At 37.6% G+C, this 144,179-nt stretch overlaps 1 protein-coding gene across 1 annotated transcript; it reads right to left on the bottom strand.

The window, feature by feature from the left end:
- Positions 1-23,276: 23,276 nt before the first annotated feature.
- On the bottom strand, positions 23,277-142,290 carry NIPBL (NIPBL cohesin loading factor; the record flags this gene model as incomplete). The annotated part of the gene is given in 43 exon segments (XM_070056647.1): positions 23,277-24,251; positions 24,805-24,993; positions 27,377-27,551; positions 30,841-31,115; positions 32,761-32,907; positions 37,303-37,503; positions 37,957-38,064; positions 40,132-40,322; positions 41,745-41,918; positions 44,307-44,397; positions 44,910-45,064; positions 45,443-45,536; positions 46,572-46,712; positions 53,481-53,617; positions 55,102-55,210; positions 63,047-63,100; positions 66,892-66,990; positions 68,034-68,168; positions 73,022-73,168; positions 73,265-73,363; positions 73,948-74,050; positions 74,161-74,375; positions 75,400-75,489; positions 77,971-78,114; positions 79,348-79,480; positions 80,056-80,138; positions 82,444-82,582; positions 91,359-91,459; positions 91,973-92,053; positions 92,617-92,768; positions 94,208-94,439; positions 96,837-96,923; positions 101,093-101,196; positions 102,448-102,537; positions 102,636-102,707; positions 102,968-103,165; positions 107,457-107,639; positions 117,699-119,357; positions 126,684-127,310; positions 134,509-134,605; positions 135,540-135,700; positions 141,072-141,223; positions 142,191-142,290. Coding segments are annotated over 43 exon segments (8,090 nt in total), but the record flags the coding sequence as incomplete, so codon positions are not given.
- Positions 142,291-144,179: the final 1,889 nt, after the last annotated feature.

Below are 144,179 nucleotides of genomic sequence, written 5' to 3'. Positions count from 1 at the left end.
CTAAACCAAAACAGGTATATATTGCAACAGGTTGAACACAGAAGCATGTGTAGGAATTCACCCACCTTACCCGCTAAGCCACAGCACAGGCCCTGAAAATAATTTTTTTAAAAAGAACAGAGTTTAGGAACTATGGCCCTAGGTCTAATGATATGGATGCTTCCATAATGGGTCAGTCAGTACTGTCCCACTTTACACAGCTGCCATGAACCTGCCCTAATTAAGGAAGCTGCTTCCCAACCAACGCTGCAGTCCAGGCCACTGAGGCACCTGCAGATATCACCAACACTGATTAGAGCTGAAGAAGCTACACAGACACTACGTAAATTGCCAGCCTAGAACCACAGCCAATATACTATATCCAACTAACATAGAACACACTGCCAGCAGAAAGTCTTTTACTTGAAAAACCATTCTATAAAATTGGAAGAAGCAGCTGACCAACCAGATGTCCAAAAATCAACAATAAGGGCACAGAAAGCATGAAAGAATTAGCATGACCACCGAAGGAAATAACTCCAGAAACAGATCACAAAGAAATTGAAATTGCCGGCACCGCGGCTCACTAGGCTAATCCTCCGCCTAGTGGCGCCGGCACACCGGGTTCTAGTCCCGGTCGGGGCGCCGGATTCTGTCCCGGTTGCCCCTCTTCCAGGCCAGCTCTCTGCTGTGGCCCAGGAGTGCAGTGGAGGATGGCCCAGGTGCTTGGGCCCTGCACCCCATGGGAGACCAGGAAAAGCACCTGGCTCCTGGCTCCTGCCACCGGATCACCGCGGCGGCCATTGGAGGGTGAACCAACGGCAAAGGAAGACCTTTCTCTCTGTCTCTCTCTCTCTCTCACTGTCCACTCTGCCTGTCAAAAAATTAAAAAAAAAAAGAAATTGAAATTGATGAATTGCCTGACAATTTAAAAAGTATTTTTAAATATGTACTTATTTGAACAGCAGAGAAATGGGAAGAAGGGAGAGGGAAGGAGAGAGAAAGATAAATCTTCCTCTTCCATCTGCTGGTTCACTCCCCAAATGGCCACAATAGCCAGGGTTGGGCTCCTCAAGTGAGGAGCCATGAACTCCTATCTTGGTGTCTCACGTGGATACAGGAGATGAAGTACTTCAGCCATCATCCACTGCTTCCCAGGCACATGAACAGAGAAGTGGAGTAGCCAGGAATCGAGCACTCCTATGTGGGATAAGGGGATCCAGACCAGCAGCTTAATCTGCACCAAATGCCCCCACCCCCAAAAATTTTTTTAAGGAAACAATGAGATACAAGATAATGCAGACAGCAATTCAACAATTCTGGGAAGACAGTTCATGATAGGAATGAGGAATTCAGCAGAGTTCATAAAATGATCTGAAATCTTGAAGCTAAACAATTCAGTAAATGAAACTAAAAATATATGAGCGCATTAGCAGTATTGAGCAGTTTCAGAATTTAAAGATTTTTTTTTTAAATCAGACAAAATTAACAAAACTTTCAAAATTTACAGGACACCATTAAATGAGCATTATGGGTGTTCCATAAGAAGGAAAAGGCATAGAAAACTTTCCAAATCTTGAAAAAGACAAATAAATCCAGGTGCAGGAAGCCCAAAGGATAACAATCTTCAAGACAAACTGTCAAAAACATAAAACCAAAAATAAGATACAGAATTTTAAAAACAGGAAAAGTGTCAAGGTACTCATAAAGAAAGCCACATTAGATTAACAGCTGTAACTCTACAGGCCAGGAGAGAATAGGATGAAGCGTTCAAAGTCCTCAAAGAAAAAAATCTGCCAACCAAAAATACTATTACCCAGCAAAGCTATCCTTTGGCAGCAAAGGAGAGGTAAAGACTTTTCATGACAAGCAAAACCTGAAGGAGTTCACGGTAACTAGAAAGGCCCTACAAGAAATGTTAAGGGAGTCCTTTGTTAGAAGTGAAAAAGATGATCACTACCACTATGAACACACAAAATACAAATCTTCAACAGCAGAGAAGATAGACAAAAAAGAAAAATATAATATTTTTACTTTTTTCTGGATTTGATCTGTTGTGTACTTAGTTAAGGTTTCTTCACCTATATTAATTAGTACTGACATTCTGCAATTTTCTTAAATTTGGTAGATTTTGATATCAGGGTTATGTTGATCTCTTAAAATGATTTGGATAGCCAGCGCTGTGGTATAGTGGGTTAAGCCATTGCCTGCAGCGCTGGCATCCCATATGGGCACCAGTTCAAGTCCTGGCTGCTTCGCTGCCAATCCAGCTCCCTGCTAATTTGTCTGGGAAAACAGTGGAGGATGCCTAAGTCCCTGGGCCCCTGCTCCCATATGGGAGACCTGAAGGAAGCTCCTGGCTTCAGACTGACCTAGCTCCAGTCTTTGCAGCCATTTGGGGAGTGAACCAGTGGATAGATCTCTCTCTCTCTCTCTCTCTGACTCTGCCTTTCTCTCTCTGTAACTCCACATTTCAAATAAAATAAATCGTAAAAGAAAAAAAGACAGCTGGAAAGTGTTTGATGTTTCTGTTTTTTCAAATAACACATTGTGCTGTTATTTCTTTTTTAAATTTTAGTAGAATTCACCAAACTACACAGGCCTTATCTACAGGAAAAAAATTTTAAATGAATTTCTTAAATACATAGAGGGGCTATTAGAAAATTCTTTCCCTATATAGTTTTCTGTATTTAAATTATTATTTAATGATTGAATTATTTAAATAGCAGTTATTAAAAATTTTAAAATGGAATTATCCTTTTTTGTAGCAGTCTAAGAGATATCTGGGAATGGGTGTTTGGCACAGTAATCAAGATGTAACTTGGGATACCCAAATCCCCTATCAGACTGCTTCAATTTTTTACAACTTTAAAAAAAATTTCCTTCCTTCCTTACTTCCTGCCTTATTTGTTTAGTTAGTTAGTTAGTCAGAATTACAGAGAGAGAGGGAGAGACAGAGATTTTCCATCCACTGGTTCACTCCTCAGGGCTGGGGCACATTGAAGCCAGCTGCGTCATCCAGGTCTCCCACATGGGTGGAAGAGGCCCAAACACTTGGGCCATCCTCTGCTGCCCTTCCCAGACTATTAGCAGGGAGCTGGATCAGAAATGGAGCAGCCAGGCCATGACCTGTGCTCACATGGGATCCCTGCATCACAGGCAGCGGTGTTACCTACTACAACACAATGCCAGCCCCCTGAGTGCTTTGAGTCCTGGCTTTGTTTCCAGTTCTGGCTTCCTGCTACGTACTCTGAAAAGATGCCAGTGATGGCTCAAGTAACTGAATCCCTGCAGCCTATGTGGGTGACCCGGGGGTGAGTACATGACTCCTGGATTTTGGCCTGGCCCACCCCTGGCTATTGTGGGCTTCTGGGACATGAACCAGCAGATGGAAGATCTCTGTCTCTGCCTTTTAAACAAATTAAAAAAAATAAATCTGTACTTCCCTGTTTATTGTAGCATCTATGCACAATACCAAGATATGGAATCAACCTGAGGGCCCATCAACAGTTATAGATAAATAAAATATGGTCTTTGTTCATAATGGAATACAAAAGGATAAAATCCTGTCATTTGCAACAACATGGAGGAAACTAGATGACATTACGTTAGATGAAATACGCCAGCACAGAAAGAGTCTGCACTGGCAGTGATGCTGGAATCAGGGGCTGGAACCAAGAATCAAACCCAGGCACTCTGATGTAGGACACAGACGTCTTCATCCACCAGGCTGAACGCTCTCTTCAGTTCTGGTGTTTTATTCCACAGCAGGGTGACTATAGTTAATATATGTTTCAAAATAGCTAGGAGAGGACATCACAGTGTTCTCCTGACAAAGAAATGACAAATTCTTGAGGCTATAGATGTGCTAATTATTCTAATTTGATCATTACACAATGTAAACATGCACTGAAATACCACATTGTAGCCCATGAATAGATATAGTTATAATCATGTGTCTATCAAAACACTTTTAAATATTTTAGGCTTTAATTTCCCTCTGCGTCTCTTTGAAACCATTGAAACCATACTTTCTTTTAATTCCTTAAACATTTTCTTTTTATTCTTTGTACATATTTCTTTATAGTTGTCACAAAGTCATCATCTAGGGCATCTCAAGGTTGGCTTCTATTGACTTCTTTTTTCCTGAATCTTGGGTTATATCTTTCTTTGTGTGTTTAGTAATTTTGCATTGTATACTATATATGGTGGGTTATATTTAACAAACTCTTGATTCTGTTAGTTAGCCTGAAAAGGTTGTTTGAGACTAATCACCTTGGCCTGAGTGTAACCCAGGTTGTGGTAGAACACAATCTTCAAAATCTCTCTCCTGTGGATAGTATCAGGATTTGGTTTTAGGTTTTGGAGCCCTTATGATAGGGCAAAGTTCTTAATTCTAAGGCAGACCTTTCTAGACTATTAATGAGGTTTTAATGCCATACTCTGGCATGCCCCTTAGCAACACCAACACCCCTCAGCAATGCTCACTTAAATTTTTTATCTTTTTCTCAATGTTGGAGCAATTGTTTTCTTGTAAAAACATATGTAGTACTACAACTAACACAAAAAGCTTAGCTGCTGGCCAAGACCTCATAAGCAACTGCCACATGGACTTTTGGCAACATGATGTCAGATTGATAACAAGAAATGTACCTCTTCTGTGACCCAACTTTAGTGATTTGCGTCTATCCTGCTGTGTTAGTCAACTTTTTGCTACTACAATGAAGCATGTAAGACAAGCTACTTATGAAGCAAAGAGGGATTTCTGGCTCATGATTTTGGAGTCTCAAGTGCAAGATGGGGCGGCCTATGGGTTGAGCATGTGATGGAGGCAGCGGATGGCAATGGCAGGGCACAATCAAAGGAAGGTTCTTATGGTGAGCCAGAAAACAGAACAGTCTTCTTCAAAGGGTTTCACTTTTACATCTACCTTATAGGGCAAGCTTCCAAAGACCTAAGGACCTCACACTAGGCTTACCTCCCAAACACCATAACTGGATTAAGTTCCCACCCTCTGAGTATCATTAACTTAAGACTTGGGGTTTAAACATTTGCATGAGGGATAGGCATTTGGTGCAGCAGTTGTCATTTGGGATGTTTGCATCCAATATTGGAATGCCTGGTTCAAGTCCTGGCTACTCCCTTTCAGATCTAGCTTCCTGCTAATGCATGTTCTGGGAGCCAACAGTGATGGCTCAAGTAATTGAGTTTTTGCCACCTGGCTTTGGCCTGACCCACCCCGGCTGTTGTGGGGAATGAATCAGTGGATGGAAGATGTCTCTCCATCTCTGTCTCTGCTTTTCAAATAAAATGAAAACAAATATATTTGATGAGTTTGGGAGCCAAATCTTCAAACCACAGCACCTGCTTAAAATTATGAACAAGAAAAAATAGCCCACAATTATGAAATACTTCTATACAGCTTTCTTTTTTCTGTTGTCCTACCCTACAGATTCCAGCCACTGACTACCCTAACTCTGATTTCTGCTTCCTCTGCTCAGCAGGAACATGTGGTCTACTTGGATACTAGCTCACTGTGGAAGTCAGGATAATATCCTTAAACATACAGCTAAAGCATTCATGGACTCACCTCTGGAGCTTCCCATCTCTTGGGAATCCTGTTTTGTGCTGCATGTTGTCCAACATCTAAAAGAAGTTGTCCTGCTATACTTTGTCCATTTTTATGATTAATGTAGTTTGGCTAGCGAGGTACTAGTTTCTCTGTCATAGCTGGAAGTAGAAGTCTTACTGAGTTTTATGTCCACACAACACTCCTGAAAATAAAGAAATGAAGAAGGGAGAGTATTAGTAGAGGACTAACAATCCTAGGAGATATCCAGCCTCTAGTTACAATGTGCTGTCATCTTCAAACAACTGAAATATGACAACTTTGCTCAGGATGTCTGAAGATATAGGAAACATTTTTTTGACAGGCAGAGTTAGACAGTGATAGAGGGAGAGAAAGTTCTTCCTTCCGTTGGTTCACCCCATAAATGGCCTCTACGGCCGGTGCAATGAGCAGATCCAAAGACAGGAGCCAGGTGCTTCCTCCTGGTCTCCCATGCGGGTGCAGGGCCCAAGCACTTGGGCCATCCTCCACTGCCTTCCCAGGCCACAGCAGAGAGCTGGCCTGGAAGAGGAGCAACCAGGACAGAATCCGGTGCCCTGACCGGGACTAGAACCCGGGGTGCTGGCGCCACAGGAGGAAGATTAGCCTAGTGAGCTATGGAGCCAGCCAGAAAACATTTAACTGAATGTTTTAGACTCTCTGCTTACAAGGAAAGGCCCAAACTTCATGTTCTCCATACGTGAAATAAAAAGCAGTTTCTTTTTTAAGATTTATTTTCAGGCTGGCGCCGCGGCTCACTAGGCTAATCCTCCGCCTAGCGGCGCCGGCACACCGGGTTCTAGTCCTGGTCGGGGCGCCGGATTCTGTCCCGGTTGCCCCTCTTCCAGGCCAGCTCTCTGCTGTGGCCCGGGAGTGCAGTGGAGGATGGCCCAGGTGCTTGGGCCCTGCACCCCATGGGAGACCAGGAAAAGCACCTGGCTCCTGGCTCCTGCCATCGGATCAGCGCGGTGCGCCGGCCGCAGCGCGCCGGCCGCGGCGGCCATTGGAGGTGAACCAACGACAAAGGAAGACCTTTCTCTCTGTCTCTCTCTCTCACTGTCTACTCTGTCAAAAAAAAAAATTTATTTTCTACTTTGAAAGATTCATTTTCCACTGAGACAGAGAGGGAGGGAGAGAGAGAGAGACAGACAGACAGACAGAGGGGGAGAGGGAAAGGGAGGGCGAGAGAAAATATCTTCCATCCACAAGTTCACTCCACAAATGACCACAATGGCCATGGCTGTGCCAGGCTAAATCAGGAGCCAGAAGCTTTATCCGGGTCTCCCACATGGGTGCAGGGGCTCAAGTACTTGGGTTATTTTCTATTGCTTTCCCAGGTGCATTAGCAGGGAGCTGGATCAGAAGTGGAGCACCAGGGCCAGCGCCGGGGCTCACTTGGTTAACCCTCTGCTTGTAGCATCGGCATCCCATATGGGCGCCGGGTTCTAGGCCCGGTTCCTCCTCTTCCAGTCCAGCTCTCTGCTGTGGCCCGGGAGTGCAGTGGAGGATGGCCAAATGCTTGGGCCCCTGTACCCACATGGGAGACCAGGAGGAAGCACCTGGCTCCTGGCTTGGATCGGCACAGTGCGCTGGCCATAGTGGCCATTTGGGGGGTGAACCAACGGAAGGAAGACCTTTCTCTCTAACTCTGTCAAAATAAATAAATAAGTAAATAAAGATGTGGAGCACCATAATCAGCCCTAAAGGCATTTGGATGTGGCTTTATAGCCCATCAGAGCAGTTAAGGCATGGAAAGCCAAGACACTGTGGCAAAAAATATCCTACATGAAGGATCTCCGTGAGACCCCAGTGGGCCATCAGAGAAGGATGTACTTTTCTCTGAAGGGAGAGAGAGAACTTCCACTTTGCTTACAACCTTGTCTAAATACTGACAGAGTTTATGGTCACAAAAGGCTTCCATAGCCTTGGCAGCTCAGGGCAAGAGCCTCGGGTGATCACTGACATCATAAAGAAGAGTGTTTATTGTTAAATTAACAACGGAAGTCACTGTGCACTTACTCCCCATGTAGGACCTCTGTCTTTAATGAGTTCTACCATGAGATTTAACTTCAAAACTTATTCTCAAATAGTACCTTATATGTTGTGTGTGTGGGGGGGGGTACAAACTGTTGAAATCTTTACTTAGTATAGAGTTGGTCTTCTGTATATAAAGTTAATTAAAAATGAATCTTAATGAAGAATGGGAAGGGAAAGGGAATAGGAGATGGAGTGGGAGGGCGGTATGGTGGGAAGAACCACTATATTCCTGAAGTTGTATCTCTGAAACTTGCAATCATTAAATAAAAGCTTAAAAAAAAGAGAAGTGGAGTGCCCATGCAGAACGGCTGGCTGGTGTTGCAGGCAAAGGCTTATCCTGCTCTGCCACAACACTGACCCCAAGAAGCAGTTTCTATGATTAAAGACTTACCAGTTCAGGAATACCTCTGTCAAGAATGTTCCCTCGCACCAGTTTAAATCCTTGTTCCACTTCCCATCCAGCTTCCTGCTAATGCATCTGGGCAAGTAGCAGAGGATAGCCCAAGTCCTTGGGTCCCTGCACCCATGTGGGAGACCCGGAAGAAGCTACTGGCTCCTGGTTTTGGTCTGGCCCAGTTCCTGCAGTTGTAGTCATATGAAGAGTCAACCAGTAGATGGAAGATGTGTCTCTCCCTTTCTCTGTCTTTAACTCTGCCTTTCAAATAAATAAAAATAAATCTTTAAAAAATGATTATAGCTTATTCCATTTTACACTTATAACGATTCAAATAATTGTGCACCATGCTTTGTGTCTTGCTTATCTTCTGTAAGAAAACCTTGGATTTTGGGGTTGGCGCTGTGGCATAGCAGGTAAATTTGCCGCCTGCAGTGCTGGCATCCCTTATGGGCACCAATTCGAATCCCAGCTACTCCACTTCCGATCCAGCTCTCTGCTATTTCCTGGGGAAGCAGTAGAAGATGACCCAAGTCCTTAGGCCCCTGCACCCTGTGGGAGACCTGAAGAAGCTCCTGACTCCTGGCTTTGAATCAGCGCAGCTCCAGCTGTTTCAGCCAACCGGAGAGTGAACCATCGGATGGAAGACCTCTTTCTGCCTCTCTTTCTCACTCTGTGTAACTATTTCAAATAATCTTAAAAAAAAAAAAGAAAAGAAAAGAAAAGAAACAAGGGAAAAAGAAAACGTTGGATTTTGTGGAGAATAGGACAATGAGCTCTACTTCCTTCACACTGTTTACACTCTGACCATTTATCTGTTCAGCATCTGAATTGTAGCACTATACAGTTAAGGAGTTCTGATGTTTTCCTTTTCATGAAAAAATTGAGTCTAGGGAATACCTCAGGGAAAACAAAAGCCTTGTTAGGTAAGGTCGGTTTCTAAGTTGGGAATTAATGTTCTGGCTTAGAGGTCTGCGGCCAACTTCTGTGGGAGAGATTTTAGTTTTTTATTTATTCTCATATTCAAAAGATGGGGTGGGAGGAGAGGGGCAGAGGGAAGGGAGAGAGAGAAAGAAAAATACAGATATCAATTTTCTTTCTGCTCGTATGTTCCCCAAAGGCCCACAACTGCCAGGGCTGGGCCAGGTTGATGCCAAGAGCCTGGAACTCAATATCCAGTTCCAATGTGAATGGCAGGGACCCATCATCATCACCAACTGCCTTTCATGCTGCACACTGGCAGGAAGCTGCATTGGAAGCACAGCAACCAGGTACTCTGATATGGGATATGGGTGTCCCAAGTGGAATCTTAACTGCTACTCCAATGCCGACCCTTGAAGGAAGAAGTTTTACATAGGATTAAGAAAAACAAAGGACACTAATAAAAAAGCACGTCTTTAAAATATGTGCAAAGTCAGCAAATGCATAAAGAAGCTAATGGGGCCCTGGTGTTGTGGCACAGTGGGTTAAACTGTCTGTGATGCTAGCATCTAATATCAGAATCCTGGTTTAAATCCTTGTTATTCTGCTTCCAATCCAGCTTCCTGCTAATGCCCCTGGGAAGGCAGCAGATGATGGTCCAATTACTTTGGCCCCTGCAACCCACGTGGGAGACTTGGATGAAATTCTTGGTACTGGTTTCAACCTGGCCAAGGCCTAGCTGTTGCAGCCATGCAGGGAGTGAACCAGTAGATGGAAGATCTCTGTCTTTCTCTATCACTCTTTCAAATAACTAAATCTTTTTTTTTTTTTTTTTTTTTTTGACAGGCAGAGTGGACAGTGAGAGAGAGAGACAGAGAGAAAGGTCTTCCTTTGCCGTTGGTTCACCCTCCAATGGCCGCCGCGGCCGGCGCGCTGCGGCCGGCGCACCGCGCTGATCCGATGGCAGGAGCCAGCAGCCAGGTGCTTTTCCTGGTCTCCCATGGGGTGCAGGGCCCAAGCACCTGGGCCATCCTCCACTGCACTCCCTGGCCACAGCAGAGAGCTGGCCTGGAAGAGGGGCAACCGGGACAGAATCCGGCGCCCCGACCGGGACTAGAACCCGGTGTGCCGACACCGCTAGGCGGAGGATTAGCCTAGTGAGCCGCGGCGCCGGCCGCAAATAACTAAATCTTTTGAAAACACAAGCTAATTAAAATAACCTCAGCATTAAGAATTTGCAAATGGTTTCTAGATAGGTTTATTAGTATTTTTATTCCTTCTCTAAGACTCAAGTGAAAAAACAAAGGAATTCTTTTATCAATTTTTAAAATTTTAATTTTTTTTTTTTTTAAAGATTTACTTTATTTATTTGAAAGGCAGAGTTAGAGAGGTAGATACAGAGAGAGAGGTCTTCCATCCTCTGGTTCACTCCACAGATGGCTGCAATGGCAGGAACTGTGCCGATCCGAAGCTAGGAGCCAGGCGCTTCTTCCCAGTCTCCCATGCGGGTACAGGGGCCCAAGGACTTGGGCCATCTTTTACTGCTTTCTCAGGCCATAGCAGAGAGCTGGATCAGAAGAGGAGCAGCCGGGAGTAGAACCAGTGCCCATATGGGATGCTGGCACTTAGGCCAGGGCTTTAACCTTCTGTGCCACAATGCCGGCCCCAATGCTTATTTATTTCAAAGGTAAAGAGATGGGGCTGGCATTGTGGTGCAGCAGGTTAAGCTGCCATCTGCAGTGTTGGCATCCCATATGGGTGCCACTTCACGTCCCGGCTGCTCCACTTCCGATCCAGCTCTCTGCTATGGCCTGGGAAAGCAGTATAAGATGGCCCAAGTGCTTGAGCCCCTGCACTCACTTGATACCTGGAGAAAGCTCCTGGCTCCAGCCTGGCCCAGCCCTGGCCACTGTAGCCACTTGAGGAGTGAACCAGCAGATGGAAGATCTCTCTTTCCCACTGTCTCTCTCTGTAACTCTGCCTTACAAATAAATAAATCTTTTTTTTTTTAATTTAAAATAGTAGATAAAGCTGGAAAAAAGTGGGCTGATATCTTCCTTTCCAAGGAAGATAGAGCAAAAAACCAAGAAATCAAGCCAAAAATTTAACTGAGAAAATTAGTCCAGGAGGAAAGTCTTAGTAACAGAAATTTCAGAGAGGATAAAAACTAAAGGAGAATGAAGCATTAAAATCCTCTAGAGCTTAGGAAAAGAAGTTTACAACATGCCCTACAAAATTAATTTTATAAAGAGATTTACAGTAATGAACATCATTGCAAATTTTTAGAAAAAATAAACATAAAAATCATCTTAAAAGCTTCTGCAGAGGAAAAACACAAGTCATATACAAAGGAACAATAATCAGAATGGTATCAGCCCACTTAACAACAGCAGCACAGGCTGCAAGCAAAATACTTTCTAATGGAAACTACTCAATTTAGAATTCTAGACCCAGCTATAAATCATGAAGGAGAATTAAAGACAACTTCAGAAGCCGATGATTCAAAAAAGTGTGCCCCAGGGCTGGCGCTGTGGCATAGTAGTTTAAGCCTCCACCTGCTGCACCAGCATCCCATACGGGTGCTGGTTCGTTTCCCGCCTATTATTCTGACCCAGCTCCCTGCTAATGGCCTGGGAAAGCACTGGAAGACGGCCCAAGTGCTTGGGCCCCTGCACCCACATGGGAGACCCAGAAGCTCCTGGCTCCTGGCTTTGGATCTGCCTAGCTCTAGCCATTGCAGCCATCTGGGGAGTGGACCAGCAGATGAAGACCTCTCTCTAACTGCCTCTTAAGTAAAAATAAATAAAGCTTTAAAGAAAAAAGAAGTTTGTCCCTATGCACCCATTCTAATTATTTATTAGCATTACAGAGGGGGAGATCTTCCATCTGCTGAGTCCCACTCCCCAGATGGCCACAATTGTCAGGGTTGGTCAGGTTAGGCTAGGAGCTTCTTTCAGGTTGCCCATATTGGTAGGGGGGGCTCAAACATGTGCACAATCTGCTGCGTTTCCAAGGCCATTAGCAGGGAGCAGCCGGGACATGAAAAGGCACCCATGTGGGATGTCAGTGTTGCAGTGGCTTTACCTTCTATGCCACAATGCCGGCCAGTAAATTGAACATTTTTAAGCTAAAAGGAGGAAGAAGGTATGGATTCTGGATCCAATCAGAAGAGAATAAGTCTGGTATAACTTTTTAATAGCCTGCAAAATCAGTCCAAATTGGTGCAGAAGAACAGTTCCAGGAAGAGTTTCCTAAGGGGAGGTAGGTCAAGGCACAGATAGGAGCAAAGTCTCAAATGAATGATTTACATGAGGTGCTGGCACTGTGGCACAGAGGTTAGGGCTGCTGCTTGTAATGCCTGCATTGCCTACTGAAGTGCCTGTTGGAGTCCTGGCTGCTCTGCTGCTGATCCAGCTCCCTGCAAATGCTCCCCAAAAGGCAGCAGATGACTGAGGTGCTTGGTGCCCTGCCACCTATGTGGAACCAGGATAGGTTTCCTGGCTCCTTTCTGTGGTCTCACCCAGCCCCAGCTGTGTGGCCAGTTAAGGAATGAACCAATGGATGGTTCACTCTTGTTTTCTCTGTCATTCTGCCTTTTGAATCCATCAATCTATCTTAAAAAAAATTTATCTGAAAGAGCATTTCAAAAGAAGCAAAGTTTTCTATGCGTTAATTTTGCTAGTAAGAAAGCAAAAACAATTTCACTGAAGGAGAAACAAAAAAAATACAAGAAAATGTGTAACTCATAGCATAATAAACAATGACTTTGAGCAATATTTATGTAGCTTTATACTACATAAATACTCATTAAATATTGAGAGGAAAGAGTAAAGGTGTAAGAGCCACATGATTATCATAAAAATTTTGATAATGTAATACAATGGAAAATTAATAATCAATAATTAATTTTTAGAAATAGAGATTTAATGGCCCAAAGAAAGGCTAAGAGTTCAAAGTATTTGCATCTGCAAAGAAGGATGAGGTGTGGAGAGGTCGAACAAAGCATTATTTCTTAAAATCTTAATTAGAAAAATGAAACCATTAATATAAATATGGGTGCTGGTTCCAGTCCTAACTGCTCCACTTCCAATCCAGCTCTCTGCTAATGTGCCTGGGAAAGCAGCAGAAGACGGCCCAAGCCCTTGAGCCCCTGCATGCACATAGGAGACCTAGAAGCAGCTCCTGGGTCCTGGCTTCAGACTGGCCCATTACAGCCATTTGGAGAGTGAGTGAACCAATGGATGGAAGATCTCTTTAACTCTGCCTTTCAAATAAATAAATCTTAAAAAAAAAATTAAGATTTGTTTATTTGAAAGGCAGAGATACAGAGAGAGGAGAGAGAGAGAGAGAGATCTTCCATCTACTGGCTCACTCCCCAAATGGCTGCAATGGCCAGGGCTGGGCCAGTCTGAAGCAAGGAGCCAGGAGCTTTTTCAGCGTCTCCCACATACCTTTCAAACACACTTGGGCCATTAGTGGGGAGCTGGATTGGATTTGAACCCGTCTCCATATGGGATGCCGGCGTCACAAGTGGACACTTTACTTGCTACACCACAACTTTGGCACCCATGTTGTCTTTTACGTGGATACATTACCGAAAGAGACTTGTCTTATTAACCTAACTAACTTATTAAGAAAATTTCCACCTGTTATCTCACTACAATTTAAATAACCAACCAAAGCTATGACTGATAAAACTTGCTAATCACTTCAATGAAACCACTACTTTCCTTACCCTACCACCACCATAGTTCCAAGTGATCATTTCTCATGTGGGCCATTATGCCCCCTCTCCCATAAATGTGTAAGTTGTAGTTGACTTTATAAATGCAAACTGGATTCCACATATGCAAGCTGCATTCCACACATATAAACTGCTATTCCACCCCATCCATCTTAATTCCTTGCTCCCCACAGTTTGTTTGACCACCTTAACAAGGCTCTCAGAAGCATGAGCTGACCCCCTTCTATTTCATGAGCTTCCTCGTCCTGCCATTCAGGGAAACCGTGAAGCTTCTGAAGGCTAGATGTGCTCTCTTCACAGCCTTTGCACATGCTTTGCCAGCTGTTTGGAATGCTAACCTTGCTCCCTTTCCTTTCACCAATTTCTTCCCTCATTCTTTGTTCAACCACCATGTCTCTAAGGAGCCAATTACTAGCGGAAAATTTCAAAAATACAATTACCCGGCCGGCGCCGCGGCTCACTAGGCTAATCCTCCGCCTTGCGGCGCCGGCACACCGGGTTCTAGTCCCGGTCGGGGCGCTGGATTCTGTCCCGGTTGCCCCTCTTCCAGGCCAGCCCTCTGCTGTGGCCCGGGAGTGCAGTGGAGGATGGCCCAGGTGCTTGGGCCCTGCACCCCATGGGAGACCAGGAAAAGCACCTGGCTCCTGGCTCCTGCCATCGGATCAGCGCGGTGCACCGGCCGCAGCGCGCCGGCCGCGGCAGCCATTGGAGGGTGAACCAACGGCAAAGGAAGACCTTTCTCTCTGTCTCTCTCTCTCACTGTCCACTCTGCCTGTCAAAAAAAAAAAAAAAAATACAATTACCCACTTCTCACTAGTTCAGCCCACGTTACTTGGTATCTATTATGTCTATTACATATGAAGCTTCATACGAGGATTAGTTTCATTTGGAGAACACACTTTCTGACTTTGGCAACTCTCCAGACTACTTCAGAGGTACATACTCTCTTGTATTCTATTACTTTTTTGTTTGAGCACTCACTGAAATTTCAATACGTAAGTGTGTACCTTTTGGTCATTTCCTATCTCTCTCACTGGAATACAACTTACTGCCAATGAGTTCAGCACAGCTCATAGAAGCCATTCAGCACAGAGTTGTCAACAGATGGAATCTACAAAAACTAAAAATGAATGAGCTATGTCAATACTCAATGATCTACAAGTAAACTCACTAGTATATAGCAGATAAGGACAAATAAGCCAATGTTTTAGCTCAAGAGGAGTACAGAATATAACTTGTTATGCCTTTTATTTCTTCAGTACTAAACTTTACTTCTTCATCTTACTAATTTACCCCCAAGCTAACACTAGGTCTTTTAGAACAGTTCTCTCAGAAATCTTACAAAGCCTTGGGCCAGGAGTTTGGTCTTGTGGTTAAGATGCCAGCTGGGATGCCAGCATACCAGACTGGAGTGCCTGGGTTCAAGTCCTGGCTCTTTCCTATTCCAACTTCCTGCTAATGCGCACTCTGGGAAGGAGAGGTGATGGCTCAAGTGTGCTGTTTCAGGTGCCACCCAAGTGTGACACACAGATTTTCTTGGCTCCTGGCTTTGGCATAATCCAACCCCAGCCACCGTGGGCATTTGAGTGAACCAGTTGGATAGGAGGTCTCTTTGCCTTTCAAATAAATAAAATATTACTTTATCTGACTACATTATTCTGTTATTTCATTTCTGCTACTTTATTACCCTAGCTTGTCTACTTCATGGAGACCTCTGCAAACACTAGCAGTCCCTCAATCCTGGTTCAATGATAAATCAGTTTTTCTTGGTTGGGCAGCTGAGCACTACTGAACAAAAACAGCACAGAGTTTGGCATCAACACAATTTTCCACATTGCAGACTGTGAGTGATCTTTGTAAACTGCAACTTTGATTACATTATACACTGTTTCAAAATCCTTCCAAAGTCCTGAATGTAGCTTTTTATTTTTTTGGTAGTTTAATATTTTTTTTAAATTTTTTATTTGAGAGACAGAGAAAGAGAGACCGAGGGAAAGGTCTTCCATCCACTGGTTCACTCCCCAAATGGCAGCAAGGGCTGGAGCTGTGCTGAATCGAAGCCAGGAGGCAGGAGCTTCTTCTGAGTCCTCCATGTGGGTGAAGGGGCACTTGGACCACCCTCTGCTACTTTCCCAGGCCATAGAAGAGAGCTGGATCAGAAGAGGAGCAGTCAGGATAGGAATTGGCATCCATATGAGATGCTGGCACCACAAGTGGAGGCTTAGCCTACTATGCCACAGCGCCAGTCCCCCTGAATGCTCGTAAGGTCCTGTATTCTCTGCTTCCCTGTTAGAATCTTACTACTCTTGGTCTCTCTTGGTGGTGGCACTGTGCTGTAGTATTGGTAAGGCTGTTGCCTGAGATGCTGGCATCCCATATAGGTGCTGGTTTGAGCCTCGGCTGCTCCGCTTTGGATCCAGCTCCTTGCTAATGGCCTGAGAAAAGGATAGATGGTGGCCCATGAGAGAGATCTGGGAGAAGTTCCAGTCTCCTGGCTTTGGTTTGGTCCAGCCCTGGCTGTTTTGGCCATCTAGGGAGTGAACCTGAGGATGGAAGATACATCTCTGTCTCCCTCTCTCTTTCAAAAAAAAAAATTAATTAAAAAAATAAAAATTTTCACTCTTGATCTTGTATCTTATGTTGCTCTTTCTTTTGATTCCTTGGTTTCTGCATTCTTTCCACATTCCTCTAATCGTTTCTTCTGTTCTTCCTGCCAAATTCTTTTTCTATCATATTTTATACACTGGTAGTATCCAAGTCCTTTCTTGTCTCTGTGCTGCTCTTTCTCCACAGCCTACATGATCATGGCACCTGGCTGCTCTGTTAATGATTTATTTCCACTTTCTGGACATCACTTGAAGTTCCCAAAGGTACTTACTTTCAGCATACTTAAAACTGAACACAGTCACTTAATCTAGAAAAACCTGATTAACTATTCTTGATACCTTTCATTTACCCCAAACATCAAGTCCTATTTTTATTTCCTAAATATATCTGAAATCACTCCAAATTCCTCTTCATCTGTATTGCCATCATCATCCTAGTTCAGATTCCATCTCTGAGACTACAACACCAATGTCATTGTTAGACTGTCAACTCTATTCTCTATATGGCAGCCATTGTGAACTTTCATTAATCCCTGCTTAAAAGTCTTTTAATTGGCTACACATTAACATAAATTATGTTTTTGTATTATTGAAATTGCATACTTATCTATTTAGTTTTTATAGCTTAATTTTTTGCTATTGTACCATATGGATTCCAGTTTCTTTACTCACCACACTGTTCCAACTTTTAGAATTCCATCCCTCATTTCCTGAAACATTCTGATGACCCAAGTCTGTGCAATATAATTAATGGATTTCTTTAAGTTCTTCTATAATGTGCTAAATGGTTTTATTTGCCAAGTTTCATTTTACACTTCTTTCAGAAACACATTGATCCAAACTATGTCTTCTGACTTCAAAGTTACTCTTTTTATCAATCCATGTTTTGGTCTTCTACATGAATCCAGGCAATACAGAAAATAGTTAAAAATAGAACATAATAAAAATATCACATTTCCTCTTCTTCATTTATCAGAATGACAGGCATCACAAAATTTGGGAATATAAAAGTGTATCTTATGAAAAGGTATTAAAAACAACAACAAATTTAGTCACAGAGTAGCCTACATTCAGTTCTTATATCAGGAGACTGAATGAAGACCTTCCAAGAAAAAAATCATCTGTGTAGGAGCAAATGATCTGAGAGATAAAAGCTATTAGTTGATCAACTCGGTGCTAAGCAGGTATGCAGCTCTGGCGATCATTTACCTCTTTGAGCATAAATTCCATCTCCTTCAAAAGATGGGGTTTGGGTTAGAACAGGAAATCTAAATGATAGATATCCAAGACTGTTTAACATGGAATTAAGGTGGTAATAAGCAAGAATTTCTTGGGATTGTATGCACTATTCTAGGTATGAAAATAGGTTCTATTTTCTGAGCAGAGATTTCATGGCTCTCATTTATTCTCAAAGGTATGCATGAATTCTAAAGTGGTTAAAACCAGTTTCTGAACTAAGTTTGTCAGATCTCTCATAGTTTATGAATCTATATATATGTTTTAAACCATAAAATATGGAGCCAATGTTGTGGTATAGTGGGTTAATTTCATATGATGCCAGTTTGAGTCATGGGTGTTCCACTTCCAATCCAGCTCCCTGCTAATGTGCCTGGGAAAGCAGTGGAGGATGACCCAAGTGCTTGGGCCCCTGCCCCTATCTGGGAAGACCTGGAAGAAGCTCCTGGCTTTGGCCTGGCCTAGCCCTGGGCCGTTGCAGCCATTTGGGGTGCACCAGTGGTTGGAAGATTTCTAACTCTGCCTTTCAAATAAACACACATACACACACACAAATGGAGAGCCATTATTGGCTCAGGCTTTACACTAAACAGGTTATAATGACTGTCTTCAATTTTTTGTTCCAGGATCTAAATCTAATAAAGTTATTCCAAAACTACAATTTAAGGCATGCTATATTTAACATTAAAAAAAAAGCTTTATTTACTTTTTTTTATTTAAAAGTCAGAGTTACACAGAGAGAGAAGGGCAGGCAGGCAGAGAGAGAGGTCTTCCATCCATTGGTTCACTCCCCAGATGGCTGCAATAGCCGGAGCTGCACTGATCTGAAGCCAGGAGCCAGGTGCTTCCTCCAGGTCTCCCACGCAGGTGCAGGGGCCCAAGGACTTGGGCCATCTTCCACTGCTATCCCAGGCCATAGCAGAGAACTGGATCGAAGAGAAACAGCCGGGACTAGAACCGGTGCCTATATGGGATTTTGGCGCTTCAGACCAGCGCTTTAACCCACTGCGCCACAGTGCCAGCCGCTGCTATATTTAACATTTACACTGCCATTTTTAAGAGGAAAAAAAGGCTAATGTAAATGGTGAAGACATTGTGATGAAATAAGATAAAGTAACTTCTTATTTCCAAGTTTCTCAATGTTTGACACTAGCAAATAACTGACAACAGTTATACATTAAAAAAAGGGACAAAATTCTGTTCAAGAGAAACAGTAATACCTGTAAACTATGTAATAAAAATTACAACCTACTGGAATTCATTTGAATTTCAAGCAAAACTTTATTTTGCTTGAATTTTAACACAAAATTACTGACCAAAAAAAGGATTTTGATTATAGGGCAGTCTCTGGCATCCAAACTTCCATTTTCTTATTTTAATTCTTTACCTCCAACTGCCCACATGGCATTTGTCAACTCAAAAGACTGCACAAGATTTATCAAAATATTTCTGAAAATCAGACCTAACTCCTTACTTCATTATCTCTGTAATGGTTCCTCTGTCCTATTCATACAAGTTCATGCCTCAAAAATCATGAATTCAAAAAAAGAGATTCATTGTCTCATGCCTACAATAAGTTTATAAAGAGGATTTAAGAATTCAAAACCAGAAAACAGGGTAGGTGGGCATTTAGTTTAGTGATTAAGACATTATTGAAATGCTTGCATACTACATTGGAATATCTTGATTTTTTTTAAAAGATCTTTTATTTATTTATTTGAGAGGTCGAGTTAGAGAGAGGGAGAGACAGACAGAAAAGTCTTCCATTCACTGGTTCACTTCCCAAATAGCCACAATGGCTGGAACTGGACCCATCTAAAGCCAGGAGCCAGGAGCTTCTTCCGGGTCTCCCATCTGGGTTCACACCAGATAGGTTCAAGCACATGGGCCATCTTTCTCTGCTTTCCCAGGCCATAGCAGAGAGCTGGATAGAAAAGGAGCAGCTGGGACCTGATCTGGTGCCCATATGGGATGCAGGAAATGCAGGCAGTTTAACTTGCCACGCCACAGTTCCTCCCCAGAGTAGCTTGGTTTGATGCATGGTTCTGGCTCCTGACTCCAGCTTCCTGCTAACGTGGACCCTCAGGTGCAGTTGTGATTGCTCAGGTGATTGGGTTCCTGCCTCCTACATGGATTGGGACCTGCTCTGAGTTCCTGGTTCTTGGCCTCAGCCTGGCAAGGCTCTGGGCCCACTTTGGGAATGTGAGAAGTGAATCTACAGAATCAGAGTTCTCTTTTCAGATAAATAAAAATTAATACAAACAATCAAAAACAACTGTGTCCCTCTATTTAGCATCAATTATATTCTTAAGAACCCAAGAAACAATTCAATTTCTTTGTAAAAAATCAGCAATGGAGGAAAAAAAAAAGGCAAGTTCTCTATTTATCTGGAAGGCAGAAAGACACACACACACATGGATATTTCCCATGCACTGGTTCACTCCCCAAGATGGTCACCTTGGGCCTGGGGCCATGCTAGGCTGAAGTCAGGAGCCGAGTACCCAACATACATCTTCCATTTGCTTGGTAGAGACCCAACTATCTGAGCCATCAATTGCCACCTACCAGGGTTCATTCAACAGAAAGCTGGAACAAGGAACCCAGGCACTCTGGTATGGAATGCAGGCATCCCAAGTGGTATCTTAACTGCTACATACACCAAAAGCCTGCCCTGGCAAGTTCTCTAAGACCTAAAAAATTACAGTTACAAGAAAACTGGAAATTTGGTGTCAAAAAAGGATTAATGTTTAAGGATAATAGATAATATATTTACAGATGAAATATGTTTGTGACTTGTTGCAAAAAACATGGGGCTGGGAGTGTATAGGGAACACTTCAAACTTGGTCAGAAATACAGACTGATTTTAACTGAATGGTAAGTACATGGGGGTTCCCCTAATAAAATTTTGGAATAATTTGATGAGAAAAAATAATTATGTGCTCACTGCACCACTCTGAACACTGGAGTCACAACTGAGGTCACAGAAAGGAAGGGTGAGTTGGTAGTACTCACGCTGAAATGCAAACTTGACAATGGATTTTATGACTGCTTAAGTCAACACGCTATGCAAACTGGAATTTGTTTGATCAGTGACCTTTCTGTCATACCAAATTTATAACCAACTGTTTCTCAAATAGGATTAATAGGACAAGGGGTATACTTAGAAAAACCTTCAAATAAATAAAATTAGTAAAAATGTGTAATAAATAATATGTTTCCTTTTACAACGTTAGGGGATTAAACAAACTTTAAAATGAGAAAGATGAAACAGCAAAAAGTTCTAACAAGTAGAATTCTGGAGAGCAAAAACTAAGTGTTTAAAATTAAATTATTTCAAGTGAGTAGTCTGATGGGTTTTACCTTTGCAAAAGCAATCTAATTTCAACTTAAGATTTTTATCAGTAGTTCTGAAAATGTGCATCATCTGGATAGTGACCAACATGAGTTTTCTGGTACAATCAACAGTGATGTGAGGGAGAGGGAGACCCACAATTTCCCACATATTTCTAAATGAAAATACACATTTGCTTGCTGAACATGAAATCCATATTGGACAAAAATCAGTTTGACTTACCTGTCTTCGTGAGACATACTACGATAGTCAAAAATTGCCTGTGTGCTTCAGTTACCTGCCAACAATTCAAATATCAGCATATCAACAAAGTAAGCTATACCTTACTTTTCTCTAAATGCTATTTCTTCCATTAGACATTACAAAATTCGAGAAGATTTTAGACTGAACTTTCTGCCATGTATATCTGAGTATGGATTATCTTTTTAAAACCAGCCATTTTTGTTAAAATAACAAAAAATTTAAATCAGATGCTAAAGTTTCATATTAATATATTTAAATGTAGAGGTTCTTGAAAATTTTATATAAAATACACCTTTTCAATATCAAATAAAACATAATACAGCCTACTACATATCAATCTACAGAAATTAATCAACACTCAACAAATTAACTTTGTAAATCTGAATATATTTGGAAAATTTAATTTTGTATATTTGATTGCCAAGACCTTAACTTACTTTAAATGTTAAAACCTAAAAAGAATAATACCCAAACATCACCTAAAAAGAATCTTCGAGAAATCTTCAACTTTTTGAAAACTTTGGTTTGTATATTCAAGAGTTAAGGCCTATGTGTTTGAACAACACTGGGTTATACCAGTATTAACAGATAAAATTTTAAGAGATTAGACTATATGGAAAATTCTAAAAAACTTATAATTTCTAAACTTCCAATGAATGACAAACAAAGAAATCCACAGATAATCTAATTAAGGCAAGAAAAGACTTACTACTATTCTATACCCACTTCCAAATTAAGATTCCCAACTGTCTGTACTACAAGAATCTTTAAGGAACTCATTCACTTTCAGTAAGGATGCACATTCTTAATACTTGATGTTCAGCTAGCTAGACTAGTGCGATACAATTTCTCCAATTTTAGATTTAAATTGCCATTATCACATTTATCAGCAAATTCCTATTTCCTTATCTACAAAAAGTGGCTAAAATATTTAACTAGTAGTTTTTCTGAGATTTAGATAGGCACATAGCTTTCAAAACTGTTTTTTCTTTTTTTACTTGTAGTTTATTCTTCAGTACCCTCTATGCTAGATTTATTATATATATTCTTATATTTTCTCAACTGGTATTATACTCTTATTTTTATATTATTATTTTCATAAACTACCACAAATCCTTCTGATATATAAACAAACTCCAAGGTGGGGGATAGCTAGCTTTGTCCCAAAGAGTTCAGAGTACAAGAGGAGAAAAAACATGTAATTAATGGGAACAAAATAAAGACTGAGAAAACATTTCCTTCAAGAAAGCATTCTAAAAGAATTCTACAGAAGAAATCAATCCTGAATTTTCATAGTGGTTTCAGAGATGTTCACAAAAATGTATTTTATGGTGATGTCACTCTTCCTCACAAATTGAATATCTTCACTTTTTGCCAATTTTATAAAACTTGGCATTCTAGAAATCAATGTTTTCAATGTTAAAAGTAAGTGCATATTTGTAAAGGAATTAAATTTGAACAGACTTCATTCACTATTTCTCATGTCAATTATACAAATTAAGAGGTTAAACAAATTCTTACCAATTTTAGTTAAAGTATTTGTTGCAACTAACGTAAAAATGACAACTGCTCCCAAAAGATTTATGATGAAACTTTTAGAATAGAAAGTGAGCATTTCAAGTAGTAAAATAACCCTTTTTGGCATTAAAATTAATTTGTGAAAAATGTCATCATGAAGTGTCATACTTATTTGAACTCTACTTCTAAAATAATATGGCATCATTTTTACCAAGAGAAATGCTGGAATTCCAGAACAGCAGGATTGTTACCTTCCCCGAGTTTTATAAAGTAAATATTACCATCAGAACATCACTAGAAAGAAATTGAAGCATACAAAGAATAAACTATAGTTTCTTTTTATATCAAAATGTACTCTTGAAAATGTGTTTGGCACAGTGCTAAATCATATATAATTAATACTAAATATTGCAGGATACAATAAAACCCTGGAGTTAATCGTTTACACCCTCTTATAGGAATGAAAATTATAGATACCAGTTATTCAGAAGTCAGCCTATACAAATTGTATAAACAATATTATATGTTTTGCTTCGAAAACCAGTGATATAATAAATTTTACATAAAAGACTGCAAAATAATATAAATGGATTTAAACAGATCTTTACAATAAGAAATTCAAATGGAAACAGACAAGTAACAAAGAGAAGTAAAAAAATTTATTGCAGTATTCGCTCCACCAGATTGCCTGGGGATCCCTTTTCTTGTATTGTTTTCAGGGTGACCTAATACAACAAAATCTACATTTACAAAAACTCCTTCTGCAGATAGGTCATAGATACTGCATGCTTTTTTTTTCAACAGAATAAATTATATATCCAGGAGATTCTGCCATTTTACAGCCTGGAAAAAAACAATGCTTCCCTGGAAACTGGGCTAAGCTAAAGAAAGCCATCCGCTGCTAGGTTAAACTCCAAGAACACTTTATTAAGAACATTAACAGACTAATTTCCAACATTCACTTGTTTATTTTTTTAAACAGAAAGTTTTTTTCCAAGATATAAACAATTTTTGTTAAACTATAATACAGTGGGAGTAAAAATGAACTGAGAATCTGTTTCTGCTGCACAACAGCGAAGGGAGCTCCCACAAAAATGTTTGCCCAACATTTCCTTCTTTTGTTCCTGTATCCCAGGTTCCACTCTTACTCTTCAAAAAACTGATTTTTTTTTGCCAGAATGTTGATATTTCAAGTTTTTCTGCCTTTAAAAAAATTCCTGTAAATTTGGCTGCATGTACAAATTCATTAGCTGGAAGTCCCATCCTTGGCGGCATACAGGGATCGTAAAGTCTGAACAACTTTATTAGTCAGCTTATTAGCACTCGTTAGAGCAATTTTTTTGTAAATAATGTCTGACTCTTTAATAGTGTCTACCCAAGGCACCAGTTTGCGGCCATCACGGCGCTTAGCCTCAGTCCAGGAGCCACTGTAGGAGCCTGCCATCCACTGAACACTGAAGCCATTGCTGGTTTTCTGTACTACTCTTGCAATTTGTGGTCGATCTTTGTACTTTGGACAGCAAATAGCGATGACATCCATGACGTCAACACTTTCATTCATCTGTGCTGCCAACTCCGTAGAGTCTGAATTTCGTTTTGACCTTCTCAATGACTAAAACATTGGGAGGGGGAAAAAAGACCAAGTGTTACACAAAATAATTTTAGTGAAATTATTGTTTTTATTGCTTTTAATCCCTTGACGCCGGGAGTTGGGATTTCCCGGCACACTTCCATTGCCGGCAATGAGACGCACCGTGACCGCCAGCGCCAAGGGGTTAACATATACTTGTAAAACCATATAACTCTTAATTTGTACCCGTGTCTTTACTCTTATTGATATATAAAATTATATATACATATGAACCATAAAGCTACATAAAACTTAGCAACAATAAAAAGGATAACACACATTAATACAATCCAAAGAAAAATTAATAACCCTTTATGCTGGATAAATCTTATTTCTTTTTTTTTATTGTCTTTTATGTTAAACTTTCTACAAAAGGATGTATAAATGGTTGAGTAGAGAATCTCTATCTACAAAATCTTTTCTCTTAAAAGTATTACATTACTCGGTGTACATTTAATAGACTGACATATATAAGCACATAAAAATCATTTTACGTAATACGCTGCGAAATACGTTGACTCCTCCTCCGCCTCACCCCTGAAGTGCCTCCTCCTCTATCCTCCCCATCACTTTCATCATCTTCTGTCTCTGCTGCTGTATTATTTTTAGGGCTGCCTCCTCCAAGCAGCGAGGTAATTGCTTTGTTCCGAGCATTTGTACTAGCTGACACTTCCCCTTCTTCCTCTTCTTCATCAGGGTCCAGATGTTCCATGAGAAGTTTGAACTAAAAGAAATAGATATCAATTCAGAGTTTTATAGTAAATATTCTAAGAAAGACTGTCAAATTTCTAAGTGGTTTCTAAGGCAGGAGTTTTGGCATGGGTGAAATAGATCCTAGCTACTGTCCAAGTTGGGGTGGGTAAAGGTTTTCTGTAAAAGGTCATATTGTAGATATTTTTGGCTTTGCAGTTCATATGGGCCCTATCACAACCACACATATCTGCCACTTAAGTGTGAAAGCAGCTATAGATAATACATATAATATAATAGACGATACAATGGGTATGGCTGTTTCAATAAAACAAAGGAGGTAATAGGCTGGATTTTGCCCAAAGCCACAGTTTGCTAACTTTTGGTCCAAGTCTTTATATACCCAGGTATAATAATTTCAGATTTCCATCTTTTAGTTCTCTGCCCTCTTGGGTCTCTGCCAAGATAAGAGGACTTAAGAAGCAGAAAAGGACATAATAACTTTTAAGTGAGTACTAAAATATTTTTCCAATTCTGGATATATGGTTTGCAAAGTTCATGAAGAGCATAAAAATCACTGTGCAGATTTCTTCCTTGGTAAAAAAAATAAAAACAAAACCTTTATTCAGCTACTTGCTTTAAGTAGGTTAAGTTATAACAGTTTAGTTTTATTTATTAAGATAGTCTTCTAAAGACACTGCAAAATTGTTTATTATGTGGTGAAATAAACATGTAATTTACTATATTAACTATTATAAGTGTACAATTTATTGGCATTAAGTTCATCCTCAATATCGTGTACCCATCACCAGCACCCACTTCCAGAGCTTCCTCATCATTCCAAAAAGACATTTTCTACTAATCAAACAATTCCCACTCAGCGCTCTCCCAAAACCCCAGTAATCTCTATCTTCTGTGAATTTTCTTATTCTTTCTTTTCTTTTTCTTTCTTTCTTTTTAAAAAATATTTATTGATTTGAGAGGCAGAGAGACAGAGACAGAACTTCCATTTACTGTTTACCTCCCAAAAGCTTGCAATGCTTGGGGCTGAACCAGAGCAAAGCTGGGAGCTGGAAACTCAATCCAGGACCCTCACATGGGTGTCGGGAGCCCAATTACTTGAGACATCACTTCTGCCTCCCAGGGTCTGCATTAGCAAGAAGACAGAATCAGGAGCCAGGGGCAGGTATTGAATTGAGACCCTCCAATATGGGATGCAGAAAAATTAAGTGGGATGCAGAAAAATTAAGTACTAGGCCAAATACCTGCCCCTTAAAGACATTTTTAACAGACACACTCACATACTTCTTGAATGTGTGTGTAGAGACGTATTCATGTATTATTTATGTAAAAATAAATAAGAGGCCAGCATATAGCACAGTGGGTTAAGCTGTCACCTGCAGTGCTAGCATCCCATGTGGGTGACAGCTTGAGTCCTGGCTGCTCCACTTCTGATCCAGCTCCCCGCTTATGGCCTGGGAAAACAGTGGAAGATGGCCCAAGTGCTTAGGCCCTTGCACCCACGTGGGAGACCCGGAAGAATCTCCTGGCTTCGGCCTGGCCTATCCCTGGGCCATTGCAGCCATTTGGGGAGTGAATCATTGGATGCAGGACCTCTTTCTGTCTCTTTCTGTCTCTGTAACTCTTTCAAATAAGTAAATCAAACCTTAAAAAAAAAAAAAAAGTAGTACTTGTTGCCAGAAAAAAGAGGAACAAAATGGCCAAATAAGGCAAGAGGATGATTGTTAGTAGTTTTACCTTTTATGAAATAGAAACCATGCAATCCATTAAATTAAAAATGAAACACACATATACATTTTCCTATAATCTTTCATTTTTGTTAAAATAATTAGTGGGCTGCTGTTTTCTAAGAAAAAAATAATTATGATTCAGTTGGGTGCACTGGTAAGGGCAAGATAAAACTAGAAACTTACTAAAACCACAGAAATAAGTGATCCTGGTAACTCATGAAACTAATATGAAAAAAGTTATGTCCCTTCCAAAAGTTTACTTTTCTTTTTATTTTTGACAGGCAGAGTGGACAGTGAGAGAGAGAGAGAGAGAGAGAGAAAGGTCTTCCTCTTTCGTTGGTTCACCCCCCCCCCCCCCCAATGCCCACTGCGGCCGGCACACTGCGCTGATCTGAAGCCAGGAGCCAGGTGCTTCTTCTGGTCTCCCATGTGGGTGCATGGCCCAAGGACTTGGGCCATCCTCCACTGCCTTCCCGGGCCACAGCAGAGAGCTGGACTGGAAGAGGAGTGACCAGGACAGAATCCGGCACCCTGACCGGGACTAGAGCCCGGGGTGCTGGCACCTCAGGCAGAGGATTAGCCTATTGAGCCATGGCGCCAGCCCAAAAATTTACTTTTCAAAAAATTCAATACAAGAAGGAATTAGTTTTTGGCTTTACTACTCACATCTAGATATTGTTTCACTATACTCCTCTTCACATCTTCAGTAATTTTGGAATTAGCCATATCACTCCGCAAGAAGTCCAATGTTTGTTTGGGATGAAAATGAACTCCCGTTTTTCGGTTTATCGCTTTATCATATACTTTTGCAGATTCAGATGGAGAGTATTTCTGAATTTTACTGTGTTGGGAAAACAAAGTGGAAAGGTTTATGAACTTTTCATGTACTTATACTGAAATTCAGTCTAGCTAAATTTTTTATATCTTTTATACCAAGTGTTTAGTACCAGAGCATTTTGGATTTCAGATTTTTTTCTACTTTGGAATATCTGCACATAAACAATGATATATACTGGGGATGGGACCCCTAACATGAACACATAATTAATTTGTCTCATATATACCTTATATACATAGCCTCAAAGTAGTTTTATACACTACTGTTAGAGTACCAGACTTGTTTTTTTAAAATTTTTAATTATTCAAAAGGTAGATAGACAGAGACGGATAGATTTCCTATACTGGGTAACAAAGGCTGGGGCTGTGCCAGGGTGAAGCTGAAAGCTAGAAACTCAAGCTAAGGCTCCCACATGGGTGGCAATGACCCAACTAGCTGAGCCACAACCTGCACATCAGCAGGAAGCCTGAATCAGAAGTGGAGACCCCGTACTCCCATGTGGAGTACAGGTGTCTTATCCATGAGGTTAATTGCCTGAGTGGCACCTAAGTTTTGACTGCAACCCATCATATGAAGTCTGGTGTAGAATATTCTACTTGTGTAGTCATGTTGGTGCTCAAAAAGTTTTGGATTTTGGAGAATTTCAGATTTTAGATTATGAATGCTCAACCTGTAATTACATTGTTGTTACACAGATCACAGATTTCAACTAATGAATTTGACACTACATAAACAATTTTTCAAAGGGAAATAAAGACATAAAAGCAAAAAATAATATTCTCTTGAATACAGGCATGAAAGTGATAGGGATAGAGAAAAGATGCCTGGAGTAATCCAATGACAGATAAGCAGCATCATTTTAATGAAATTAAATTTTTCATTTTTATTTTGGGATACTATGATTGTGATTGTTGGGCAGCTTTAATATAATTGCAATAGTTACTAAATTGGTTTACTGCTTTCTACTTGATTGTCCCCTACCTATTCATTCTTTTCTTTCTTTTTTTTTTTTTTTTTTTTGACAGGCAGAGTTAGACAGTGAGAGAGAGAGAGAGAGAGAGAGAGAGAGAGAGAGAGAAAGGTCTTCCCTTTCCATTGGTTCACTCCTCAATGGCCGCTACGGCCAGTGTGCTGCACTGATCCAAAGCGAGCCAGGTGCCTCCTCCTGGTTTTCCATGTGGGTGCAGGGCCCAAGCACTTGGGCCATCCTCCACTGCACCCCCGGGACACAGCAGAGAGCTGGACTGGAAGAGGAGCAACAGGGACTAGAACCTGGTGCCGATATGGGATGCCGGTGCCAAAGGTGGAGGATTAACCTAATGGGCCAGGGTGCTGGCCCCTTGACTATTCTTTTTTAAGATTTATTTATATATTTGAAAAGTACAAAGAGAGATAGATATCTTTTTTTTTTTTTTTTTGACAGGCAGAGTTAGACAGTAAGAGAGAGAGAGAGATAAAGATCTTTTTTTTCCATTGGTTCATCCCCCAAACGGCCACCATGGCCGGCACGCTGCAGCGGTGCACTGCCCCAATCCGAAGCCAGGAGCCAGGTGCTTCCTCCTGGTCTCCCATGTGGGTGCAGGGCCCAAGCACTTGGGCCATCCTCCACTGCACCCCCGGGACACAGCAGAGAGCTGGACTGGAAGAGGAGCAACCGGGACAGAATCCAGTGCCCCAACCAGGACTAGAACCCGGGGTCCCGGTGCCGCAGGTAGAAGATTAGCCAAGTGAGCCGCGGTGCCGGCCTTATTCATTCTTTTCATAGAAGCTAGAATGACTGCGTAAAATCTGCTTCAGATTATTAGCAATTCTGCTTAAAACACTTCCAACTCCTCAGCACTGTAGCAAAACCTTATAACATTTTAAATTATATTTCTCATGAAGATCTGGATCTCTAGTGTCTCCTGGGAGAGTAGAAACTCTGGCTACTTTATCCTCACTCTATTCTGTGGCAACAGATGCTAGAAACGAGACATGTCTACTTAAATGACATTACATGTCTCTTTTACATGAAACATTCTTTCTGGTTGGCCACTGACCAGGTTCACATTAATCATTAGCTGTCCTCCCTATTAACTTTATTTATTTATTTGTTTGTTTTTGCAGGCAGAGTTAGACAGAGAAAGAGAGACAGAGAGAAAGGTCTTCATTCCATTGGTTCAACCCCCAAATGGCCCTTACGGCCGATGTGCTGCACTGATCCAAGGCCAGGAGCTGGTGCTTCCTCCTGGTCTCCCATGCAGGTGCAGGGTCCAAGGACCTGGGCCATCCTCCACTGCACTCCCTGGCCACAGCATAGAGCTGGACTGGAAGAGGAGCAACCGGGACAGAATCTGGTGCTGCAACTGGGACTAGAACCTGGGGTGCGGAGGATTAGCCAAGTGAGCTGCGGCGCCGGCCCCCCTATTAACTTTTAATCTTGTGATGGCTAATCTAAGGTTTCAATGAATGTAAAAAAATGACCAGAATTCAATGGGCATAGGCAGAAAAGAGTTTCTTTTTTCTTTTCTTTTTTTTTTTTGACAGGCAGAGTTAGAGAGATACAGAGAGAAAGGTCTTCCTTCCATTGGTTCACTCCCCAGATGGCAGCTATGGCCGGTGCTGCGCCGATCTGAAGCCAGGAGCCAGGTGCTTTCTCTTGGTCTCCCATGCAGGTGTTGGGCCCAAGCACTTGGGCCATCCTCCATTGCCTTCCTGGGCCACAGCAGAGAGCTGGACTGGAAGAGGAGCAACCAGGACTAGAACCCGGGGTGCCGGCGCCACAGGCGTAGGATTAGCCTAGTGAGCCACAGCGCTGGCCTTTTTTTTTTTGGAGGGGGGGCAGAAAAGAGTTTTAGCGACTAAACATGGGTAAGACTGTAAAGCATTCACAATAATCTCTATTTTTTGTCTCTTACTTTAAATAAAGTACTTGAAAGTACTATTTGCATTCTGTTAGAGCTCAGCCTAACTGGTTTTCACTTGCTCTTATTTCAATGTTTTTTATAAACTTAAATTTGTATACTATTTTAAGATCAGCCTGATTCTCTAATAAGTCCTTTTAGAGAAGTTCTTTATTTTGCAATGCATTATCTATCATCAAGTAAAGGAATATTTTTTTTTCTCCTTTAATAATAGAATGGGTAAATTATGGTATATTACACAACAGAATACTATAAAGCAATAAAAAGGGACAATTACAATATTAAAAGGAACATTTATAATATTAAGTAGGCAGGCAATCATAACTGGGAATCATATTTCTCTACTATTTGAACAGGGTAGTTTTTTTCCCCCTCTTCTCACTGCTTACCTATCAGAAAATCCACATAGATTCTTCAAATGTTGTTTTAACATTAGAAGCAATAAAATACCCTGGGAGACATTTGCAAATTCAATTAAAGGAGCTGAATTTTCTGGTAAACATTTCATCACTGAATTTATATCATCTTCTGAATCTGAATCTGAATCCGAATCTACACGCTTTCGTGATTTCCGAGGCCTGGAAATTTCTTCTTCACTCTCACTTGATTCATTTTCTTTACTGGGTGATGATTTTCTCTCTTTCCTTTTGTCCTTTACCATAGACTAAAACAAAGAAGAAATGATTCTGTTTGAAAAATGATAAAACAAAATGCCACTAACATAATTATGCTCTATTCAATAGCTTCAAAATGCTTCCTTAAATTAACAGCCCCTTGGCTTTCTATAAGTAACTGGAGATGTAACTGTTGTGGGTAAAAATTAAGGTTCAAGACTGAATAAAATCATATATAACAGCCTCACCTATAACCACTCCCTTGGGAAAATCTCTGAAAGGGAAAGGGGAATAATTTCAAAGGGAAATAATTTTTTAATAAGGATAGTAATGAAATAGAAACTAGCTTTTTAAAAAGTTGTCAACTTGGTACACAGGTAAGCCAGTACAGAGGTAAAGCAGTAATTATAATTTAACTGAAGAGAATATAGTAGGCTTGAACACCCCCAGTTTCTACCAAATTCTCTGTTTCAAAAATTTTTAGCAATACAATATACAACTTTTCTTGAATACTTAAATCCTGTTTTTTTTTTTTTTTTTTTTTTTTTTTTGGCACTTTATGAAAACGTTAGCTATTAGAAAGAAACAAAGTCAACCAGTTTAAATGGGGGTAGGGAGAGGATCAAATTAATAAAAACAATTATTCAAAATGCAATTGTTAAGAAATACAATTAAAGAAACATTTACAGGTATAGCCACAACAGTAAGTGAAGTAAAATATGAGAACACGAGGTCTTCAGCTCCTGGGAAAGTATTAACTTCTCAAACTTTAATGTAATATAACACATTAGGGATTTGTTAATAAATACAGTCTGTTTTAGCGATTCAAAGGTGGAGTCTAAGATTGTACAGCTCAGGTAAGGCCAGTTTTCAGACTTGTGGTTTACACTTCAAGTAGAGAGGACTTTAGACATTACTATAATTTCAATCCTTATGTATCTAAAAGAACTTCTGTGATTACTAGATTTGGTAAGTTGAATTTTGAGCACAACAATTTTCTAAGATGTCATCTACTTGTATCATCAGGAACATGGAAATATTCCAATAAATTTGTAAAGAATTTATGGAGCGTTTACTATGTGTCTAGTGCTACACTAGGTACTTTCACAATTAAATCAGTTTTATTACTTTCTAAAATTATGGCAGAAAAGACACAAGGTTTTTAACAATAAATTCAGAAAAGATTTTGGGAGCACAATATGCCAACTCCATCTTGACGCTGTTGTTGACAGATAATGAGAGATCAATGATGCTATACATTTTGTTTCCTTATAAATAAACTGTCTATTTATATATCTTGATGTGTACTGCTATGGTCCACAGCATCACAAGATTTACAGAACAGCAATGTGCTATAAAATGGGGCTCAAATGGATATATGAATGGACAAGAAATACTTAAGATCAATGTTAAAGTGCGAAAAAATAAAGAAGTGAGATGGCTCATTGATAAAAACAATTCATGTATGTATGAAAAGTGACCTAAATGACCTACACATGACATTGTTTCAGATCTTTCTGAATAAAAATAAAAAGGTAACCCACTTTCTTTCGCAATTAAGTACTGCCCAGGTTTTAGTATGTTAATTTAGAAGGATTTTATATACCTGTGAAAATAAAAATAATGGGAAGCAAAAGAGAATAGCATGCCTGTATTTTTACAGATGTATTAAGAATAGTAATGTGTGTAACTTACCTCCTTGAATGACTGCAGTAGATTACTACCAGAAACTGAGAGTGTAATATCTATATGATGCATTATAAACAACGGCTCTTCCTGTGTCTGGTATGGAAAACAGGCTAGATTGTCTGCTATATACAAGAGCATAGTCACTTCTGTTTTCTGTAAATTTTAAAAAAAAAGGCACATATATTTAGTGGATACTCTAGAAACCCATCCAAAAAGCTTTTTTTTTTTAGAAAAAAATACTATAGGGCACTTTCACCTCAGCTAATGTGAGAGAAAGAAAGAGAAAGGGAGAGAGAGAGACAGACGCAAAGATAGGGATATGGTTGAGTGCAGGGTTGGGTGGGAAGAAAAAATGAGGCAGGAGATCAGAAATGGATTTTATAAAATAATCGTATACCCATTTTAGGAGATTTTTGTAGTGACTTCCACCATGTTACCTCAAGAGGGAAGAGGTGAAATTTTTTAGCGTACCCAAGTGAAGTTGCATGAAATTTTCTTATGGAGTAGTATATGGAATCTTTATGATAAATCCATACCACATCAGAAAGTATACATATGAATTCGTAATTGTTACTGTGTTTTTAAAGAGTTTAACCCATATGGAGATCAGTTACACACAGTTACTATTCTACCTTCAAAAACAAGTGGTAATTATAGTACTCTAGGTGGGCTAAAAGAGAAAAAAACATTCCAAATTCACATACTCATAGAACATTTGTCAGTTTGCTCTGTATGTGTAATTGAGAATATCAGTTGTTTTGACAATGTTACCAGCTTTATACTCTAAAAACTCTAAGATAGGCAAAATTTAAGAAAAAAATTAAGCTTACTACTACTTGCTTGCTTCAATAAGAAGTAACTTTAAACAGAGACTTTTGGAATTACATAATACAGAATATAAACAGAAAGACACATTAATATTCAAATTCCTGGGGAAGGATTCAGCACAGTGGTTAAATAGCTGCCTGGGACATGTATATCCCATACCAGAATGCCTGGTATGACTTTTGCTCCTCTACTTCTGATCCACCTTCCTGCTAATGTGCACCCTGGGAGGCAGCAGGTGATGGCTAAAGTACTTGGGACCCTGCCACCCACATGGGAAGCCTGGATGGAATTCCAGGCTTCTGGTTTTGGCATGGCCGAGCCCTGGCTATTGCAGAAATCTGGGATGTGAACTAGTAGATGAAAGATTTCTGTCTCTTTCAAATAAAAGATGAAAAAAAGATAAAATTTCTTTTACAAATTTATAGCTCAAAAAAAAGATAAAACCAAAAAAGGAAAAACCAAAAACATGCCCTCTTGTCATCTACCACCCCACTGTTCAAACAGCACTAAATTCAACAGCACCAAAAGCAACAACAAAAATCTCACAGGTCATATTATACACTCTTGCTGTTAATATTCAGAAGAGACTCTCACTTTTTCACTCTAAAATAAGTATTAGTACTTAATAAGTTACAGTTGAGGAAATGCAGACATAGAACCCTACCTCATCTGTTAGTTTTAACATCATAATATATAAGATATATATAATATTTTCCTACTTAAAATTTGAACAAACCTTTTCAAAATTATTTGAAATTCTTCAACGCTGTTCATTGAAGTTTTACATTGTCCTTCCATTCAAAATCAACCTTCTTGAAAGAATATACTGCTCTCATGTCTTTTCCAGTATTCTAGAAAATCTGTTTTTGCCCCTCACAGCTTGACTATTTCTATCAAGTCTGTCAATCATTCCACTCTGGTTTTCACTCTTTATTCTCCTTGACTTCTTAGCAAAATCTAACTCTGTTACCTGAAGTTTCGTTCCTGAAACCTTCTTGTTCCTTAGCTTTCTTTTCCTACCTCTTTGACTATTTCCCTTCTGTGTCCTTCTCAGGTCAACTCTTTTTCAAATTGCCTTCAGGGAGAGTCCCATTATTTTTTCAGATATCCAAGAGAAAAGTATTCCAGTTTATCCTTCGATTATTCTTTTTTTTAAAGATTTATTTATTTGATAGGTAGAGTTACAGACAGTGAGAGAGACAGAGAGAAAGGTATTCCATCTGATGGTTCACCCCCCAAATGGCCGCAATGGCTGGAGCTACGCCAATCTGAAGCCAGCAGTCAGGTACCTCTTCCTGGTCTCCCATGTGGGTGCAGGGCCCAAGCACTTGGGCCATCCTTCACTGCTATCCCAGGCCACAGCAGAGAGCTGGACTGGAAGAGGAGCAACAGGGACTAGAACCTGGTGCCGATATGGGATGCCGGTGCCAAAGGTGGAGGATTAACCTAATGGGCCAGGGTGCTGGCCCCTTGACTATTCTTTTTTAAGATTTATTTATATATTTGAAAAGTACAAAGAGAGATAGATATCTTTTTTTTTTTGACAGGCAAAGTTAGACAGTAAGAGAGAGAGAGAGATAAAGATCTTTTTTTTCCATTGGTTCATCCCCCAAACGGCCACCATGGCCGGCGCGCTGCAGCCGGTGCACTGCCCCGATCCGAAGCCAGGAGCCAGGTGCTTCCTCCTGGTCTCCCATGTGGGTGCAGGGCCCAAGCACTTGGGCCATCCTCCACTGCACCCCCGGGACACAGCAGAGAGCTGGACTGGAAGAGGAGCAACCGGGACAGAATCCGGTGCCCCAACCAGGACTAGAACCTGGGGTGCTGGCACCGCAGGTAGAAGATTAGACAAGTGAGCCGCGGCGCTGGCCATAGATATCTTTCACCCACTGTTCACTCTTCAAATGGGTGTAACTTAGCCAGGTTTGGATTGGAACAGGCTGAAGCTAGGTACCAGGAACTTCATCCTGGTCTCCCATAAGGATGGCATGGACCCAAGTACTCGGGCTCTCTTCTGCTGCCTTAGTAGGAAGCTAGATAAGAAGTAGAGCAGCTGGGACTCAAATCAGAACTCTAAAATGGGATGGTGACTTAGCCAGCCATGCCACAATGCTGGTGGTCCCTCCTTTGGCTATTCGTATCACAGAAACATTTATCTTATTCCTGCCATAAAACATGTATTTCCTTTCCTACTATTTATTCTTTTTTCCTACTGTCATGATAATAATCCTTTATTACCTTTAGTGTGAATGTTCTTAGGACTTGTCCCCATCATTTTATTAAAATGCTTTCTATCATTCTTTACTATCTACAGTTTCCCCTATATACTTTTCCTCAACATGATTTTTCTGTCCCAAATTATATCTATTCATTATTTCCCACAGATTCTTACCACTGTATTTTTACACCTGCCTAGAATATCTTCCTTTCCTGCTTTATACAGTAGATCTGTATCATCTAATCCCTCTAGGTCTTCAGAGATTTGTTCTCTGATATCCTTGTTGGAAATAGTCAGAAGAAAGCACCACATTATTAGAACTGGATTTCTAATACAGCATTTCAAATGCTGAAGTAATAGAGTATCCATCTGATGACACAGACCAGGAAGTGATACCACACAGGAATGAAACTCAGGAAAGAGTCACTGATGGAAGCAATGTCATCAGTATGAACCACTGGGTGTACAGTTAAGGTATGCTAACCTTTTATTTGTTTTATTTTGTCCTATACCCACAACTGGAGGTAAAATCCTTTGAGGATAAGAACACTACATCATACCATCTTGTTTTAGTACAATGTCCTATGCACTATGAAAGCTTAATATTAATGATGTTATGATAATGATGATGATGATGGTTATGATATATTATATTCTAGGCATTTCTGAAATAGATATCTACAATACTTATCTGCCAGATCATACGTGCAAAAACTTCACAAGTACTTTAAAAGAGGTCTAGTAAGGTCCCTATACTCCGCTAATTATCATTTTGCTTCATTGCAAAAATCTGGTATCTAGTTAACAAGTTATTAAAATAAGAAAATAGCTATACACACATGGCACTCATTTGTTAGTTCTATATGGGTAGACAACACATCTGCTGTTGCTATTTAATCCTCTTATCTTTTAGCACAACGGCCAGCACATAGTAGGTGTATAATATTTGTTTAAAATGAATTAATAAATTAAAATATAAAGAACAGGATGGTCTTTTTCTTGGCTTTTGGTACTGGCCAGTGCAACCTGTGCAACAGAATAGCTGAAAGTGTCAAAGCTGGAACTACACAAAAGTGGACTCTGCATTAAGGAAATTGAGTTGAACACTAGAGATCTCATTAGTCAAAAAACAAAAACCTCAACCATTTATTCTCTAACGATATTTGAGTCCTACAGAAATGAGAGAAACCCATTTTATTTATTATTTGTTTAGGTAATCTATTCCCAAAGTGATAGCTTTAGTGATGTAGCTTATTTAAAGATATGGTTACAGACACAATAATCAAAGTTTATAAGATATTCATTTTAAACAATTACATACTTTATTCCTCAACAGACTTATTCTCATGTAAAATTTCCCCTGAAATCTTGACTGTATACCTTGTACATACAGGGTTAGGGAAACACATTTAATATAGTCACTAGCATTTATAAAAATGGCAATACAGACATAACATTTGTAGAACATTTATTTCCTTAAAGTAATAAGTTTTTATGCTTACTGCTGTGTCATCAAAGAGGTTGAGTAAAGAAATAAGAAAGGCCCGTCTGTGCTGGCGGTTTCCACGGATCATGGAGTAAAGGTGTGAGCACAAAGCACTGGAGGACTCATCTTGTCTGAATCCCCTCACAGGATCCTTTAGGCACGTGTTGATTGCCTGTTGTACCTGATAAGACATCTTCATACCAGCCACTGCTTTCATCTGAAATCAATAAAAGCCTCATTTTTGCCAGAGAAATTAAGAAAGTGAAGTTAAAAATATACTTTGAACATTACATTTGGAGGCTAAATTCATTATTTAGTTTTCTTATTTAAAATGATAATATCAGAGAATGAACAGCTGAAAGGAAGATTAGTGATCACCTATTCCAACTCCTTCATTTTATAAAAGAGAAAACTGAGATAAGAGTGTTGTTGCTGTCAAGATCAAACAAGTATGGTCTTGGACCCATGCTTGCTGATTTTTAGTGTTGCATGCTTATCTCTAACCCCCATCATAGAGTTACTTCTAAATCAGAGCAAACATCATGGAGAACAAACTTACTTGCATATACTAGTCAAAGCATTTTATGAATGGGAAATGGACATTTACCAAAGAGATAGTTTATTTAAGAAAGATGCTTAAATTTAGGTTATACAATTTAAAAATACATACATGAATGAATCCAGCATATTTTTTGTCTATTTCCACAAGCTGCTGATCAGCCTTGTTCCGCATAGCAGGTTCTGGATCTGTGCCCATAGCAATTAAATATGGTACACACTGGAAGTAAAAATAAAGAATTTATAAGACATAAGAGTAGTAAAACTATGTATCTCAACATATGTCAAAACTTGTGTATCTGGGATATACGAATTTAACTTTACAGACCTTCCTATAAAAGCTATGTTTTCATGTTCTCTTAAAAATGAGTTTTCTCTACTTTTGGTTCAAAATAAGAAAGCATCAGCAAAAATACTGATATGGTGAAATTCTGACCAACTTTACTGTGAAGTTAAGGCTCTTCACATATAAAGCACTCACACACTCAGAATATCTGTTTAAGATTATGATAAATACTCCAAATGTACACACCAATTTTTTAAGCTTAAATTTGCTATATAAAGATAATGTGGTAATTTGTTTTCCATACTAAAAGCTAAGAAAATTTTATTTTATTTTTCCACAAAGTTGATTTCAGACATGGCTTTAAGGATCAAATAGTTGGTAATAGTCATATTCACTATATTTCTAAAGTCAAGAAACACCATTACTATGTTGAATGAATCTGAATCAAATATCAATGAGAAGGTCATAATAGCTACCACAAACATTAAATATATATATAGATGTGGCACTACATGAAAGAAATTATCATGGATTAAATCCTGGATCATGAAATAAAAAAGTATATTTCACCTACCAATGTCTGAAAAGACTTTACATTAGATAATACTATATCCATATTAAATTCCTTAGATTTGATGACTGCATCATGGTTTTGTAAGACAATGTTCTTGTTCTTAGAAAATATACGCTTGAGTGTTTACAGGTAAAGAATCCTATTATTTGAAACTTATAATGAAATAAAGTGATTCAAAAAATATATAAAGATATAAAGTAAACGTGGCAAAAGTTAACAAATGGATAATATAGGTATACAAAGTATAAAGGAAATCAAGAACCACACCTGCAATTTCTTTGTGAGTGGGAAATTTTTTAAAGAGTAGCTATGATAATACCAAGCACCAAGTAAGAGGAGCCTTAAGTATCTCAAAAAAGTGAGAGTTTCAACACTGTAATAAGCAGTCTTAATGATAACCTGAATTGTGAGAATACGTTAAATACTTATTAACATGCTTTATCTCATGAAACAGGAAAGAACACAGTCATCTTTAAATACGGCATATTTTAGAGAAAGTTTCATGAAAAACAGCCAAGATACAGATTTTTAAAGGCAAAGACTGGTTATTTAATAATTTCACTTCTATATTCTATGTTATTCTCCCGATCATGAACTATACGAGCATTGGCTGCCAATTCTCAGTAATGCTATTCCAAAAACATTTTTTAACTTATTATTTCATTTATTTGAAATACACAGAGAGAGAAACAGAGAAATCTTCCATCTGCTGGTTCATTCCTCAAATGTCTACAAGTGTCAGGGCTAGGACAGGTCAAAGCCAGGAGCCGAGAACTCTATCGGAGTCTCTTACATGGATGGCAGGGCCCAAGTACTTGGGCTATCATTCATTGCCTCAGGGTATGCATTCGCCAGAAGCTAGAAGTAGAGCTGGGCCTTGAACTCAGGGACTCCACTATGGTATATAGGCATCCCAACTGCTAGGTCAAATGCCTGCCCCACTAATATGATTTATACATTGTTCTGTTCTCTTATCAATGCTCTGAAGTGTTGAGTAGCTGATATCTCCAAAGTAAACATGAGAAAATGGAGATCAGATTATATACCTTACTCTTCTGTGGACTAAAATTCCACCCTGTTGAACAGATTAGTCTTAAACCCAGTTCATTCCTGACATTATAAATCATTGGTTCTCAGGGATGAGAGTAAATATGGATTGAAACAAATTTGTCATTTCTATTTTGAATATTTACTTGAGTATGTATGTTCTATGTATGTTCTACAAATTTGAAGTTTGTTTGGTAGAGACTACATTATGAACACAGAAGTATGGATATTTTTCAGTAATAACAATATAAAGGAATCCTTTAAGAATTTAGCACAAATTAAAGATTAAGAGGAATAAGAAACTACTTATTCTCTATGCAATGTCAAAAAATGACAATGTGACTCTTGCATTAAGTGCTGCTGCTACAAAACATGCTTACCTGAACTGGATGAATAAGACCTTGGTTTAGAGTCAATGCAATGACATTTAGGGCAAAGTGGCGTACACTTGACTGGGTGTGAAAAAAGGCCTCAAGCACCTGTTTGAGGTAAAGTTGCATGATGGAACTACTCATCCCTGAGGAAACATCACCCATTTCTTTTAAGTCTTCCTGTTTTGCAACTTTTTTCCCTACAAAAATAAACAGAGTTAATACATACATAATACATATATATTAAAACAAGAGCATGTATACTAACTTTACTAGGTACTCCCAAAATAGATCACGATTAAAAAAAAAATCACAAAATATTTTTTTTTGTTTTTTTTTTTTTTGTTTGTTTTTGACAGGCAGAGTGGACAGTGAGAGAGAGAGACAGAGAGAAAGGTCTTCCTTTGCCGTTGGTTCATCCTCCAATGGCCGCCGCGGCCGGCGCGCTGCGGCCGGCGCACCGCGCTGATCCGATGGCAGGAGCCAGGAGCCAGGAGCCAGGTGCTTTTCCTGGTCTCCCATGGGGTGCAGGGCCCAAGCACCTGGGCCATCCTCCACTGCACTCCCTGGCCACAGCAGAGGGCTGGCCTGGAAGAGGGGAAACCCGGACAGAATCCGGCGCCCTGACCGGGACTAGAACCCGGTGTGCCGGCGCCGCTAGGCGGAGGATTAGCCTAGTGAGCCGCGGCGCCGGCCCCAAAAATCACAAAATATTATAGCTAGTGTTCTCCCACAAATTATTTAATTTTTTTAAAAAATATCATTTATTTGAAAGAGTTAGAGAGAGAGGTAGAGACAGAGAGAGAGTGGGAGCGGAGGGCTTTCATCTACTGGTTCACTTCCCAAATGGCCACAAGAGTCAGAGCTGAGCCTAACAGAAGCCAGGGGCTTCCTCTGGGTCTTACACATGGGTGCATGGGCTCAAGGACTTGGGCCATCCTCCACTGTCTTTCCAGGTGCATCAGCAGGGAGCTGGATTGGAAGTGGAGCAGCCGGGACTTGAAGTGGTGCCCATATGGGATGCCAGCACTGAAGGCTGTGACTTTAACCTGTTGTGCCACAGCATTGGCCCCTCTTCCACAATTTGAAATTTTTTTTTTTCACTTGTTTGAAAGTGGAAAGAGAGAGAGACCGACAGAGATAAAGAGAGATGGCTCTTTCTTTCATCTGCTGGTTCACTCCCCAAATGCAATAACAGCTGGGACTTGGTCAGGCCAAGCCAGGAGCTAGGATTCAATCCAGGTCTCCTTTGTGGCAGGGACCCAAATACTTTGGCCATTCAACTGCTGCCTTCCAGGGTATGCATCAGCAGGAATGTGAAATTGGAAGCAGAGCTGAAACTCAAACACACTCTTGTATGGTGTGAGGACATCCCAAGTGAAGCCTTAAGCACTAAGGGCAAACACTTGCTTTCTCACCAGAGTGGTGACATTTTCTCTTGTCTATGTCAGGAGGCTCTTTTGAGACCCCCTCTTCCTTCAAAAAGTTAATGTTTACACACACACACTTAACTGAATTTTTCATCCAATCCATAAGGAAATTTAGATAACTAAATTAAAGCAAATGAGTCAGAGTATCATACTGCAGAGGTGCTGTGAAATTTTATATATACTTGCACTTACAGTCTCTATCTGCCTGCTGCATACGGGTATCCTCTTCTTGTAGATAGGTCTGGAGGTTTTTCAACACTTGTATTTTTAAATTTACTGAGGAGTTTTTATCAGACAAAATATTATTATACAGATTCTTCACTTCTTGCTCAAACATTAGGCTTGGATGCTGAATAAAGGCAAATCCTAAAGAGATGAAAAAAACTTCATATATTTATATTAAAAATTAAATACAACATCTAATGAAAATGTTGATAAATTATATAAAGAGCTCCTTATTTCAAAAAACAAAAACTTAAAATGACTGGAAGAATATGCTGGTGGCCTTACCTAGAGAAGTATTAGAGCAGGTACTTCTTTCCCAATGAATTAAAAACAAGAAATTGCATTTCAAAGGAGAATTTCACAAGGAAGAAACCTTGAGGAGGGAGCAGGGCCTAGTGGCTAGGGGAGTGGATTAGGAGTCAGGAGTCTTGGGTTCTATTCCTGGCTCCACCACTGACTTGTAGTGTAACCTTGGGAGAGTCACATAATCTCTCTGTGCCTCAATTCTCCATCTGTAAAATGGGGACAATAACATTTACCACCCACCTACCTCAAAGGGATGCTTTCAGGATTTAAGATATTAATGTTTGCAAACATTTTTCAGATCCCTAACAGAAGATACTACATTGACATTAATTTTTTAAAATGTAAACATATCCATTTTATGAAATAGAATAATTCTAAAATAAACTAGAGTTCAAATTATCTTCCATTTCTTTTTCATATGGCCTTATAACTTATGAGGCCATCATGCTAATTTCATAACCACTAATTGTGAAGTATTATTATCCATGTTTACTTATTTTTATATATATAAAAATGATTTGAGAAAGAAAGTAAAGATTCTCAATGATGGTATTTTTGGTATCAGTCAACAAACTAACAGCATAGAGTGATCAAATAACTAGCCCAAGGTCACACAAGATTAACTATGGCCCAGGCAAGATGTCTTTTTTAAAATGATCTAGAGGCATTACTTTCTGGGAAATGTTGCTTCTTTAGATAAAACTTCATTTACTATTCATTCTCTAGTTAGCTGTAACACTATTAATTTTGCCCCTTCATATATATAATAACTGAATATTTAAAGGTATATATATGTTGGCTTGAAGATCATCTTGTACCACTGCGACTTTCTAGCAAACTATGTCTGATTTCTTACTATATTTTCTCTAAGTAATTTTCTGAAAGGTATGGAGAAGAAATAAGATAGTAAGATTTAAATTCACTTACAGATACTATAAACATGATTTAATGACGGATGAGTAACTCAGTATCTTTCACTATTCATCTTTGTTTAAAAAAATACAAATGACCACCCATGCAGATTAACTGTAAATCTTGAAAATGTTTCCAAAACAAAATTTCCAATTAAATTACTAACTTTTATAGGATAGCTTTATGTGTACCTGACCAAAACAACAAAACCCCAAAACATGGACAGATTGTTCCTCTTTTTATATAAAAAGTGCATTCAATTTGGATACTTAAATGCTATCCCTCTTCCCATTTTCCCACACTCTAACTCTTTTTCAGATAATCCATATAGGCCAATGTGTTCAACATGTTTTTTACTATATCAATGCACCTGCAAAAATATGGAATAGGTATACATCCAGCTGACACTGCGGCTCAATAGGCTAATCCTCCGCCTTGCGGTGCCGGCACACTGGGTTCTAGTCCCGGTCGGGGCGCTGGATTCTGTCCTGGTTGCCCCTCTTCCAGGCCAGCTCTCTGCTGTGGCCAGGGAGTGCAGTGGAGGATGGCCCAAGTACTTGGGCCCTGCACCCCACGGGAGACCAGGAGAAGCACCTGGCTCCTGCCTTTGGATTAGCATGGTGCGCTGGCTGCAGCGCGTTGGCCGCGGCGGCCATTGGAGGGTGAACCAACGGCAAAGGAAGACCTTTCTCTCTGTCTCTCTCTCTCACTGTCCACTCTGCCTGTCAAACAAAACAAAACAAAACAAAACAAAAAGGAATAGGTATACATCCAAACTGTCCCTTTAGGTGGGTTTCTATATAAAGAAATATGTATATAATAAATATATCTATATAATATATAGTATATAATAAATATTATATATATAAATATGTGTTTCTATATAAATAAAAGTCTTGTGTAGACTGCTCATTGTTTTAACTTGAAATGGCATGTAATAATAAAGCTTTGCATGAAAAAGAACAATTTAAAAAATATGTAAACAATACACAAATCCTTCTGCCTCATCTTCTTTTATCAAAGTCCTTTTTTCTTAAGATACCCTATGAAGTAGGGGTAGGAGACAGTATTGTTATCTCTACTTGCTAATGAAGAACTGATGAACAGAGAAGTTAAGTGGCTTGCTCAAGGTCACCCAGAGAGTTATTGGCTGAGCCAAGAATGGAATCTAGATATTTTAACCCCTAGTCCTCTGTTCTACTGTCAAGAGAAACATATTTAAACATTAACAAATTATTCTAACAATATTTACAAATTTGCTCCACCACTTAAAGACTTAAAAAGCTATAAAAAAATTTAGACCTAACTTACCTAGACCAATGATAGCTTTTGTTTGTACTTCTTCATCTGAATGTTTTGTAAAATACATTAACAGCTCAAGTACTTTATCTTTTATGTTAACCTAAGAAGGGAAAGACCACATTGAAGTATTTAAGAATAATAATTTACATCAACTTCCAAATATAGAGGGGAAAAAAACCCAACACCTTAAACAGAATGAGAACTTCCATATGTGAACTTTACCAAAAAATAAATCATCAGTCCATTTATCTTAGAACAGTGGCATTCAAATTATCACTCTATGAAGTTTGTAAATCCATGTAAATCAACGCATTACTCCCTTCACCGAGAAATCGAAAACATGTCAGCTGTTTATCTAAGCAGTAAGCCTACTTGTTACAAAGCTGATATAACTGATGGTGAAAAGTTCACATCCTGTCACAAACCACAAATGGTTGATGGATCAGCATCAAGTTCAAGAACCACACTTTCAGTAGCAATGTTTTCAGAATTCTCACTAAACCAGACTATAAAAAATGCTGTATCAATTGTAGGTCACTGTAGTCATTCTTACCTCATCAGGCTATAAAATTCTATGTTTTACAGAATACTAACTAATATTATAATCTTTACCTTACTGTTGCCTTTAAAATCTTCCAAATCAAAATCAAAATGCCGACATAGTGCTCCAACAGTGAAAAGAGATCTTAGAAGTGCTGGTTTGTTTGTTAGGAGTGAAGTATTATTTGGGTCTTCTTGATGCTGACTTTTTAATTTTGAAATGGCACCTAAAGGAGATAAGTAATATTTACTTGTAATAAATCCTTTAGACTTGAGTTGTTATGTTCAAACAGGTAAAATCAATGAATTACAATTATTTTACCTAAGTATTAAATATATCTAGAATTATGAGAGTACTCTAAATAACATAATGAAAAAATTAAATTTTACCTTATAGCAGATAGAAAATTTACTAACCTTTACCTATGAGGAGATACATTTCTAAAGTAATGACAGTGGACTCTTTAATACAAAATATACATGAGATTTGCTTCTGATAGTGGACCAAGGAGGACAATCATATCATTTCAGTTCCCTTGATGTTACATTTTGTTGTATGTATATGTTAAAAATAAATAATTTTAAAGTCTGGGCATTGAACTTACCATAGTATCTATTAAAACAGGCCCACACGAATTTAAAATTTTGTGTCACTTTATTTACAACAGCCCCAAGACAGCTCACACAATGTTGCACTACCTAAAAGATATAAATATGTTATAATTTGATAAAAGTTAAAGACAAATATAAAAATGCACTACTCCAAAATTTTAACAAATATTTGATTTAAAAGCATAAAAAATATTGTGGGGAGCAACTCAGACTAGACTGTTACTCGAATTAAGACTTATTCTATGCATCTGCTCTCCCACAATATGGCGCTGGGAGAGGAGGAAACAGCTTCTACACAGCTGCCTCCAGGTCAACCAATAAACTGTAGGACCTGCTCCTGATTGGAGGAGAGCAGCGTACTCGGCGTGTGGGTAGCAGAGTTGGGATTGGTGGAAGAGGACTATAAAGGAGGAGAGAGACAACATGCACCAGGAACATCTATCTGAAGGAACACCTGTGCAGCCTCCGAAAGAGCCGGCCGGCAGTGTGCCGCTCCCCCGCGGAAGTGGGGAAAGTGGCGGGGGGAACCGCCCTTCCACGGAGGTGGAAGGGACGGTAGCCAACCCGGGAAGAACCAGCAGCAAACCTGGGGAGGGCCGAGCAGACAAAAGAACAGCGCAGGGTCCTGTGTCGTTCCTCCACGAAGAGGGGGAGCGACAAATATAAAGACATAGAAATTTAATCCTGACATATAATATTTTAAAAGTTACTTGCAAATTATATACTTTTTTTTTGTTTTTGACAGGCAGAGTGGACAGTGAGAGAGAGAGACAGAGAGAAAGGTCTTCCTTTGCCGTTGGTTCACCCTCCAATGGCCGCCGCGGCCGGCGCGCTGCGGCCGGCGCACCGCGCTGATCCGATGGCAGGAGCCAGGAGCCAGGTGCTTTTCCTGGTCTCCCATGGGGTGCAGGGCCCAAGCACCTGGGCCATCCTCCACTGCACTCCCTGGCCACAGCAGAGGGCTGGCCTGGAAGAGGGGCAACCGGGACAGAATCCGGCGCCCCGACCGGGACTAGAACCCGGTGTGCCGGCGCCGCTAGGCGGAGGATTAGCCTAGTGAGCCGTGGCGCCGGCCGCAAATTATATACTAATCAACACAAAGATGGTCAACCAAATACTTACAGTCATGCCATATTTGATGATAAGCTTCATGAGATCTTCTTCAATAGTGGCAAGGAAAGTTTCACTTGGATGCTCCATCAGTGGTACCACTAGCTCTAGGATTTTTGCAACATTGCAGATAACCATGAAATCATTTTGTGTCTGTAAGGACAAAATTATTGCTTTATGAATATCTAAAATCTAAAAATAAGCTATACATGTACAGCTTTATGTATTTATGGGTAGAGGTGGGGCATTATATGTTGTTTGTTTTAAAACAAGGTATTAGAAGGGCCACCATCATGGTACAGCAGGTTAAGCTGCCACTTGGAACACAGGCATCCCATGTTGGAATGCTGGTTCAAGTCCAGGCTACTCTGCTTCCATTCCAGCTTCCTGAAGATGCCCCAAGGATGTGGACCTCTGCCACCCACACTGGAGACCAGGATGGAGGTGCTGATTCCTGACTTCAGCCTGACCCAGATCTGCCTGTTGCAGCTAGTTAGGGAATGAACCAGCTGATGGACGATCTGTCTCTGTCTCTCCCTCTCTCATTGTCACTCTGCCTTTCAAGCAAACAAATCTTGAAAAAATTAAAAAGATAAAGCATATATATAATTAAAAAACATTAGAAAACTGCTTTTCTTAAAGGTATGAAGGAAAGAGCACCAGGCAGTGTATAAGGTATCTGGATTCCAGTTCTCCCACAAACTTACTATATGAAATAGAAGTCCCTGAATCACAATGCTAGTTGTTTTTTTTTTTTTTTCCATAAAGTATACCATGAGTCAATTCTGAACAATTTGATCTGAGAATTTCAGAAAGCCTGGTAGTTTTTAAGATATTTCAAACTGGGACATAATGAAGTAGTTGCTCAGATATGGTTGAGTATGCCCCCATCCAGAGGTTTTTGACAACATCAGGAGATATTGTTGTTACAATGGAAGTTGGTGGTGGAGACCGGATACAACGGACTTGTAGTGGATAAAATCAGGGTGCTACCTGTTAAATAAGTCTGTGGTTAAACATTCTACAATGTACAAAATAGTCCCTAACAACAAAGAAAAATCCATTCCTAAGTACAAATAATGCTGAGGTTGAGAAACGCTGCATTAAACATTTTTTATGATAAAAATAAAGACTCTGAAAACTAGGCATAAGATCTAAATTTTTTTGAAAGATTTACAGAGAGAGAGAGAGAGAGAGAGAGAGAGAGTGATCGATTGATTGATTTAGATCTTCCATCCACTGGTTCACTCCTCAGATGGCTGCAATGGCCAGGACTGATTTAGGTTGAAGCCAGGAGACTGGAGCTTCATTCAGATTTCTCACACAGGAGGCAGGGACCCATAAACTTGGGCCATCTGCTGCAGTTTTTTCCAGGCCATTAGCTGGGAGCTGGATAAGAAGGGGAGCAGCCAGGACATGAACCAGGGCCCAAATGGGATGCAGGTGGTAGCTTTACCCTCTATGCCACAACACTGGCCCTGTATTTTAAATTTAAACATATTTTCTTTGAGTAAAAAAACTAAGCGTGCTTTAAAAAAATAGGTAGAATATTAAAAATACCACAGCAAAACAGAAAGGTACTAAAAAAAGTCCTGACCAGCCAGTTCCTTTCACCGAATGCAAGCACAGTTACTAATTTTTTTTTGGTAGAATGAGGCTTTCAATGTATGTTTTTAGTCTACCAAGACACCTGCCATTTCACATTTTTAGCAACATAATTATGGATACTTATTTTGGACTTTTAAATAATTTATTTCACTGGTGAAAAACTTTTCCACCTCATTTCCATTCATCCATTCAGGGTCCCAACAGTATTAAATAAATAAGATGAATATTTATTTCTAAGCAATCTGGAAATCTTGTCATTTCCTACCATTCCATCCCGTAATTCCTTTAAGCAACTGAGAATGAGTTAGAGTGGGCCTAGAGATAGAGCTTTTGTTGGGCAAGATAAATTTACTTGAGAACCATTACTAGCATTTAATTTAAAAAACAATGAAACACCATTTCCTGAAATTTCTTTTTAACATATCTGCTTGGAAAAGCAAATAAATGAACTATTTTAAAACCTACAAGAAAAATTTAAATAAAGAGATCATGAAGGAAAAGAATGCAGAGTATAATGTTAGGAGGAATTACTTGAATTGAATATAATGTAAGATGGTTTAATAGATAAAATACGTAAAGGATTTATTCTTCAGAATATGAATAAAAAGGCCTATAATTCAAAGGTAAAATGGGAAAGTGATATGAAAATGATGTAAAGTCAGTTCACAGAAAAAGTCCACTTGGTTAACATCATGAAAGGATGCTCAAATTGGAAGTGAGAAACTGAAGCAACAAAATCAATCTTTTATACCTGTTAGACTGGAAAAGAGTATACAGATAATAACATCAACTGTTATCATACACAGCTTTCCAAGAAAGCAATAGAGCACGTCCAGCAGCAAAGCGGCAAGAACTACTCAAAACCCAAACCAAAAACCCATTTGGAGCAAATCCGTTCCTCCAAAGCCAGCTTGGTACAATAAAAGCACCAGTGTAAAAGGTAAATGAATAGGAATGCTTATTAAGGAACTGTTTGTACTGCAAATCAATAGGAGACAATGCAGGGGCCAGTGCTGCGGCATAGCAAGCTAAGCCTCTGCCTGCAGGGGCCAGAATCCCACAAGGGTTCTGGCTCTTTTTTGGGCTGCTCCTCTTCTGACCCAGCTCCCTGCTAATGTGTCTGGGAAAGCAGTGGAAGATGACCCCTACAATCATGTGGGAGACCTGGAAAAAGCTCCTGGCTCCTGGCTTTGGATCACCTCAGCCATCTGGGGAATGAACCAGCAGATGGAAGACCTCTCTGTCTCTCTCTGTAGCTCTACCTCTCAAATAACATCTTAAAAAAAAAAAAAAAAAAACAATGCAAATGTCTCCTAAATATAGAAATGATTAAAGAATAGAATAGGTAATAAACCCATTTAAAAGAATGGGGCCAGCACCGTGGCTTAGCAGGTAAAGCTGCCACCTGGCAGACGGGCATCCCATATAAGTGCAGTCCTGGCTGTTCCACTTCCCTTCCAACTCTCTGCTATGGCCTGGGAAGGCAGTGGAAGACGGCCTAAGTATGTGGGCCCCTCCACCCGTGTGGGGGACCCAAAAGAAGCTCGAGGCTTAGGATTGGCTCAACTTTAGCAGTTGCAGCCATTTGGAGAATGAACCAGTGGATGGAAGATCTCTCTCCCTGCCTCTCTATAACTCTTTCAAATAAATGAAACTTTTAAAAAAGAATGACTTAATTATATATTAGGTGATGTGAGATTAGTAAATATGCCTAAAAATATGTATATCTCACTTCAAAAAAAAAAAACTAGTTAACCATTTATATATGTTTGTCCATAATTACAGTATGGAAGAATATACTACACTGTTTATCCTGACAGGGGTAGGAATAAAGATGGGAACACCATATAAAAACAAAAATTTTTAAAAAGTTCATCATGTATGAGATAAATTTATATAAGTTCGTGTGTATATGATATACACAAAGCTTTAAAAGTGATCTTGCTTTAAAAAAAATACTGATTTGGGGGCAGGCATTTGGCTAAGTGGTTAACGTGCCACTTGGAACATCTGCATCCCATACTGGAGTGCTGGGTTCAAATCTTGGCTGTTTCTGATTCCAGCATCTTGCTGATGTGTACTTTGGGAGGCAACAGGTGATAGCTCAAGAGATACATGTGTCCCTGCTACTCATGTGGGAGACCTGTACAAATTCCAGGCTCCGGGCTTCCACATGGACCTGCCCTAGCTGATGTGGGCATTTGGTGAGTGAACCAGCAGAAGGAAGATCTCAGTCTGCCTGCCTCTCTCTCTTCCCTCTCAAATAAAAAGTAATAATTAAAAAATTGGCTCAAATATCATGTAAGGGCTGTTTATATAGTTTATAATATAATCCAGACCTTGGAGGCAAACAGACATTGTGCCAAAGTCTAGTTTTGGAGCTGGTTAGCAATCTGCCAATGGTCAAGTTATTTTCTCTGATCTTTAGTTTCATATGCAAAACTGAGATAATAATAGCACCAATTCATGAAGTGAGATAATGCTTGAAAACATTCTTGACAGCGCTTGGTGTTGTTCTCAACAACTATTAGCAATTTTTTCTTTAATAAAGATTTATTTGAAATATAGTTACAGAAAAGAGAGGGAGAGGCAGAGCTTCCTGGTTCATTCCCCAAATGGCTGCAAGGGCAGGGGTTGGTGTCAGGCAGAAGCCAGAAGCTTCTTCTGGGTTTTCCACATGGGTACAGGGGTCCAAGCACTTGGGCCATCCTCTCCAGCTTTCCCAGGCACATTACCAGGGAGCTGAATTGGAAGTGGAGCAGCCAGGACTTGAACCTGTGCCCACATGGGATGCTGGTGTTGCAGGTGGCAGATTAACCAGCCATGCCACAATGCTGGTCTCCATGTTAGCAGTTATTAAAAGCCACAGGTTATATATTAACCAACTTATTTCCAGATCTAATAAAGGCTCTAAAGATAGACTTAGCTTTTCAATAGTAATATATGCTGTTTTAACTTCTTTATTTTATTTTTTTTTAAAGATTCATTCATTTATTTGTAAGGCAGAGTTACAGAGGGAGAGAGAGATCTTCCACTGGCTGATTCATTCCCCAAATGACTGCAACAACTGGGGCTGGATAAGGTCCAAGCCAGGAGCCTAAAACTTCACCTGGCTCTCTCACGTGGGTGGGAAGGGCGCTACCACTTGGGACATCTACTGCTGCTTTCTCAGGTACATTACAAGGAGCTGAGTCAGATGTGGAGCAGCAGGAACTCCAACTGGCATTCATAAGGGATAATCAGCATTTCAGGTGGCACCTTAACCCACACTGGTCCCTTTAATATATTTCCTATTTTCTGCAACTCTCCTCAGTTTTTAAAAATTTCTCAGTCAGTCCTAGAATATATAATTACTATTTTTTATTGAATTTTTCTCTAATTCATAAGCAGAGAGCTAGACACAGAGAAGAGGATTCCACCTGTTTTGTTTGTGTGTGTGTGTATAACTGAAAGATCTTATTTTTTTTTTAAGATTTATTTATTTGTTTGAAAGGCAGAGTAACAGAGAGGCAGAGGCAGAGAGAGAGGTCTTCCATCCACTGGTTCACACTCTAAATGGCTAGAACCGAGGTGATCTGAGGCCAGGAGCCTGGAGCTTCTTCCTGGTCTCCCACATGGGTGCAGGGGCCCAAGGACTTGGGTCATCTGCTGCTGCTTTCCCAGGCACATTAGCAGGGAGCTGGATCAGAAGTGGAGCATCCCATATGGGATGCTGGCACTGCAGGGGGTAGCTTTACCTGCTAAGCCACAGCTCTGGCCCCTGCGTGTGTGTGTTTTTTAAAAGATTTATTTTCAAAGCGCGAGAGAGAGAGAGAGATAGAGAGAGAGAGACAGAGACAGAGAGATCTTCTATCTGCTGGTTCACTCCCCAGATGGCCACAATGGCGAGGGCTGGACCAGGAGGAAGCCAGGAGCTAGGAGCTTCTTCCTGGTCTCCCACATGGGTGGCAGGATCCAAACACTTGGGCCATCTTCTGCTCCTTTTCTCGGGCCATTAGCAGGGAACTGGATTCGAAGTGGAGCAGCCGGTACATGAACTGGTACCCATATGGGATGCTGGCATTGCAAGTGGCAGCATTACCTACTATGCCACAATACTGGCCCTTGGGATGTGGGCCTCTTTACTGCTAAGCCAAATGCCTGTGACCTAGACCCAAGTTACCATGCTGTAATCTAATAATTAAAGTGAGATTTTAAAACACACACACACACATATTAAAATACATACATACATACATACATATGTAGATAGTTAGGTTTAGGTATAAGGCCATGGTTAGGGATAGTGTTAGTGTTAAGGTTAGGGCTAGCGGTAGGTTTAGGGTTACAGCTAGGTCTAGGTCTAAGGCTAAGGCTAGGGTTAGGGATAGTGTTAGGGTTACTGTTACTGTTAGGGTTAGCGTTAGTTTTCCGGCTAGTGCTTACGATAGAGCTAGGTATAATATATATATTATATATACATATATTTTAAAATCTCACTTTATGTATTGGATTATTGAGAGGTAGACATGGGGACATACACACACACGCACACAAACTCCCATCTGTTGGTCCATTTTCCAAATGTCTGCCATGGCCCTTAGCTGGGGTAAAACCCAGAAGCCAGAAACTCAGCCCAGGCTTCCCTGGTGGGTAATAGGATAAAATCATCTGAGTTACCACTGCTGTCTCCCGAGGTCTGCATCAGCAGAAGATGAGTCAAGAGCAGAGCTGAATCCAAGTACTCCAACAAGGGATGCTGGTGTCTTAACAATTAGGCCAAATATCCACCCTGCTGTATTCTTTTACTTATGATGTTTAACTTAATTTTCACATTTTATTTTATGAAAACAAGAATATGCTAAGGTTAACTTAAGATTACAGCTTTACATCTCTGGTATAATACTAGAATTCTCATATTCATTATACTACTCAATTGGAAAAATAAATAACAAAATAAAATATATTTTTATATAAAAATAAAATATAGGTGATAGACAAATACAAAGCAAATTAAGGATCCAAAGATGGTAAATTTCTCAAAGATAGGAACTTTGCTTCTTTCATCTTTGAAGTCTTAACAACAACTACAACATTTATGAAGCATTTATTGAGGGTTTAACTTAAGAAACTTACAGAAATGGAATCTGAACCTTATTTATCTTATATTTGAAAATTATGTTTGTAGATAACTTGCTACAAATATTAAACCATATATTTGAATAAATGTCATAGTTGATCTGTCAGTGAGTATGTGACAGATACAAGTGAATTCTAAATTTAAAATCCTACATGTTTCATGTAGGACAAAAAATAAAAAAGCTCTATACTTACACTACATTTAGTGGTAAGGTACGGCTGCATAGTCATAGCATGCTTAACCATGAGTTGGGGTCTTATTTTGCTGAATAAAAACAAAGTGGTTATGCAAGCTACCAATCTTCCAGAATTCACACCTTTATTGTCAGAGTCTAGAAAAACAAACAGAGAAATAAGATACCAAAATATGATAAGCCAGTGAAAATTATGCAGATTACTATTTAAATTACTTAACATATTATCCTCTGGATAAATTAGCTGTAGGTGTTAATGTAATGGATTAGCATTTCTTATGATACCAGTATCATTCTATTCTCCATTTTTTGTTATAGAAATTACAAATACTGAAAATAAAGGACAAAGATGTAACAAGTGTGCAAGGCATTTTTTCCACTCAGTGGAAAAAGTTAAAAAGTAAAAAGTTAAAAAGTGGAAAGGTTAAAAAGTAGAATAGAAGCTGGGAAGTTTAGGGATGGGCTTTTTGGGAATAAACATAATGTTCAGGATGAAAAAATATGGGAAAAAGAAAAGAGAAACAAAAATGATTTTTACTGAGGTGATAAAGTGTTTAAGGTTATTGCACAAAAGAGTTGTTATTGTGGGAGCAGAATGTTAACAAATGAGAGTGATAAATGGAGAAGTTAATCCAATGCTTTATTAAACAAAATCCTGTTTGGTTGGAAGAAGAATGTTGTCAAAAAGAGACACATTGGTTCTTGATAAACAAAATAATTTTTAGGGGCATTAGCAACTTTTTACCACTGAAGGACTCTAGGAGCACTCCTAAAATCTAGGATAAGGAAAAACAGGGGTAACAGAATAAGAAGAAAACAGATATATGCAGAAAATGGAAAAAAAAAGATTAAAGAAAAAAACTATAAAAATATAATTAACAATTGCCTCAGGTACTATAAATGGTACCTTTTCTTTGACGTTACTGGCCCCCAGCTCTGGAGAATGACTGAGGTTGACTGTTGTTACTCATTAATGTGCACTAGCAAAAGGGAAGTAATGCTAATCTTTTATGTTTTTAACAATGGGTATATATTAAAACTTCTATATTTTTATGCAATTACTTATAATTGAAAAAATTCATATTTATGACTGGTAAACAGTACGATAGATGACATAAAATATTAAGTACTTAAAAAATTTGTGAATTTTCAATGTTTTAACAGCGTTCTAGCTCAAGATTAAGAAAACTTTGTATAACAATTATAAATAATATTAAGAAGGTACCAAGTCTTTAAAAACATTTTTATGAGAGTTAAAACAATTTTGAGAGAAAATTTTATTTGATTTAAAAGATATCAACAGTTTTGTTCTGAGTGTCATTTGTTAAAGACATATGAGCCCCTGGACTGACTTATTCCTATTGTATGTGACATCTACAATTATATGCTAGTGAAAAATACATAGAACAGATGAAGACTATGATTTTATTATGCTGTTCTCAATAATCTTAGTCAACAATACAATCTTGGACACAACATCAAACAGGTATTTATACAATAAAATACAAATAGCATTGAAGAGTTAAGCAATTATTAGATAAGCAGAGTCACAGGTTAAAATGGGAAACGTACCCAAATAGCTTATAAAATTAACCTAAGACTCAGTATATAAAATATCTTACCAGCTAGAGATTCCTCATATTTAAGAATGTGCTCAACTAGGTTATCAACAAGCTGAGTACAAGCTTTTTTCACAGGTTTATATGAAGAATCCTCTTCAGACTTCAGCAACTACATAAGTACATTAAAAAAAAAAAAACTCAGTAAATAATTCATCAGGTCAAATATTACTAAAATATCACATGTGTTCATCAGTATTTTTTTCAATTTGGAATTAACACTGAAAGCATAAATAATATAAAATAATATAAAAATACTGACATTTAAAAATATGACCCAGTAACTAACAAATACTTTTGACTTCAGTATGAGATATTTAAATTGTTGTGTGTAGGATCACTGGTATACAGGAAAGGTGACTTTTTTCTCCCTTACTCTAATCTAAAACAGAGTATCACTGAATTAATAAGTGTAACTACATCTAAATTGCACATTAAAATTTGTGATTATAAAACCTAACATTAGATATCTTGTTATCTTTTGCTTAATCATTAATAAATAATATTTGAAAATATTATGATTAATGAGATGAAGACAGAGATCAGTCTAACTACAGATAAAAAACAACTTTGAAAGGCAGAGTGATATAAAAGAGAGATCTTCCATTCACTGGTTTACTCCACAAAATGACTGTAATAATCAAATTTGGCCAGGCTGAAGTCAGGAGGCAGAAACTCTATCCAGGTCTCCCACGTGGGTAGCAGGAACCCATGTACTTGCGCCATTATCCATCGCCTCCCAGGCACATTAGTGGGAAGCTGGATCAAAACACAGAGTACCTGAAACTCAAACCAGAACTCAGATATGGGATGTGGGTATTCCAGGTGGTGGTTTAACCTGCTGGGCAACAATGCCCATGCCTAATTCAAGAGCTTATGTTTTGTTTTGTGAATGAATATCAATTAATATAATTCTACATATTAAAGGAATTCCAATTTTGTTGATTTCTGTGAACACTTTCATTGCTGTCAAATATAATTTTTTACAATAATGGCAATGTAGTCACATGCAACTATTAGGTACCTTAAGTGTGGTTTATGTAATTGAAGAATTAAAATCAGAACTTCAAAATAGTTTTCTCTGATTTTCAACTTTCTGAAACAGTAGCATATTTGTTGTAGTCTTCTAGGACCTGTTTTTTCATACATTAGGTCACTAACTGCAATTCACATTGTTGTATATTGCTGTATTTCATTCACTTTCACAGGTATATAACAGTCCACTATCTATGTATACCACAAATCATTAATTAATTCATTCATTCTCTGTACCTAGGTTATAGTTTAGTGGTACAACATATATGTTTCCTGGTGCACATATGCAAGATTCTCTAGGGTATAAAGCTTGGAGTAGAACTAGTGGGTCATAGAATGTTTGCATTTTCAATTTCACGTACATAATGAGATATTTTAAGCTTAAATATTAAATTCATTTGCATTCCACACATACCTTATAAATAGCCTGATGGTAATTTTATATAGTATTTTTAATATGCCTAAGTTTTTATTTCAGATACAGAGAGACAGAGAAAGACGGAAAGAGAGCTCCTATTCACAGGTTCACTCCTCAAATGCCTGCAAAAGCCAGGGCCTAAGTCAGGATGAAGTCAGGAGTCAGGAACTCAGTCTGGGTCTCTCATGTGGGTAGTTAGTGACACAAGTACTGGAGCTATCACTTGCTGTCTCCCAGGGTATACAATAGCAGGACGCTGGAATCAGGAATGCAGCAGGTGCTTCAAAATGAGATGTGGTGTCATCATCTTTTTTTTAAAATACCTTTATTATTTTTAAAGTTCATTTGTTTTTATGTATTTCAAAGGCAGAGGAAGAACAAGAGATCCATTTGCTGGTTCAATCCAGGTTAATGGCATTTGTGACTTAAGAAATCACATCTTACACAAAGGTCAAAAATATGTTCACCTTTTCTCTTCTAAAAGTTTTAAAGTTTTCCTTTAACCAACTATGGCATTGAGATTTTGGTTTAAGTAGGAATCAATTTTTTTTAAAGACAATTCCTTACAGATAAATAATTGTTCCAACACTGTTAAACTGCAGTAACATGCCTGCTTTTTAGGCAGTAAATTCCATATGTGTAGGCTTATTTTCTAGGCCTCTGTCTTGTCCTGCAAGTCTGGGCTAGGCTGAAGCCAGGAGCCTGGGACTCCATATGGCTCTCCCAAGTGGGTGGCAGGGATCCACCTGCTACCTCCTGGGATGTGCATTACTAGGAAGCTGGACTGGAAGGAGAGGCAGGGCTCAATCCTAGGCACCCCAGCAAGTTGCAGCTTGACCTACTGTACAAGCAGCCCAACCCCCAAGCCATGTCATAATAGTTAGGCCAAACACTTGTCCTCTCACATGAATATTGGCTGTGACTTGTTACTAGAGGTCAGCTGTGGAATTTTCCAATTATGCCATCATCTACTATAGTGCTAATAGTTTTGGATTTTGGAACATTTTAGATTTTGGATTTTTGGATTAGGAAAGTTCAACTTGAAACACTCTCTCAGTTATCAGCAGTGCCATGAGGTACTACTTAATCCATCTTGTTATACATTTGTTATTGTCTCAGTTCCCAATTTTTGCCAATCAAATGGGCTGAAAAGTAGCCTTGATTTATATTTGACATATTACTAAACGAAGTTGAACACCTTTATAGGCAAATGTGCTAGATCCTTAATGAAATGCAATTCATGAATTTTACCTATTTTTTTACTGGGACTCTTACACATGTTCACAGGAGAGGACTTTTTAAATTTTTCTCACTATTAATCCTTTGTTGTATGTGTGTCAATTTTGTTTTCCCAGTTTGTGACTTATGCTTTTTCTTCTTTTAAAGATTTATTTAATTTATTTGAAACAGTTAGAGAGAGAGGTAGAGACAGAGAAAGAGGTCTTCCATTCGCTGGTTCACTCCCCAGATGGCTGCAACTGAAGCCAGGAGCAAGGAACTTCCTCTGCATCTCCCACATAGGGTGGGACTTGGGCCATTTTCTACTGCCTTCTCAGGCCATAGCAGAGAGCTTGATTGGAAGAAGAGCAGCTGGGACTCGAACTGGCGCCCATATGGGATTGGCACCTGGCTTAGGCCTGGCCCACCCAAGCAGTTGTGCCATTGTGGCCATCTGGGTAGTGAAACAGTCAATGGAAGAACTCTTTTCGCTCTCTCTCTGTAACTCCGCATTTCAAACAAATAAATAAATAAATCTTAGAAAGCGGAATCATCCCCTTCACAAAAGCAAAAAATATATTGTTTTTTGGGTAAAAGTTTAAAAGCTTTCCTTTAACTGATGATGGAGCTGACTTTTTTAGTTGAATTAATTAGGAATCAAATTTTTTTTTTTTTTTTAAATTTTTGAGAGGCAGAGTGGACAGTGAGAGAGAGAGACAGAGAGAAAGGTCTTCCTTTGCCGTTGGTTCACCCTCCAATGGCCACCGCGGCCAGCGTGCTGCAGCCAGTGCACCACGCCGATCTGATGGCAGGAGCCAGGTGCTTCTCCTGGTCTCCCATGGGGTGCAGGGCCCAAGTACTTGGGCCATCCTCCACTGCACTCCCTGGCCACAGCAGAGAGCTGGCCTGGAAGAGGGGCAACCGGAACAGAATCCGGCGCCCTGACCAGGACTAGAACCTGGTGTGCTGGCGCCGCAAGGCGGAGGATTAGCCTAGTGAGCCGCGGCACTGGCCAGGAATCAATTTTAAAAGATAATTCCTTATGAAGAAACTATTGTTACATGCCTATTTATCTTTTCCTTACAATCAGTAGTGCCACTTCTGTTTACAGGAAATATATTCTTTTTTTTTTTTTTTGACAGGCAGAGTGGACAGAGAGAGAGACAGAGAGAGAAAGGTCTTCCTTTTTGCCGTTGGTTCACCCTCCAATGGCCGCCGCTGCAGCCGGCGCACCGCGCTGATCCTGGCAGGAGCCAGGAGCCAGGTGCTTTTCCTGGTCTCCCATGGGGTGCAGGGCCCAAGCACCTGGGCCATCCTCCACTGCACTCCCTGGCCACAGCAGAGAGCTGGCCTGGAAGAGGGGCAACCGGGACAGAATCCGGCGCCCCAACCGGGACTCGAACCCGGTGTGCCGGCGCCGCAAGGTGGAGGATTAGCCTATTGAGCCACGGCGCCGGCTCAGGAAATATATTCTGTATAGGCTTATTTTCCCTTATTTTTTAGTCTTTTCAGTACTGCTATGTCTTAATTATTGTGTGTATATATATATATATATATATATATTTTTTTTTTTTTTGACAGGCAGAGTGGACAGTGAGAGAGAGAGAGACAGAAAGAAAGGTCTTCCTTTGCCGTTGGTTCACCCTCCAATGGCTGCCGCAGCCAGCGCGCTGCAGCTGGCGCACCGCGCTGATCCGAAGGCAAGAGCCAGGTGCTTCTCCTGGTCTCCCATGGGGTGCAGGGCCCAAGCACTTGGGCCATCCTCCACTGCACTCTGGGGCCACAGCAGAGAGCTGGCCTGGAAGAAGGGCAACTGGGACAGAATCCGGCGCCCTGACCGAGACTAGAACCCGGTGTGCTGGCGCCGCAAGGCAGAGGATTAGCCTATTGAGCCACGGCGCTGTCCAATTATTGTATATTTTTAAAAAATTTTGTCATTTGACACAAAGACAGCAAGTTGCCATTCTCTAGCTCACTCCTGAAATACCTGCAATTGCCAAGGGTGCAAATATTGCAAAGCCAGGAGTCAACAACTTAATCACCTACATGGGCAACAAGGTGACATCACTGCTGCCTCCAAGGGTCTGCATTTTGCAGGAAACTGGAGTTGGGAGCTGGAGGTAGGAGCTGAACTCAGGCACTCCATAGTGGGAAGTGGGTGTCTTGACCACCAGACCAAACACCCACCCCAGTTACTATATCTTTAAAAATAATCCTGTATCAAAGTTCCTGCTTTCTCAGAAATAATTTACTTTTTAGCTCTGCTTTTCCCATAGACATTTTACAATCACTTTGACATATTTGCTGAATTACTTTTTCTTGATTTTGATGAAATCTTAAGATTTTATGTAATTTTCATTTTTGGCTTTTTAATTTATGGATTAATTAATGAATTTGCATTTTATCTTCATGAAAAATTTTCATTTACTTCTTTTCATTTTATTTGAAAGGCAGAGAGAGAGAGACATAGGGAGATCTTGCATCCACTGGTTCACACCCCAAATGCCTTCAATAGCTAGGGCTGGGTCAGGTTGAGGCCAGCAGCTTGGAACTCCATTTGCATGTGCATGGCAGGGACCCAAGTATTTGGATCATTACCTGCTGATTCCTGGGGTTCACATCAGTAGAAAGGTGGATTGGTAGTAGAGTAAATTGGACTTGAACCAGGGACTCTGACATGAGATGCAGGTATCCCAAGTGGCAGCCTAACTGCTATACCAAATGCCCACCTCAACGTAGGCACCTTTAATATCATTTTAATATTTTATTATGAAAAATTTCAAGTACACAATAAAAAATTTTACCATGAACATATTCTATCAATCATTTCAACTATTAACATTTTATTCTATTGACATTAATAAACACACCAATACAAACACACCCACATGCTTTACATAAGCATATATATGTGTGTATATATGCATTTGCATATACATATATTTTACCCATTTTACTTTTGGGGTATTTCAAAGTAAATTGTGAACACCAGTAAATTCTCCCCTTTTCTTCCTATTGAGATAAAATGTACACATAATGAAATGCATAAATCTTCAGTGTACATTGTTCTGTCAAATGCATTCAGCATTGTAACTCAAACCTCTACCACGACATAGAACAAGGGTTCTCAATCTTTAACCTTCATCAGAATCATATGGAGAAATTGTTTAACTATAAAGTGAAGGGTCCCACCATCAGATTACTGAGTCATTAAGGTTAGGGTAGGAGCTAGTAACAAATCCCAAGCAATGCTCATGAACTTTTAGAATAACTAACACAGACTTTTACTATCACCCCAGAAAGTCCTCTCATGTCTTTCTCCAGTCAGTCCCTGGTGTTCTGCAACCATTTTGATTTTTCCTAATACAGATTAGTTTTTCCTCCCCTAGAACTTCATAAATATGGAATTATAATATGTACTCTTCTGTGTAAGGTTTCTTTTACTGTGCATACTTGTAATGTTTTTCTTACTCTTTTATGTTGCTGTATGTATTGATAATTTGTTCCTTTATAATGTGGAATATTATTAAATTGTATGCAAACATCGCAGTTTATTTATGCAATCACTCACTGATGGAGATAGACAGTACTTGATGTTAACCTTCAATAAGATCTTACTTTGGATTTCAAAGGCCAGGAATAGATGAAGTAAGGGTTAGCTTTAACTAATTCCATTGCCTGCATATCCTCATAAATTAAAAAAGAACCATTCTTGGATCATAAGCAATTATAATGAAAAGAATTTTGATATGAATTAAAAATTTTCTGTATCTATCATGAGTTATAACAGGGTTTTCTGAAGGCTTTTCTGCAGAGCTTCTTAGGATCAGTACTAAATTTATGACAGTGGCTTAAATACCTGGAGTACTTTACAGACACTGAAAAATGTTAGGTACTTTATGGTGGAAGTTATTTCACAGACTACTGAAAAATTGCAAAAAGCAATGAAGTCATCTCAGGTTATAAGGGAAATGATAGCTCCACATATTTAAATATGATATACTAATGTAACTCTTTAGTCTATCAGCAGTTCAGTACATGTGTGACTCTGCAAGTTTTTAATGTGCTATTTCAAATTTCCATAGGAAGCCATTATTTCATGAATGAGGAATCACTGACTTATAAGAAATCAATACAATCCCCCCCCCAAAAATCAGAAATACCTGGAATTGTACTGAATGGGGTGAATGTGTGTATATGTGCACATGTAGAAACAGTAAGTGTGCCAATTATTCCTGACTCAACATTGCAATAATCCTAGAAGTTTATTTTTCTATATCCTTCCTTGCTCTTCATAAAATTTAGGCACATATGTTGATATAACTGTTAAGAGTGATTATATCTCCGTCACATGTATATGAATAAATGAATTTTCTTCATTTCTTTCATTAAACAAAACTTTGCTACTTATAAAGAACTTCATCATAAAATCTCAATGTCATTAGTAAACTAAATTGTTGGTAGAAACTAAGGTAGGAAAACAGAAGAGAGAGCATGCATTGATTGAAAGGGCAACAACTAACTAAATCAGATGAATAAACATACAATAGATGTAAAACTACCATTCTTCTTCTAACTTGTCAATAACATTCTTGCTACTAAATCCATAGACTAGTATTTCTGAAAGCTACACTTAACTTTTACTTAATCACTTACTGTAATTATCAGATGAAATATGTGGTTGCAGAGTTTTTGGAAATTATACTGTTGCCTTTGGAATGGGTGATTTAACTAAGGTGGTCAAAAGGTCATATAATACAGAGTCATTTGATTTAGGAAGGGAATTATGCCAAATATTGGAAAAATGCTAATTTTTTTGAAGCAGAATGAAGAACATTTCTATTTTAAATATTCTGAACTAAATTTAAAGATTCAAAGGGAGGTATACATTTCCACTTATAGAAGTTTTCAAAAAAGCACTAATTGTGATTTAATTCTGTATTACTATAGGAAATTCTATGGGTTTTTAAAACCTGACAAATGATGTTTTATGTATGTCATGCAATATGTATATTTAAAGATCTCATGAATATTATCTAAAGGGATAAAAAATAATTATTTGGAAGGGAAGACAAGATTTCAATTAGTTATTCAGAAAACTTACTGTTCTAACAGCAAAATAATTGACTAAATAGGGAGCAAGAAAAATACTTAACATTGACATGAATTTTTCCTAGCAAAAGTTAAATAATTAACACAGAACTGAAAAGATTCTTTTAAATCATAAAGTCTGTGAAGGATTAGACTTCATATTATCAATGTCAAAATAATACTCACATTTTGAAGTAGTTGCTCAAACCAGTCATATCCAGTATCTCTGCATGCAGCAACCTAAGAAGGAAAAGATGATAAAATTATGAATAAATATTAGAAATGTATTTTATAATCTGAAAAAACATTTTTTGCATACTTCAGCTTTAAGTATATAAAATTCTCAGTTTTCTCAAATTGAAAAGTTTATTTTAAAGTAAATAGTTTATTATTTTCAGCAACCCAAACAATAACAAATGTTATATAATTTTATTGTAAAAATATCTTGGAAGATAGTAAAAAAATTAGTTTAATGTATTGAAGTTTAATTAATATAGTACTAAATCTTGAACAATAACTTGAACCACACTCTACCAGAAAAATCTGTAAAACTTAAAAAGAATAAAAATATGTTATACAGAATATAATTATGTATAAAAAATATTTCATATTTAAAACATAATTCAGCTTCACTAGGCTAAATTCTACCAAACTGTTAAAGAACTAATCTCTATTCTTGAAGTATTCAAAGCCATTGAAAGGGAAGGAATCCAGACAAACTCCAGCTTCACCTTAATTCCAAAATTTCAAGATAAAGATAAAACAAAGAAACAGAACTATAGACCAATATTCCTAATGAACACGGATGTAAAAATCCACAACAAAATACTAGCTAATTGAATCCAACAACACATCAAAAAAGATTGTCTACCTAGACCAAGTGGGATTTAACCCAGGGATGCAGGGATGGTTTGACATATGCAAATCAATAAATCTGATACATCACATTAACAAATTGAAGAATAAAAATGATTATCTCAATAGATGCAGAGAAAGCATTTGACAACATACAACATCCTTTCATGATGAAAACCTTAAGCAAATTGAGTATAGAAAGAACATGCCTCAATACAATCACAGGAATATAAGACAAACACACAGCCAGCATCACAATGAATGGGGGAAATCTGGAAGCATTTCCATTAAGATCTGGAACCAGACAAGGATGCCCACTTTTACCATGAATACACAATGTACTCCCGGAAGTTTTAGCCAGAGCCATTAGGCAAGAAAAAGAAATCAAAGGGATACAAATTGCAAAGAAGGAATTCAAATTGTCCCTGTTTGCAGATGATATGATCTCTTATACAGGGGAACCGAAAGACTCTACTAAGACACTATTAGAACTCATAAGAGAGCTTGCAAAGTTGTAGAAAATAAAATCAACACACAAAAAACGGCATTTGTATCCACAAACAATGCCATGGCTTAAAAAGAACTCCCAATATCAGTCCCATTAATGATGGCTACAAAATACTTTAAATGCCTTTGGATAAATTTAATCATGGATGTGAAAGATGCTCACAATGAAAATTATAAAACATTAAGGAAGGAAATAAGACACCCCCCCCCAAAAAAAAAGGAAAAATCTTGCACATCTGTGCATTGGAAGAATTAATATCATCAAAATGTCCATACTACCCAAGGCAATTTAATGCATTCATTGCCATCCCACACCAACACCAAGGATATTCTTCTCAGATCTAGAAAAAAATGACCCTAAAAATCATGTGGAAATGCAAGAGATCCCGAAAGGCTAAAGCAACCTAAATAAAAAAATCTGGAGGCATCACAACACTAAATTTCAAGACATACTATAGGGCAATTATAATAAAAACAGCCTGGTACTGGCATAAAAATAGATACATGGACCAATGGAACAGATCAGAAACTCCAGAAAGTAATCCATGCATTTATAACCAATTAATCTTTGACAAATGAGCTAAATCACTTCCTGGAGAAAGGACCATCTCTTCCACAAATGGTATTGAGAAAATTGGATCTCTGTATGAAGTAAGAGCCCCACCTCACATCCCATAAAAAAATTACAATGTATCAAGGATTTAAAATTTTACCTGAAACTACCAAACTAACTGCTTAAGGAAAACATCAGGGAAACAATACAAGACACTGGACTCTGCAAAGACTTCTTGAATAAGACCCAAAAACTGTAGGCAATAAAAGCAAAAACAGACAGATGAGAATACATCTAGCTAAGAGGAAGCTCTCAACAAAGTGAAAAGGCAACTGACAGAATGGAAGAAAATATTTGCAAACTATGCATCTGACATCCAGAATATATAAGGAGCTCAAAAAACTCAACAACAACAAAACAATAAAACAATCCAGTTAAGACATGGGCTAAGGACATGAACAGGCATTTTTCAAAAGATGAAATACAAATGGCCAATAGACACATGAAAATACATTCAGGAGGATCAGCAGACATTAGAGAAATGCAAATAAAAACCACAATGAGGTTTCACCTCACCCTACTTAGAATGGCTATCATCCAAATGGTGAGGACGTGGAAAAAAAGTTACCCTGATATACTGTTGGTAGGAATGTAAATTAGTATAACCATTATGGAAAACAGTATAGAGATTCCTCAGAAATCTGAAAATAGATCTACCATATGACATTACAATCCCACTCCTGGGAAACTTATTCATAGGAGATGAATCAGCATATAAAAGACTTTATCCTTATGTTTAAAGCAGCAGAATTCACAATAGCTAAGATGATATGGAATCAACCCAGATATCCATAAACTTATGACAGGATAAAGAAAATGTGGCAAATACACACGACGGAATACTACTCAGCCATAAAAAAGAATGAAAGCCTGTGATTTATAATAAAATGGCTGCAAATAGAGATCATCACACTTAGTGAAATAAGCCATTTCTCAAAACACAAATATCATATGTTTTCTCTGATTTTTGGTAACTAGTATATACAGTACAAAAAAGTAATGTATACTAGTGAAACTGACATCTTAAGATCTGATTACTATTTACAGCCCTTGTTTATTATATTCCTGTGGAACAGTGGTCTACTTTTCACTTGTTTAGAGGAACACTGAACCTGTGATTATAAAGTAAATTGAAAGTATATTATCACAAAAAATAAAAAGAAAACTAGGAAAGAGGAGGCAGAGAAGGAAGGAGTAATATTATCATCACTGTATTCTTGGAATTGTATATATGAAATTCATCAAATCTCTATGTATTAATAAATTTAAAAATATAGTTAAAAATGTATTCTGGGTAAAAAAATCACAGTTTATGTCTGTAATGAAACAAAACTAAATTCATATTTTCTGAAAAAGGTAGAATTATGTCTAAGTTGCCACTCTTGGACTACTGTATCTATTCTTCCACTTCTTTACCTATCTTTAATTGTTGCAAAAATAGGAGAATCTCAACATCCATACTTAACATGAATGAACACCAAGAATTTTGGCTATGAGAAAACAACCTCGCCGGCGCCGCGGCTCACTAGGCTAATCCTCCGCCTAGCGGCGCCGGCACACCGGGCTCTAGTCCCGGTCGGGGCGCCGGATTCTGTCCCGGTTGCCCCTCTTCCAGGCCAGCCCTCTGCTGTGGCCAGGGAGTGCAGTGGAGGATGGCCCAGGTGCTTGGGCCCTGCACCCCATGGGAGACCAGGAAAAGCACCTGGCTCCTGGCTCCTGCCATCGGATCAGCGCGGTGCGCCGGCCGCAGCGCGCCGGCCGCGGCGGCCATTGGAGGGTGAACCAACGGCAAAGGAAGACCTTTCTCTCTGTCTCTCTCTCTCTCTCACTGTCCACTCTGCCTGTCAAAAAAAAAAAAAAAAAAAAAAAAAACAAAAACACAACAACCTGAACTTACTTGCATCCTTTGAGTATCTCCAGAAACATAAGGTAAAAGAAGCATGAGAAAATATCCAAATTAATCAAATATTTCATCATTGCCTCTCCCTTCATAACACAGGTTGAACCTCAACTAGCTTTGCACCAGTGACCACACACTTATTCCATCCTTTCTTACCACATCAGTGATATTTAAAATTTTCCTTGTCATTGCCTCTTTGTCATTGTGTGGAGTTGGAGTAAACCAGAGTTTTTGGAATGTTTCATTCACTAATTTCTAAAAGAAAAAAAAAGTAAAATTACCTAACTCACCATAACAAACACAGCAAATCTGCAATCCCAAATTCTCAATAAAGCTCATCACAAAACCACAAATAACCAATCAAAACACAAACTGATGGAAATTCTGGAATGAATTTCCTTACAGTTTTCTTAAATAACTATTTTTTTTTTCAAAAGTATGAATTTGTAAAAGGTGGCAAAAATTCTAAATAATTTCAATGAGTATTACTATGCCTAACCTAGCCTGGCCTAAAACTTATGCAGAGTATACCCCCATAGGGTTTTTATTTTTGTTTAAAATTAATATTTTTTTTATATTTGAAAGGTAGAGATCTCCTAAGGTTGGTTCGCTTCCCAAATGACTGCAAGAGCTTGGGCTGGGTCAAGCTAAGCCAGGAGCTAGAAACTCAGTCTAGGTCTCTGAAGTGGGTGGCAAGGACTCATGTACTTGAGAGCCATCATCTACTGTTTCCCACGGTGCTCATTATCAAGAGCATGGACAGGAAGCAGAGGAGTGAACTTGATGCAGGCACTACAATATGGGTTGTGGGTATCTTTAATTGTTGTACAAACACCTATCTCACAAATGTTTTTGATGAAACTAAAAACTATATTTTTACTGATTTTGGAGTAGTTGTTACAGTATTTACTAAACTTCAAAAAAAAATTAGGGACAACACATGTATGTGAATTCACTAATGAATTTAAAGATTAAACTTTCAACATAGTTTTTATTTACTAATTTGGAAAACCAAACACATACCATTTGAAAATTAAACAGTTTCAATCTGATGACAAACTTTTGGATATAATGCAATGACATAAATAAATATCATAATTGCTGAATTGGTTGAGAAAGAATAGATTTTATGCAATACAAAAATCCAGACATTAAAAATTTAAGTTTAGAAACAAAAAATGTTGATTCTCTTGTTAAGCTTTTATATGTATTTAAATCAATAAAATTTAGCAGTAACAAACATCTTATTTCAAACATGAAAGAAAATAAGTTTTAAAGTGGCCAGTGTTTTGTCTTACCTTAATGCCCTCCTCATCATTGACTCTACGAATCATTTTTACACACATTTCTGTAATTTTTGGAAATGTAGGTTGTTCAATGCAGATGTCTCTTAGAATCTTTATTACCCTTTTCCTGACACTGATACCAGTATCCTAAAAACAGAAAGTATTTTTAAATGTCAGAAAAATTGAAATACCTGAAGTGTACAAATTTGATAGAATGAAATTAGAAAATAGGTATTCATTATATTCATTATTTGTTAACATGATATATGTGGTTTATACATTCTCTGTTTACAGGTTTTCTTTTTTTCTTTCTTTCTTTTTCTTTTTTTTTTTTGACAGGCAGAGTGGACAGTGAGAGAGAGAGACAGGAGAAAGGTCTTCCTTTTGTCGTTGGTTCACCCTCCAGTGGCTGCCGTGGCTGGCGTGCTGTGGCCAGCGCACCGCGCTGATCTGAAGGCAGGAGCCAGGTGCTTCTCCTGGTCTCCCATGGGGTGCAGGGCCCAAGCACTTGGACCATCCTCCACTGCACTCCCGGGACACAGCAGAGAGCTGGCCTGGAATGGAAGAGGGGCAACTGGGACAGAATCCGGCGCCCCGACTGGGACTAGAACCCGGTATGCCGGTGCCGCAAGGCAGAGGATTAGCCTATTGAGCCGTGGCGCCGGCCCTACAGGTTTTTTAACATGAATATGATTTGTTATATTCATCCTTAAAATTATTCATTTGTTTATTAATATTACTCATTTTCATTGTATTTGTGAGGCAAACAGAGATAGACAGAGAAACAGGGGCTTTCAGCTGGTTCCCTTCCCAAATAGCTGAAACAGCTTGGGACAGGCTGAAGCTAGGAGCCTGGAACTCCATCCTAGTGTCCCATGTGGGTGGAAGACACCCAAGTACATGGATTATCACCTTCTGCCTTTGAGGGTATCTATTAGCAGGAAGCTGAACTCAAAGTGGAGGTTAGGATTAGAGCTCAGGCACTCTGCAGGCATCCTAAGGAGTGACGTAAAATTTTGAGCTAAACATCTGCCGCATATTATATTTACTTTCAACATAGGATATCCAAGAACATATTCTGTTGCTTTGCAATGGGCACAAGACTAGAATATAAGCTTGCTAGAATGAAATATATAATAAATATAAATAGAATAGTATCTGGCACTTCAATAGCATTTAAGATAAATTTTAACAGAAAAGTTTAATCAAACCTTAGTACTAACTTACCATTTAAAGGGAACACAAGAAACAAAGTTACAAAGTAAAGAAAATGATGGGAAAATAACAAAACTGACCTGGTCTTTTAAGTGAGTCAATGTCATGGGGTAGTATATAAAAGAGTAGGAAGATAGTCTTCAACTTTGAGACTCGATGACCATGGGAAAGGCAGAGAAAGATACAAAGAGAGGGAGGGGGGAGGGAGAAGGTGAGGGAGAGAGAGGGAGGGGGAGAGAGAGAGAGAGAGAGAGAGAGAGAGAGAGAGACACACACACACACAAGTGCGTGCAAGCAAACTTCCATTGGTTAGTTTTCTCCCTTAAAAGACTGCAATATCTAGGGCTGGGGCAGGCTGAAGCCAGGAGCCCGGAACTCCACCTATGCCTCCATGTGGGTGTCAGGATTCAAGTTCTAGAGCTATTATCTGCGTCTTCCCAGGTACATTAGCAGGGAGCTGGGTTGGAAACGAAGCAGCCAGGACTTGAACTGGCACTCTGATACTGAATGCAGGCATCACACGTGGTGGCTTAACCCACTGTGCCAAGATGCCTACTCCAACATGTTACCTTAAATTGGATTCTAATTATTAAAAAAAAAAAAAAAAAAAAAAAAGCCAACTTAAGAATCTGAAGATGAATGGTTGGGTGAGACGGTTTTCTTTTGATAGGACAATATCCTTATTTTTGGTGATAGTCAAGCTGAAGTATGCACAGGAAAGCAGTAAAATGTTTGTAATTTAACTTAAGATAATTTAAGTTTAGATCAAATATGGAGGTGAGTTTAAGGGTGTTTACTGTATAATTTTTCTTTAATTTAAAAGACTTTTGGGACCGGTTGTGTGGCATGGGGTTAAGCAATGTTAAGCTGCCAGCTGCAAAGCAAGCATCCCATGTTGGAGTCCCGCTGCTCACTCTGATCCAGCACCCCGCTAACATGCCTAGCAAGGCAGCAGAAGACGGCCCAAATATTTAGGACACTGCTACCCATGTGGGAGATCTGGATGGAGTTCTTGGCTCCTGGCTTTGGACTGGCCCATCCAGGCTGTTACAGACATTTGGGAAGTGAACCAGTAGATAGAAGATCTCTTTCTCATCTCTCCCACTCTCTCAACTCTCTCAAATAAAACAAATCTTAAAGAAAGATGACTTAAGTAAGCCATTCTTTAAAAACAGACTTTGATATTAACAAGTTTTAAAAAATAAAATAAAAAGCATAAGGCAGTGTGCAAAATTACTGATTTCCATTATATCATTCAGCAGTTCTGAAACATGTTAGGATAGTTTGCTAGAGTTAATTGTCAGGTAATTGAGAATCCTATTGATTTTACTCTTCACTCTTGAAAAGACTGAAGCACTAAAAGTGAAAAAGTTCTTCCACTCCTTTCTTAAATTATTTCTTAATTAAAACTTTTTTTAAATTTAAAATTTTTACTGAGAGAAAGGGGCAGACAGATAAAGAGTTCTCACTGACTGGTTTACTCCTTCACATGCCTACAACAATTCCAGGAGGGAGCCAAAGCTGAGAGGTATGAACTCAATGCAAAACTAACACACGGGTTGCAGGAACACAATCACTTGAGCCATTACCACAGCTTATCATGGTCTACTTTAGTAGGAAACTAGAGTCAGAACTTGGAGCCTGGTTTTGAACCTAGGTACTCTGATGGAAGATGTGGGCATCTTAACCACTAGGCCAAAAGCCTGCCTTGCTTTTTGTTGTTTTATTTATTTGTTTTTAAGTATTTATTTTTTATTTATTTGAAAGGCAGAGTTACAGAGACAAGAGGAGAAACAGAAAGAGAGATCTTCCATCCATTGGTTCACTCCCTAAATGGCCACAACAAACGGGGCTGGGTCAGGCCGAAGCCAGGAGTCTGTAGCTTCTTCCAGGTCTTCCACATGGGTGCAGGGGACCAAGCACTTGGGCCATCTTCTGCTTTCCCAGATGCATTAACAGGGAGCTGGACTAGAAGTGGAGCAGCCAGGTCTCAAACCTGTGCCCATATGGGATGCCAATATCGCAGGTGGAGGCTTAATGGGCTAGGTCACAATGTTGTCCTGTTTTTTTTTTTTTGTTTTTTTTTTTGTTTTTTTTTTTTTTTTTACAGGCAGAGTGGATAGTGAGAGAGAGAGAGAGACAGAGAGAAAGGTCTTCCTTTTGCTGTTGGTTCACCCTCCAATGGCCGCTGCGGCCAGCGCGCTACAGCCGGCGCACCGCGCTGATCCGAAGGCAGGAGCCAGGTGCTTCTCCTGGTCTCCCATGGGGTGCAGGGCCCAAGTACTTGGGCCATCCTCCACTGCCCTCCCAGGCCACAGCAGAGAGCTGGCCTGGAAGAGGGGCAACCGGGACAGAATCCGGTGCCCTGACTGGGACTAGAACCCGGTGTGCCAGCGCCGCTAGGCAGAGGATTAACCTAGTGAGCCGCGGCGCCGGCTTGTCCTGTTGTTTTATTTAGCAGGTGGAGACACAGAGTTCCCATCCAATAGTTCACTTCCCAAATACCAGCAATGGCTGGCATCACCCAGGTTGAAGCTGGGAGCCAGGAAACTCAATCCAGGTCTCCCATGTGGGTGGCAGGAACCAAATTACCTGAGCCATCACCACTAGTACCCAGGGTCTTCATTATCAGGAAGCAAGAGATAGTAGCTGGAGCCAAACATCAAGGCCATATATTCCAATATGGGGTCATTTGGCTTACCACTCACCCCAAATTATTCTTTTTTTTTTTATTTGACAGAATTACAGACAGTGAGAGAGACAGACAGAGAGAAAGGTCTTCCTTCTGTTGGTTCACTCCCCAAATGGCCATGACGGATGGGGCTGTGCCAATCCGAAGCCAGGAGCCAGGTGTCTCCCACGCGGGTGCAGGGGCCCAAGCACCTGGGCCATCCTCCACTGCTCCCAGGCCACAGCAGAGAGCTGGACTGGAAGAGGAGCAACCGTGACTAGAACCGGTGCCCATATGGGATGCTGGTGCCGCAGGCGGAGGATTAACCTAGTGAGCCATGGCGCCCCCCCCCCCCCACCACCAAATTATTCTACAACAAAGATTTTATGCCTAGTTGAAGCTGAAAAGTATACCCCTCTACTCTAATGGTAAAAAATACTTGGTAAGGTGAGAATACCCACTCTCACGCACTAATACATATAAAGTCAATATTCCTGTAATGGGTCATATGGGGATTTCAAAGTTCTTTCCTAATGCTAATGCTTCCTTTTGTTTTCCAGGAAAATGCTACTGTGCAAGAGTTCCCTGACAAAGAAGGAAAAAGTATCTTAGAGCAGTAATTTTTAAATTTGTGCTTAGGCCTCAAATAACTTTCTGAGTTACCCTGTAGGTATCTGAGCTTGTCAAAATTCAGTTCTAAGGAAACATGCAAATATGCATAAAGGATCCAAAAATAACAGATACTAACTTTATATAGCTCTCTCTCACTGCAATAATAATTCTTGTTTATATACTTATAAATATGAATATATAAATACTCTAGGTTCCTATCTATTTTTCCATGCAGTCCTAATCATTTGTTCACTGTTAACTGGAATAATCAAAAAGTAATAGAAAGTGAGAAAAGAAATCCAATTTTTGCCAATGGTCTGTTTTATGATATTGAGCAGTGTTCCTCTTGAAAATGCATCCTTCACAAAGTTGCTATAGTTCACAGATTAAAGACTATAAATATATAATTGATACATTACTTTTCTAGCTTAACATTTTAAAACAATACATGATATTCAAAATGCAAAATTATATTGATGAATCATAAAAATGGCAAACATACCAATATTCTTTCAATTAGCATATCATAATACTGTTCAGCAAGTTGAGGTCGACAAAGGACAAATCGACCAAGTAATTCTACTGCAGCTTCTCGGACACTGGTGGAGTTGTCCATCAATCGTCCATGAACTCCTCGCTGCATATCGAGCTAAACAAAAGTAAAGAAAAGGTAATTTATACTTAATAAACTAGTATTTTAATTTGAATAGAATAACCAAATAAGAATTATTTTTGCTCTCTTTACCCTTGCAAGAATACTGGGGTCTACAGCAACAACCTCAGATAAACACTTCATGGCTTTTGTTCGAACGGCAATTGCATTTTCACCAAGAACTCGTAGGATCTGCCAAGCAAACATTGATTATTCATAAACTTTAGAATATATAAAATTTAACAAAATATAGCATGAAAATATGCAATAAAAAACCTATTACTTGCCTCCCTTTATTTTCTATATGAGTATTTAGATATAAAATTATTTTAATGATTATATATAAAATATTTACTAATCCAAAGCTTTAAAGATTAGCACATGGGGTAAGTGAGGCAGGCATTGGGGCCCTTTTTCACTCTGGTATTCTCAACAAAACTGTTTTTTATTGTTTTCCTTTTCAAGAATGTTCAGTCCCTCTGAAACCTCACTATGTGTGTACCTTTAATTAGGGACATTTGGTAACTGAGTATTTTTGTAATTCACTCTAATTATACCATAATGTGTATATTCATAAATACATAGCCACTTATTTTTGAAACAAGAATCAGTATGTAAAAGGCATGCAGAAAAGACAGTTATAACAAATATGGAATATAGAATTTCTATAATCTTTTAACTATCCATACTCAGTAATGAATAGATATTGTTACAACTCCTTAAGCATCCACTCAGAAAAATCAACTTTCTGTATGAAAAATATTGGCCCAGTTTACCTGTGTCAAATAAATATCAAAGCTCTGGGCAAATGGCCTCATGGAGGCCAAGTATCGAACAATCAAGCAAGCATCATCATAGTCCACAGTATCGGAGTTCATCCTGCAACAGAAAAGTCATCAAAATTTTATTAATTTTTTTTTGTAACTTAGGTTAATGGGTATTAAAGAGATAACAGAGTATGTATATATATTTTCTATCTGGGATCTTACTTTAATGTGCTGAACTGAGAAGGTGTGGTTTTGATAATGCTTCTAAGAAATTTTTTCCGGTTTTCAGCCCGATGCATAATTTGACCAGTTGTCTCAATTTCTTTTGCATGATGTGTTCCTTCAGATGATTCTTCATCTTTTTGTGATTTCATTGCTTTTTCTGTTTCTAGAGTTGTGTCACGGAACCACTGGGCTATATAGAATTTGCGAGAAAACTAGAAACAAATTAGAAAAACTTGAGCATGATGAAATTAGCAACAAAATTCTCCAGCAATTAATAAAATCAGAGTACTCACAACCAGAACACAATTGTGAGGTTTCACTGAAAACAATTTTCATCAAATAAAAAGTTTAAAACTTTGGGATAGCCTCAAAGATAGAAAACTTACTTTACTTTGTTCTAATACTTGCAACAATGATATACAATGATTATTTGATAAATACAAGTATATTAAATATAGAATACTACTATCAACTAATTACCCAAGGACATATCACTGGAGACAGCAAATTTAGACAGATTTTACAGTCAACTGTAGAAGTTTAGAACAAAGGTATAAAATGCTGAAGGTGGAAGACTCTGCCTGTTTTCAAATTTTGTCTTATTTCTACAAGAAATACATAGATCAATTATCAGTGAAGTAGTTTAATATGAAGAACAATTGCAAGTATGTTCCTCTGAATGCATATCAAAAACCTGTAGTAGTTGGCTGAATAGTTCAGTGGTCTCTAATCCCATTTAATTACACATTCCATCCATTAAAGAATAAAAGTAAAAATACCCCAGGTATATGTCTACTGTTTTCTAATACAGTGCATACATTTTATATATGAACCTATTATACTACTAATCTGGATACACAATACACATGAAAACACAATGGCTATATTTTAAAAATAGAAATAAAAGTAAATAGTTTATTTTTATATATTGATGGATTATCTCATGCATTATCTGGCCCATATCCACAGTGAGAACCAGCAACCTAACCAAGATTCAATGGTAATTTATAAAAAGATTTTTAAATATTTTTCATTACTCAAATTTTGGTATACTATAATACATATAACCAGAATACCATACAAGACAAATCAACCTATAACTATTAGCATCCCTGTATTTCAAAATCAATATTCCAGACAACTTAACTTTTCCTCTTCATGCTACCTCCCAATATTTTTTATACCCAAGTTAAATATACATATAGTATCCCGCCTCCAGAAAGCAAAGAATCCTACCACTAGTGAAGGATCAGTCTCAGTGTTTTCATCCAAATAATCAAGTAATGCCTTTTGTAACTGCTGGATTTCATCTTCTCCTCCTGAAACCTACAGGGTGTAACAAATAAGAACAACAACAAAAAATTACTGGTGTGCTCTAATAATCATCTAGTTGTAAACAAAAATCTGAAGAAAGAAACTGACAAATATCAAAAGTGAAAATGTTAACTATAGCAACTAAGAGGAAGAAACAGAAAAATACTATTTCTTTATTTTAAAAATATGTCAGAAACTACATGCCTTCTTTCTTTTAAACAGCACACTGGCAGCTAACAAAAATTACCAGAACAATGTGTTAAATCCTCAGAAGTAGGAATGCCCTGGAACTGGTTTTCTATTTGAATTAAAGAGAACACCTCCAAACTTTAAATCTCATAAATGAAAACTGTAACTATTTGTATTAATATATTTTGTACAATGCTGAAATTTTTGTAAGACTATGTTCCTTTGAGATATTATTTAAAAAGAACATTGTAGAAGGAAAATATTATTTTTAATTAATATGAAAACAGGATGTTTCATGTAGAATATTAAATATTCAATAGGTGAGTTATTTTTCTATCCAGGTGCAGAAAGGAACTTTATCTTTAGGTTCTATCAAGAATTCTGCAGATAGGAATCAACTGAGTTGATGTTCATGTCCATATCATGTGAAGTTCTAAATATATATTTAAGTAGAATATATAGGACTATAGAATATATTAGAACATATGTAAGTAGAATGCAAAGATCTGAATAACACATGTTCTAGGGGTATAGTGAGACCGATGTATTCAGAAATTGGCCATAGCACTGTGAATAAACTCTAAATTTCCAAAGGCAACCGAGAAATGCGCTAAGAGCCAAAAAGATATTTATGAATAATGCTCTCCCTGAGGTTGAACAAGAACAATCTACACAGCTATATGTAGCAGTAAGAGATCCAAGGATCCCTCTAAGAAATACTGAAAGTTATATAGCCTGAACATCAAGGTATCTGTATTATCATTCACCAAAAAAAGGAACTGCAATTCTTTGGAGAAACAGATGCTCCAAGGGCTGGGGCAGAGAAAGTAAAAGATGGGTCAGGAAGTATAGGATGGCATAGAAAGTAAGTCCTCAAAGAAAAAGGGAACACATACATCAAAGGTCATAAAAGCTAGCATAAAGAGGATCTCACCAGTCAAATAATGATGGCAATACACTGTAACCTATTAAATAGAAGAGGAATGGCAGTCTCAAATGAGGGTAGTTCAAAAAATCTGTTTAAAAATTAAAGTGAAAGATACTTATGTTTGGGGAAAAAAACCTGAAATCATGCATAGCTGCTTTCTTTTCTTTTTAAGATTGATTGATTTCTTTGAAAGGCAGAATTAGAGGAAGAGAGAGAGAGAGAGATCTTCAGCCACTGGTTTACTCCCAAAATGGCTGTAACAGCAGCAGCTGGGCAGGTCTGAAGCCAAGAGCCAGGAGCTCCTTCTGGGTCACCCATACGGGTACAGGGCCCAAATACTTAGGCCATCTTCCATTGCTTTCCAAGGCGCACTAGCAACGAGCTGGACTGGAAGTGGAACCAGGGCCCATAAGAGATGCTGGCATCACAGTGACTTAACCCATTAAGCTACAGTGCCAGCCCCAGAAATTACATTTCTAACAAATTCCCACATAATGTCAACATTGGTGCTGCTAGTCTAGGGGAACCATACTTTGAAAAACACTATACTAGAGAACTTAGGGGTAATGGTGACATCATGTCTGCAACTTAACTTCAAAAGAAATAAATTTAAAAACAAAACAAATATGCATATAAAGATCCAGATACATGTGTATTCTGAGAATATGATAAAGCAAATGCTGTAAATTGTCAACAATTAAGGAATTTGGGCAGAGATCTTATGGGAGGTTTTTTTGCACTACTCTTAAGGCTGAAATTATTTTTAAAAATCAAATGAAAAAATTTAGAGGTACTTCCACTAAAATGTATACAGTTATGAATGTAAGGAAAACTAAAAAGAAAATGAAAACAGGAGCAGTACCTGATAGGATTAGAGACCATGTCCCAATATTTTCTTTTTTTTTTCAGTCTTTTTCCTATCAATTTTCTGAAATAACTTTGTTTTACTACTCCCTTACCCATACTTTAAAGAAAAGAATAAATATGGCAATAAAATATGTCCCCTCAAGATGAAAATTCTCTAATATAAAGGCGAAGGAAGCCCTTACTTCTCAATATAAAAGATACACAACATTGAAAGTTATAAAACCATCTGACAGGGCATGTTAAAATCATCTCAGTAAACTAGAGATTTAAATAAAACTTATGTTAAATACAAAATAGTATTCTACATGCATAAGAATATTTCATTAAAAGAAAGTAAACAAAGGATTTATATAAACCATTTAGAAGTTCCCAGTAGAATTTATAATTCACCCCTAAGTCTCACTTTTAGAAATATCTTATTTTCAATCTATAAAATGAAAGACTATGCAAGAATATTTAAACAAAGCAACCAACTATTATCCCGAAATTTTAATACTTTATCTCAATACCTGCTTTAAAATTCGTTCTATAGATCCTTGATCCATTTTGCTTGTAACAGCATCTTTTCTCAGTCGTGCAGCGACAGTTCCAAGATAATCAAGAGACGCCACTCTTAAAGCCATTTCTGTTGACTTATTACTGAACTGATGAACCTAAACATGGAAATAAAGTAGTTTTCCATTAAGCTAGTAGATTTAGAACAATATATCTTTAACAGCAATTTAATGTAAATTCCCAACCTATGTTTTATTATTTAAAATTTAAACTTCTTGTTCTTGTGGTAGTATGTAAAAAAATGATTTTTGCTTTTTTATTTTACTTTCTGAAGTCTGAGCATTTTCATTTATTAACAAAATTATAGATTAAATTTACTCAAAAACCCAGTCACTTTTTAAAAATACAGGCTTAGCTGTTTACGCAAAATGGGAAATTAACTGGTAAAATTTTCTTAGCACAGAATTCTGATGCCTATGACTCATCTTACTTTTAGGACAGTACTAATATATTTTCCAATTCAGAGAAAGTTAAGACCCCAAAAGCTTTGGAAGGCAACTATGTTCACCACTATACCACCAACACCTCCTAAGATCCAAAAAGCTTTGTAGAAATTTGTATTGCACAAGTCCAAATGTACTTTAAAGTGAAATCACAAAATTTCTTTGCAATTCCTAATATGAGGACTAAAAACTGCCTTGCATTTTCAGACATACTCTTAAAGGCGACAAAGAATTCATGTCAATCAGTTGCATGCTTTGAATTGAGTAACTACAGTAACTTCTGACTCAGTGTTGAAATGCTTTTAATAATATAACATTTCCACACACCCCCAATATATTTTTTTTGACAGGTAGAGTTAGAGACAGAGAGAGAGGCAGAGAGAAAGGTCTTCCTTCCATTGGTTCACTCCCCAAATGGCTGCTATGGCTGGCGCTGTGCCGATCCGAAGCCAGGACCCAGGTGCTTCCTGCTGGTCTCCCATGCAGGTGCAGGCACCCAAGCATTTGGCCATCCTCCATTGCCTTCCTGGGCCACAGCAGAGAGCTGGACTGGAAGAGGAGCAACCAGGACTAGAAGCGGCGCCCATATGGGATGCCAGTGCCACAGGCGGAGGATTAACCAAGTGAGCCTCGGCACCAGCCCCACCCCCAATATTTTAAAACATTGTTTTCTTATGTAATGAAATGAAAGCACTAAAATTCACAACATTTTAAAGTTTTTTACAAAGTACCAACAATATTGTGTACAGTTATGCACATGCAAAAAAAGAGATGCAATGTTCATATTTCCTTACACATTTTTAAAGAATTCATCATCTGTGAATCAGAGTATATCCTCATTATGTTGTCTTCTAGTAATCTAATAATCTTTAAATGCTATACTCTTACCAACAGTCTCCCTAACAAACTAAGGAGTAGTTCAGCCGCTGGCCATTCAGGCTTATTGACTGTTGAAAGAAGGTCTTGAACAAAATTTTCAAACAGTGGTCTGTAATCTTCTTCACCTTGCTTACTACCACATCTGTTCAAAAACAAATAAGAAGGATGTCAATTTATATGACATGTCTACCCACTTGCTGAAATTTTGTTAACTAGGTTTTCTTTTCTCTATATCTAGTAATAAGGCATGAAAGTACACTGAACATGGTTTAAAATAATCTATTTCTTAAATGCCATTTCCCCCTAAATATAGAAAATCAATTTATTAATATTAACACTATTTTCTGGTAAGTATTCACATTTTAAAATATCATCACTGTTCTTTTCTCTACAAGATTACCCTAAATTCTTATGCAGGCTAACTAATCTCTACAAACACTCCTATCAGGTGAAATGTACCATATTTTGCTTAAAAAATGATAAAAAAGTTCAACCCAATACTTTAATTATTTAGAATCTAAATTATAAGCAAATTAAAAAATTTTGGATTTTTAATATTCTAATTTGTCTCACTTTAAATCAGATCAGGAAACTAAGGACCAGGGAGAGGTATTTAGTATTCAGACTGTGGCAGAAAACTGAATTAATCTTTTACATAAGTGAACTATTCTCCATACTATGGAAAATAAAAATCAGATTTATGCTATTTTAACTTACTTTTTAAGGAAGATAGAAAGGAAGTTTTGGGCTGTTCGCATAGCTGTTTCATAAGAATTAGTAATTACAACATCCTGGTCAACCTAGAGAAGGGAAAATCAATTTATAAAGACATAAGAAATAATCAACAAGCAAACTGGCTTAGTTGCAATTACGACGTTATTACAGAATAGAGGTAACACATTTGAGTACTAAAATGATTAAGTTTTTATATAAAGAGAAGAGCCACAATAAAAATGTCTTACTATTTTATAAAAATACTAAAAATACTGGTAGAATTTATTTTAACTTATTAAGTAATGTAAAAGTGACAAATGTGGTTAACAAGTATAATATCAATAACTGCTTACTATGCTGCAGGTCAGGAACAAGAAGAAATGGATTGGGGTCAGTACTGTGGTATGTGGTAAAGCCGCCACCTACAGTGCCAGCATCCCATATGGGTGCTGGTTCGAGTCCCAGCTGCTCTACTTCTGATCCAGCTCTCCGCTATGGCCTGGGAAAGCATTAGAAGATGGCCCAAGTGCTTGGGCCCCTGCACCCACATGGGAGACCTGTGACAATCTCCTGGCTCCTGGCTTTGGATAGGCCCAGCTCCAGCTATTGTGGCCATGTTGAGGTTGAGAGAGAGCAGTTTTTTGTAAGGAGTGAACCAGTAGAAAATGAAGATATCTCTCTCTCTGCCTCTGCCTCTCTGTAACTCTGATTTTCAAATAAATAAATAAATATTTTTTAAAAAAAGAAAAATTGGATCAAAAGCATAAACTAATACTGTAAAGAATATTTTAACCTCAAAATTTATGAAACAATGGGATGTAATCTAAAAAAATTAAACATCTTCAGTAGAAATTTAAACATTAGAATATAAATAGTCAATTCATAGTTGCAGAAATCCAGAGAGTAAATAAATACAGGTAAAGGAGCTCAAACTCATCAGTAACCAGGAAAATGCAAAATACAACATGATACTATTTCACAGCGATCAGAATAGGTAAAATCAAAATGTGTAGAAATGCCAACTGAAAACCCCATTAAGGAAACTGACAAAGTCCACTAAAGTTAATGCATGTAATTCTACTTCTTAGAATATTTAGAGAAACTTGTGTTGTAAGATGTGATACCATTAAATGAGGTGTTTAACTCAAGTCAAAAACAATCTGGCACATTATATGTATTAAAAACAATGTTGACTGAAAAAATTAGCTGTAAATACATCACTGTCATTTATGTAAATTTAAAAGATCATGGAACTGGTGCTGTGGCACAGTAGGCTAAGCCTCCACCTGAAGCACCAGCATCCCTATGGGTGCTGGCTTGTATCCTGGCAGCTCCTCTTTTGATCCAGCTCTCTGCTATGGCCTGGGGAAGCAGCAGCAGATGGCCCACGTGCTTAGGCTTCTGCACTTGCGTGGGAGATCTGAAAGAAGCTCCTGGTTCCTGGCTTCGGATTGTCCCAGTTCCGGCTATTGTAGTCATTTGGGGAGTGAACCAGTGGATGAAAGACCTTTCTCTGTCTCAGTCCCTATCTGTGTCTGTAACTATCTCTCAAATAAATAAAAACTTAAAAAAAGAGAACATAATGATCTGCCATCAAATTTATGCAAATAAATAAATGGAAGGGGATAAACATACTCATGATATAAGTTACTAAGAGTAAGGAAGAAAAAACTAAAGACAGAACAATGGGCTTGGAAGGGGAAAATTCAAAGATGGTCTCAACTCCTTGGACAATATTTACTTTACTACTTATTATATTTTATAATTAAGTGTAGAAATAACTACTAAATATATTTAAACTTGGCTGTAACAAAACAGATTTGTCACTTGAGTCTTACAAACCGGTATGGCAGGCTTGTTAAGTAGTACCATCTCAGTTTTTGTTTTTTGAAGGAAAGGTTTATTGTTGGGTGGGGGAAACCCGACATGCTGGAGAGGGGGGGGAACAAAAAATAGGGCAAAAACAGAGAGAGGTCGAGAGAGAGAGGTTGAGAGAGAGCAGTTTTTTGTTTTTAATTTTTATTAATGTAAGGAGAACAGATTTCATGTACTTCATAGGTACAATTCTAAGAAGATAACCATATTTCCCTCCTTCCTCTCTCAATCTCCCTCCATCCTTCCTAAATTTCAATCCACTCTAATCATAGGCTTAATGTACCACTAACAGTAATATTTAACAAGCTGAATAAACTCAATAAAATGATTTTTGTTTCATGAGTGGTAGACATTAAGTTAGAATTCAAATCTCTGAAAAATGCTGTCTAATATTTCACAAGAAGCCTAAAGTACATTGATGAACTCTTAATTAAGAAATTTAGTTTTCTGACAAAGAATATAGGTGTTTCCTTACATAAAAGTACAAAGTTATAAAACCTTTAAAGCTTTCCTTACCTTTTTATTTGAATCCTCTTCTGAATTAGAGTCCTTCTCTGATGATGGTAAGTGTACTACACACTGAATAAGCTGTAAAACCAGTGCTGTAACCATCTGGATATACATAGGTTCTCCATCCATATCACTACTGTTTAACCTTTAATGAATAAGAAACAATTTAAATTATATGAAGTATGAAGAAAATCATTTTACATGTCAACTACCACCTTAAAGTTTTAGGATATTTTCTTTACTAACATTTCTGGGCATTACCTTTAGTACTTATAATAATATTTTTATGTTTATTTTTTATAAATTAGAGTATCAAGTAAATGTATATGTGTTTCAGATAATTGAAATGTGAAAGAAAAAAATACAGAATGTAATACAAAGTTCTAGCCTAAAGCATGCACTTAATAAAATTTATAGCAAAAATTTGTTTTTTTTTTTTTTTTTTTTTTTTTTTTTTTTTTTTTTTTTTTTTTTTGACAGGCAGAGTGGACAGTGAGAGAGAGAGACAGAGAGAAAGGTCTTCCTTTGCCGTTGGTTCACCCTCCAATGGCCGCCGCGGCCGGCGCGCTGCGGCCGGCGCACCGCGCTGATCCGATGGCAGGAGCCAGGAGCCAGGAGCCAGGAGCCAGGTGCTTTTCCTGGTCTCCCATGGGGTGCAGGGCCCAAGCACCTGGGCCATCCTCCACTGCACTCCCTGGCCACAGCAGAGAGCCGGCCTGGAAGAGGGGCAACCGGGACAGAATCCGGCGCCCCGACCGGGACTAGAACCCGGTGTGCCGGCGCCGCTAGGCGGAGGATTAGCCTAGTGAGCCGCGGCGCCGGCCAAAAATTTGTTTCTTAAAATTGTTTTTTAAAAAATTGTTTACATATTTAAAAGGCAGGCAGGGAAAGAGAAATGAAAGAGAGAAAGTTAGCTCTCATCCACTGGCTCACTAGCTCAAAACAGCTGGGCCTAGACCAGGCCAAAGCCAGAAGCTGGGAACTCAACTGGGGTCTTCTATATGGGTAACTCAAGTACTTGAGCCACAAGCTGCTGCCTCCCCAGAGTCCACATTAGCAGGAAGCTAGAAATAGCAGAAGAATCAGAAGCTGAACCCAGGGATTTCCATCTGAAATGTCAGCAATTCAAGTGGTACCTTAACCACTGCAACAAAGCCCACCCTTAAAATGCCTTTAAAGGGGCTGGTGCTGTGGCACAGGGGATTAAAGCCCTGGCCTGAAGTGCCGGCATCCCATATGGGTGCCAGTTCTAGTGCCAGCTGCTCCTCTTCAATCCAGCTCTCTGCTGTGGCCTGGATAGCAGCAGAAGATGACTCAAGTCCTTGGGCCCCTGCACCCCCACGGGAGACCTGGAAGAAGCTCCTGGTTCCTGGCTTTGGATTGGCGCAGTTCCGTCCACTGCCGCCATCTGGGGAATGAACCACTGGATGGAAGACCTCTCTCTCTGTCTCTACCTCTCTCTGTAACTCTTTCAAATAAATAAAATGAATCTTTAAAAAAAATTTTTTTTTAAATTGCCTTTAGAAATAATCACAGGTTAAGCCACCGTCTGCGACTCTGGCATCCTACATGGACATTGGTTTGAGTCCAGATTGCTCCTTTGATCCAGCACCCTGCTAATGTGGCTGGGAAAGCAGGGGAAGATGGCCCAAGTCTTTGGACCTCTGTACCCATGTGGGAGACCCGGGTGAAGCTTTTGGCTCCTGGTTTTGTCTTGTCCCAGCACTGGCCATTAAGGCCATTTGGGGAGTCAATCAGTGGATGGAAGATCTCCCCGTCGTTCCCTCTGTAACTCTGCTTATTTATATAAAAATAAATAAACTAGGCCGGCGCCGCGGCTCACTAGGCTAATCCTCCGCCTAGCGGCGCCGGCACACCAGGCTCTAGTCCCGGTCGGGGCGCCGGATTCTGTCCCGGTTGCCCCTCTTCCAGGCCAGCCCTCTGCTGTGGCCAGGGAGTGCAGTGGAGGATGGCCCAGGTGCTTGGGCCCTGCACCCCATGGGAGACCAGGAAAAGCACCTGGCTCCTGGCTCCTGCCATCGGATCAGCGCGGTGCGCCGGCCGCAGCGCGCCGGCCGCGGCGGCCATTGGAGGGTGAACCAACGGCAAAAGGAAGACCTTTCTCTCTGTCTCTCTCTCTCACTGTCCACTCTGCCTGTCAAAAAAAAAAAAAAAAAAAAAAAAAAAAAAAAAAAAAAAAAAAAGGCTAATCCTCTGCCTTGCGGTGCCGGCACACCGGGTTCTAGTCCTGGCCGGGGCACTGGATTCTGTCCCGGTTGCCCCTCTTCCAGGCCAGCTCTCTGCTGTGGCCAGGGAGTGCAGTGGAGGATGGCCCAAGTGCTTGGGCCCTGCACTCCATGGGAGACCAGGAGAAGCACCTGGCTCCTGCCTTCAGATCAGCGCGGTGCGCCGGCTGCAGCGCGCTGGCCGCGGTGGCCATTGGAGGGTGAACCAATGGCAAAGTAAGACCTTTCTGTTTTCTCTCTCTCTCTCACTGTCCACTCTGTCAAAAATAAATAAATAAACAAACTTAAAAAAAAAAAAAAAAGCAAGTCTTAAATGTTTCCAAATGCCCATATCTTCTGGTATTCATTTTCTAACTCCAGTACTAAAATGTGTCAGGCTTTTTTTTTTTTTTTTGGGAGAGCAGGATTTATTTATTTAAATTTTTATTAGTTTTTAACAGATCCAATGTGATTTGTACATGCAATTGTAAGATATAATGATGTTCCTTTCCTCCCTTGCCCCCCTCTTTTAGATAACATTTTTATTTGCATTACAATAAAAGGCTTACTGCTTTACTGATTAAGAAGCTTAAAAGTAAAAAGCACAAAGACCCAGGCAAGGGCTTTCAACAGTAATTCAATGGGAAATTATCATTTCACTCACATATAGCAAATTTTAAAGAAATCATAGATCATTAGTACTATAGTAGTATATGGGCTGTCTCTGTGGTGTAGCAGGTAAAGCCTCCACCTGCAATGCCAGCATCCCATATGGGCGCCCCATATGGCTCCTGGCTTTGGACTGGCCAGGCTCCAGCTGTTGCAGTCATCAGGGGAGTGAACCAGAGGATGGAAACGCATGCTCTCTCTCTCTGCCTCTCTGCCTTTCAAATAAATAAATAAATAAATATTTTATTTTAAAAAACTATACAATATTCTTAACCATTAGTTTGACAGTTATAAAACAAAATTTTACAAAACTATATTTGCAGCAATACTGACACACACAGACATTTTTTTTTCTGTTTTTCTTTGTTTGCTTATTTTTTTAATTTTAGCTCTCACTTATAAGGGAGAACATGCAATATTTGTTTTTCTGGGTCTGGCTTATTCCACTCAACATGATGTCCTCCAGTTCTGCTGATTTTGCAGCAAGTGGCACAATATCATTCTTTTTAATAGCTGAATAATACTCCATTGTGTGTGTATGTGTGTATCCATATTTTCTTTACCCATTTATCTGATGATTGACACCTTGGCTGAACCCACATTATGAGTATCACAAACAATGCTGCTATAAACATGATGGTGCAGGTATCTCTTTGATTCACTGTGATCAAGTTTTTTGGATACATATCCAGCAGCGGGATAGCTGAATCTTAGAGTTAGTCTATTTCTAGTTTTTTGAGAAATCTCCACACTGTTTTCCACAGTGACTGCACTGATTTACATTCCCACCAACAGTGTTTAAGTGTTCCCCCTTGTCCACATCCTTACCAGCATTTGTTAACTCTATGTTTGGATTTCAGCCATTCTAGAGAGGTGAGGTGTTATCTTACTGTGGTTTTGATTTGCATTTCTATGATGGCTATTGGTGTCAAGCATTTTTTCAGGTATTTATTGGCCATTTGTATTTCTTTTTTTGAGAACTGTCTGTTGTAGTCCTTTGCCCATTTCTTAAGTGGACTGGTTGCTTTATCGTTGTTGAGTTTTTAAAGTTTCTGATATATTTGGGATATTAATCCTCTGTGAAATAGGTGGTTTGCAAATATTTTTTCTCATTCTATCGGATGTTTCTTCACTCTATTGATCATTTCCTTTGCTGTAAAAAAGTTTCATATACTCCCATTTGTTTAGTTTTGTTTTTCTTGCCTGTGCTTTGAGGCTCTTATCAAAGAAGTCATCCCCTACACCAATGTCTTGGAGTGTTTCCCCTACATTTTCTTCCAGGAACTTCATAGTCTCAGGTATTAGATTTAAATCTTTGATTCATCTTGAGTTGATTTTTGTATATAGTGAGAGGTAGTGATCTAATTTCATTCTTCTCCATACACACACATATATTCAGTTTTTTTTATTAAAGACTTTATTTATTTATTTGCAAGGCAAAGCCACAGAGCAGAATAGGCAGAGAGAGAAAGGGGTCTTCCATTCACTGGTTCACTTCCCAGATGGCTGCAACAGCCAAAGCTGAGCTCATCCAAAGCCAGGAGTCAGGAACCTCCTCCAGGTCTCCCATGCAGGTGCAGGGGTTGAAGGACTTGGGCCATCCTCCACTGCCTTCCCAGGCCATAGCAGAGAGCTGGATTGGAAGTGGAGCAGCTGGGACTCGAACCAGTGCCCACATGGGATGCCAGCATTGCAGGTGGCAGCCCCACCTGCTACGCCACAGTGCTTGCCCCAGTATATATCCAGTTTTGCCAGCACCATTTGTTCAAGAGATTATCCTTACTCTACTGTATGGTCTGAGCACTTTTGTCAAAAATCGGTTGGCTGTATTTATGTAGATTAAGTTCTGGGCTCTCTTTTCTGTTCCATTGATCTGTGTATGGGTTTTCATGCCAGTACCATGCTGTTTTTATTACTACAGCCTTGTAGAATACTTTGACATTAGGTATTTTAATGCCTCTAGCTTGATTTTTCTTATCTAGGATTGCTTTGGCTGTTCTAGGTCTTTTGTGATTCCATATGAATTTTAGATTTTTTTTTTATAATTCTGTGAAGAATGTCATTGGTATTTTGAAAGAGATTGCATTCAATTTATAGATTGCTTCAAGAAGTATAGGCATGGGGCAGGCACTGTAGTGCAGTAGGTTAATCCTCCGCCTGCAGCGCTGGCATCCCATATGGGTGCCGGTTCGAGTCCTGGCTGTTCCTCTTCCAATCCAGCTCTCTGCTGCGGCCTGGAAAAGCAGTGGAAGATGGCCAGGAGGAGGCACCTGGCTCCTAGCTTCGGATTGGCGCGGTTCCGGTCATTGTGGCCATTTGAGGAGTGAACCAACGGAAGACCGTTCTGTCTGTAACTCTACCTCTCAAATATATATATATATATATATATATATATATATATATATATATATGTATAGGCATTTTAGTGATATTGATTCTTCTGATCCATGAGCAAGGAATATATTTCTTTTTTTGGGTCATTGATGGTTTGTTTCACCATATTTGATAATTTTCATTGTAAAGATCTTTGACTTCTTCAGTTAAATTTACTCTTAAGTAGCTGATTTTCTGTGGCTATTGTGAACAGTATTTCTTGATTATTCTTTCTGTGAGTTCATCATTAGTATACAAAAAAGCTACGGTTATGTTTATTTTATAATCTGAAACTTTACTGAATTGGTTTATCAATTCTAACAGCTTCTGAAGGAGACTTTAGGCTTTTCCATGTTCAATATGTTATCTGCAAACACGGATAACCTGACTTTCTCATTCTCATTTCTGATGGCTTTATTTCTTTCTCTTCCTTAATTGCCCTTGCTAAAACTTCTAGTACCACACTGAAGAAGAATGGCAGAAGTGTATACATCCAGGGCTGGGTCTGTGGCACAGCGGGTTAACACCTTGGCCTGAAGCGCCAGCATTCCATATGAGTGCTGGTTCTACTCCCAGCTGCTCCACTTCTGATCCAGCTCTCTGCTATGGCCTGGGATAGCAGAAGATGGCCCAAGTCCTTCGACCCCTGCACCTGTGTGGGAGACCTGGAAGAAGCTCCTGGCTTCTGGCTTCAGATTGGTGCAGCTCATGCCATTGCGGCTAATTGGGGAGTGAACCATCGGATGGAAGACCTCTTTCTCTCTCTGTCTTAACTCTTTCAAATAAATAAATAAAGCTTTAAAAAAAAAGTGTAGACATCCTTGTCTTGTTTCAGATCTGAAAGGAAATGCTTTCCGCTTTTCCCCATTCAGTATATTTGCTGTTGGTTTGTGATATATAGCCTTTATAATTTTGAGGACTGTTCCTTCTATACTTTATTTGTAAGGGTTTTTTCATGAAGGGGTGTTGAATGTTATCAAATGGTTTCTCTGCATCTACTGAGATAACCATCTAATTTTTGTTCTTCATTCTACTGATAGGATTTATGACATTTATTGATTTACGAATGTTGACTCACCCTTGCATTTATGGTATAAATCCCACCTAATCATGATGTAGTGATCTTTTTGATGTAGTTTTGGATTTGATTTGCTAGTATCTCACTGAGAACCTTTTGCACCTATGTTCATTAAGGATATAGGTCTGTAGTTTTCTTTACCTGTTGTGTCTTTGTTTGGTTTGGGTATCAATGTTGACCTCATAAAATGAGTTTGGCACAGTTCTATCCAGAACAATTTTGGAATAGTTTGAAGAGTACTGAAGTTACTTCCTCTCTGAATGTTATGTAGAATTCAGTAGTAAAAGCTCAGGTCTCCAACCTTTCACTGATGGAAGAATTTGATCACTGCTTCAGTGTCATTGCTTGTTAGGGATCTGTTTAGATTGTCTATATCTTCCTGATGTAATCTTGGTAGGTCATATTCATTTCTTCGAGGTATTCTAGTTTATTAGCATATAGTTCTTCATATTAGTTTCTTATGATCCTATGTATTTCAGTGGTTTTGGTTATAATGTTTCTTTTTTCATCACTAATTCTGAGTCTCTTTCTTTTTCTTTGTTATTCTGGATAGAGGTTTATCCATTTTGTTTATGTTCTCAAAAACAACTTTTTGTTTTGCTGATCTTTTTTATTTTTATTTTTAGTTTCAATTTCATTAATTTCTGGTCTGATTCTTATAATTTCTCACCTTTTGCTGATTTTGGTTTGTTTTTCTTTTTCTAAGTCTTTAAGATGCATCATTAGATCCTTAATTTAAAGAATTTTTCATTTTTTTTTAATGTAAGCACTTACTGCTGAAACACTCCTATCTTAATACTGATTTTGCTGTATTCCCCAGGTTTTGATAATGTTCTATTTTTATTTCAAGAAAGTTTATTCCTTTTCAAATTCTTCAATGACCCCCTGATCAGTCGGTAGTACGTTGTTTAATTTGCAAGTATTTATAGTGTTCTATTGTTCTTCTTGTTGTTTTCTGGTTTTATTTTTTTATGGTCTGAGAAGATAAATGGTACTACTTAAATCTTAAATTTGTTGAGACTTGATTTGTAGTCAATCCTAGAGAACATTCCATGTGCTGATAGGAATGTGTAGTCACAGTCAGTTCTTAATCACCCATGCTCAAGTATGAGGTCAACAGCAGATTATGAAAAAACAATTTTCAAGTTTTGTATTGTATTGATATTGTAGAAAGGTAAAAATCTGTTCATATGCTGATGGTTTCATTAGGTTTACCAGACGATAGATATTTATCTATACACATTTAGTCCAAAAAATGGATATGAAAAAGTTAATTATTTCAAAGAAAACAGACTTTAAAAGCAATTTAAGCAGCTGGTGCTATGGTGCAGCAGGTTAAAGCCCTGGCCTGAAGTGCCAGCATCCCATATGAGTGCCGGTTCATGTCCCGGCTACTCCTCTTCCAATCCAGCTCTCTGCTATGGCCTGGGAAAGCAGTAGAGGACGGCCAAGTCCTTGGGCCCCTGAACTCTTGTGGGAGACCTGGAGGAAGCTCCTGGCTCCTAGCTTTGGATCAGTGCATCTCCAGCCATTGCCACCATTTGGGAAGTGAATCAGCAGATGGAAGACCTCTCTGTCTCTACCTCTCTCTGTAACTCTTTCAAATAAATAAGCCAGGTCAACACATTTCATCACTTACTTAGGAATATTATAATTACTTGTGCTGGCAAAGATGATAATGCTTACCATAGCAGTAAGTAATACTATTTAGTTATAACGTGCTGACTCATTAAAGCATTTAATCCCCATGTCTATTCTCTATACTGCTGTTAGTCTTTTAGCTCTTCTTTAAAAATAGATCATTTAATGGCTTATCATTACAAATAATTAAGTTCAATATCCTTAATTTGGCTTATAAAACACCCTGTGAACTATTATGATTCTATTTCTCTTTTCATAAAATAGTGATTCCTTTTTTTTTTTAATATTTATTTATTTATTTCAAATGGAGCATTACAAAGTAAGAAAGGAAGAGACAGACACTGGTTCAAATAGCTGCAAAGGCCAGAGCTGGGCTGTCTGAAGCCAGGAGCTTCTTCCAGGTCTCCCACTTGGGTGCAGAGGCCCAAGCACTTGAGCCATCTTTTGCTGCTTTCCCAGGTCTATTAGCAGGGAGCTGGATCAGAAGTAGAGCAGCTGGGACTCAACCCGGTTCCCATATGGGATACCTGCCTGCTATACCACAGTGCTGGCCCTCAAACCAGTGATTCTTAACCAGGGAAGATTTTGATTTCCAGTTTGGTTCTCACAACTGGAAAAGGTGTGGGCATCTAGTGCTTAGATCGGGGATGCTGGTAGCATCCTGTAAGGCACAGGACAGTCCTGTAGAACAAAGTATGACCTTGTCCAAAATGTCACAAGATTGAAAAACACTGTCATAGATCTTTGCAACTGAGGATTATTGAACTTCTTTGTTTCCCAAAGATGTCATTGTATTAGTTATTTTTCATGCTGTCCTGACTGAACCCTTATTTTATTGGTAAAATATAAATCAGACAGACATGAAGAGTCAAGTTTGATGGCAACGATATAATGGAATTCTTTTGTATACTTGATCTTTTCAGTCAATTAGTTACCTGAAGTTCCTCAAACTCCTCTTGCTAGTCGGTAATCTTGCAAGTGAAGTAAAAATTTCTTCCAAAATTAACTGCCTATGCTTTTCATATCTTGAGAATACCTGTTTAGGAAGTATAAGATTCCAAATTAAACACATTCAACTAATAAAAAGCAAATGATATGATAATGTGGTAGAAAGCATTTGCCATTTAGAATGAAAATGTTTCCACTTTTTCTGTAGTAATGACTTCAGATAATTTGCTCTAATTTTCGGCCATTAACTACAATATTTTTTATAAAAGTCAAAGAACATACTAATTTCATTAGAAGAGCAGGATATCTTGAGTATAGAAAGCAAGAAAAGGTATGATTTTAAACCATTCTGATTTATTAAAATATTAAGGAACTGTTAACTGGAATATTTTTAAATATTCGTAAGTTTTTCAAATTTGACAAAAACAGAATAACTGAACAAATTCATGGTACAGAAAAATGAAACTTCAGTTTATAAAAATCTAGTAAGACTCAGTACTGAAATGAATCTACTAGAAACTAGGAATCTGCATTTTTTTTAAAGTTTAGATTAATTGACATTAATGTTACTTTAAGGAAGAGAGTAACTAAAAATACTTACTGCGGTAACTAATTTAATGGCGCACAATTGTAGTTCACTGACATTTTCCACAAAAAATGGTGTAATTCCCATTGATGAAACCTGGGGAGAATGTAGAGAAACAGCAATTAGTAGACATCTTTAGGTAATTTTAGTAACATTCTATATTACCAAATTCAAGATATTCATGAACTTACAGGAAAACATTAAGAGGCTATCTTCTGTTCCCTCACCTAAGCTAATTTCCTTTCTTTGTTTCCCTTCATCCTCAAGCACATTAGCACATATACAACGTATCCTGATTCACAGCTGTCATTCCTCTAGAAGTCATCTTTTGGATTTATAAATGGCATAGGAATATAAAAAAACAAAAAACATCTCACTATCTTGGATGAAAATACATAGTGTAACGGATATCTTTCAAAGAATGCAAAGTTTGAAAATCACACTATATTCACCTGCCTTCTGCCCAAAATGTTTCTTATTAAACTCCTCTGAACTTTTATTTTCCAACTTAGATATTACACTAAACAGGAAAAGTTAACATAATGCTGGTATTACTATTCAGTAAGCAAGGTTATACCAGATTTAATCAGATCCTCTATTCTTAAATCATTCTGTCTAGAAATATACAAAATGCTTAAAAAAAAAAAAGAAACCCTCACCTGAAGAATTGTCGTGTCTGTAAGAAGTTGTATCTCTAGTAATTCTGATAAGCTGCTAACAATATCACATACTTTGTTATAAAGCATTACTATTACTCTTTGTTTATGAGTAGAACACTTAGCCCGTTTGGCCTTTGAACTTAATAAGCCTCCTAAAATGAAAAAAAAAATTCAAGACAAGAAAAATAACATTTTTTTAAATTAAGAGAACACAATGGTTTTAGCTACATAAAAATGCAATCTTTTTAATAAAGCTGGTTACTGAAAGAGAAATACTTGTAACATAATATAACAGCACATTTCAGCAGCTACTAAAGTCTTGCTATTTAAAGTATTACTCTATCATGATTTGTATTTTTTTACATTGCAGCAAAATAGTAAGATTATATTTCGCTTTAAATTAACCTAACAATTATTGTGAAACAGGTAATTAAATGTAGATTATTCCTGGGCCTCAATTTAGTGTTCCTCATTTCAAACATAGAAGTAATAACTATTTCATTGCTTATTTATACAGGCTAACAGCAAAAGAAAATGAGCTGCACACTCAGTCTAGCAATTAAGGTGCCAGTTGATACAACGGCACTCCACATCAGAGTGTCTAGGGTGGACTCTGACACTGGCTCCCAAGTCTAGCTTCCTGCTAATGTAGATCCTGGGAGGCAGCAGTGATGGCTCAAGTAATAGGACTGCTCCTGTAGTCTCGTGGGAGACTAGGACTGAAATCTCAGCTGCTAGCTTCAGCCTCCATCAATTCTTGGGTGTTATGGGCATTTGAAGAATAAGTCAGCACCCGGGGGCGCTCTCTCTCTCTCTCAAATAAGTAAGTAGAAATAAAGATACAGAGCATACACGTAGAATCAATCCAAATAACTACCACTTTGGGTAAAGTTAGGGGGGAGTGATAAACGGAAACAGAAGCTAGTATTTGGGATTTTCCTCGACCAGTAGAAATACCTGTAACTTCTTTTTCTTAAAGATTTATTTACTAGAAAGTCAGAGTTACACAGAGAGAGGAGAGGCAGAGAAAGAGAGAGGTCTTCCATCCACTGGTTCACTCCCCAATTGGCCACAAGGCTGGAGCTGCACCGATCTGAAGCCAGGAGCCAGGAGCTTCCTCCAGGTCTCCCACGAGGGTGCAGGGGCCCAAGGACTTGGGCCATCTTCTACTGCTATCCCAGGCCATAGCAGAGAGCTGGATCAGAAGAGGAGCAGCTGGGATTCGAATTGGTGCCCATAAGGGATGCCAGCACTGCAGGCGGTGGCTTTACCTGCTAGGCCACAGCGCCAGACTCCCTGTAAATTCTATAACACAAGTTAATATCCCTTTTGGAATATATATATAGATTTTACCAGTTGAGCATCCTTAATCTGAAAATTCAAAACATATTGGACTTTTGGTTTAGGGATGTTCCAACTTGTAGTTGCTAAAAAATTTATAATTGATCAAGTACTATACTTAATAGTTACATATTCTAGACAAATCCAAAAATCAAAGTCAGTGTTCATTACAATTTATATAATATAATAATTTGTGTCATTTTAATATTTATAATATAAAGAAATCATCAACATAAAAGAGCAAACTAACCTCCATGAGGATCTAATCTGTAAACAGGATCATACTGGGGATAAAGTGTATTCTGCAAATGAAATTTAGTGTACTGTATAACCCTTTCAATTACATCCTCAATGTATACAGCTTTTGGCATGTTAGGGGATGTCATAATGTTGATAGTTGTAAGACAAGCATCTGCTGATTTTGTGACTCTTTCCATAATAAGGTCTCTCCACAATCTTTCTTCTTCTTCAGTATCGTTATTCTATAAAACAGCACGATGTTAATAACATGAAAATAAACCCACTTATCAGTTGAAAATATAAATTAAACAATGGTGTATTTGATTTTCATGATGGAAAACAGAATTTTGATATGTTTACTCTTTATAGAAACCTGGAACTAAATACAAATCCCAATATTACTTTAAGCAAAATTTTTGCTTCAGTATTTTCAAAAATGATATATTCTATGAATTTCACCACTAGATGACTCTCCAAACACAATTATAGTTACTTTTACCTTTTATGAGTCTTAACCAAATCTAAGAATTTAGCTTATAACCATAACCACATACAAATTAATTCTGTACTTTGCATGTAAACATGATAGTTAGAAAAAAAATAATGTTTGCTTGTGATTGTCAGACCAAAGCAAAAATTACAACAGTAAAACCCAGATACTTTATTTTGAGGTAATAAAAAGTTGTTGACTTGATCATGCTTAATCACCTTTTTTTTAAAGCACTATTTTTAAAACTGGGATTAAAAAGTGGTATAACACAGACTTCTGAAGACTTCATTTTACATTATAAATCAGCAACCTGACATTACAATTGGGGAGTGCTTTTAGTCTTACTATTAAAGTGAAAATGTTTCTATTGTATCCTTTTTAAATGAAATATCAGCTTTATATTCTGGGATTACTTCCATTTACATGCTTTTAAAAGTTTATATACTGGGAAGTAAACAAATAAAAATACATATTTGTAAAGCAGAGGGACTTTATAATCAATAATGCTTAAAAACTTGATTACCTTTTCCCCTCTAGCTTTCTTTTTTCTTACTGTTTAAATTACATGCATACTTAAAAAAAAAGATTAAGTAGTTTGACTTTGAGATTAAAATTACTCTTTGGAAGAGTCCGTTAAGGAGGTTCATGATTCATACTGAACATTAAGGCTATCTATAACATTTTAGGTAGTGCTAAGGTTTTAAGGAATAAAAATAATTCCATGTGACTCAGCCACCTTTCCAGAACTCTAGATTACTGATATTTACCACAATTTCCTGGAAAAGTATTTAACTTTGTATGATCCAAAAACCAATTCAGAAAACTACCATCAGAGATTACTTTTCTACATATTTTACCCCATGTGGCTGGCTCCTGTAAACACTAACATTTCTCTCATAAAATAAAGTACATGTACTAAATATGAGAGGACTTCAAAAGTTCATCAAAAACAGAATAAATGATATTGTAGATTTTACAGGTTTTTTTTGTTTGTTTGTTTGTTTTGGACAGGTAGAGTGGACAGTGAGAGAGAGAGACAGAGAGAAAGGTCTTCCTTTACCATTGGTTCACCCTCCAATGGCCGCTGTGGCCAGCGCACCGCGCTAATCTGAAGCCAGGAGTCAGGTGCCTCTCCTGGTCTCCCATGCAGGTGTAGGACCCAAGGACTTGAGCCATCCTCCACTGCACTCCCGGGCCACAGCAGAGAGTTGCCCTGGAAGAGGGGCAACCGGGACAGAATCCGGCGCCCTGACTGGGACTAGAACCTGGTGTGCCAGTGCCACAGGCGGAGGATTAACCTATTGAGCCGCGGCACTGGCCGAGATTTTACAATTTTTAAGTACTTTGGTACATATGTATAAATGAGAAGTGGTTATTTCTAGACAATATAATTTTCTGTGCTTAAAGAAAATCTCTTCTACTAAACGCCAATAAGCATTAATGTTCATTAACATTAGAGATATTAAGATCAATTTGACACATATGCAATTTAAAATAGGCTATTACAGTGCTAGGAAGGCAAGTTCCAGAAAATTTAATTTATAAACCACTGCAACCATGTTATTACTGCTTCTGACATAAACACATTAAAATGTAGAACAGTTGCAGTTAACATTTACTTAGAAGTTACAATGTACCAGATACTGTTTTAACTACTTTGTATGAATTCATTCATTTAACCTGTTCAACCCCAGTTTGAGCTCTGTATTCAAATGATATATAAGGAATAGCGCTTTAGTGTACATTAAGAATCAGCAAAAGGTTTCCAGTATTTCCCTAGGGAAGGTCAACAAAAAGAATTACTTATCTACTATTACCTCACAAGTGAAAGGAAATTTTAAACACATACATTTCATACAATTATACAAGGAAAAGCATAAATAATTCAGAGATTAAAGAATAGTTTTTTGACAAAGAACAAAGAATTTTTTCTAAGTTAAATAAATTTAAATGTCTTTGTCTTTATATCAAAGCTGTAAATTGACAAAGTGTAACAATTTTTAATTGCTAAAAGTAAAATTCTATTAGCAATGTTAATGAATGTAACTCGCAATTTGTGGTAACAAGTTCAAACCAATGATATGTGGCATTTTCCCCATAAAACAAAGTGGCTTAAAAATTAAATCAACAATATAGATTTTACACTTACATGATTTAACAAAGTGGAAAGCTTTGACCCATCTTGAATATTCTTCTCTAAGATATTTAGGACTTTCACAGTTTTGTCAGTTGAAAGCTAAAATGACAATATAAATTCTTTTATCAATTATTGGTAAAACAAATTATTCAAGAAACATTCTGTACAATTATTCCCTCTGGGCTATGAAAGATAAAACTTTACTACCCTGTTGAAGAGTGTATGTGTGTGGAACTTCCCCCTTAGAAGCTCTATTCAAGTTGAATTATGTGAAAGAATTAATCAGTTGTTTGTGGAAAACAAAGTAACGCAGTATAGCCACATGTGTATACTACCAGCCAACTCATACCACTTATCTTTTTAAAAATTATTTATTTATTTATTTATTTGAAAGTGCCACAGAGAGAGGCAGAGCCAGAGAGAGAGAGAGGTCTTCCATTCTGCTGGTTCACTAATGACCACAATGGCCAGAGCTGAGCTGATCCGAAGCCAGGAACCAGGAGCTTCCTCCCAGTCCCCCACAAGAGTGCTGGGGCCCAAGGAGTTGGGTCATCCTCCACTGCTTTCCCAGGCCATAGCAGAGAGCTGGATCAGGAGAGGAGCAGCTGGGATTTGAATCAGTGGCCATATGGGATGCCAGTGCTGCAGGCTGGGGCTTTAACCCTCTACGCCACAGTGCCAGCCCCCATTTATCTTTAAATACACTGAATTTGTACTGAAGTCTACACCTCTCTTTTTAAAAAAAAAATTTTTTTTTGATTTATCTGAAAGGCAAAGTTACAGAGAGGAGAGAGAGAGAGAAAAAGAGAGAAAGAGAGAGAGAAATATCTTCCATCTGCTGGCTCATTCCCAAATGGCTGCAAGAGGCTGGGCTGGGCCAGGCAGAAGTTAGGAGCCAGGAGCTTCCTCTGAGTCTCCCAGGTGGGTTGCAGGGTCACAAGGACTTGGGTCATCTTCCATGGCTTTCCCAGGCACATTATCAGGGAGTGGGACTAGAAGCAGAGAAGCTGATACCCATATGGGATGCCAGCATTGCAGGCAGTAACTTAACCCATTAGGCCACAACGCCAGCCCCTACCTCTCTTCTTGTGACACTGACACTGAGCATATAAACACATATGCACACACTGAAGATGTAATCTGTTGATTTAAAGATCACATGGCTTCCACACTATCAGGTTATTCAGCAAGTTTCTTAAAACCCAAGATGAAGCATGAAAATTGCAAATGATAAAAGTTATGAATGTTTAACACTGCTTTAGTTAGCAGGTATCTTTTAAAATAACTATTTAGCTTCTTACATGGGATGCTTTCAAAAAATTATCCTATATTTGGAGTTTCTGTCAGGAGTCAATGGTACCCATACTCTCTTGATTGAATGAATAGTACTCTTTTTAGATATCTGGCATGGTTCTAGGACATTCAACCAAATCAACCCCATGCAGAGCACGATGGGAGATCAAAAGAATAACTGATATTAAGTCCAATTTGATTAATCATGTGATGTATAGAAATATTTTTTTTTTTTTTTTTTGACAGGCAGAGTGGACAGTGAGAGAGAGACAGAGAGAGAAAGGTCTTCCTTTGCCGTTGGATCACCCTCCAATGGCCGCCGCTGCAGCCGGCGCACCGCGCTGATCCGATGGCAGGAGCCAGGATCCAGGTGCTTTTCCTGGTCTCCCATGGGGTGCAGGGCCCAAGCACCTGGGCCATCCTCCACTGCACTCCCTGGCCATAGCAGAGAGCTGGCCTGGAAGAGGGGCAACCGGGACAGAATCCGGCGCCCCAACCGGGACTAGAACCCGGTGTGCCGGCGCCGCAAGGTGGAGGATTAGCCTATTGAGCCACGGCGCCGGCAAGAAATATTTTTTTTTTGACAGGCAGAGTAGACAGTGTGAGAGAGACAGAGAGAAAGGTCTTCCTTCCATTGGTTCACCCCTCAAAATGGCCGCTACGGCTGGTGCTGCGCCGATCCAAAGCCAGGAGCCAGGTGCTTCCTCCTGGTCTCCCATGAGGGTGCAGGGGACCAAGCACTTGGGCCATCCTCCACTGCCTTCCTGGGCCACAGCAGAGAGCTGGACTGGAAGAGGAGCAATTGGGACAGAATCCAGCACCCTGACCGGGACTAGAACCTGGGGTGCCAGTGCCACAGGCGGAGGATTAGCCAAGTGAGCTGTGGTGCCGGCTAAATATTGTTTTAATTATTTCATAACAGATTAAAACTACTGAGATTTTTGACAAAATTTCTATACTTCAAAAATGCTCAGCAAATTTACCTTTTGAAATAGTTAACATATTAAATATATGTAATTATGGAATTTATCACATAAATCCCTAAGATTGGCAATGGAATCTCAGAAAACTGCTGACATGACCCTATACATAAAATTAATCAATGTACCCCTAAATAGACATAGTAAATCACTGTGACCAGCACATTAATCCTCCATTAATTAGGTAGTTTATATGACTGAAACAATCCATGGCACATTCATTACCTAGAATACAGGCAATATTTAAACAAATTAACACAAGGAACAATTGTATTTAAGGTATGCAAGAACATCAAAAAATAGGGGTAAGCATTTTGGTACAAAGGGTTAAGTCATTGCTTAGGGTTGGTGGCATTCCTTATGGGAGTACTGGCTTGAGTCCCAAATACACTGCTTCCATTTCAGCTCCCTGCTAATGTGCTCAGGAAGCAGCAGATAATGGGTCAAGTATTCTAGTTCTTGCTACTCAGGTGAGAGACTGGGAAGGAGTTCCTGGCTCCTGGCTTCAGCCTGGCCCAGCCCCTGCTATTATAGCCATTCAGGGGATGGAAATTCAGTTTTTCTGTGACTCTGCCTTTCAAACAAATAAATAAAAATATGGAAAAAATTTTTTTCCAGGATAAAATTGTTTTGAATCAACTCCACAAGTAATCACACTTTTCAAAAAAAATTTTAATTTTTTTTAATTTACTTGACAGGTAGAGTTATAGATAGTGAGAGAAAGAGAGAAAGGTCTTCTTTCCGTTGGTTCATCCCCCAAATGGCCGCTACAGCCGGCGCTACACCGATATGAACCCAGGAGCCAGGAGCTTTTTCCTGGTCTCCCATGTGGATGCAGGGCTCAAGCACTTGGGTCATCCTCCACTGCCCTCCCAGGCCACAGCAGAGAGCTGGACTGGAAGAGTAGCAACCGGGACTAGAACCCGGTGCCCATATGGATGCCAGTACCGCAGGCAGAGGATTAACCAAGTAAGCCACAGTGCCAGCCCCAAGTCATCACACTCTTTCATTAATTCTTTTACTGTTCTTTTTTTTTTTTTATTTTTTTATTTTTTGACAGGCAGAGTGGACAGTGAGAGAGAGAGACAGAGAGAAAGGTCTTCCTTTGCCGTTGGTTCACCCTCCAATGGCCGCCGCGGCCAGCGCGCTGCGGCCGGCGCACCGCACTGATCCGATGGCAGGAGCCAGGAACCAGGTGCTTTTCCTGGTCTCCCATGGGGTGCAGGGCCCAAGCACCTGGGCCATCCTCCACTGCACTCCCTGGCCACAGCAGAGAGCTGGCCTGGAAGAGGGGCAACCGGGACAGAATCCGGCGCCCCAACCGGGACTAGAACCCCGTGTGCCGGCGCCGCTAGGCGGAGGATTAGCCTAGTGAGCCGCGGCGCCGGCCCTTTTACTGTTCTTAAAGAAAAAAATTCTTATTTCTACATTATGGACTAGAAAACTAAGAGTAATGTTGTATAATTTTGTGTAAGCCAGGATCCGGTTGGTAGAGAAGGGAGAAACTGTCTTAAAATTGTACTAAATGACTTAAAAAATACTCTGCTGTTCCACTAGAGCAATGAGACTAAAGACAACTCATAAAAACCTACAGCAACGAGGCTTTGTATTTATTAACAAAAATTACAACATTTTACAGTATGAGAAGTAATGTGTTGAAATTGCACTTTTACTCTTTCACAACCCTAAATGACCACAGCAGTGTCCAAAAATGTATTGTATTTGCACATTTAAATAATGGATATATTTGAGAAAATGAAAAAAATTAACAGTGAAGAAAATCAACGTCCATTACTCTTTCAACACTAATATCTTTTTAGAGTAATTTGCAGAATATTTATTTTATTCAACATTTTTGAAAGAAAGAATTCATGTAGAATTGAGAAGGCAACCAGCTGCTAATTACTTTTTGCAAATTTTGGAATTTACCCTGAAAACTTTAATTTCAAATGCTAGCTTTAATCAAGTTTTTTCAATTTTACTTTACTGAGATACCTTATCCATTATACCCATTGCTTTAATTTTAGCGGATTCACTGCCAAGCTCATTAAGCTGATGTTTTCCTAAGAGTAGTTCCTGTGGAATTTCATCATCATCACCTGAAAAAGCAATCAAACAAAAACGCAGTTTAGGTAAAAGAAATAGATCAAAATGGTAAGTTTAACAGAAATCTTGGAAATGCAAAAAGATATAAACAAAGTGTGCAATAACAACAAGAGACCTCTAAAAATCCAACAACAACACTTGAATGACAGAGAATAGGAGTTTAAAAAGAGAGTTCTGACTCGTTTAAATGTAGTATCTCTACTATCTTAGATATACTACTGTTGACCTTTCTCAACCATGTTCTACGCCCAGGAGGCTGACCTGTACAAACTACATCAACAGTGACTCATACCCTTTGTCTTCCGTTTGGGTTTAGCAAGTGGAGTGCCCTGTCAGAATATCAAGGACAAGGAAGTAAGATCAGGATATTTATATTCCTGACGTTTTCCTTGCAAGATCTCCAAGCCTGGCTCTGTCCTCTGACCAAAAGGTACTGCTTCTTTCAAGGCAGAGACATTTTTTCCTACATGTGTTCTGGTGACTTCTTTTGAGAGCAGGGGTGTTAACAACTGCATGCTGTTAATACTGGTTTCTGGCACTATTTCCCCCTACCTTTGTCAATAACTCCTCCCAAATCATCTTACTGTGACAGTGCCTCTCTCTTTGGACCCTAATGATACAGAAGGCAATTTTATTACAAAATTGAAAGTTTTAGAAATGATGAAACTGACACTCTAAATGAGGACATATAATGATACTTATGAGTAAATCTCACAAAATATTTTAAAAATAAAGAGTGATGTATCTTTTAGTTCATTCTTAAATAGGTGGACTCATTTCAGAATTAAGGTATGGCATACAGCTCTTGTATAAATTAATCATTAATATTAAAAAAAATTTATTTGTTTTCATTTAGTTGAAAGGCAGAGAGATCTTTCATCCACTGGTTCATGCCCCCAAAAGCCTAGAACAGATGGGGATGGGCTAGGCTGAAGCCAGGAGTCTGTAACACAATTTGTCTCCCCTGTGGGTGGCAGGGACTCACATACTTAAGTTATCACCTGCTGCCTCACAAGATGCAGATTAGTAGGAAGCTGGAATCAGGAGCAGAGCCGGGAATCAAACCCAGACACTTTGATACTGGATATAGGAGTTCTGAGTCGTATCTTAACCACTGTGCCAAATGCTTGTCCCAGATTTCAGGTTTCTTGATAGCACAGATCACGTTCCTGTATCTTCTAGAATAACTGGCAGAAAGCTAGACATAGTAGGGGTAAATAAAATATTTTTAAAATTTATTTTACCAAATGCAGTAAAATCCATATCTTCCAAATTATCCAAAATATTCTCGATTGAAGCTGTGAATCTTTTAAAAGTTGAAGAGTCCATCATTTCTGAAAGAGATAAAAAAAAGAAGACTTATATGTCTACATTCAGAATTGACAACTGAAGATAAAGATCATCAATAAAAACCAATTAAATAAACTGTTACCTTCAGGTGTTAATTTTGGTTCATAAGCTTTCCTTTTCTTCTGTTTTTCTTTTTTCTTCATTTTTCTAGCGACTAAAATGAACGAAAAGAAACGTTGAAATGCAGGAACAGCTTAAAATATTTCCACTTTCATTTCTAGTTTCTTCCTGAACATTTATTTCTTAAACTATAACCACTGCAAATTCAAACTAAATATATACTATTTTTTTTTTTACTTTTGTCTTAACAATTAAGAGTTGTTAATTAATTCAGAAAAAGATAACACTCTTCAAAGTTAAAGCCCTAAATTTAAATCAGTTTATGTAAAAAATCCATTGGCACTGATGAATTACCCTCACTAAGGCTGGGAGGAGGAGAATAATCTTCCATGTCAGAATCTGATGGACTTCGGTTTCGGTAACGACCACCACCTGAACTCCTTCTTCCTTCATGAGAGTGGCCACTTCGCCTATGATCCCCAGAGCTTCTTCTGTCACGCTCTTCATATTCCCAAGCTTTATCATCATCTTTTTTATGTCGTTTCCTAGAGGCTAGAAGCAAATCCCCATGACAAATAATTTACCTCATTTAAAAATACTATGAAAACTTGTACATTACAGATGAATCACATGGGAAAAAAAACTTCATTTTGTGGGTGTAAGAAATTCTGGGTAATTCTGCCTATCCAGAAGTTTAACTTATGGTATACAAAGAGTATCAATAGATCTATCCAAATTTAAAGATTTTTACATGAACTAAATTTGCTAATAAATACACACACGACCTGGATATTAAACCATAGTGTTCAGTTCAATGAAACGCATTCAGTACTTCAGTAAAGATTATGTCTAACATTCAAGATTAATTAAGGCTTGTAAAACAGCCTTTATTTAGATTTGGATGAACAACACAATTACTTTACCACATTTAGATTATGGACAGGGCAGTGCAGGGTTTGGAGGGAAAAAAAATTAACCTTTAAGAAAGTATTACAAAATATAGATAACCATGCATACAGTCAATTAACATCTGAGTTAAACCTACAACTAAGCAACTAAGTAATAAATTCCACAGACTCTGGTAAACATCACAAGCCTACACAGATAAACTTTATAATTATAAATACTAATATACTGAATTAAGTTCTCCAACAATGAGCTTGGAGAAAATCTTCTAAGCTTATGCATGCTACATAAGCATGTTTATATATCATGTTACCTTCAGTCTTTTCCCCATCCTTCCAGAGGTCCAAGCATTGTGTTAAAATCACCAGTACTGACAGGAGCCTCTGGGCAGATGTGGCAAACAGATTTCATCTGACACATCAATCTGGTCAACTGGTAATAGCTGCCTAAAACATTATGTTGAAAATAATTCTGAGCCTTGAGAAAGCATCATAGTTCAGCAAGAAAGACTGATTAGAAATAATCCACAGTGAGAGCTGAAGGGCAATGCTAATATTTACCATATTCACTCTAAGATGTAGGTACAACTAAGTTAAAACCATGGTAGAGAACTGTGTCCTACCAAGATTATACTCTAATTAATGGTGTGACCACTGCTGCTGGCAATGATATACTTTCTACTCTGCTGTTTGACTCCCTTGTGACCATTCCCCCTCCTCCACCCTGAATTCCTAACTGTGATCAAACACAAATACTTAAGACAAATCACTTGGATCTCTATACTTAGCTTTAAGGATGCCAACCTCTGGCCCATGCACTCTACCTACACTTTTATCCGTGACCTTATTTGTTGACAGTAAGTGTATATCCTGATTAATCTTACCCTTACATGCCACCCTAATTATTCCTGCTCAAGAATCCAGTTTGGTTTCTGACTATGGACATTTCTGTCCAATCTATGGATAACACAGCAGGAAAAGGAAATTTCTTTTTTCTTTGTGGTCACAGGTTTGGCATAGCAAGAGGATTCAAATAAAGGACAAATTTAAGTGGGCAGACTGAAATCTTCACTGATTCTTCTTCATGATTAAGCATAAATTTGTTTATGAAATATGTGAGGAGAGATAGATATTTAGAGAGAGATATTTAGAGAGAGATATTTAGAAATATAGTTAGGATCTATCTTAACACATTCTCTTAATGAGGGGCTATTTCATGTACTAATGAGTATGTGTGAGAAACAGGATTTGACAACAGGAAATTTGTTCAGAAATCTTCTATGATCTCAAATATGAGTTTTTATGGTGATGGACCAAAACTAACATAATCCAGTTCATTTTTTGAATTTTAAATAAGAAATCTATTCTAAACATCTGCTCTTATGAACAGAAAAATGACTGAAAAATCATTAGTAATTACATACAATATACAATAGTAACTATTTATAGGCCTTGGGGATTTTTATTTTGTATTCTTTAAAACATGAGGTGGCAAACAAAACAAAAAATTTCCATGACACACAGTATTCCAAGTGAGGTTACTAGGATCGCAACTTAACTGCAGCTAGCTTGTTTTTTCTCCATTTCCCTCATTACTCTAAAAGAAGCAGAGGAGGGTAGTAAGGCTCTCAACAGATATGTAAAATATGGCTTGGGTTTTTGCCACCTTCCCTTTCTGAATTTTACCTTTCTCTGCTGAATATTTCCTCTCTTCCCATGTTCCCCAGGCATCCAATGATCCTAAATTTGTGTTAAAGCTACTGAATTGTGTGGCTCAACTTTCAAAAGTAGCCTTCAATCTTTTCCCCTATCTTTCAACAAAACTATTTTCATAAATTTTAGATTCTAGGAAAACAACTGGATTAAACTTCAGTAAAATCCTGAATTTCAAAATCTCTCCCTCTCAAAATAGCATTATGCTTGCAACTTATGTTCTTATGGTGGTTTTGCATTTTGCATTATTATGTATTCTCACTGCTTTGTTTCTGTTGTGGTACAGTAACAATTTGGTTGTTTATGTCAACTAACTAGGCTTCTTCTAACACTCATCAAGGGCACCATATCCATTTTTTATATTGTTGCTTATATCAGTGTAAACCAAGAAAAACAGGAAAGTACTCTGTGATTTCTTTAAAAACCTAGAAGAACTTTGCTTTTTCCTAGTGGAGGCTAAAGCTCAGGTTCTGGGAATGAGTAACATTAACTTTCATATACTTAGGCATAACTATAATGGGATACACAGATTCAGTAAGAAGCTATGTGCTCCCATAGATGAGACAGTATCTCTCATAATAGCAAGGAAGATAATACTGGCAGTGTTGATGATAAACATAAGTCATGTATAGCTTTACACTCTCATATCTAATACTTGGTGGTCATTTTTGATTAGCTGTCCTTTCTATTTAACTGTTAGATAACTTCAGAAGTTTCAATTTACAAGGCAGGAAGTCATTATCAATCAACTGGAGTCTAAGTGTAAGTTGAAATAAAACTGCAATTAAGGAATGATTTCTCAGCTATTCTAGAAATGGATGATGTTTAAGGGGAGGAGGGAGAGTAGAGGCATGTGTATAAAAGGGAATGAATTTCCAGGTCACCAAATTTCCTTTCTCCTCTCACGTTGCAGAGCAAATCAGTTCCCATAGTATCAGAACGTTTGATTGCAATAAAAAAAAAGTTAGCAATTTTAATATACTGTGTATAAATACATCTCACAATAATACAAATTGTAACAATTACACATATAGTTAAATGTCAGATTAACTTTACTGCATATTTTATTTCAACTTGAAAACTTTGTTCAGATTTTTTCCATATTCATAGTCTACTGCTCATCACTCAAGAACTCACAATTTAAAAAAGATCAGAATAAATGAACATCAATTAAAAACTCTAGAGAAGTGAAAGGCTTCCATCAGTAATATACATTTAAAAATAGCAGCATGCATCTGTCCTTCCTGCCCTTGCTGGTCACACCTCAATCTACAGACTCTAGGTGGAAAAGGTAGAACACATTGGTGGTCTTCCCACTTCTTTTGGTCATTATGACTAAGTCAGTTGGCACACAAGTGAAGATCTCCCATAGTCTGTTTCCACTGAATGGCGTTTAAGTCAAACAAGGTTGCTGACCCCTCTTGGCTAGGCTCAATTCTGTTGCTCCAGAAGAAGGAAGATAGGGATAAAAGAGAAGAACTTTTTTCAGTGGACCAGTAGGAAGACAGGCGAGGTATAGCAAGTCTAGTGCAAAGACAGGTGATCACAGTGTTGTAGAGAGGTAGCTGTGAGGTGAAGAAGCCAGCTCTGGAAAACAGTGAAACAAGGGAGGAATTCCAGGACACAGCTGGGCAAAAAGGAGAAGCCAGGTGCAAACCACACAGATAATCCGCAATGCGGCTAATCCATTCATAATTTAGTGATAGTATGGTTTTATATATTTCTTCATCTGGCTATCTCCTACGTGTCCTTCAAGACTCAACTCAAGTGTCACCTCTTCCAGTAAGCATTCCATGAACCCCCATTCTGATTTTTTTTTTAAATGTCAATCCAGCGTGTTCCCACAGCACTCTGGACTTAACACTGTTAGCACTACTATACTTTTTATATACATAGTTCCCCCATTAGACTGAAGATCCTTTGAGAACTGGGGTCAAATCTTATTTGTAATTTTATTTTTAATACCTAGAATACAATAGGAGAGTAATAAATGTTTGTTAAATGCTTACAGACACATATCTGTGTTCTTTACCACTCATTCTAACTCATTTAAATTTTTTTCTTGGTGCCAACTGATCTCATTTTTCACCAATTTTAAAGAAAAGACCTTGCTATAGTTGATTATTAAGAATCAATGTCACTGTACTTCTGCTAACCCCCCAAATTATGAATGAGACAAACACTTCAATCTGTTTTATAATTCCAAATAATAAAATGATACTTACATTCAAAAGCTTCATCACTATCATTATCTTCATCTGAACTGATTTCAGCATATTTTGGCTTTTCATTAACTGTGCTACGTTTGCGTTTGTTCATTTTCACCCGTTCACAAAGTGGCATTGTGGATTCAATTTCTGCCAGGAGTTCAGGGGGCAATTCTTTTAACACTGATTGATCTATACTACCTATTAATAAAAGGTAAGAAAAAATTTAAATCTGGGTATCAAAGAAAAAGTTTCAACTAAATTACCAGCACAATAAAAATATTACTATTTATTTTTTAAGTTACCTTTTCAAATAAAATATGCTTACACTTGAAATTCTAATACTTTTAATCTTAAAAAGAATTTGTATATATTTAGTTTTAAAAAGTTCTTAGAAAAATGGCATTAAAATACGCCTATTTCAGTGTAAAAATTTTGAAGCTCATGTACAATTTTTTTCATAATACACATTTCTATGAATGTTTGGAGATTCCTTGTTTATACAGATTTCAAAAGGTTTTTCTTATACCTAAATGAAAATGCTTTATGGTTTATTTTTAAAGAGCATAACCAGTACCCAAACATTTTTTAATTCCATTTGCCATTAACTTCTTGAAGTCCCTGGTATATGTGGATATATACATAAATACTTATCTATATACACAGACAATAACATTACCATATAAATGAAGGGCAGTAACATCATCAATTTTTGAAACAATGTCTTCATTGAATAAAAACATTCTGAAACTAGAGATCACTGGTATCAGCAAGTGGATTTGTGATAGATGGTATAGTTCACATACTAAGTAGTACCCTAATTTGTTCTATAAAGGTATAGAGACCTATAATTAGCTTGAAACTCATGTTACTACACAGTACAAATGACAAAAGTTGGAGGACATGCACCACCTCCTTTTATGATCTTAGCAGTTGTGTAGGGTGGCTGGGATAAGAACTTAATATATGCTTTAACCTGTCACTGCCTAAATAAGAAGTAAGTTAATGTCTTTAGCATTATGAAGAATTTCTTCAGACAAACCAATATATACTGGGGACAACAGAAATATGTACAGTAAGGTAAACAAGCCAAAATATTAAAAATATAAATGTCTATAACTGAAAAATAGTAAATTCCACACTGTTACAAGTTCCTATTTCCCTTTTCACCCAAAGAATAAAGACAATGAAAATACGTAAGCGCAGTACAGTAAGAATCATTAACATCACACTAATCCTACACACATCCACATATAATTTCTATGAAGAAACAAATTGTAAAATCTTGACAGTTTAAAAACAAAGAAGTGGCAAAAGTTATTTATTCAGGCTAATTTTAGTGTCCTTGATGACTGACAAAGCTGACATTTTTACTTTACTTACCCATGTAAATCTTTTAATGAAAGCATTAAAAATGATACCTTACCTGATAAATTTTATTATGAATTACAGCAAATACTTTAGTGGTTTACAGCAGGAAATATTAGCAACTTATAATCAATTTTAACACTATCCTTTATAGCATTCAAATGATAACACTGTTTATATAAAGAGTAAAAAATAAGTCATAACAGAAAAATAAATAGGTTCTAATTAAGACCTATTTAAAAGTCTGAACAATATACAAATAATTCAAGATACAGAAAGCAAAGTATTAATCTTCATGGAGTAATATCCTTTTTTATGCTTCTGAAGTTTCTGTTCAAGATCATGAAGGAGTTATTTCAGTAACTTTCAGTCTTCTATTCTTCTAAGGACATGCATGGTGGCAGTAATACCCAACAAAGATCCAATACTGGTGACTGGTATTATTACAAATACTTCATTGCTGAGAATCCCGATTCTCATGTTGAGTCTACCTTGCCTACGTTGTTTTTAAATCATAACATTTACTTGTATTGACTTATTAATTTAAAGAAATTTTACCAATGACAGCTATTTTTTAGAATACTGGTCGAAGTAAAAGAAATCAATTTTAGCTTTGCATTATCAGTATTTTCAGCTCCAAAATGAATGTATTCTGCATGTCATTTATAAGTCTTTAAAGCTATGAATACCTCTAATTAAGTATGTATTTCTTTTTTGATGGGAGGCTCATATTTTCTAGAATACATCTTTCAAGCATGCATACCTAGATGGACAATAAATGCTTTGACTGAAAATTCTGTGGTTTATAATTTCTTATGTTCATTATTATAGATATTAATTACTGGATAGTTCCTAAACTGCTGAATTTTATAGACAAATAAAGACATTCTCCAAATTTTCTCAATAGAAAATTTGTAGTATTCTAATCTTTTTAGGCTTAGAAATTTGGGTAACTCGAAGTATTTGGCCTTTAATCCATCATAGGCCATTTTTTTCTTTTTTAAAGTTTTAGTATCAGTGAAAAAGAAATGTTTCAAAAAGATTATTTATTTGAGAGGTCGAGTTACAGAGAGAGGGGAGGGAGGGAGGGAGGGAGGGAGAGAGAGAATCTTCATCAACTGATTTACTACTCCCCAAATGGCCACAATGGCTGGCACTGGACCAATCTGAAGCCAGGAGCCAGGAGCCTCTTCCAGGACCCTTATGTGAGTGTAGAGGCCCAAGCACTTGAGCCACCTTCCAATGCAGGGAGCTGGATTGGAAGTGGAGTAGTCAGGACTCGAACTAGTGCACATATGGGATGCCGGCACTGATGGCAGAGGCTTAACATACTATATCACAGTGCTGATCTCGAAAATGTAATTTTTAAAAAATATATTTATTTGAGAGGCAGAAAGAGAAGGGAGAGAGTAGGTGCTCATTTGCTATTTCATGTCCTAAATGCCCACAAAGGCAGGGACCAAAGTTGGGAATTGGGACTAAATATACAGGTCTCCCACATAGGTGGTGGGAACCCAATTGCTTGAGCCATTTCTGCCACCTACAAGGTGTGCATTAGCAGAAAACTGGAGTCAGGAGTTAGATAGAGGCAGACCTTGAACACAGGCAATCCGATGTAGGGTACAAGTATCTTAACACTAGGCTTAATTATACCCACCACTAACATGGGATTTTTAAAAAGTAGATTTACCTAACTGATTGTTCCACGTAGGTTAAATTCACATCATAAACACATACTGACTTGATAATAACATCCCAGAGTTAAAATTATTTTGCAGATAAATATTCAAGGGCTAATGTATGTATTTGTACTTGTACTCTCTCTACAGTGAATTAAGAAGATGTCACCAGAGCAAGGGCTCTATTGTCCTTACAAAAATTCTTCCTAAAGGTCAAACACTGACAATTTGGGTCTTATATCCAGTAACTCAGATATCAACACTTATTTGTGGTAGAGGGGCCTCAAAGTTCCTAGAAAACGGAGTTGAAAGAAAGATAATCAGACTTTTCTGTGAACTTTTTGAATTCCTTTTTACTCCCTTAAATTAAGACACTATCAAGTTTAAGAGTACTAATATTCTATAGATCACTTTAACCTCTGCACAACTTTCAAAGGTAAAACCACTTAATTCAAAGACCAAACATTGTATTTCTGAACATGACCCACTCAAGTTAAAAAAATTCAGCAATGATTAATCTCTCCCAATGTACTGTCCTATAAAAGTGAATCCTGTTACATTTTGAATGGAACTGTCTATTCAACAGGCTTATGTATTTTCTGAATTAAACACATCCTTTCTTTTTATGAAAAGTTGGCTCAGCTAGATCCCTTAATCACAAAAGCAAAAGGTTAATGAAATGCTTGATTTGCCTAACAAGTCCCAATATTTTAAATATATTATCAAGCCGGGTGTAACGTGTGTGTCGGTGGGACTGGAACCAAGTGGTGTGGACACTGCCGGGCACACAGGAGCCAGGTGCTTGGCCCGGGACTTCCTGTGCACCTGCTATGTCTGGCTTTACATTTTGAAGCACAAATAAAAAACTTCTTGGTTGGCTCACTAAAAAAAAAAAAAAAAAAAAAGGATCTCAAATGAATAAACAATGAGTACTTAAAATGATCCATCTGATGTAGTTGATCACATTCTTTCCCCTGAATTAGGAAATAATTCCTTAAATACAAATCTAATATCACACTATTTTTTAATGCATTGATGACTTTGTGATTGCTGCTGTTTGCCAATTTGCTCCCCAAAACTTCAGACTGATGATGCTGCATAATTATCTTTCTCACACATCATTTCTTTTGCCCCAACTATTTTATTCTTTATATAAGATATTTGAATTACTATCAAATTTTAGATTATTGATTTGAGGAATAATGCAATTTATTCACAATTTCGTGAATATGTAACTTCAGCACACACATATATTTATATATTTATATGTGTGTGTGTACTCCATTAAATACAATGCACCTCCACATTCTAGCTCTAATAGGACTAAAAAATACACTTAGTCCTCAGTGTGCCACATTTTAGAAATCTTGGATTTCTGGTGTAAATCAATCACAACTAGCACATGTGCTAGATTACTTAAACCAGAAGTCATCAAAAGACTTAAAGTCCCAAAGAGTCACTGATTTAATACTTAATAATAAGAATTGTTTTTCAGAAACAGGAAAACAAACGAGGTTAAAATAAATCACCTCAACAAATTCTTTCGCTTCAGTGACATTTCTTCCACTAACCTACCTATGAAATTTAAGGATAATATCAAATGATGTTTAACTTCAATTAGAAGTAAGCAGGGGCAAGAAGAAAAAAGCAAAAATTCAACAGTCTAGATTGCCAATATGTCCTCTTTTGATCATAAGTGAGTCAATATTGTTTGAAAACACGTCTTTTGTAGTTGCAAATGGTTCCTAAATGCAAGGCAACTATCCCAGCTAAAGCCACTGTTAGTGAGAACTTTCAAGGAATATTAACTACTGATAACAGAACTCTGAAAAACAATAGCAGTTGAGAAGTAGAAACAAAGGAAGGAACCTAAAGAGAAACTGAAAAAAAAAAATGTGAGTATAAACAATGAGACCAGGATACTGAATGTTCCTTCCAAAGGGACACCCCCTTGTCAAATGTGATGGCAAAACCAGAGAGAGACTATATTAGGCTCAGAAATGTTTAGTGAATGAAGGGAAACAGAAAATTGCTAATTAAAAAAAGTTTTGAGGTCACAAAACAGTGGCCACGGAGGAACTTAGACATGTGCAGTTAAGCAATTTTGTGGAAAAAGCAATAAAAAACTAGAAGGATCATATTTTAAAATCCATTTTATATTATATCAAAAATGTATTCATCGTCTTAATATCTGTATCAGGTCCTTGTAGAGTTTCATGAACTTTTTTAGAATAAGAAGGAATTAAGAATTTTAAAGATTATTTCTTCATAAATAGGTACAGGTTCTCTTAGAATTAGTGCTAGCTCTTTACCATTTATCATATACCTATTAATCATATATCTATTTCTACAGATACGAGAACGTGTAGAAGTTATGTTTTGGGACTGTCTTAAGGTAAAAAATGGAAACAAAAGGACATTTTCAAACAACTTTATAGGTTTGATGTTTATGAAAGCTTCTGGTGATTCATTCCTTTTGTCCAAAAACTTCTACATAGGGAAATCATGGGCACAATTTTTAAAAATATTGCTCCAAAATTATATTCAACAATAGCTTATGCCAACCTCTGCAAAAAATACTTCAAACATTCCTAAAACTATCACTGATAATATAGTGTTTATTTCAGCATTTAAAGAGCTTTAAATTTTCATTATTTATCTTCATTTTTATTTGAAAGGCACAGAGAAGAGAGACATTTTCTACCTGCTACTTCACTCCCCAAATGCCACAACAGCCAGGGCTGGATAAGGCCAAAGCCAGGAGCAGGGACTTCAATCTGGGTCTCCCATGAAGGTGTCAGGGACCCAAAGTACTTGAGCCACCATTTGCGAAGCACACTGTATTTGGAAGCATTGGGGATTCAAAGGAGGCAACTCATTGATATGAGATGTAGAGATCTCTAAGGGCATATTAATTACTACATTAAATGTCCCTATTTGAGCATTTTAGAAAGGTATTTTACAAAATGTTCAAAAGAATCAAAAATAAATTTTTCCTCTGTCTCATTACAGACTACTAATTATTACAATCTACTTCAGAGAAAATAAACCAAGAGTTCTTCAATTTAGGAATTCATACACTATGCCATAAATCTATTCTGAAAGATTTTTCTCTCAAATTTACAGAAGCTGAGGGTCTTTTGTTGTTGATTTTAAGATTTTATTTATTTATTTAAAAGGAGAGAGAAAAAAAAAGTTCCTCCATCTACTGGCTCATTCCCCAAATGCCTGCAACAGCAAGGGCTGGGACAGGCCAACACCTGGAGTGAAGAACTCCATCCAGGTCTCCCACTTGGATGGCATCATTTCCTGCCTTCATAGTTGAATTAGTACAAAGCTGGATCAGAAGTGCAGTGTAACCTGGACTCAAATCCTATTTGAGATGCACAAATCCCAAGTAGTGGCCTAACCCACTGAGCCACAATATCTACTCTGAAGCTGAGTCTTAAACATAATCCAATTCAATTAGATTGTTGAGGCAAATAGCTATGTGTTTTAGTGATCAGTATTTAGCAGTGTAATTTCTACAGTAGATAACTGAGGTTTATGAAATAACTGCCTCTAAAAATGACTACAATCATTAGCTCATCAAATAAGCAGCATAGTTTAAACATTATTGACTATTAGAGCTGCTACATTACATTCACAGTGAAGATTAATTTCAGCAACTGTTTTTTCCCTTCAGTTTAAATGATCACAAATAACAAATAGTTATAGGATGTTTCTTGAATGAACTGAGTACAAGTAATAGAGAACAATACATTTATTGAAAAGAAGGAGGGGTAGGGATAAGTAAAACTGGTTTCCTTAGATATAAAGCTATTTTGACAGTCTAGAGTGTTTCAGAAAAACCAAAACCAAAATGAAATTATAAATGCTTGTAATTACTGATATTGGGATGCTAACACCTAAGGGATGATATCTGATGCCTTAAAGGGTCTCATAACTTTATTATTTTAATTTGGAGAAGTATTATACATTAGGGAAATATTCTGATAAACAGAGGTTACAACTAAGTATATTTTGGCATTTAATATACTGACAATATATTTTAATAAAGATATTTTAAGAACTTAAAAGATTTTATAAAAGATTATGTTGTCTCCTCATCCCCAAGGAATAAACAAGGTGACAGAAAGAGGATGGGACTAATATTGAGCTTATCTTATACTAGCTATAGATCAAAATAAAGATAAAAGAATAATTAAACAAATATGAATTGACAAAGTTATTATAAATTTAATGAACAAAAATTTGAAAATTATAGTTCCTGTACTACTTAATTCATGTATTAGTACACAAAAGATGTGAGTATACTAGTTTAATCTGCACACAAAAGTTTTTTTGAAAACAGCAGCAACACAATCTCTAGTCATCAGTGGGCATTTAATAACTTTAATATGTTCTTGTTATTTGTGAGGTAGTGTGCTAGGTACTAGGGATACAGACATACTGTCATGGAAATAAAATCAAATTAAACAATATCACTTTAGACTAATGTGCTTATACAAAAGACAAAAATAAGTGACCTGTATTAGGAGTTATAAATCTATATCTATCATATATTCAAAATTCATTCACTTAAAGCATACTGAAGAAATTTCAAATTACCCTAAAGAATATTTTATACATGAACATCAGATAAAATATTTGAAGAGTGTTTTTTTTATTTATTTATTTTTTGAAGGCAGAGTTAGACAATGAGAGAGAGACACAGAGTGTTATTTTATAGCTCTTCCAAGAAAGGAAAACCTACTAAAAATTTGATCAATTGGGAATCAACCACCAAAGTATCCCAGCAATATTTATACTAATTTCTTAGAAAAACATTAATACATTAGAACCTGTAATTATTTTTGTGAGTTTGCAAAGAAAATCTTAGTAATCCACAACTGTGCTCACACACATGTAGTAAAAACAAAAGCAAAAACAAAACCCCACAATCACAGAACTCTGTGATTACTGATCAGCAGTAATTTTAGTAAACTAAAATTGAACTACATATAAAACTGAACATAACATATATATAATAGAATGTAACATATATAGATACTAAGATATAAAGCCAAAAGATATTTATATGCATCCTGAAATGAATTCAAGCACTGAAATCATACTTTGGTAAAAACTGTTCCTTACTGTAATTGCAGATATGTTAATATATGTGTATGTATACACAAACATGCACATGTACATACACATACACACATACTCAACCACTCTAGTAGGAAGACACCCAGCAAGTCTACTTACTAACATGACCAAATCAAGTATATATAATTGTAACAGTAGTACACAATATGTATTGGTGCTAAAAAGACATTCATAAGCAATGAAATTACATGTGAAAAAATACACAGGAAATAATACAGCTTTCACTAATTAGCAGTTATATTTACTTCTTGATGTTCTTTAAGCAGTTGTAAAAGAAAATTTGTTAGAACATAGCTTAAAGCAAGGCTAGTATTAAGCTGACAGAGGGCAGGGAGAAAAAGACGGTCCAGAACAAGGAAAACAAGAGGGTACCACTTTCCATCTTTCACCTGGGTCTTCTAAAACTGTGTAACTATATACTCTTTACTTCTTAAATATAATTTGCTCCCAAACTTTTACTGAAAATGTTTCAAGAAAATCTAGATTCAAAAGAAAGCAATTCTGATGCTAGCCCTACATTCTATAATCTCTTATTTTATATTAATAAGAAATCTTGAAAAGATACATTCGAGTTAAATAAAATATTTCTAATTAAGGCTGAAGTGTTAACTAGCTTTTACATGTCTGATTGCCATAACCGAAAAGTTAAAAAGCTTTACCAAAAGAGTACAAATATTACTGATTCAGAAGGCAAATGATTTTGGTTTTAAAAGAGGGAACAAATAAACAGTAAAAAAGCAAATATCCAAGGAACACCAAGTAAGAATACCAACATAAGTCACTGTGTTTTTTTGGAATAAAGCATTCTTTCTAGTAATACTGTGTTTTCAAAGAGTGTTTTCTTGGGGGGGTAGTCAAGACACAATAGGTTAAAAAAATAATAACCATTCCACTTTCCATGTTTCCTAAAACACTGTAGTGCTATATAAGACCACTTTCATTGACGATGCAAATGTTCTCTATCTGTGCCATTCAAAAGCTACATGTAACTACTGAAGAAAAGAAATTCCTAAATTTTACTAAATTTCTAGCCAAAAGGAACTATTGGTTACCATACTGGATGACATAATTACAGACTGCATATATTTAAGTATAAAGTTTTTAAATCACAGAAAAAAAAAATTTAAGGTCAAACATTCAGTTCCATTGCCTTTAAAACTGTATGTTAATTTATTTAAATTGATAGGCTAAATAGGTCTTGCCATATAACAACATAAAAAATATTTTAAACATGAGTACACAAAGAACAGCAAGTTACATTTTGTGCACAAACTGACATTTTTAGCATTTAAGACTCTCCCTGTCCCTACCTCGTCCTGGAAATAATATTATTAAAGACTAACCAGAGAACCAGAGCACTTACTTCAGTGACTGCAAACTTAACACCAGCCTCCCACCCCAAAACTTTATGATTTAACCCAAGAGACAAATACAATTTTGTATTATCTTTGCATAAAAAGGGTAGATTATTTTTTTAAAAATAAAAAACCACCTCCCCAGAAAACCTTTGTATAACTTTCTAAAATTTACAAAATCAAACTATTAATCAATAATTAACTCTGAGGTAAGTCTATAAGAAAATAACACTATCATGCATTTAGCATTCTTTAAAAATTTATAGCAAAGATTCTCATATACCATATAACTTTACTTAAATGCTAGATATTAAAATTATCTTATTGTACAGTGGAGTATCTCACCAGCCAATGAAACCTGTTAAATACATCTATTTTTATATCTCATTCGCTTGATTAATGAGCAACTTCCAGAAATATCTGATAACTAAACAGCAAAAGAACTTATTTCTGTGTAACCAAACAGGAGTAAAATTGAAGACCACCATGAGCAGTTTCAAGCAGAAATGGGAGAAACAGAATTCGCTCAGAACTTTCATTGAGAATTTATCAACACTTCTGGAAACAATCCATATTATTTAATATAAATACTTATAATTAATAGCTTTTTTTTTTATCTCTGTAAACCTCCATTTTTAAAAATAATCAGAATTCTTAAAATTTTAAACTTATTAGAATACAAATGACATCAGAAGTATTCTTACCTTTGTTTGACTTTGATGGTTTATTCTTGATAGATTTAAGTGAACTTCTTGATTTATCCTCTCTATCTTTAATAAGTTTCTGAACATCATCCAAAGACAGCTTTTGCAGAACAACTACAGGTTTAGCTCCTTTATTTAGATCTTCAACTAATCCCATTTTTTCTACCTTGTCTTTCTGTTCTCCTTTCAATTCCATTTTTTTTGTCTCCTGAGTAATATTGCCATCTTTATCCCTCTTGATTTTTGGAATGACAAAATTTTTCAATGCACCAGACCTGCCCCCCAACAAATAACTTGGAAATTCTGCCTTATTGTCAGGATGTGCTTTATTACTGTCTACTTTACTCTTGTTACCCTCTGTCCTTTTGTCATCTTTACTATTTGGTGACTTAAAACTAGGCTTATCAGGTCTTGATTTATTAGAATCTCCTTGTTTAACACGAGGACTGTCAGGTCTTGATTTTTGTTCTCCGGAAGACAGTCTTTCCCTTGAGTCCCCTGATTCATGCCTATGTTTTCTTTCTAGTTTATCAGTTTTTGAAACATCTGATTTAATACCATGTTCATTTCTACTAGAGGATCTCAATGTTTCTGGTCTTCGAACTCTAGACTGATCCCCCCGATGTCGCTCTGATTCACCTTTGTCATCTGATTTTTGTTTATTATCATGGTCACGTCTTAGTGACTCAGAAACAGATCGCCCATCAGGTCTCTGCTTTAAGGCTTCAGCTCTTTCTGATTTTAATCGAGGTGAATCAGATTTAATATCCTGTTTATGTTTAGACACTTCAGGTTTTTTCTCTGCTGATGGCTTTCCAGAATCCCTCCTATTTTCATGTCTGTGTTTTGGTGTTTCAGGTCGACTTTCATTTTTTTGCTTTGGAGTTTCAGGCCGGCTCTCACCTTTTTGCTTTGGAGTTTCAGGTCGCCCGTCACTCTTCTGTTTCGGGGTTTCAGGACGTCCATCACCCTTCTGTTTTGGGGTTTCAGGACGCCCGTCACTCTTCTGTTTTGGAGTTTCAGGGCGGCTTTCACCCTTTTGCTTTGGGGTTTCAGGTCTTGATTTTGTTGTTTCTAACTTGCTATTATTTTGTTTATTATCATTTGGTTTTGTGTCAGATGGTCGATTTTCATTCTGTTTAGGCTCGACTACGGTGTTCTCATTTTGTTTGGATTCAGTTGTTCTGCTCTCACTCTGTTTAAGTTCTTCTGTTTGGGTTTCATTTTTAGTTTCTGACTTATTTTCATTTGATTTTGTCTCTCCCAATCGGTTTTCATTTGGTTTGGATTCTGACAATCTACTTTCATTTTGTTTCATTTCACTTTTTGAAAGCTCAGCATCAGACTTTTTTTTAGGTGTCTCAGGATGGTTTTCTGGTGTAGATTTAAGACTGCCAATAATATCTTCCTGAAGAACAGAAATAGGTGCATCATTACATTGTTTGGCTTCTTCAGGCTTTTTTATGGAGTCTGAATCCTGAGTAATAGAAGCCTGAGAGTCCACTCTTCCTGCCTGATGAAGATCAATGCTAACCATTAATGCTGGCCTTGACCCATTTCCCGTAGAACCCGTCTCCTGAGAAGCTGGTCTATTACCTCCTGTAGCACCCCCAGCCTCCTGTGGGTAAGAATCTTGTTTTCTTTTTTTCAAAGGCTTATCTGAAATTCAAAGATAAATATTCAGTATCAGTAATAGACATATATTCTTGATTATTAAAAATCATAAGGACTTTGACCATCTTTTTAAAATCATAATTTTTAAAATGTAGCTAATGCAAATACATATATATAACAGTAAGCAAGAATTACATAATGATTTTAAAACCAAGGTGTGAGGAAATATTTATGTTTGCTGGAACCCAGTGAATATTAGTGATTATAAAGAATTTTACAGTATATTTTTTGAAAATATAATTAAGTCTAAGAATATAAAATTAAGAAACTTCTAACACATCAAATAACAATATGTTTATGTTTGCATTTGTTAAAGAAAACCGATATTCTTTATACAAGAATCAGAAAATTTGAAATACAAATCATACTACTAAAGATAAAGCATATGAGGGTAGTAAGGAAAACAGATAATTTAAGTATTGTTCATAAATCTTTGATCCAGAATTCAAATTCTTCAACGTGTTAACAGCACAAATGGAGTTTAAAAGCTAACACACAATATTAGAAAGAATAAATTTAAAAATAAGGAATCATATATATCAAAAATATAAACCAGAAGCATATAAGAACTTATAAACTTCCATAAAGAAAACCTGCTTCCATTCCTACACACAAACTTTTAGGGATCTATATACCAGCCTCAGAAAGAAATAGTTAGTTACCCTAAAGCATCAGCATGCATGCATATACACCAATACCCACACACACACACACACACACACACACACCTGCCACTGCAATAAAATGTTAAGATATTTTTAACAGCTATATATTTCTATACATTATTCCACTTCTAACTCAGATGTTTCTGGGTTGTTTTCTGTAAATTCAATTTCTAATTCATGGGGATAGTTACTTTAGAGCACACCTTCAGGTTTTGTCTGCTTTTACTTACTTGTTGACTTCACTATGCTTTAAAAGTAATTTCTAGTCATTTTTAACAGAGAACTTCTACATTCTCTTATATTATTGTGATTTACCATTTAAGGAAAATAGTACCACAAAGTGAAAAGTAAAACTGACAACTTTTTAAAAGAACAATCCCTTATTGTTAAGGAACCCAATTCTGATAAAAAAATGTTTTAAATGGTAATGCTTCTTTTATACAACAATGTTCTATCAATTTGTTATCAAAGTGAAGTAGCAGTTCATTCCAGTTAAAAACATAATGAAATGCAATTAAAATTTACTGTGTAAACAGATTAAGTTTTTTGATAAATCAAAGTTATTCTGCTCTGTTAACCAGAAGTCAAATCTATCATTACATGTGATGCTCAATTTGCAAAATGCCATAATAATAATAATAATAATAATAATAATAATGGCCAGAGCCATGGCGCAGTAGGTTAATCCTCTGCCTGCGGTGCCAACATCCCATTTGGGCACCAGTTCTAGTCCGGGATACTCCTTTTCCAATCCAGCCCTCAGCTATGGCCTGGGAAAGCAGTAGAGGATAGCCCAAGTGCTTGGGCTCCTGCACCCATTTGGGAGACAGGGAAGAAGCTCCTGACTCCTGGCTTCGGATCAGCATAGCTCCGGGCCGTTGTGGCCATCTGGGGAGTGAACCAATGGAAGGAAGACTTTTCTCTCTGTCTCTTTTTCTCACTGTCTGTAACTCTACCTCTCAAATAAATAAAAACAAAATCTTTAAAATAATAATAATAAAGTCTGCTATCATTAGATTGTTTTCTCTAATAAAACACAGTAAGAATTGATAGAATGTTTTCCGCATCAAAATCTAAGAATAAAGCAAGGAGAATACTAAATTTATGCTTACAGAATCCTTTTTTTAAAAATACATTTTGTATTTATCTTTTATTACTTATTTGAGAGGCAAAGAGCAAGAGAGGGAGAGGGAGAGAGGGAGGTGGTGGGAGAGAAGAAGAGGGGAAGGGGGGGGAGAGACGGACAGAGCGGGAGAGAGAGAATAAGATGAACACAGAAAGAGAGAGTTCCTATCCTCTGGATCACTCCCCAAACGTCCACAGTGGGCAGGAATACAATCCAGGTCTCCCAAGGGGGTGGCAAGATTCCAATTACTTGGACCATCATCACCATCTCCCAGGGTCTGCACTGGTGGGAAGTTGGAATCAGCAGTCAGAGCTGGGAATAGAATCCAGGCACTCTGATGTGGGAGGTAGGTACCTTAATTCCTACACTAAATGTCTGCTCACAGGATTCGCTTTTTGATTATGCCACATAAAATAAACTTTATATTTTTCCAGAGGGCACACTAAATAATTACTATTTCCTAGATAGATTTTTTATTATTATTTCTTAGAAGTTCATGACAAGAATCTAAAAATTCATATAGTAAAACCTTTCAATGAATAAATTTCAGGCACTTGAAGATTTCTCTTAAGAAACTCATGGTTCATCTGCTTTTCAGGAAAACATTAACATACTTTAGAAGGCTGATATTTAAAGGGTTACAAAATACTTAAGTTTATAGATAATTAACCTCTTCCTAATTTACCTTTTGTCATTAAAAAGGAAAATTCACAATTTCAGAGAAATCATGATGTTTAATTTATTCTTGAACAATGGATCCCATTATTATTTGTAAAAAGTATATGAAAGCATTTTTACATAAGTAACATATTAAAATGAAAAAGATAATTTTTTCACTTAATTAAAAATTACTAAACACAAAGTTTCAGTATTTTCAGCTCCTGGAGAGTACTTCATCTCTTCTGTAAAACCTGGAAAATTTTCATAATTTGTGTTGGAATTCTTGGATACATTAAGAGCATGCACATTCTTATTCACCTGATCAGGTTCAGTTCCACCACAAATTTACTCTGAAGGGGGCTTGAACCTGTATAGGTCATTTCTGTCCATTCACTTTTGTTACCAAGTGTTCATTACATCTAATCTTCATCTAATCATGGCATGCCATTTCTAAGAAGAATAATTATAGTATTTGGGACACTGATTACGTTTAAGCCCTCTTTAGCATTGGGAACCATAAGATTAACTATTAGAATGTATGTATTCGTGAAGAAAACAGATGCAAAAGGACATCATAATTTCAAAACCAACAATTCTTGTCATCTAGATATTGATATTCTGAAAATAAGATATGCCCTTACAGAAATTCTGAACTCTGTTATGCTTACAAAAAACAAAATCACTATCGCTTACTTATAGCTACTACAAGTAATGACTGAAAGCACCTACAGTAGAAAGCAAAACAGTTATACACATGATAGCCAATTATGCAAAATGAAAACAGCTATTAAACCACGGCACAGAGTAAATGAATAATTGCTCCATTCCTGCCCCAAACCCCAATCTCTTATTCCAAATTACAGTGGATAACACAGATTGAGTATTAGTTATCAAAACAATTGGGACTGAAATGTTTCAGATATCAGAGTTTTTGAGATTTTGGAATATTTGCACAGACCTTCCTGGCTGAGCACCCCTAACACAAAAAGCTCTGAAACCTGAAAATTTGAGTCTTACTTCAGCTCTCAAAAAGCTTTCGATTTCAGATTTTCTGAACAGAGATGTTCTATGAAGGCTCCAGTGCAAGAATATTAAACATTATAAAAACTATTGGTGAAGCTGGGTCATTCATTATACTTACTAACATGGAAAGTGGACCTTGGGAAAAGATGAAATAGGCAAAGATGGACAAAGGAAGCCCTTCTTTGACAAAAGAAAGCAGGAATTTTCAGCAAAGAAGGAGATATTAATGTCTATGACAGGTCATCCCAGAAGCAAACATGAATAGTCTTTTAACATTAATTGATATAATGACAGATGTTAAAAGTATGAGCAAAATGATCATGAAAAGGTCCTTTTGGGATACCATAAAATATTGGGTTACAGATTCACCATATCAGTGTATATACAAAACTGTCCAAAGGGATAACAGGATAAAGGGACATAAATATCCAGCAATCAGGAAAGTGCTACCTATGAGTGGAACAGGGAACACAGCAGGAACTACCACAGCTTAGGCAAAACATTCCTTAGGACTACTTTACTCCTTTTCTTGAATTCCACAATTAACAGCTATGTTTCTTGAGTTGTATTATCTTATTTATATGATAGAGCTTTTTGATTTCTGGTTATTTAAAGAATAGTTCTCTAACAGCAAATGAATAATTGACAAAATTGAAATCTAAAGGAGAGTAAACAGTAAAACCCTATAGGTCAGACAAGTAGTCTTTGTTTCTTATAACCCATAACACAATAGTTGTTTAAAAAAGTTCTAACTACATTAAATATCACTTTTACAATTTAGCCCTAAGAAGTAAAAACTGATAACTGTGAATTCATCATGAATTAATTTCAAGGAAGAATTTCATCTGTGAAGGGCTGACTCCAAAACTACCACTTCAGACAAATTTTACTTTTACCTATGACCTCACCTGCAACTCCTAATCTTTCCAAAATCTTAGGTAACTTCTTAAATAAAAAATACTATCCCATCACACAACACAGAAACTAAATGCAAAATGGCATTTTAAAGGTGTTAGGTGGCACTTAATTCCAAGTTTTCAAATACATCCATGAAATAACAGGCATATGTCTTTGAGAAAACAAGTTTAAAATGACAACGGTAATATGACATCAGCAAAATCTACTTTTATCATTATAGCACCAGATAACTATATCCACCAAAACTGTAAGTCAATTTTGCTCAACTTTTCATTTATCTCTGTTATAGCCACATTATCATAGATTACAGAGTGAACTGTTTAGATGATTGAAAGTAAAATATGCATTATAAACTTCTGTAAACACGGTGTATAGTATGTTAATTTTGCTTTATTTACCTATAGAAGTTAGTAGTACAAAATAAGTTTGGTAATGCATTTAGATCTATTTACTATTCTTTTTTTCTTTTTTAAAAAAAAAAGATTTATTTATTTATTTATTTGAAAGGAGAGATCTTCCATCCGCTGGTTCACTCTCCAGATGGCTGCAATGGTCAGGGCTGGGCCAGGCCAAAGCCAGGAGCCAGGAGCTTCATACAAGTCTCCCACGTGGGTGGTAGGGGCCCATACACTTGGACCATCTTCTGCTGCTTTTCCCAGGCAGGGATCTGGGAGCAGTGAGCTGGATCAGAAGCGGAGCAACCAAGACAGCAACTGACGCCCATGTGGGATGTGGGCATTGCAGGCAGTGGCTTTACCCAAAGCCACACCACAACACAAACTCCTGCCCTTTCTCTTTTTTCCAAAGTAAAAATTTTGATTTCAACAAATATCATACAATAGAAATTCAAGAAAGTTAAAAAAATTCAGCATTTCCTCTATTGTTTGTATGAACAACTAAAAATCATTTTAAAATCATACTTCTAAAGGAGACAAATTTTCCATAATACAGTATATCTGGGTTAGGCAATCACAATTTCATGTATTTCTTGCAAATTTTCATAGGATTCAGGAATTTTGGATGGATTAATACTAAAAAAAGCTAAATAAGATTGCTCTCTTCACTTGACAAGGACATACCTCTATAAGCATTAGAGAAAGACATATATAGGTTACTTTAAAAAGTCCGTGGAAAACTGAATTAAAAATAGATTCATTTTGGAGCAAAAGAAAAATGAAATCCATGCATTTTTTGATAATTTGTATTGTATACAAACTTCTGAAGACCCACCATATTGCATGAATTTCAAACTTTTTATTTGAACTAAATTAATTTATTTTTAATTCCATTTTCCACAAACATTTTGAAGTATTCTGTACTTTGGAACTTCCACACTGCAAGTACAAACCAAAGACAAAAGGAACAGACACAATATCAAAGACCTATTAGCTAATAAAAATCCTAATTGTCTAGCAAGTAAAATGAAGACTCTCAGCAATTTCTTTATTTGTACCTATTTATGACTCTCATTTTTATAAACATTATTTTCGATAAATGCTAAAAAGAGCCATCATAATAAGGGACATAATACAAATCTTCAGCATGTTTCTTAACATAGGATCACAATTATCTACTATAATGATCCTGTCATATAATAAATGATACACAGAAATGAGCTCTACTCAACATTATTAAGTTCTGTTCAATAATTACCAAGAAATAAAGTATAAGAATTATAAATCAATCTAGGATGTTTTAATCATAAAATTAAATCACAAAGTGTGTTTTTTGCTTGGATGATCAAATGTACATATACACCTGTAAAGACATCAAATTCATAAAACGCTAATTTCAATCACGATTCATCAGTTTCTCATATTCAAGGGATTATATACATAGTGTATGTCAAATAATCAAGAATTTACTAGGAATTATTTTTATTTGATTATAAAGCCCAAAGAGGCACATAAATTCATCGATTAGGTATGTCTTAAAAAATTCTAGCTTAATATCCTAATCAGGTAAAAGGGATCTAAGTTTTGCTATTTAGTATAAACTTAAAACTCCTTTGGTAATTTACTTTTTTCCCTTCTTCCTGTAATTTATTAAACAAAACCAAACCTAAAATCAAAAACAAAGTGGAAAAAACACACACACTGTGCTAATACAGGATTATAAACCAACATAAGGATGTATATATACTTTTCTTAAAGGTACCTGCTTTAAAATAATTCTGTAACAGTTAACCCTTGCCAGAAAACAAGTTTAAGATGCAAAACTATATTAACTTTATTTTGCATATAATTCATTTTAAAATGCATGCAATGCTATGTTCACTTTAGCAGAAAAGCACAAATAAGTAAAATCACTTTATACATAACAGATGAGACCTGCTGTAGAGAAATACCAAATCTCAGATAAAGTGAAGCGTACTAGTAATTCAAATATATGAGTCTTCAAAAAGTTCAATGGTAAATGTTTATAATTAAGAAATACTCTCAAATTTTAAAACAAACACTTTTTTCTAAAGATTTATTTATTTATTTGTAAGAGTTACAGAGAGAGAGGGAGAGTTGGAGAGATCTTCCAAGTACTGGTTTACTCTCTAGATGGTGACAGGCAGGGCTGGACCAGGCCAAAGCCAGGAACCAAAAGCTTCATCTGGGTTTTCCACATGGGTGGCAGGGGCCCAAACATTCAGGCCATATTATACTACTTTTCTCATGCCATTAGCAGGGTGCTAGATTAGAAGTGGAACAGCTGAGACACCAACCAGCAATGCAGGCTGCCATTGTACCTGTTATGCTTCAGTGTCGGCCCCCAAGCTTGCCTTTAAATTCTGCTTTGAACTTTTTGAAGAACCATTGCATTTGAGAAGACAAAAACATTACAAACATGAGAAAAAAAGAGCAACTAAAAAAATATTTTACCACTATAATTATATATTTGCCCAGATGATGACATTAGAGATTATTTTACCTTTATCTTGAACTTCTTTTGAAAAGCGCTCTCTTTCAATAGCCGATTCTCTCTCTATTCGCTCAATTTCAGCCAATGCATCCAATTCCACTTCATCATATATAGGTCCCTGTTGTGATACCTGTTGCTGATTCTGTACCACAGAAGTCTGGGGTTGTTTTGTAGCAACTGAAGTGTTCTGTTGTAAAACAGGCACTTGATTTGCTGGAAGGAATGCTGTTTGTTCTTGCTGCGACAAACATTGAGCAGCATTTAGCGGGCGATTTACATCCTGTGGAGTAATGGGTGTTTTTGAAGTCTGTCCTGGGTACTGCACATTAAAAGGAATATCATTTTCTGAAACATTGCTATTTTCCATACCAGAAAGCATATCTTCTTGCTGGTCCATGTCTGAAGACCTTACACGAGACAGTCTTAATGTAAGTTTAGTAGAATCCTTGGATGGAGAACTAATTATATCATACATTGCAGCTTTCTCACTCTGGTCTTTTTCATCCTTGCCTAATTTCATTTTCTTCTGCTTCTTTTGTTTTCTTTCTGGAGAATCTAGCAAGATGTCTGGTGGAACATCTCGAGGTGATGAACAGGGTAGAGGCTGAGATTGTAGAATTAAAGGTGGTCTTGATCCTAGAAAAAGAATTCGACAGCAGTGAACACTTCTGCTGGTTTTACCTATTCTTTTAGCATGATAGATTCTTAAAAAAAAAAAATAAGTGACAATATGGTAATGCTAGAATTAATACTAAGTTATCTAATAGAAGATACTTATTAAATAGAAGATGAAAAGAAAGCCTAAAGACTTGTCCTGCACAGTTGTTTAGCTTGCTGGTGGAAGATCTAGGTTAGAATAGGAGTATTCTCTCAGACCAGTATTATTTTTAACATTGCGTATGTGAAATGTAAATGGTCAGCTTTAAAAGGGCTAATGAGTTCATTGTTTCTAAAGATGATATAACTCAAGCTACTAAATATCTAGGAAAACTGATAATATCCTATCTAAAAGTAACAATAGGCAAACCTTTGTCAAACTGCACAAGAAATTACTTCCAGTGTCTGCAGTGACATATTACTTACATGATAAGAAGCAGTAGAAAATGAGTTGGGAGTCCTTCACTTCAAATGTCACGATAAAGATTTACACCTTTATGTGAGTCTTTTATTTCTCCTACCACTTAACATCAGGCACATAACTGCCTTCAGCTTGCTAATTCTCCTTCTCTTAGAAACATATCCAACTCCAGAAAATTCCAAGGCTCAAAAATTATTTTTGAGCCCAGATCCCATTAAATTAACTATGTTAAATTGCTATGTTATACAGTAAAGTAAAAAAATTGAACAATCCAATAGAAAAATTCTCCTAGTTATCAACCTATTAAGGGATGAAAAAAAGGCATGATATGCTTCAGAAATAAAAGTAAACTGTATCTGAATAATGTGAAATCCCTAAGAAATTAGTTACTGTGGTGCAGTGGATTAAACTTTCATTTACAATACTAGCATCTCATATTAGATTCTGATTCAAGTCTCAGCTGCTGTGCTCTGAATCGAGTTTCCTGCTAACACACCTGGGAAGGCAGCAGAAGATTGGGAACTGCCACTCATGAGAGAGACCAGAATGGAGTTCCTGTTTCCTGGCTTTGGACTGCCCCTGTCCTGGCTGTTGCGGCCATTTGGGGAGTGAATCAGAGAATGGAAGATCTCTTTCTTTCTCTCCCTCTCTCTGTTACTTTGCATTTAAAATAAATAAATAAATCTCTAAAAAATTACTCAAGATAAAAGTGCTTTAAAGAAAGAACTTACATCTAGACCTGCTTTAAATTAAGATTATGATGTGCAGTGCATTTATACATAAAATTTTTCCATGATATATAAATCTGACAAGCAATGTTAATATATTTTAAATGCTGTATGTGAAATATCAGTTGTTTTTTTTTTTTTTTTTTTTTTTTTGACAGGCAGAGTGGATAGTGAGAGAGAGAGACAGAAAGGTCTTCCTTTTTGCCGTTGGTTCAACCTCCAATGGCCGCCACGGCTGGTGCGCTTTGGCCGGCGCACCGCGCTGATCCGAAGGCAGGAGTCAGGTGCTTCTCCTGGTCTCCCATGCGGGTGCAGGGCCCAAGCACTTGGGCCATCCTCCACTGCCTTCCCGGGCCAGAGCAGAGAGCTGGCCTGGAAGAGGGGCAACCGGGACAGAATCCGGCGCCCCGACTGGGACTAGAACCAGGTGTGCCAGCGCTGCTAGGTGGAGGATTAGCCTATTGAGCCGCAGCGCCGGCCGAAATATCAGTCTTAAGAGAGCCTATCTAATGAGCAAAAGGTGTGATACTAGATGCCATGAGACTCATTTACTATAAATGTTAACTTCAAATTAGATCAATCACGAGAACGTGAGTGAGCTAAATCAGACATCAAAATGACATTTTTGGCCTGTTTTGTGTCAGAGCTCTATAAGGTTTTTACGTAAATTCACTTAATTAATTAATTCACTTCCAACAACATTCTTGAGGATTTTCATCTATCACCACTTTGCAGAAAAGGTATATGAAGCTTACAGAGGTGAAGAAATCTGCCCAAAGTATGTAGCTAGCAAACTTGAAAAACTTAAACCAGATTTGTGTAAATGTAAATTTGTGTAAATTTCTGTAAATAACCTGTACACCACTATGTCCTCCTATTTAAAGTTTATGTTTTGGGGCCAGTGTTGCAGACAGCAGGTTAAGCTGGTGCCTGCAATGCTGGCATCCCATATCAGTGCTAGTTCAAGTCCCAACTGCTTCACTTCCAATCTAGCTCGCCAATGCGCCTGGAAAAGCAGTGGAGGATGGACCAAGCACTTGGCCCCTGCGACTCATATCAGAGAAGCAGCTCAAGTTCCTGGATCCTGGTTTTTGACTGGCCCAACCCCAGCTGTTATGGCACTTTGGGGAATGAACCAGTAGATGGGAAATTTCTCTCTGTAACTCTACTTTTCAAAAAAGTTAAATAAAGTAAATAAAGTTCATATTTCAAATTATATGAGGAAATCTTCAAAAAGTTTTTGAAAGATATGCTTGATAAAATAATCGTGCATGGATGTCAAAAATGTTTTGTATCAAAATAAATTTATACTTCAATCCTATTTTTCCATGAACTTTTTGAGATACTCTTATGTGTGCGTACATCTTAAAGTTTTTTTTTTTTTTTTGAAAGGCAGAATGTTAGTGAGACCTTGCATCCACTGGTTTACTCCCCCAAATGCCTGCAACAGCTGAGGTTGGCCACGTTAACGTCAGGAGCCAGGACTCCATCTGGTTCTGTCGAGTGGGCAGGGACTCAAGAACTTGAGCATCAACTGCTGCCTCTTTAGGCATGTTAACAGGAAGCTGGATTGAAAGCAGAGTGGTTAGACTTCAATCAGGCATTATGAAAACGGATGTAGGCATCCCAAGTGGTGGCTAATCTACTGTGCCACAAGCCCTACCCTCTTGTCTACATTTAAAGCTCCCATCTGCCATCTCTACCATGGCAGGTTGAAGCTGGGAGACAGGAATACAATCCAAGTTTCCCACATGGGTTGCAGGAATCCAATTACTTGTGCCACCCTCACTGTCTCCCAATGTCTGTAAGAGCAAAAAGGCAGAAGTCAAGAGCCAGAGTCATGCATCAAACCCAGGCATTCCAATGAGATGTGGGCATCTTAACTGTTGGGATAAATTTCTACCTGCTTTTTAAAAATTATATTTATTCATTTATTTATTTGATAGGCAGAGATAAAAGATATATTTAATTTAGAGCAAGCATCAATTTCTGGGGGCTGGCGCTGTGGTGTAGCGGGTAAAGCCACTGCCTGCAGTGCCGGCATCCCATATGGGTGCCGGTTCCAGTCCCGGCTGCTCTACTTCTGATTCAGCTCTCTGCTGTGGCCTGGGAAAGCAGTACAAGATGGCCCAGGTCCTTAGGCCCCTATACCCGCCTGGGAGACCTGGAAGAAGCTCCTGCCTCCTGGCTTCAGATCAGCGCAGCTCCGCCCATTGAGGCCAATTGGGGAGTGAACCAGTGGATGGAAGACCTCTCTCTCTTTCTGTGTAACTCTTTCAAATAAATAAATCTTAAAAAAAAAAAAACCACTTCAACTTCCTATAATTCACCTAAAAATCAATGACTGTCAGGGCATGCACTCATCAAGGCTAGTTTGAAAGCAACCACAAAGAAGTTAAGGCTTCTGCTGTATAACTTATTCATTTGATTGACTACTCTAAAATTTTCTGTTTCTAAATAAGACTAACTGCTCATCCACATACCTACCTACCTACCTACCTACTTACCTATCTGATCTTTAGAGTCAGAAGAGAAATAGACTGGTTCTCCATCAACTTTTTTTTTTTCTTAAAGATTTGTTTATTTGAAAGAGAATTAGAGAGAGGCAGAGACAGAGAGAGAGAAATCTTCCATCCGCTGGTTTACTCCCTATATGGCTGCAACAGCCAAAGCTGTGCTGATCTGAAGCCAGGAGCTAGAAGCTTCTTCCAGGTCTCCTATGTGAGTGCAGGGGCCCAAGGACTTGGGCCATCCTCCACTGCTTTCCCAGGCCATAGCAGAGAGCTAGATCGGAAGTAGAGAAGCTGGGACTTGAACTGGCACCCATATGGGATGCTGACATTGCAGGCGCTGGCTTCACTTGCTACGCCACAGCACCAGCCCTGATCAATCACCTCTTATTATTCCTCCCTAGCAGTTTAAATAATACATGTGGGATAAGCATCCAACTTTGATGGCTAATCTACAAAACCAGAGTTATCCCAGAAGCTATTCTCTCTAATAAGCCAAGTTTTTATCCCTGAACATTCACAAAAATCATAGAATTAAAACGGTTCATAAAAAAGTTCAACTTCCGGCCGGCGCCGCGGCTCACTAGGCTAATCCTCCGCCTAGCGGCGCCGGCACACCGGGTTCTAGTCCCGGTCGGGGCGCCGGATTCTGTCCCGGTTGCTCCTCTTCCAGGCCAGCCCTCTGCTGTGGCCAGGGAGTGCAGTGGAGGATGGCCCAGGTGCTTGGGCCCTGCACCCCATGGGAGACCAGGAAAAGCACCTGGCTCCTGGCTCCTGCCATTGGATCAGCGTGGTGCGCCAGCCGCAGCGCGCCGGCCGCGGCGGCCATTGGAGGGTGAACCAACGGCAAAAGGAAGACCTTTCTCTCTGTCTCTCTCTCTCTCACTGTCCACTCTGCCTGTCAAAAAAAAAAAAAAAAAAAAAAAAAAAGTTCAACTTCCATCTCAGGAAGAATGTCCTTGGTCAAATAGTTAGAGTACAGTTTATGAAAACATATCTTTACCAGATGAGGCAAAACCAGTCCATGCTTTAGTTGAATAGAATCAGAAATTATCATGGATCAAAAAATCTATCAGATATGTTGTAACTAATTATAAGCAATTTTTAAAAAGCAGAATAAAGTATTCTCTTCCAAAATTCAGGCTCTAATTTCAAATATTTTAAAAAACAACGCAAATAGGACTTAATTTCACAATATTGTGAATCAGTTATAGAGAGAAGACCATGCAAATTTCTTTGGAATTTAATAAATAACACTCAATGCACATAATACAAAATAGGGTAAGTTCTTAGAAAAAATTAGATTAGGGGAGGATCCATGGAAGTTCACTCATTTAATTTAGAACTGAAAGAACAGATAGGATTTTTTTTTTTTAAGGTTTTATTTATTTGAGAAGTAGAGTTACTGAGAGAGGTAGAGCAGAGAGAGCGAGAAGTCTTCCATTCACTGGTTCACTCCCCAGATGGTTGCAATGTCTGGAGCTAAGACGACCTGAAGTCAGGAGCCAGGGTCTTCTTTCAGGTCTCCCATGTGGGTGCAGGGGTCCAAGTACCTGGGCCATCTTCCAGTGCTTTCTCAGGCCATAGCAGAGAGCTGGATTCAAAGAAATGCAGCCGGGATACGAACAGAGCCCATATGGGATTCTAGTGCTGCAGGCAGAGGTTTAGCCCACTATTCCACAGTGCCGGCCCCAAACAGGGTTTTTATAAGTAGAGATAAAGCAGATGTGAGAGATTTAGAAAAATAACAGAATTTCCTGGACTTGATAAATTATCACAGAGTTAAGAGACCACTTTATAACAATTTCAAAATTTTAATTCAAGTTGATTCAGAGATACAAAAGCATTGAGAGACAGAAATGGCAGAAAAAACAGTGAGAACAATTTTGAAAATGAATTTGATGGGTTGGTATTTTGGTGCAGCAGGTTAAGCTGCTGCCTGTGATGCTGGCATCCCATATGAGGACAGGTTAGAGTCCCGGCTACTCCAGTTCTGATCCAGCTCTTTGATGATGTGCCTGGGAAAGCAGTGGAGGATGGGCTAAGTACATGGGCCCCCGTCACCCATGTGCGAGACCCTGATGGAGTTCAGGTTCCTGGCTTAGGCCTGACCCATCCCTGGTCCCTGCGGTCATTTAGGGAGTGAACCAGCAGATGGAAGATCTCTATCTGCCTTTCTAATAATAAAACAAAGCTTTAAAACAAAAGAAAATGAATTTGAAATATTAGCTAGGAATGAAGAAACTCTGGAAATGAAAAACTACAACGAGAGACAAGACTGAGTCAAAGATAGATGCAGGAGAGGCTAGTTGGCATTTATGATGAGGTGGGTTAAACTGCTGGTTGCAACACTACCATCCAATATCACAGTGCTGGTTTGAGTTCTGGCTGCTGTACTTCTCATTCAGATCCATTTTTTAAAAAAGATTTATTTATTTGAAAAGCAGAGTTACAAAGAGGCAGAGAAAGAGGGGGGGAGGGGGGAGAGGGGAGGGGGAGGGAGAGGGAGAGGGGGGAGGGGGGAGGGAGAGGGGGAGGGAGAGGGGGAGGTGGGAGGGAGAGGGGGAGGGAGAGAGGGGAGGGGGAGGGGGGAGGGGAGAGGGGAGAGGGAGAGGGAGAGGGAGAGGGAGAGGGAGAGGTCTTCCATCCACTGGTTTACTCCCTAGATGGTCGCAACAGCCAAAGCTGTGCTGATCTGAAGCCAGGAGCTAGAAGCTTCTTCCAGGTCTCCCATGTGGGTGCAGGGGCCCAAGGACTTGGGCCAATTTCCACTGCTTTCCCAGGCCACTGCAGAGAGCTGGATGGGAACTGGAGCAGCTGGGTCTCAAACCAGCACCCATATGGGATGCCGACACTGCAGGTGGCAGCTTTACCCGCTAAGCCACAGTGCTGGTCCCTCAGCTCCGTTCTAGTATACCTGGGAAGTCAGTGGAAAATGGCCCAAGTAGTTGGGCTCCTACTACCCATGTCAGAGACTAGGACGGAATTCCTAGGCCCTGGCTTCGGCCTGGCCCAGACCTGGCTATTTGGGGAGTGAACCAGCACATGAAGATGGACTTTTCTCTCTGTTGCTCTGCTTTTCAAATAAACAAAGATTAGTCCTGTTCACAAAAGATATCAATGCTGTCATCAAAATCAAGTAAAGTAGCCAAGGAAAAAAGTAAAACAGGCAATAAATTTTTTTTAAAGTGGTAAGGAAGACCAATCAAAATTTTCAACTGTTTAACAGAGATTAAGAAGGTTGTGGTTTGAAAAGACCACTGGCTTTAGATTTATCAATGACAGCAATAGTGGATATACCTAAGAACACTATCAACAGTTTAATGGGATTTAAAGGAAGGGAAGATGAATAAATAAACAGAAGATTTAAACCTCTGTTCTAGATGTGTTAAGTATACATTTATTTTTTTCTACAATGTACAACAATAGAGAGTAACTTTTTGGTATCTGCTATAAGAAGTTTGAGCTTCTGAATTGAAGTGTGAAACACCCTAAAAGAAATTTTGTTACAGTAATACCTTTAGGAGTTCCATCGCTTCCAGCAGGGGAGCACACGGGCTGTGGAGATCTCAAGGGAAAAGATGTCGCATTCCTTATTGTTGAAGAATCTCCATCCTGAGAATAGAGTATAAAATTTGTATCTTGAATGATAAGAGAGGCTTTATAGAAATCTTAAAGAGAACCAATAAAAGACATAAATTACTGACAGGTAAAGTGTTGAAATTCAAAAGCATAATTCTTCTGCACTTTCCTGTCTTCTTCTTGGTATATCTTAGAAGAACTGAAACTGTATCCAAAAGAACCAACAGCCTAAGCATGGCAATGAATAAGAAAATTGTATTACTAGTACGCTCCATTTTCTTTTGCTATTTTCTATCAAAGGAGCTGTGAACACCCTATGAGGTTTATAAGTATTTTGAGGGCAGAATCCATTGTCATCTTTCTTATTTTTATATACATGCAGTTTACATAAAAATACAACCAAATCCAAAGCAAGGGAATGTCCAGTATATGGAATATTTTAATAACATTAAGGCACATTAAATTTCAGGGAAAAAGCATTGTACAAGTTTTAGAGGCAAAAAGAGCCAAGTACTAATAAAAAAAAAAGCACATTATTTAAAAGAATATTTTGGTGTGACAGTATTAACTTAAAACTGAAATTACATTTCATTAAAAACAGATCTCTAGACCATGGGTTGGCAAACTTTCTGTAAAAGGATAGATAGGAAAAATTTTATGTTTTATGGGCCATAAACAGGATCTATCATATAAAAATCTTTGATTTTTAGTTGTTTTTTTTTGTTAAAGAACTCCTTGAAAATGTTAAAATCATTCTTAGTTTGTGGATCATGTCAATGGCCACAGTTTATCAGTCTTGCTTTAGACTAAGTCTATCGTTACAGGAACCATGCTGTTCATAGATTTAAATTCTCAGTATTTAGTATAATATTTGACATATAGTAAATATCCTTTAAATTGTAGAATGAAAATACTTGGTTAAGGGACAATTACTTTATTACCTTATTGATAACAATACATTACATACTTCACTACTTAGCCTGTGCACCATGTGTAGGTAGTCGTCACTTGAGCCATGTCTAGGATTATCAGCATGATGATTAGCTGAATTGCCAGACAACGGACCAGAAACTTTATTATCATGTATGTTTCTCAAACCACCTGCAACAATGGGACTTGATACCGATGCTGAAATTAATAAGAATTTAAAAAAAAGTTTATAAACGGTTAAAGTTTTTACAGAATAGTCATTCATAAGAAATATATTAAGCATATAGAAATTACAGAGAATAACATAATACTCATATACTGCCAACTCATTTTGATCAAACTTAACACTGTGCCAGTCGTCATGAAGATTTATTTTTGAAAATAAAAAAATTAAGGATATAGTTTATGCTCTCCCTATATCTGTATATTCCTCTCTTCTGCCCTCTTCTACTTACTCCCTAGAGGCAACTATTTTTGATTACAGAGTATACTTTACCTTTGCATACTTTTGTACCTTTGCTATAAATGAGCAATTCCCAAATAATACATAGCAATGTTTTGTACATTTTAACTTTATAATTTTATCTACTTTGTACTCATACTAGTTTTAAATTTATTTTAAATAATATATATCTACTCAGTAATATATTCCCCATTCTGATGTTGGACATTTAGATTGTTTAAAATATTGCTGTCATAAATAATGCTGCGATGTATATACTTTTTACAAATTTTTGTGAGCTCTAGGCACCAATTCCTAGGAGTAAAAGTGCTGGATATGCTCTTTTTAAAGTTTTATTAAAAATACTAAATAACTTTCCAAATTACTTATGTTCATTTGTATTCCTCAGCAGTACATGAGCATTCTCATGGCTCTACTTCTTTGCCTATAATTTTGTCATTCTGAGGGTGGAAAATGTCTTTGATAGTCATTTTAATTTGCATTTCCTTGATTACTAGTGAAGCCAAGCATTTTTTCATGTATACTGACTATTCACATTCTTCCCTTAACAAAGTCATAAAAAGTTTTCTAGATTTCCTTTTAAAAGTCTTACAGTTTTACTTTTTGCTATGTAAAATTTATTTTTAAGTGTAATAGACTAGGACCCAAGTTTACTATTTTTCATATGGATAACTGAGCACTATCAATTAAAGAAATCATTCTTTATTCTATTACAATATAATGCTATATGTTTCAAGTTTCCATTTGTTCATGGCTATGTACTTAGGCTCTTCATTATGTGTTACTTTCTTCCATATCTGTAACAATACCACAATAAATACTGATTTCTGTTAGATTATCTTTCTGTACCTCACCCTTATCAAAATTGTCTGGTCTATTCTTAGACTATTATACCTCCATATGAATTTTTAGAAACAGTTTAAATTTCAACAAGCTCTGCTTGGGATTTTTTAAAATACAGTATTGAATTTATAGATTTGGGGACAAATCTATGACCATCACAAAGATGCTGTAAGTCTGTATTTTCTTAAGTTTACTTCTTTCAAAAGTTTTAATTATATATATATTGAAAATGCTTATCTTCCTTATTGCCTAGAATGCCCACTGCATGCTGAATAAAAGCAGCAATTACAGGCATTCATGTCATGATCTGAACGGCATGTTTCTATTCCTCACTAGATAAAGCCTTTCTTAGGGTAAGGCTGTACCAATCTATTCTCATTTTGTTAAAAGTTTTAAAAAGTACTTTTGTTCCTATAAGGAAGCTCACAGGACCTTTACCTCTTCCATCTGAATTATATGAATTGTCCATTAATCAGTCTATGAATTTCTGATATACATCCAATTTTATCATATAGATTGCTAAAACTACTATTTTGGTCCCTAACACTTATTTAGAAATTTTGTTCCCATGTTTATATATGATGGCTGGGTCTACAATTTTTCATGTTTTTCCTTATCTCACCTGATACTGGTTTCCAGATTATTGCACAATTTTGTAAAATGAGTTGAGAGAGTGCTGATGTTTTTCATTATTCTGGAATTGTTTAAGATTAGAATATATCTTCATCAAATGTTTGGTAGAACTTGTTAAAACTGTATGATAGGGTAGGGTATTGGGAGCAGCAGTTAAGATACCACTTGGGACACACTGCATCCCATGTCAGAGTGCCTGGGTTCAAGTCCTGGTTTCACTTCTGATTCCAGGTTCTTGCTAATGTGCACCCTGGGAGATAGTAGGTGATGACTCAAGTAGTGAGGTCCCTGATACCTGGTACAAGACCTGGATTGGGTTCTAGGATCCTGGCTTCTGCCTGGCTCAGCCTTAACTGTTGGCAGGCATTTGGGGAGTAAACCACCAGATGGAAGATATCTCTCTCTCTGCTGTTTGAACAAAAACAAAATAAAACTGGTATGTTTTATCTCTTCCCTACTTCTAAGAAAGGCAGATTTTAACTTGAGTGAAGTATATGAATTTTAAATTAAGACAGACAATGTCAAACTCCTCTCCAAAACAGTAATACCAATTAATACTCCTATGGAGACTACAAAATGTCTAAAAATTTAACACAAAATTTCATTCAATTTAATTGTATCTCTTAGTGAGCCAAACTGACCATAATTTCATGCATCTATTAAACCTTTCTGTATCCAATTGCTGCTCTTTTTCAGTAAATTGCCTTTTTACTTCTTTGTCTTTTTGTTATCAGTCTATATATATAGGACCACAGTATATTAAAAATACTTCATATTTATATAATTGTTAGTTCCATATTTATTTGTTTACATATTTTTTACATATTCAAGTTCCCTTCTCTTACATAGAAATTTATAATCTATTTTTCTGAATTCTTGACTCTAGGTTTTTAATCTTCCTAGAAGTAACATCTTCTCACCTCTAAGATTAGCAAACTTTGCCCATATTTTTCTTCTATTAATTTTTGCTCTAAGTGATGCAAGAAACAAACTAAAATTTCAAAAAGGCCTAAAAAATTATCAACATAATTTATTAAATAATCCATTTTCATACACGGATTTAAGGATGTCATCTTTGGAATGACAGAATTCTAATCATCATCATTTTCCAATGACCGAAGTAAAAACTGATGAAATGAGAATCACTGGATGCTAAATCCTTTCATTAAAAGATAAACTGTACTTTCACAATAGTGAGATCATCAGATGGTCATCATCTTAATATTATTAATAATGGGCCCACCTGGCCTTCTTATGTTAGGCAATATAAAGTGCACAGTATTATATATGCAATGCTTTTGCCAAAAAGACAATAATGAAAACTAACAGAAGCTTTAAAGCTAACTTCGAGTTCAAAGAAAATATATGATTTACATGAACAAATTAAACCAAACTAAAAAAAAAACAGTGAAGTATAGAATATGTGATATTCTCAACAAAAGCAACAGATACTCTTCAAAAAAAATTAGTGTCATGCAGGGGAAAAGGCATAGGAATGTTTTAGATTAAAATAACCAAAAGAGGGGGCCGACGCTGTGGTACAGTGGTTAAAGCCCTGGCCTGCAGCACTGGCATCCTAGCTCTTCCACTTTAGATCCAACTTGCTGCTAATGTGCCTGGGAAAGCAATGAAGGATGGCCCAACTCCTTGGGGCCCTACACCCACGTGGGAGACCGGGAAGAAGCTCCTGGCTTCAGATTGGCTGAGGCTGTTGCAGCTGTTTGGGAAGTAAGCCAGCAGACGGAAGACCTCTCTCCCTCTCCCTCTCCCTCTCCCTCTCCCTCTCCCTCTCTCTCCACTCCTCTGTAACTCTTTCAAATAAATAAAAAAAAAATAAAAAATAAAAAAAACAACAAGGGCCTGCGCAGTGGTGCAGCAAGTTAACGCCCTGGCCTGAAGAGCCAGCATCCCATATGGAAGCCGGTTCTAGTCCCGGCTGCTCCTCTTCCGATCCAGCGCTCTGCTATGGCCTGGGAAAGCAGTAGAAGATGGCCCAAGTGCTCGGGCCCCTGCACCACGTGGGAGACCCGGAAGAAGCTCCCGGCTCCTGGCTCCTGGCTTCGGACCGGTGTGGCTCTGGCCGTTGCGGCCAACTGGGGAGTGAAGCATCAGATGGAAGACCTCTTTCTCTCTCTCTCTCTGCCACTCTTTCAAATAAATAAATCTTTAAAAAACAAAAATAACAAAAGAGGCAAAAAACAAGTGCTATGCATGAAAAACTAGATAATACATTGAAAAGAAAAACAACCAAGACATACTTATGACAACTGGTGAAAATTAAACATAGACTGGATATTAAATGAAACTAAGAGCGGTCTGTAATTTTTTTACAGGGGTATTTATATAGTAGAAATCACCTTAGCAGATGTATTTAAAGGAAAATATCATGATACTTACTGGTAAGGGGCTCTCCCTGTGCATGGTTAAAACTTTTTATGATCCTGAAAAAGTTTTAAATGTTATCTTCCTCATACTCTAAACTGCCTTATTTCTATATTGTTTTCTCTCCTACTGACCTATCTATTTGTCCTCAAGTAACTGAGCATTTCCAAGAAATTATTCATTACTGAAAGGTCCTTAAACCACATTTCTCTTGATTTTATGATTTTAAATATTCTTTTGGACAAGCTAAGTTTATTTTGATAAAAAAATCATCATTACAGTATTTATAGAGTAAAAATGTATGTTCTCTTCTACAAATACTCATGTGTACATGGATATTTACATAAGAAACAAATGTGTCCTTTTGACATTTTTCCTGATTCATTACATCTAAAATGTTCCTCACACCTTGTGTATATTAATATTAAGAATCTACACAGGGGGCTGGCGCTGTAGCATAGAGGGTAAAGTCATCGCCTGCGGTGTTGGCATCCCATATGGGCGCCGGTTCCAGTACTGGCTGCTCCACTGATCCAGCTCTCTGCTATGGCCTGGGAAAGCAGTGGAGGATGGCCCAAGTGCTTGGTTCCCTGCACCCACATGGGAGACCTGGAGGAAGCTCCTGGCTCCTGACTTTGGATTGGCACAGCTCCAGTCATTGAGGCCAATTGGGGAGTGAACCATTGGATGGAAGACTTCTTTCTCTCTCTCTCTCTTTCAAATAAATAAAAAAAAAAATCTTTAAAAAAAAAAAAAAGAAAAAAATATACCTCAACATAATATAACTTTTAAAAATGGTATCAACATTATGATAGTGAGAAAAATAGACTGAGAACTAATAATCTAACCCCAGAAATTTCTGCATCTAATCTTATTAATTATACCAAGATCTTTTCATAGTGTATACTTTACAATTCTTTGGTTTAGTGTTTCTATAAGAAAGTCAGATAAAAAACTAATTCTCAATTTCCTAACTAAATAATCAATTATATATTAACCTAACCCAAGGAGCCTTTCACTTTCTAAATCATGAATTCTCATACAATAAATGATCTATTTTAACAATTTAATCTGTATGTTTTTCATTTTTCATTATGTAGCTTGTATATTTTAAAAAAGATTTTTTGACAATTATATAGTATAACACTTTAGTTTGTGTTTTAAAGAGTATAAAAAGAAAAAAAACTAGTTTGGATGGAATTATAGGTAACCACGTATTCCTAGTCAAGTAACAAACAACGTTCTTACCTTGCTGCATCTGTGGATGTGTTGTATAACTTGAAGGATGGGAATATGGCATGTATCCTGCAGGGCTTTGTGGGGCATATGGACTAGGCACTGGGCTATTTTGTTGTGGCATAAATCTGTTCCCAGAGCTTGTCTGTGGTGGCACAAACCGGCTGAAACCCAAAACCCAAATAAAGATTAGGAAATGAAATAAATATGCTGTTTTTTGAAATTTCACTGTCATATAATCCTTGAACTCCATATATCATAAAAATATGTAAACACAAAAATTTTGGATTTAGTGAAATCCAAGTACACATAAAAGTATAAATTTAAAGCACAATCAACATTCACTAAAACATCACTTTTGTATATAACTAATCTAGAACAGTCAACATAAAAATCATTCATAACTCATAATCTAAGAGCTATACTAATGTAAAAGCTGAGGAAACTAATTTAACTTACATATATAAAAATATCAAGCTGTTTATGGTATGTACACCCATGCCCCCTAAAATAAGTTCTATAAGGAGCCAGCATTGTGGCATAGCAGGTTAAGCTGCCACCTGCAATGCTGACATCCCATATGGATGCTGGTTTGGGACCTGGCTGACCCACTTCTGATCCAGCTCCCTGCTAATGTGCCTGGGAAGGCAGCAGAAGATGGCCCAAAGTGCTTGGGTCACTCCACACATGTGGGAGACACGGAAGAAGCTCCAGGTTCCTGGTTTAGTCTGGTCCAGCCCTGTCTGTTATGGACATTTGGAGAGTGAACCAGTGGATGGAAGAGTTCTGTCTCTCCCCCTCTCTCTGTAACTCTGCCTTTCAAATAAATAAAAAATAAATCTTTAACAACAACAGCAAGTTTACGCTATAAATTTTCTTATATATTTTAAACACAATAGTAATTAAATTATTTAAGATGGCATCTACTTCCATTAGTATAGTGGAGTATTTCCATATAAAACATTAAGACAAATGTTCATGTAGATTGCTATTTAAGACCAAGCATGTCAACTCTTTAACTACATATAATTCACCATTATTTAAATGTATACACTTTATAATCACAAGTATATTCACCACAGAAGACATTTAATAAATGAGATACATACTCTTTTTTTTTTTTTTTTTTACCTGGAGGGGCTATGTGAGATAGTGGTTTGTTGATAATTGGAAGATGCAGGACTACTGTGCATGGAATTCTGAGAAAGTTTGTACTGAGACATCATCATTCCTATATGCACAAAAAAACATTAAATGTTATTTTTTTCTAACAGTATATATTTAAGTCAATCATTCTTTCACTAATATTCAAAAGTTCTTTTTTTGACCAATGCTTTCAATTTGAAGAGCAACATACAGATCCTATAAAGTATAAATTTAAAGCACGATCAATATTCACTAAAACATCACTTTTGTATATAACTAATCTAGAACCAGAAATAAATATTATTATTTTTAAATTTTACTTGTTTATTCAATGTTCTATCATCCAGTCTCAGAACTGAAAAGAATTTTTAGAAGTGACTTTATCAAATCCGTTTCCAACACCACACACTTCCAACTATAATAGGTCTATAGGAATTTATTTTAATGTATGGAATACTTTATCACACGTATTTTCCATGTGTGGAAACAAGTTCACAAAGCTGGCTGTTTCACTGTGCTTCAGAGGCCCTAGAAAATACTTCATTTATGGCCTAAAGTTTGAGTTCCTGAAATTTCCATCTGAAAGCCTTTGCAACACAACAGAATGCATTTATTCCTTCTGCAATCACTCCTTGCCACATACGAATGAAAATGTGAGGATAACTTTCAGATTTTCAGATTTTTTCAAGGTAGACATTGTTCCCCATTTGTTAGAAAATGGCATTTTGTTATACAGGCAGTGTAGAAAAATTCAGTTACTTAGATATTTTAAAATCACAGATGAAATCCATGATTAACTAGCCTTCAATTGTCTTATTTCTAGAACTATTCTTAAATTATATCCCTAAATTTCATTTCCTGCTATTGATAGAAAAAATGCCTTTCTCCAGAAATATTCAAAGAGAAGTTACATGTTCACTGGTTAGGAATATTACAGAAGGACTTATAGCTCTAAAGCAGTGGCTGAATGGAATTGGGGTTCAAAATCACCTCAAAGTCTATCACTGGTAGCGTATTTTCTTATATAATCTGAAATTCAACTTATGAGCTTTCTTTTCCAACTCAAATTTAATATAAGTAATTTTGTTCCATAGTTTAATAATTATCATAATTATTGTTGCTGGATTTTTTTTTCTTCAGGGCATGGCGGGGAGTAAGGGGACAATACTTGATGAAAACTTCCTTCCCTCTCCCTGTCCTATCAATTTAACAGTAATCACTGGGACAAGTGACATTCCTAGTTGTAAAGCAATGGCTTTCTAAATAAAAGGAGTACATAAAGTTCAAATAGTCCTTCCCATGAACTCAAAGTTTCAAAGAATTATGAAAAAAGTGATCTATATAATATTTTTTCCATGTGTGAAACTCACATTTACATTTACCAATAAAAAAATCATACTTAAAAATTTTAAGCTGTATATCACCAGGAAAATGCTTTTAAAAAAATCATAACAGGCAATTAATCTGTTAATATTAAATACTACTTTATGTTCTTAAAAAATAGGATATGTAGAAATCAAACAATATTTTGGACTAAAAATAAGAATATATAATATAAACACAAAATATATAACTGACAGATGAGTAGCTCAAAAGTTTCTAATAGAATGTTTTACTATCCAAATTAAATACTCGAAAGTAAAGATTACACAAACATCATATTTGTAGCCTTGGCAGATTTCCTTTAATATTATGTAAGGTGGGGGTTTTCAAAAAATTCCAAGACAATGTACAACTTTCAGTTCCATTTCCCACGAACATTTTGAAGCATATTCATATTTACCTGCATGCTGTCAGACATAATACTTCCATTACACTAGTATTTTTCCCAATTATCTCCATTATTTTCTTTCAGTTTCAACGTGTTTCAAGAAAGCATTCAAAACTCTAGTTTTCTTTCATCATTCCTATCTGTGCCTAGCTTATGAGTGCTGGTGAAGGCACAACCCTACCCTCAATTTGCTGAAAGGTAAG

This window comes from Oryctolagus cuniculus, chromosome 14 (genome assembly GCF_964237555.1).
Source record: "Oryctolagus cuniculus chromosome 14, mOryCun1.1, whole genome shotgun sequence".
NCBI lineage: Eukaryota > Metazoa > Chordata > Mammalia > Lagomorpha > Leporidae > Oryctolagus > Oryctolagus cuniculus.
This window is presented reverse-complemented; position numbering and strand designations above follow the sequence as displayed.